Below are 141,083 nucleotides of genomic sequence, written 5' to 3'. Positions count from 1 at the left end.
ACTGCACATACCCAAATATTACAATTATTGTAATATTTAGTTTTCACATTTTTCATAATATATGGATCAGTGTGCTGTAATATTTACCATTTTTAGAAATACATCTGCAAATAAAAATATTACTGGATTATTATTCATTTTAAATCATAGCTCTGAGTGCTTTTGAATTATTTGGTTGTCTTTTTTGAGGCGGTGGGATTGAATAGGGGGATGACCAAGGAGAAGTCAAAGCCTACGATGTTTCTTTTGACTAATCCATGTTGTTCCCTTCCAGAGCCAGCTTTAAAAAAGCAGCTTTTATTCATCCACAAACAGAGCACATCAAGACGTTCATCAAACCCTCAGCTAACCCCAACACACCTGTCCTGGCTTCTATTTTCAGAGTGCTGCAGAACAGCTGGTCTTAAGACACGTTTCCTGAGATCACCAATTTCATTCTCCAAGGTCCTTTGCAAGAGGGGGAAATCGTACATATCTTGATGGTAGCTGGAGATGAGGAAAACCTGTGGAGAAGAAATACCAGCCTGCTCCAAATTACTAAGGCAGTATTTCCTGATGTTTTGAATAATTGCTTCCTCATTGAAATTCTGATGCAGTTTTTCACTGCTAATGCTGACATCCATTTTGGAACGCACGTAGTAGAACCGCTTCTTCATTTTCTGTGCTGCACGGGACAATTGGATTTCATGGTCAGTGAAACGATAACCAGCCACGATGATGAAGAAGTCATACTGGCTGTAGTGTACTTTTTCTAGGTATTCCTCTGGTTTGAAATCAGGGGTCCCAATTCCTGGTAGGTCCCATATTGTAACATCTGGAAACACTGGGTGTGGGTAGCTCGTTGGCTCCATTGTCGTCCTCGTCACACCAGTTTTGGCTGCATCCTCATCAAAATCAGAGAGACCCCGCAAGGCGTTGACAAGGGTTGATTTACCAGCACCGTTCACCCCTGTGATGGCAATGTCAAGTGATGTTTTTTCAGTAACTTTCCGTCCTTGTTGAGTTGAGTTTTTGCCACCCATGGCTCTTTTGGACGATTCAGATCTGAAAAAAAATACACACATAAACTGTGATGGTTAACTCTGGCTGCTACAAAAAAAAATCATGCCATCCTCCTCTGACTATCTAGATTTAGCTGTATGGAAAAAAATCTTCTGGCATCCCACTGTGAGTAGGAAAAAAAATAGACCCTTATCAGATGCATTCGCTTGTTATGATATTCAAAGCCCTATGTTTGGGGCCCAAGATACCTGAAGGACCACCTGTTTCCTTATGACCCTGTCAGAGCACTACGGTCAGCTTCAGAGGCCCCATTTCGGGGGCTCTCTTCTAAGATCAGGCAGGTTGCAACCCGGAAGAGGGTCTTTTCAGTCCTGCATCAGGCAGGTGATTCTGCAGGGTGGGGGGGCCACCACAGAGAAGGCATGAATACAGGCCATTGTTGATCTTGCCTTTCTGCCGGGTGGCTTGTGCTCAGATAAGGAAAGTCCCCACTCAGGTAAGCAAAGTTATTGTGGAACACGGGTCAGGTGATGTTCCTGCAGGTATGAGGGACCAAGGCCTTTAAGGGCTTCTTGTGCAATGGCCAATGCCTTGAATTGAATCCCATAAATAATGGGCAGCCAATGGAGTGACTGCAGAATGGAAGTAATATGCATTCATGTCCTCCAAACTGTAGCTTTTTGCACCAACTAAAGCAGGGGTGGCGAACCTATGGCACAGGTGGCACTCAGAGCCCTCTCTGTGGGCACGCACAAACAGAGTTCATCATGTGTGTGTGTGGGGGGGGGGGAATCCCCCCCCCACATCTAGGCTGGCCTGGGCCATTATTAGCATTAAACCTAAGACCTAGTTTTGGGGAAGCAGAGTCAGTAACCCGGTTAAGTGCTGTTAAACCCCACTGATTTTCATGCAAAGAACTAAAGCGTGATCCTTTACCTGGAAGTTAGCTCGGTTGCTGGCAATGGGACTTGCTTCTGAGTAAACCCTCCTAAGGTCATGATTCACCCATTGGAAGAGTTGCATGGTTGCTTAAAAGCAAAGCCACCAACTACCACCAAGCTTATTCCTGAGTAACACACGCCTCAGAGCTAACCATTTTTTCTAAACTAAAACCTCAGTGTTCAGGTTAAATTGTCGTGTTGGCACTTTGCGATAAATAAGTGGTTTTTGGGCTGCAATTTGGGCACTCGGTCTCAAAAAGGTTCACCATCGCTGAACTAAAGCCTCCAAGTTGATTTTGAGGGAAGATCTAAGTAGAGTGCATTACAGTAGTCAAGACTTGATGTTGCCATGGTGTGGATCCAGGGGGCTGGAACAGCCAAGTCAAAGCAGGGGTCCATCTTCCAGGCTAAACTAATGAGAGGAAAGTGTTTTTGCGATTGCATTAAATTTCTTCTCTAGCAGATGTTGGATCCAGCATAGGCTTTTTGCTGAGTCCACAAGGATTAGTTGAACCCCATGGGAAGAAACAAGCACAATCTCCTTCTAGATCTCCATGATCCCAACCAGCATTGCCTCTGCTTTTTCAGGATTTCGTTTCGGTTCGTTCACTCTTAGCCATCAAACCACAGCAGACAGGCAGTGATTTACAATTAGGATAAGGTTGCCAACTACAGGGATCAATTCCTCTGGAGAAAATGGCTGCTTCGGAAGGTGGACTCTATAGAGGTATACTCCACTGAGGACCCTCCCCTTCTCAAAGTTTGCCTTCCCCAGGCTCCACCCTCAAATCTCCAGGAATTTCCCAATTTGGAACTGATAACTAGGACCTCTCTTTGAATCACGAGGGGATTTGGATAGAGGGATGTAAAAGTAGGTCTCATCACCATATTGATGACAGCCAACCCCACCCAAAAATGATTTTTTCCTAAGGGTTCTATACAGAGAAGAAGAAAAGTTTGAATTTATATCCCCCCCTTTCTCTCCTGTAGGAGACTCAAAGGGGCTTACAATCTCCTTGCCCTTCCCCCCTCACAACAAACACCCTGTGAGGTGGGTGGGGCTGAGAGAGCTCAGAAGAACTGTGACTAGCCCAAGGTCACCCAGCTGATGTGTGTGGGAGTGCACAGGCTAATCTGAATTCCCCAGATAAATCTCCACAGCTCGAGTGGCAGAGCGGGGAATCAAACCCGGTTCCTCCAGATTAGAATGCACCTGCTCTTAATGTGGGGGTAAGGGATTGTGTCCTATGGAACACCACAGGACATTCAAGCTAGCTGAGTGCACTAAACCCTATACATTTAACAAACAAACAAACAAATAAATAAATAAATAAAGGTACACACCACGTTACTTTCAAAAGAGTGCCTACTTGTCCAATATTTTTTTAAAACCTTCATTTTTTTTTACTATTTGGAATACTTCCCCCCCCTTTCAAAAAAAGTCACAAACTTTTAAAAACAACACTCAGCTAATAGTTGATATCATTATAAGTCCAGAGCTGTAGTCATTTTAATCTACTGTAGCCAAACAGCACGGAAGTTCCGTGACACCTCAAAAATCAGCAACACTTATTCCAGGATGGGCTTTCATGAATCAGTGCTTCCTTCAAACTTAGAAAAGCTCATATTGAAATAAACATTTTTTTAAAAAAAAAATCATGAAGGCATTTTCCCCCTTGCTGAGAATCTTCCTGCCCCCCTCTGCAAAGGCAGAACCCAAGGATGGCTAGATTCGTGATTTCAAAGGGATTGTCTTTCTAATCCTTGGTGAGCTCTGCTTTCCTCATGTGTTTAGAGAACAAAAATGAACAATCAGCAGAGGCAGAGTGCTCACGGGGATATGTTGGATCACATGTCTCCATGCCAGCTGGTCATGTGGGGGGGGCAGAAAATCACCACCTGCCCTTGAGCCCTCCTTCCACACCCCATTTACCTTGCCAGCGAGAGCCTGCCACAGGCCAAGGGGCGCCCAGCAGTGGCCTGCAGCAGGCTCCCGCCAGCAAAGTAACTGGGGCAGGGGGTGGGGGGCATGGGGGCAGTGGGGGACGCCCAGAGCAGGTGTTGCCCCGGGCACCATCCCCCCCACGCCTCTGACACTCAGCATTTGAACATCCTGTCAGCGCTGATCGCAACGCAGAAGCTACTGCAAAACAGAGAGGAGGGTGAATAACAATGAGAGGCTGGCTTACGTTTCCTGATCAAAGTTGGCTTGAAAAGTTGAAGAAACTTCAGAACCTATAAACTTACAGGGTGAACAGAAGCTTGTGGAAGAGGGCTCTCCTTCTCTCCTTTGAAAACGTCTCTGGTCTTTGCTGGGTTTTCAGACAAAGAAGAACCAAAGTCTGGCAGGCAGCAAAAACCAGAAGCGAATGTGTTCCTTCAGAGTTTCAGCTCCCCTCCCTTGCATGGCCCTCCCTTTCAGGAAGAAGGCTGAGCGTGAATGCAGTTGCTAGGACTTTTTTTCAAGTCGGTATTTATCTTCTGGGCAACACCAGAATACAGCTCCCAAAATGAAAATGACACATTCGCTCTCCTTTTATTATTTGGTTTACTTAGCAACCATTTCTCTACTCAGAGGGTACTGAAAGCAGTTTACAAAGTTGAACCCTGCCCCCCAAATCTAAAAATCACATCATTCGCTGGGTAGATGGAAATTTGGTTGGGGAGCAAGCTTTCTTTCTCCCCTTTAAAAACTCCTCTGGTCTTTGCTGTGTTTTCTGATAGAGGGGCAAAGCTGTCTGCCAAGTAGCAAAAGTGAAAGTAGATTTGTTTCTTCAAATTTTTGTATGATCCATCCTTCTTCTAGGAAGAAGACAGAGGGGATTTACAGTAACAATCCAGTTGATAGGAGTTGGGGGTTTTTTTGTATTTAACCAGAGGTGGGATCCAGCAGGTTCTCACAGGTTCCCGAGAGTAGGTTACTAATTATTTGTGTGTGCCGAGAGGGGGTTACTAATTGGTGATTTTGCCACGTGATTTTTGCCTTAGTTACGCCCCTCCTCTCAGCAGTAGCGCGCAGAACTTGAAGCAGTCTAGCAGGAGGTGCACCGGCGTGCGTGGCAGCCTGCGCCTGCGTGCATTCGTTTCCCGCCCAAGGACTGGTGCAGCGGCTGCCTCCTTGCCCCAGCCCCGCCCAGGAATGCCCCGCCCCCCGGAATGCCCAGCCACGCCCCCATCGTGCTCCGCCCAGCCCCATTGGTGCTACGCCACAGTTTGAATCCCACCACCATGGGAACCTGTTACTAAAAATTTTGGATCCCACCACTGTATTTAACTAACTGCATATTTAACTGTAAATGAGTATTTGATTAACAGCAACACCTTTTATTGGCATGTAAATAGATTAAGCGTAAAACGACCCACTTAGTCAATGTAGGTAGGGGAAAAAAATATAAAAGCTATTTGTGATTGATTGTCCATATAATGAGTCAGAAGTGACTCTGAGGTTTCAAATCTTCATCGCCCTTCATCTGTGGTTATCAGGAAGTTTTTGTCACGGAGCAAATATTTACTTTTTCCTTTGTCAGAAGTCAGTAGAGCTTCACTCAAATGGGGTTTTATGAACATGTCTCTTAAGGTTGTATAAAAGTTACAGTGTAGGAATACATGTTCAATAGTTTTGAGTTATAGATTATTCCAAAATATTGGGGTAAACTTGAATACCACATCTCATCTTTAATCAAGAGGATAGGGTAAGCCAGGTTACTAATGTTAGACAAATAAAGTCTTGTCCAAACAGACAGTTGGTCTCGTGAAGTAGCTTTTATTGCAGTGAAAAGCAGAGACACTCAAATAAACATTATGTGTCTCGAAAAAGAGATAACAAAGACATTCCTTTATATATTCTTCTCTACCATCTAGAAACCCAAGGCTAACACCGATTGGTTGCTCCATATAAGGTGAAATGGTTTCTAACTATACAATTTATTGGTCTAAAAAGACAAAGAACTCAGACCCTATTCAAAGGTAGAACTTATCTATTCTGGCTTGATGAACACCAGATGTCTGCAGTATATGTTCAGAATGGAATGACCCAGAAAGGGGTGGAGATTGAAAGCAGCAGAAGGCTGCAAAACTCATGAAGTTGGAGGAAGCAAAGGCTACCAGGCTGGGACCTTGATTGATTTTGATAAGCCCCGAACACCTTGTTTAAGGCAACTGCAATGTTGTTGGGAACTAGTGGGAAGGGAGTTGTTTATTTTTGCTATATTGTAAATGTTAGAATTTATTGTTTCAGGGTTTTTGCATATGCAATTGGTGACAGTTCTTTTGGGGACCTTCATTATCTTGAATCCAGTTCACCAAGCCTCTAGAGTCTTCATGAACCAACCACCAGCAGGAAGAAATGGACTTGGCATCATCAGACTGTAATTAGAAGTGACTTGGAATGAAACTTGAACAGGACCTTGGAGTGTTAAGTTAAATGTTAATGTTTGATAAGTGCCATATGTTAAAGAAAGTAAGCCATTTTGTTTAAAATTTTGTTGTTGCAAACTCCTTCCAAGTTCTGCCCCACAGAACCCACAAGCTGAGGTTACACGTATATTTGCAACAGCAGCATTTTTCAGCTGCTAACCCTGGCCTTTGACCGAGGCTTTTCTGCCTTACAAGCTAAAACAGACATTTTTATTTCTTTGTCTAAAACAGGCAGTACACTAATCCCACGCTAATAATAACAGTATTGTATAAAAACTTAGCAGTAGTGACTAACAATAGTTTGTATGTCTATAAACATAGCAACTCATAGCGTAACTATGGCCCCTTCCGCACACGCAAAATAATGCGTTTTCAAACCACTTTCACAACTGTTTGCAAGTGGATTTTGGTATTCTGCACAGCTTCAAAGAGCACTGGAAGCAGTTTGAAAGTGCATTATTTTGCGTTAGCGGAATGAGCCTCAGATACACACTGGGGGGAGAGTCTTGTAGAAGAAGTAGTAGGCGTACGAGTTTGGATTTATACTCATCTTTCTCTCCTGTATGGAAACAGTGTATTCATGGAATTTTTAGGATGGTTTTTATATAATGGTGCAAAAGTGCAAACACAAGCAGAATTGTTTTCATGGGCTCACATCGATTCCTCAACACATACACATGTGAACGCATGCGAATGGAAAAAAGGAAAACAGGTTCATTCATAATGATTGCAATTCATTATAAACACGCTATGCAGAATCCACCCTTGTGAGGTAGGTGGGGATGAGAGAGTTCTGAGAGAACTGGGAGCGGAGCAAAGTCACCCAGCAGGCTTCATGTGGGGGAACAGGGAAACAAATCCAGTTCACCAGATAAGAGTCCTCTGCTCTTCACCCCTACACCATGCTTCCATTTCATGGTTTCATCCTTTGATTGTTTGATTCATTGTTTCATTGTCTGATCGAGCTAGCCTACAGAGTGCCCCGTTGTATTTGCTCTGGTTGTTGTATATTGTATTGTGTACCTTTTTGCATAAGAAGAGCAATGAAGGGATTTCATGAGTTGACTGCTATCACCTTTGGGTGAGAGGACACTGAGTGAAAGGGCACAGGGGGTCAGTGAGGAGGAAAAGAGACTTTTAGGCGAGGGAGAGCTTAAAGTCCAAGCATGCAGAGACTGAGAATTTGGCTCTGAGCAGCAGAGATTTTTTTTCCTTTAGGTTGCTTGGTTCCTGGCTGCAGTGCATTCCTGCACCCCCCTAATCTTCAAGATATCTCAGGAGCCAAGATTGTCTGTAGGGCTCCGCTCCACTGAGGAGGACCTACTCTGGTGGGATCCCCTGGCTCCAGGGAAATGACTTCAGGCTGGAGCTCGACCATTTTAGGGCAGGGCTCTTTCAGCTCCTGGAGTTCTCTACCTTGGGTGGGAACAGGCTCCCTAGGGAGATTCTCCTAGGAATCCTGTGGGACTTAGAGAGCTTCCTTAGGGCCTGCAAGACGGACCTGTTCCGCTTGGCGTTTGGCAAGCCTACCAGCCTGGTTAAACATACATCTACTATGTCATCTGGCCTCCCGTGGGCACAAGGGGGGGAGGGGGGTAGCCAGACGCCATCCACATTTTTAAATGGGTTCTGTTTTTTATGTAATTAATATTTAAATTATGTTTTACTGTATGTTTTAATCTTGTTGTAAACCGCCCTGAGCCCTCAGGGGGAGGGCGGTATATAAAACTAATAATAAATCAAATAAAAATAAATAAAAATTTAAAAGTAGGCAAGCTTGTTGTTTAAAATCAGTGGGCATTAGAAGGATCAGCCCTAGTTTGTATTTGGACGGGAGACTCTGCTGCATGCTAGAGTCAAAGGAAACCAGAGGCAGGTAGCCAGCAAAACCCTCTGAACTCCCTCTCTCTTGCTAAGAAAACTCCTACTAGGTTGTACTCTAAGTCAGTTGTGGGTTCCTTGGCTGTGCAAGAGCAAAACGTGATGCTGATTTGGCCCTGGAACAGAAACAAAGAGGGGGCAGGAAGAGCTTGAGTGGGATGCTTACTGATGCTGCTAATGGAGGGGGAAGCACCTTCGAAGCAAGAAAGCAACTGGAGGCAGCCCAGATAATCTGTTACAGGCTGTTTGCTCTTGATCTCCCTCCAGGAATGCTGCTCTGTTTACCCTCCTCCCTGTTCTGGCTGCTCAAACAGCTGATTTACAGGAAAGAGGAACTGAAGCCCAGCACTGTAGCTTTCGTTTTTGGTCGCTGGGCTGTCTTGATAACCAGATGCTGTAAAAGGGATGTGTGTGTATTGTGTGTGTGTATTGTGTGTGCAATTGTGTCTATTGTGTGTACAAACACCTTGAATCCTGTCCCCAAACACAGGGCCACAATCCCAAATTTCTCACCCACTTACTACCACCATTCTCCAACAACTGGAAGCCTTCAATAGTTGTCCCATTAACTCTTCTGGGGCCCTTTCCGCACAGGCAGAATAATGCACATTCAATCTGCTTTCATAATGGTTTGAAACTGGATTTTGCTATTCCACACAGTAAAATCCAGCTTCAAAGTGCATTGAAAATGGATTGAAAGTGCATTATTCTGCATGTGTGGAAGGGGCCTGGGTTCTGCCAGTCCTAATGTATGGAACACTCTCCCATCAGAGGTCCAACAGGTGTTGACATTATGTACCTTTTGGCACCTGCTTAAGAGAGTCATTATTACCTGGGCATTTGACTGATTGATGCCATCTACCTTCCGACCATTGGCTTGCTTGTAATTTGCCCTACACCTACACCGGGGGGGGGGGTCAGGGAGGGGGTGAGTTTGGGGGTACTGGGTAATATTTTTGTATTTTGTTTTGTATGGGATGTTTGCATTGTAATACTGAATGTATTTTAGACAGTGTAACCTGGCCCGGGAAGGGCAGAATAGAAATTCACTAAATAAATAAATCCCCCTTTAGTACAGTTTGGGGCCTGTCTAACTAATACACCGCCTTGCTAGTGTACACCTTTCTACATACCATCCCCCCAATGTCTTTTTTACATACTTCCCCCCCACCCTCCCCACCCCCATGTCTGGCTCAAAGGTTTGCTTTGGCACTCCCAGTAGAGGGGATGCATAATCTGGGGCAGGCAGATTCTGTACATTCAGTACATTCTGGGGTGCAGAAGTGGGCAAACTTCATAAGAACATAAGAAAGAGCCTGCTGGATCAGACCAGAATCCATTTAGTTCAGCACTCTGCTACTCGCAGTGGCCCACCAGATGCCTTTGGGAGCTCACATGCAGGAGGTGAAAGTAATGGACTTCTGCTGCTGCTGTTGCTGCTGCTGCTGCTGCTTCCGAGCACCTGGTCTGCTAAGGCATTTGCAATCTCAGATCAAAGAGGATCCAGATTGTAGCCATAGATCGACTTCTCCTCCACAAATCTGTCCAAGCCCTTTTTTAAAGCTATCCTAGGTTAGTGGCCATCACCACCTCCTGTGGCAGCGTATTCCAAACACCAATCACACTTTTCGTGAAGAAGTGTTTCCTTTTCCTTTTATTAGTCCTAATTCCCCACCACCATCACCACCACATTTTTCAGCTCCACATTTGGGCAATCCACACAGCCTTTGTGAACACATGTTGCATCCTTCCCCTGAATCAGGACCATCAGTCCATCAAAGTCTGTACTGTCTGCTCAGATTAGGGTTGCCAGCCTCCAGGAAGGGCCTGGAGGTGCCCTGTCAATATACTTGACGTCCAGGCGACAGAACTCAACCCCCCTGGAGAAAGCTACTGCTTCGGAGGGCAAATGCTATGGTGTCCCTCCCAATCCGGGCTATACCCCAAATCTTCAACCATCTCCCGAGTTTGAGTTGGCAACCCCAACTCAAGCTGGCAGAGCTCTTTCACACTACCTCCGACAGGATCCTTTTCAGTGGAGCTGCCGGGGCTTTCCCTCTGCCGGGCAAATGCTCTCCCGCTGAGACGTCCCCTCCCCCCTTGGAACAGGTGGAGGAAGCCGACACCTGCCCGATCGAGCGGCCTCTTGCGCCCCCTGGTGGCGAGTGGGCTCCCTGCAGCGGCTAGACGAAGCCGCTTCCACTTTCGCTTTCGGCCGTCGCGAGTTTTCCCGGTCGAGACGGATAAGAGCGCGCTGGGGCCGAAGGTCGGAGGAAAGAGGCAGGAGCTGGGGAGCGGGGAAGCCGCCGCCGAGGATCCGGGAGAAAGGCAGACCTTGGGAGCAGAGAGGCCAGGGACAGCCGTGCTGCGAACCGCAGGAGCAGGTAAGGCGACCCCGCACTCGCTTGGGGCGGCGCCTTCCCCCAGCTTGGTCGGCTTTATGCGTTAGGAAGCGGCGCCTTCCCCCAGCTTGGCGTTAGGAAGCGGCTGCAGCGGAGCTTCTCCAACCCTGAAGGGCGCCAGACGCCCCGGGAAGGCACAGCGAATGAATGGAGGCGTTTTATTTGATTTAAACGCTTCCAAAGCCCCCTTTCCGCCCAAATGGGGTCCCCGGGGTGGGAGGGGTGCTGGGCTCGGCGATCAGAGGGGGCCGCCGGTGGCTTTCTTTGCAGAGTGGCTTCCCCGCCGCCGCCACTCTACTGAACCCCTCTGGTACTGCTGCAATGTGGCTGGGAGTGGAGGAGGGAGAACTAGGTGGGTGGTAACCCCCCAGGAACCTTGGAAAGCACCGCTCATGTCTCAGCCGCAGCATCTCTGGGGCAAATGGTTTGGACTCGACCCCAAGTCTCCAGGAGTTGTCCAACCTGGAGCTGACACTGAGTATCCTACCCTCTTCTCCCCGCCGGAGGGGGATCTGGCAACCCTTGGAGATCCTGGGGGGCTTCAATGCATTGGGGGGCCTTCCTGTCACTCTTTAGGTCTTTTGCGTGCAATGAGAGCCCCCCCCCCCCCCCCCGTCAAAAGTAGGGTTTGTTTCTACGGAACCATCAGTGCGGAAAAGATGCAGGATTCCAGCGTGAAATTTGCTGGAAGTCAGGCGAGGGAGATTTGGGACCGGGGGAACCAAGCAAGGGTAGATCTGAAGCATTTTTGGGATATGTTTGGCTGCATTTTAGGTATGTTTTGGCTGCATTTTAGAAGGGAACTCAGAGGGGGATCGGAAGGTTGCGGTTGCTAACAGATCAGGAGAAAAATGCCCTACCCCGGAGTAAAGGTTTGCTGTGTTAAAATAGTCAATTTGCATACGGAGTTAAATGCGACAATTTATTTAAAATATTTTGATGCTCCCTTTCCTGTCGATCAGGGTCCCATAAAAACGTGGCCTCGCTTGATGAATGAGCTGCCGTTCAGTCTGTATTAAAAGGACTGGCATTTTTATTTCTCTCCAGACCAGTTGGCAACCCCAGTGTCCATACACAGGTTTTCTGGGATGCAAGTTTCAGGCATAAGAGCCAGCAAAGAGGGCATTTAGGCAAACATTGCACAACAAGCACCTCTTCATTTCTAGCCAACTGAATCCCCAAGGATCTAACCAGACTTGACATGACGTGGGGAAGGATGGGGGGGTCAGAACTCAACATTTCTTAAAATCAAATAGCTGACAAATGAAGCTTAAAGGGGCATACACCTAAAATGTTGAGCTGTGGGACTCGAATCTAACTCTTTTACTGCAGACCAATACTGCCACCACCCGAAACTAAAAGCATATAGCAGCTGGCTATTGAGACGGCCATGTGGGGATAGAAGGGACTTAATCGTTCTACCCGTTCATTGGTCTCCCGGTCCCCCATTTAAGCAAGGCTCTGGCCACCACCACCCCTACACATTCTCTCACACACAAACTGTCTTTGCCCATTCTGCCAGGCTACAGCTGTGGTTGGCCTTGAAACCCACCGGGAAGATCAAGGCGCACAAACCCCACTCGCCTGTAAAAACAGGTACAACCTGTATGGAGCCCTGTTTGTAAGAAAGGGCCAAAGCACCGTCTCTTGACAAATGAAACCCAGGCTCAATAATACGCTCAGCTCCTACGCACCATTAACATAAAATGAGAATTCCTTGCTGTGTGTGCAAAGAGCAATCAAGTGTGCACTTCCCACAGACTGTATGAGCATTCAGTGTAACTTGAAAACAGGGCTACAGATGGTTGTGGTGGGTTTTCCGGGCTGTGTGGTCGTGGTCTGGTGGATCTTGTTCCTAACGTTTCGCCTGCATCTGTGGCTGGCATCTTCAGAGGTGTATCACAGAGAGATGTCTGTTACACACTGTGTCCAGTGAGAAGGGAATGTTTACTGATTGGTTCCCCACCCTGGGACATGGACAGTATATATACTTTCATTACTCTACCAACATTCCTCTCCTCATGGGACACAGTGCAATAGGACTCTGGGTTACATCATCTGAAGAGGCTGTGCCACACATCCAGGGCTGCAAACCGCTAGGGAACAAGATCTACTCCTTCAGACTATCGGCTACACAGCCCTGAACCTACCACAGCCCAAGGTTGAATCCGGAAAGCCTCGGCTAAATATAGGGCTGCAGTTCTTTCCAGGGATACTTGGGTTGTTGTGGAACCAAAAAAAGTTTGGGTCCAGTGGTACCTTAAAGACAAAAATTCCTTATCTGGTAGGAGCTTTGTGCGTAACGTAAATTACACTGGCCACATACACTAAAATAGGATGACTTGGAAGAGACTATGTCACTTTCATCCGTTTCTTTTGTACCCAACCTAGTTGTATCATTGTGCCATTGGCCTAAGTAGTAATTGTGTTTCCTTTCATTGTTTTAATTTCTTTGCATGGTCTGGATTTTTAAAAAAAAATGTTTTAATGGATTTGTCAACTGGATTTCCTATTGGGGTGATCTACTCTCAGCCCTATTGGAGGCTGGATATAAATTCCAGCCACTAATTAATTGGATTGATTGATCATTGATTAAAACAGAAGTCAACTGACCAGGGTGGGTTTCTTGTTGTGGTTGAGTTCAGGATCTTGTTCCTAGAAAGAGCCTGCATCTGTGGCTGGTGCATCTCTAGAGATGTATCACAGAGACACTTAAGTACACCTCTGTGATACACCTCTGAAGACCTAAGTTTCTGCTGTGATGCAGGCTTAAAACTTTTAGGAATGGGTGATCTTACTTGTGACTACTGCCACACAGCCCAGAAAGCCCACCACAGCCAGTTGAGTTCAGCCAAGGAATGCCTCAAGAAGCCAATCTCAATCTGTGAAATATAGTGCCCTCCCACCTTCCCATCTATAATGTGAGAAGCCAGGTGACTCTGGAAACTGTGCTTGGTCAAGGTGCGAAACTTTTCCCAAGCACTTCAGACTAACACGGTTGACTTCTTTAGAGACCACAAATAAGAGCTCTGGGTATGGAATTCTTCTAAAGAGTCAAAGTTCCCTCTACTGTGAAGTTTGACTTTCGAAAGTTTATGCTCCAAAACTCTTTTGGATCTCTATAAGAAAATAACTGCATATTCCTTGCCAGTATAGCCAGTGCTCATGTTGGGAGGGACTAGTGGGAATTGTAGTTCATGAACATCTGGAGGGCCGCCAGCTTGACACCCCTGCTCTAAAGTGTCCTTCACTCAAATCTGGCAGTACTACTACAGACCAGCATGGCTGTCCTCTGAAACGGGATTATTTTTTTAATATCATAATTTTTATTATTTCCACATTTATAACATAACCAAAAAATGAGCAATTAAAAAAAACCTATACAAAATAACAAAAGAAAAAACCCTAATAGAAAGGGATCTTCACTGTTCCAAAAGAACTTATAGTATAAGAAAGCCTTACAAACAATTGTTCATTTGTAATAATATAGTTCAGTTCAGTAACCTTTATTAGGCATTTTCAAGAAGAAAAGCATGCAAGCACAAACGTAATACAAGGCTAAGGTTTAGCAAAACCTTGAGGTGCATTTCTAACCCACAAAACTTTCAAAAGAATTTAGCTTTACAACTTCAGATAGCTCTCTAAAATTGTTAAAAGCAAATTAATCAAGCTCTAACGCTTTTGTCTGATAAATGATATTTAAAATTTGATCTTGTACAAAGCAATGATAAACCAATATGGTTCTAGTGTAATTGGTATAATATATATAGATATGTACTTTTAAAATACAGTTAAAAAAGTACAGTAAATAAATTTCAGAATTTTAAAATGGTTTGACAGGTATAGAGAGCTACCATACGTATTGTATGAGTACTGTAATTCCAAGAAGAAAACATATGGCAACAGTAGGGTTAGAAATCCTCACTTCTACTCACAAAGGCGGATTAGTCCGAGACGCACTGCATTTCCCATTTGGCAACCTAGGAGGCATGGGTGGGTGAGAGCTCACCGGAGCCACAACCCATAGCAAGTTCTTGCTTGCCTTTGGAATCTGCGGGATACCCCTTCCTATTGGTAGAGGCCAAGGAAAACTCGTTGAATCTGGCTAACATAAAATGCCCGGGACGGGTGGGCAACCCAAAAGTAGCTGCTAGGTAATCATTGCAAGGGATCTCTCACCGTTCCAAAAAAGAACTTTAGCAGGTGAGCTACAAACAATTGTTCATTTGTAATAATATAGAATAATCTTCCCATCAACCTTATATTTTAGCAGTAAACCTGTCACAATTTATCCTTCTGTTTTTATGACAACCCATTTATTCAAAGTTTATGTAATTTAATATACATTTACCATTATCTATTAAGTACTATTTTCTGCCTTTTTCAATTACTCAGCTACATTTTTAGTTTACCTGATTACTTTTATCTGATTAGACTGCACAGTGTAAAATAAAGTTTTCATAAGAAAAAGACATCATGTAGACAATTCAACAGTACAAAAAGAATCATTCCCACTTTTCATTAAACTCCTCCGATCTCTGGCGTGTACATTTGGAACTGGATTATTGTTGCATTTCACGAGCTTGTGGAAAAGAATCTGTATTCTTTCTTTTGGGTGGGTGGGGCCTAAGTACTAAAACAGCTAACTGGCCCCAGGAATTCAGTCTCTTTATAAATAGAAGAAACTTCGTTGGTCCTACTCTATTGCATTCTATTACTCGCTTAGGGGATTCTCCCACTGAAGGCCAGAATGCTTGGCACCATATTATGAGGTCCCAGCAATGGCGTGAGGCTGCCAGGGATACGCGAGGGAATGGGGGGTGTCTTTGGTTCTTGTGGCGCTACTTGTGGGTGGTGTGGCAGGGGAGGTAGGCTAGGCAATGGGTATACAGAACCCAATACACACCTCTATACAGTTCCTCTGCCGCTCTGTCCCTGGGCACCAGTCCTTGCTAACCCAGTGCGTGCTTGTGGAGTTTTGTGAATAGGTATTGGGTAATATAATAAAATGTGTTTATTTGATTAAAGGAGCTTTGACTCTTGAAAAGCGCTGGAAATCTTGGAAATCTTTGTTGTTTGTCTTTTAAAAGATGTTACTAAACCAGAGGTCAGTAGCCTCGTGCATCTCCGAGATGTTCATGGAATACAATTCCTACCATCGGCCCCGGGGCTGATGGCAATCTTCTTTCGTAGTCCATGGAACATCTGGAAAGCTGCAGATTACGCGGTGACTCCTCTGTAATTTGTAAACACAAATCTTACTCTTTGTTTCATTAGTGATTTGTACTTTTCTTTTCTTTCCAGTCAGAACCCAACGTGACTTCCATTACTCTCACCTTCTCTATTTGATTCTCTCAACAACAACCCTGCAAGGTAAGTTAGGCTAAGAGATTGTGACTGGCCCAAGGTTACCCATTGAGCTTCCATGGCAGAACATGGACATGGCTGGAGAGGCATGACCCATTGTGGCTTTTGAGCCAGAACGGAGGGGGGGAATCTTAGTCCCATGGCTGTACAATGCTAACACAGTTATGTACAAAACTATTCTCACAAAAAAAAAAAAGTTACTTGGAGGACCGTTAAGGAAAGTCCTAAAGCAGTTTATTTTTTAACAACGCGTAGAGTAACAAAAGAAAGCTGAATCTAAGCTCTCCAGCTTAGATCCAGAGATTACATCCTTCACCCACCACCCCATTTGTCCCACACCAAATGTGCCTTACAAATTCTACAACATTTGCACTACAGAGCTTCAAAGAACCTGGGAACCGTTCACACCTTCTTGCAGGACAGCTGGTGCCAGGGAGTTGCCAGGAAGGGAAGAGGGAAACAGAAAAGCAGTTACAGGAAAACATTTGCAATTCTTACACAGCAAGACATCTGGGCACTGGCAGGCCTGGGCCTGACATTGTGTTCTGGACTACTGTGTATAACTTGCTGTAAGTAGGATCCTACTGTGTAATTTTGCATCGTTTAACGTGTCATGTTAATACTTCTGCTTTGCTTCCATCCTGTTTTTGGATTTCTGGTTGGTTCTACAACCCAAATGTTATTGCCCTGTTTATTGGATGACTCATTCAATGCAATCCACCTTGAGTCCTACTGAGAAAGGTGAACTATAAGTCACACAAGTTACAAATAAAAATGAATCTCAGGCAACTTCCTTGCTTTCAAAATGGTGTCAGGAACTGGTAAAGCTAAAATCTCCTTCCTTTTCACTATAGAACACCCGGATCTATGGCTATGGAAGAATTTCAGTTCGCTATTCATCAGGGAAACCTCTGTGAAGATGCTTCGGCTCACCGGGTGGTGCAGAAGCGAAGGCAGCTGGCTGCAAGTACTTTTAGCCGACTACTGTCACCTCAAGATTGCTGTGGTGGGTGAGCCAGGCTCGGGAAAGTCCTCCTTTGTCAACAGCATGATAGGCAAACGTGCAGGTGAGCCAGGTGCTGCTGAGACCGGCATCCAAACCACAACGGTGAAGGCCAAGGATTACCATCATCCAACCAGCCTGCACAGGTCATCCCTCTGGGACCTCCTCTGGGAGGAGGGAAGACTCAGCTTTCACTCTCCCCGCATTGAGCAGGTGGATCCTGAAACGCGGCTTTTGACTCTTCTTCAATCATTGTTGGGCTGCACCAGCGGCTTTTCCGGACCGGGTCCACTCCGACCTGGCCCACGAGATCCAAGCGACATAAGGGTGAGGACTTCCTATTTTAGTGCGGACCAAAATAGACAGTCTCACTCCTGGAAGATCGCCCCCCAGAGACGGCTTAGCCGGCTCATTAAAGGCTTCTGCGATGAGAAGAAGGTCCTCCAACGCATCAAAGATGACTGTGTGACGAGCTTGCTGAATGAAAATGTGAGAGACCCCCAAGTCTTCCTGGTGTCCAACTGGGACCCCCAGAGCTATGATTTCCCCCTCCTGTGGGAAAAGCTGCAGAGCGACCTCTTGTGGCTGAAGAGGGAGGCTTTCATTTTCAGCCTACCTTCCCTGGCCGCACCTGTCCTAGGAAGGAAGATGGAATCTGTGAAGAAGAAGATATCACTCATTGTCCTCTACTCGTCACTTTTGGCTTTGCTCCCTGTGCCAGGGTTCTCGTTTGTGGCCGCCATGTTCTTTTTTGTGAGGTTCCGCTCTCTATGCTACCGAGAGTTTGGCCTGGATGACCCGTCACTCAAAGCTTTGGCGGGGAATATTGGGAAGCCGGTAGCATCCCTTCATGCTGTGATGAAGTCTAGATCTCTAATGCCGTTGATTCTCTGGAGGGTTCCTGACCTTGTGGGAGCTGTTCTAATGCTGGTCGAATATTGTAGGTGGGATCGTTATCCCTATGCTGGTTCTTTGGTGTCAGGAGGCGTTTCGGTTTTTACCAGCTACTACATGCTGCAGAGATGCATAGTTGCTGTTGCTAAAGATGCCCAAAACGTCCTCTCCAAAGTTCTGGAGAAAACATCAGTCTAGAAGACATGGGTCTAGCAGCAGACGCAATCATGGCATAGTCTGTGATACTGCAGTTAGTTCCAGGAAGCAGAAGTCTGAGTTAGCAAAAACTTAGATTTCTAAACTACATGACAGACAACAGTCAGGGTTGTAGGCCTTAAAAATTACTTAGTACCCAGGCGATCTAAAATAGGTTCCCAGAAAAAAGTGATTTCTGTGACTCGTACAAATTATGGAAGCAGAGTACACTTGTACAGTTTCTCTTATTTTGTATAAATGTGTTGAGAGTTTGCACACCATGATGCAAGTCAGTGAAACCCCACCTGTGCTTTCACAGAGACCCTTGTGCCTTCCGGCCATCAGCCGACTCTCTAATGTTGCCTTTGATTCCTGTTTAATGAGTGCCTCTTTTAAAAAGTCTGGTAAGGATCTAGAATTTGAGATGGTATTTTCATAGTGGGGCGAGCAGTATCAAACAGCTCTCCTTCGCTGACAGCTACCGCAAGTATGGGCAAATAATGGCATCCTCTATGTCCCCATTTGCCCCTCCCAAAGCTTCTATGCCTCCCGGTGTGTGAATAGCCCCCCCACCACCATGTATAAAAAATGACTGATTTGAAAGAAAAAAGCAACAGGCATTGTTGATAAAACATCCCTACTGCATTTTTAGTAACGTGAGAAAATATACGTTAAAAATCACCAATGTATTTTCATTCCATAATGTTACTTACCATATATTGCAGCATATTGTTCTCTTTTTTCAGATTGTAATATTTCTCATTGTTTTTTTAGGAGCTGATGCAAATAAAATACTTCTCAAAATAAAATTTGGATCACCATGTCAACAATTGCGTCTTTTGTGATGGAGGAAGGTCATTCATTTTTTTCTCTTCGGATTTATATTGTCCTTTTCAACCGAAGTCACAGCCACTGAATCAGTATAACCTCAAACAAGTTAAAGCCAAGACTAACACAAACACAGGAAAAACATTTAGGGAAGCATTTGTCTGACTCAAAGAACAGCGTTAAAACTGTACCTTTAATAGAAATAATTTAAAATTCTATATCAAAAACCAAAATACCAACAATAAACAAAAATACAGAAAGTGGGGAACACGTTACAAACAGAAAGGGGATCCCCAAAATATACACTTAGAACTCAAAGTCTTTGTATAAATGATATAAATGATATCCCTTCAGTGAAAATCCAAAAAAAAGTAACATAATTTGGAAGGATTCCAATTGCCAGATGTTCAGCTGGATTTCACTTCAGGAGATAGGCCACATACAAACATCAGTTAGTAGAAACATCAGTTAGTGGTTGTAATGTTGACCCAGATGAGTTCAACACTTTTAACCTTGGTCTTCTTCAGCCACAACAAATATATACAGAAAGTGATAAGGCATCTAGCCCCAAAAGTATGACTTCAATAGAGTAACAGGCCACTCAGGGGTGGGATCCAGCAGGTTCTCACAGGTTCCCGAGAGTAGGTTACTAATTATTTGTGTGTGCCGAGAGGGGGTTACTAATTGGTGATTTTGCCACGTGATTTTTGCCTTAGTTACGCCCCTCCTCTCAGCAGTAGCGCGCAGAACTTGGAGCAGTCTAGCAGGAGGTGCATCAGCGTATGTGGCAGCCTGCGCCTGCGTGCATTCGTTTCCCACCCAAGGACCGGCGCAGCGGCTGCGTCCTTGCCACAGCCCCGCCCAGGAATGCCCTGCCCCCGGAATGCCCGGCCACGCCCCTGTTGTGCCCCGCCCAGCCCCATTGGCGCTACGCCGCAGTTTGAATCCCACCACCGTGGGAACCCGTTACTAAAAATTTTTGATCCCACCACTGGGCCTCATGCATCTAAGCATAGCGGATGAAGCATTGCCAATACCTATGCTGTTGCTGCGTCAGCTCGTATACTGAATCATTTGTCTGACCTCTGACATCTGTTTGTCAGATTTTTGTACTTTTTGTCCAGTTTTACACACCACAGCAATCTCTGCTAGATCTTGATATCGGCTGGTGGGCCCAAGTGCAAAATGTCTGCCAAGAGAGGCAGAGCCAACCACAATTTAGTTAGCCTCCTTTCCTTCTGTGAGCTGCCACTCAAGAGGAAACGAACCCAACCTCCCTCCAAGGTGTGAAGACGGAGATAATGACCAGGGCAATGTTCATTCCTCAGAGAAAATCCTTGGGCTTTGGCTTCCACAACTGTTTTTGAAACTATTGTTTTCCCACAAAATCAGAATTAGCCCCCTCCCCCGGACCCACCCACTTCTTGGCAAGTGCTAGAGGAACCCACAGACTACGTGATGGGAACCCCTGCCCTACATAGACCTAGTGAATGGTTCAAATGACATCACACATCCTTTCTTGCAGGACCTTTTCTGTGTGCAACCTGCCGGGGAAGCACAGAATGCTGGGACATGTTCATGGAGTTCCAGAAAGCAAGCCAGAGAGAGAGGAAAAAACCTATTTAGAAGCAAACGGAGATACTATTACGGTGATCATGTTGTCAATGTCCATTTAGTGTAAAGTTGTCCCTACCTTGTTTAATCCTCACCAGAGTAGCACTGTTCTAAATCTGTTGAAGTCAAAGCACTTGGAAAGGTGTAACTTATGAGTGTCAACCTCCAGGTGGGGGCGGGAGATCTCCTGGGACTGCAATTGATCTCCAGACTACGTGCTTGCTTCCCTGGCAGAAATGGCAACTTCAGAGAGTGGACTCTATGGTATCATTATAGCTTCTGAGATTCTTGCTTACCCTAGACACCCACCTTCCCCAGGCACCCCCCTCCCAAGCTTTTAGAAATTTCCCACAGTGAAGTTGGCAACCCTAGACTATAATTCTGCTTAGACCTGCACTGTTGAACTGGCTGTCCTTTCTCACCAAGGTGTATTTCGGTGCAGTGGACAAAGAATCTCTATACTCTATCCTACTGAAAGATTTCGGGAGGTCTGTGAACTGATCTGCCATTTCCTGGACCATCTATGTTTGAGAGTGCTTGAGTCCTAGTGCCTAGTGCTGTCCCCAAAGCACTAGGACTCAAGCAGAGCATTCTAGAAGAGTGGTTCTCAACCTGGGGGTCGAACGACCCTTTCACAGGGGTTGCCTAAGACTCTCTGCATCAGTGTTCTCCATCTGTAAAACGGATAAATGTTAGGGGGGTGGGGGTCGGGTCACCACAACATGAGGAACTGTATTAAAGGGTCGCAGCATTAGGAAGGTTGAGAACCACTGTTCTAGAACAAAGATGGTCCAGGAAATGGCAGATGAATTCACAAATCTCCTCAATCTTTTAGTGGGACAAAGTATAGCTGAATCCACAGCACGGCCCCTGCCAACAAACTGCAATTCCCAGAATTATTGGGGAATCAGTAGCAATTATACAGGTGGCCCTTTCCACGCAACCAAAATAAAACATTTTGAGGCTGGAGTTGAAACTTTCCTCTGGGGAGTTCCACATGGTTTTTCCCCAAAAAATGTTTTATATGCATCCTCTTCATAAGCAGTTCTTTTGTGGAAATGTTGTTACAATTTTAACTTGCTGTTCATATTTCTGTAAGATAGTTCCCATGCCTCTCTGCATTCCTCAGACTTCCTCCTCAGCACCATCTTCCCAGCTTGCTGTCTCACTTTGCTTTTCCTGCGAAGGGAGAGGAAAAGTCACACTTTTCGTGTGCGCTCACCATGAAGGAGGCCACGTGTGCATAAACGATCCTTTTCTCATCCTTTGCAGGGAAAGTGAAGGAGATCCCAATGTGTAAGGTTCTCTCACTCCTCCCTGACTTCCCCCACCCGCACCACAGCAGTTTCTCTCACTCTTCAGGGCAACACTCTGAAGGGATTTCTTTTGTCTTTGTTTTAATGCTGAAGAGAAATTGACATGGTAGCAAAGTAACAAGTGGTCAAGATGCTGGATTGGCTCAAGTAGGAGCACTTTGCAGGAAGAGAACCCCTGTGCAAACAAAAAAACCATGGGAAAACCCCACTGAGAAGCAAACAGTCATTAGGTAAGTAAAGCATATGTAAATAGCCAAAGTTTTCTTTCCACTTTCTATGGGTTTTCCAAACTCTTCCACCCCATCATCAGGACATAACTAGAAAGGAACTTTAAACACTCACACACAAACCCCAATAAACCAGAATCCATCTCTGCTTCCTTCATACCTTACTTTGCTTCCCATTTTGAGTCACTTTCTCTGTCACCCAGACCTACCCACCGTTGGTTCTGACTCTTCCAGGGTTGCCAATTCTGGGTTGGGAATTTCCTGGAGATTGAGGGGACAGAGGCTCAGGAGAGTGGAGTTTGGGCCAGGGGGAGAACTCAGCAGGGGTGTGATGCCCTAGAATCCACTATCAAGAGCCGCCATTTTCTCCAGGGAATTATAGAGAGCTGAGTACTTCTGTTAGATTTTCAGGCCTCGCTGGAAGGCTGGCAACCCTACCACAGATTTCTTTCCACACAGTTCTGCTTTCACCATATCCTGGTCCCACACTGATGTTGACCTAGTTTAAACCAAGTCTCTGAAATGTAGGCAGCACTGTTGAGTCATTTATACCCCACCTTTCTTCCCAGTGGGGAATCCAAGCAGCTTACATCCTTCATTTTATTGTCACAATAACCCAGTAAGGCAGATTAGGCTGATCCAGAATAAACAAGACTCACTGCAAGGTCAAGCGAGGATTTAAAGTTTGCCAAGATGTTTGTCTGATACCATAACCACTTTTAGCTTTTCATAGACCAAAAGTCTGACTCAGTATAAGGAGACTTCAGTGTTTTCATGTGTCTGCACAAGAATTTAACACAGTGTTTCCCCAGCAACACTCAGCAAACTTTTGAGAACTAACAGTTTCATTTTTCACCTCGCCTTTGTCAAGTTAATCTGCTAACAAGTTCACAGCCAAGATGGAAACTTTGTGTGCAAACAATTAGGGGGCGGCGGGGGGGTGGGGGAGAATCTGTCCCATAAGGAGGAGTGCATCTTGGAGGATAATATGACAGTGCCCTTTGTTTTGTGAATACCTCACCCACCAGGAAACGCTAACTAATTCCTCCTCCAATGATATATAAGAACACCTCATGAAATTTGCTCGCTTATCGCCTCAAGAGACCATAGCAGCTTTTCCTATTGCCAAATGAAATCTGAGTTATAGAGAAAGCTGAGGGGGGGACATCTGAAAACCCCACTCCATGTGTTTCACCTGAGAACTGGAACATCCTTGACATCCTGAGGAACACCTACCTGGTAAACTGGGTTTTGGGTTTTGTTTTTTGGGGGGATGTATCTTGTTACAAGCGAAGGCTGAGTCAAATTAGCCTAGCTTGCTGCCTCCGGCAGACATAAGAAAGAGCCTGCTGGGTCAGACCAGAGTCCATCTAGTCCAGCACTCTGCTACTCGCAGTGGCCCACCAGGTGCCTTTGGGAGCTCACATACAGGAGGTGAAAGCAATGGCCTTCTGCGGCTGCTGTTCCCGAGCACCTGGTCTGCTAAGGCATTTGCAATCTCAGATCAAAGAGAATCAAGATTGGTAGCCATAAATCGACTTCTCCTCCATAAATCTGTCCAAGCCCTTTTTAAAGGTATCCAGGTTAGTGGCCATCACCACCTCCTGTGGCAGCATATTCCAAACACCGATCACGCGTTGTGTGAAGAAATGTTTCCTTTTATTAGTCTAATTCTTCCCCCCAGCATTTTCAATATATACCCCCTGGTTCTAGTATTATGAGAAAGAGAGGGGGGGGGGGGATGGGTTGGTAATTTTGCCTACATTTGAAATTAGGCGGATATTTGAAATTCAGATTTGAGTTTGTTTTGAAATTTTGAAGGGACAACTATGAATAGATTGCTCTTAAGACGAGTCTTAATGTTTGCAGTGTTAAGTATCAACTTGCCAGATTCCATCTTGTGACATAGTATTTTTTTTACATCAGACCTTACCTTTATACATTGTCAGAAATGTTGTTTAAAATATAAAGAATTAAAGCAAATTCAGGAGGTAATCTTGCTGCAGACCTCTGCCCCCATCCAGGTTCTAAAACATGAAGGTTCCTTCAATACACAGAAGCCAAAGGAATGCACTCTTATGTATTTTCAGTCTTTCTAAATCTCCTTTGAATTTTACCCAACACCATGTATTATGATAAAGAAGCTGAAACCATCACTACCAATGATACAAGGAAGTTAATTCTACAACGGTGATTGCTAGTGAGACGTGACAAATACCAGGAAAGATTTAATCAGCAAACAATGTAAATGTTAGAATAGTGAAAAATGGAGGCGGGGTGGGATGGAGGAACAGCAACTGTTACATTTCTAAAAGCAACTGGCAGGGGAAATTTTGTCCATTCAGACACACAGATCTATACTGGGGTCCCCTACCCTTCCGGGCTCGCCGGCACCTTTTGAATTCACAGTGTAGGGCATAGTTCTCAGTGTATGGGTCTTTTGTGGGCACAGCCACAAAATTGGCTGATGCCGCTTTAAGAACATAAAAACAGAAGAAAGAGCCTGCTGGATCAGACCGGAGTCCATCTAGTCTAGCACTCTGCTACTCGCAGTGGCCCACCAGATGCCTTTGGGAGCTCACATGCAGGATGTGAAAGCAATGGCCTTCTGCTGCTGCTGCTGCTGCTGCTGATCCCGAGCACCTGGTCTGCTCCCGAGCACCTTTATCTCAGTCACACACCTAAGATTATTTTGCTGTGATGAGAGATGCTGCTAAAACTATATTTTTCAAAAAAGATTATCTGCACAGCCAATCAAACCTCTAATGGCCAATCGGAAGCCATACTGGGCAAAAGTCCCCCTGGCCCATCTCACTTTCTAAAAACACTTGGTGAGCATGATAGAAGTTGTCATGGGCACCACATTGGGGATCCTTGATCTACACTCTATTGGGAAAAGCCCACATGGGTGGAGGAGCTGAGGAGAAATATGGGCCCTAAGCCAAAAGTTGAACATTTCTTCCCTTTCCAAATTCCGCTGCTCAAAATCCCAGCCTCCGGGGGGGGGGGGGGGCTTTGTTATATGCATTTGCACATAGTTTGATGCTTACACAACGAAAACTGAAGGGCCTTTTCTGAAGGTCCTAATTACCAGGATGGAACTTACAATAGCTACATGAAAGGCTCCAGTGAATCAGTCTTTCTAGAAGATTCTCTAAAGACTTCATGTTTTTGCAGTCCAGTAGCAGCAGATTTATGGTGACCCCACAGGATTTTCCTGGCAAGAGATATTTAGGGGCTGTTTGCCATTGCTGTCCTCTAGTATTCCTATTACAACTAATTATTCCAATGTGTCTTTGTGTGGCTCTCTATTTATCCTCAGGTCATTCTCTCCCTCCAATTGACTGGAGCACCAAATTTTGACTGGGGTGTTAGGTGAAAAAATGTACATTGACATGCTATTCCCGTTGACCCTGTGCGTTCTCTGGGGTCTTCTGGGTGTGGTTGGTGCTCAGAATGAAAGCGGTAAGTCTTTGCTATTCCAAAAGATCCTTGTAGATGTACTCTCCCCAACACACACACACACACACACACACAGATTTGTGACCAATGCTTGATCTGAGAGCCAGCATGTTGTAGTGATTAAGAGCAGGTAGATTCTTATCTGGGGAACGGAGTTTGATTACCCATTCCTCAACCTGAGTGGTGGAGGCTTATCTGGTGAACCAGATGTGTTTCCACACTCCTACATTCCTGCGGGGTGACCTTGGGCTAGTCACAGTTCTTCGGAACTCTCTCAACCCCACCTACCTCACAAGGTGTCTGTTGTGGGGACAGGAAGGGAAAGGTGCTCAGAATGAAAGTGGTAAGTCTTTCAATCCAAAATGTTCTTCTTCAAATAAAGCCCACACAAAGAAAAAGTCACCATGGTGTATCGCTCAGGTTCAGGGAGCCAGAAGGATCTTCCTGTTTGACACCCATCACTGTAGAGGACAATTGTGTTATGGTGCTTATTATTTTCAGATTCAGCTCATGGTGAGCAGGTTGCTCCAGATTTATTCCTAGGGCTCTGCTGTCTCTGTTATGAGAATTTCCTAATAAGTAATCCCCATCCCAAACCCACACGCATGGCCTCTCAGAAGTTGAAGAAGGTGCAGACTGTTTCTGTTTCTGGAGGCTCCCAATATTCCAGAAAATGAAGAAAGGCCAAAACAGGATTCCAAATATTGCAAAACATCCACATTTGAGGCCCTCCATCAATGTTAGATTCGGGCCAAATGGTCCTTCTGGACCACCCTAATGATGCTACTCCCCCAATTTTGTGTACATCCTACAACACTCAGCTGCCGAGATTCCTTGTTCTACATCATGACTTCCTCCTTATCTCCAAAAATGTTCATTATCTACTCTTGAAAATCCATCTGTAAAACCCATTTTTGTTCCACGGAGCTCTTAAATGCATCCTCCAATTCAAGTGGAAGTTAATCTACCATCATAGAATTTACTATTGGATACAGACAACTTTTTCACTTAATCTCAACTAATTCTCGTTACTATATAGCGCCTCCCCCTTCCCAGCCAACATGGTTTTTGAACATGCTGGACCTATGTTCTCTTTTCTAGTTGTCAGAGAGGCTTCCTTTCTCACCATAATAAAAGAAGCCCATAAGCTGTTTGTAGGGCTCCAAATTGGCTTCATCCAGACCTTGACTTGCTTAGCATCCCCAACGTTGCAGGATCACATGCTCTCTAACACTGCTGTGAGAGCTATTCAATGACTATGAAAAATTCACCATTTTGGTTGGGGTAAGGGATGGGATTCTGCAGTAATAATTGCCAGGACAGAAATATTTGGTGTACCAAGACGTCATTTTTGAAACCAGATATTCATTCTTCTTTCAGCTACGTTCTCTTTGAAAGGGCGCCCAACAGTGGAGCTGCAATTTAGGGGAAGTAGATGTTACTACTTCTGTGGAGCAACCAAGCACCTGGAGAATCCTGTGGAGAATGTACCATCCAGAACCACGCGTGAGAATGCAAACGTTGCCACATCTCACAGCAGAAGTAGTGCTATGCCATCCGTTGTAACCAGGCCTGCAATGAGTAGTCTGGCTCGAACTGTTCAGAAAACAAATGGGACCTCTTTTCCTGAAGCCAGATTGGAAGTCTTTGGAACCCTGGTGCCCTGCGGTTTAAGAAACACTGTGCAGGAAACAGTGAGGATGAGCCAAAGAAAAGTGGATAGGCAGGAAATTGGGTCAGCACAGTTGCAGAACCAAGCTCAGCCTCGTCGAGTCCCCTCCCGTCCTGTCTACAGACCCAAACCTCCTTCAGGGTCTAAACCTCTGAAACCTAAGCCCAAACCTAAACCTAAGCCAAATGATGGATCAAGTGGATCTGATTTTGGGGGTAGCAACAATTTTGGGGGTAGCGACAACAATAACAATGATAACAATGAGACAAGCAATAGTAGTAATGGTGGGGACTCAACACACTGGACCAACTTCCCAATCCTCGTTCTTGGCCTTGCCGGACTACTGGTGGTTCTCCAGGTCTCCTAAATCTTCAGTTTCTCCTCTCTTGTTTCAACACTCACATGTCCCTTGTTTGCTGTATTTGGGGTTCTTTATTAAGATACTAGCTTGGGAATTATCCATCCTGGGTTGGATTAGGTGCCATGTTTTAAACTATACTTCTATTGATTGAATGTTATAAATTTATTTTTATATTGGTAAACCAATATAAAACCACTGAGCTTGCTACAGCAGAAAAAGCAGGGTAAAAATAAACAAACAAATAAATAAATGATGATGATGATGATGGGTTCCATGCTTTGTTTTCTTATAAATAACTTTTCACAATGGAATTGGGATCCAATCCATGATGGTCAGATACAGTCTATATGGCAGACAACTCAAAAATGAATAATTTCTTCAGGGTCCTCAAAACTGAAAAAAAGTTGAAGGGGGTGGGGGGAAGCAGAGGATTAAACATATTTTTACTCAGTTGGAAGGCACCCTAGGATCAACCTTATGGCTCTGAACACAACAGAATGCATCTAGAACAGGGGTAGGGAACCTGCGGCTCTCCAGATGTTCAGGAACTACAATTCCCATCAGCCCCTACCAGCATGGCCAATTGGCCATGCTGACAGAGGCTGATGGGAATTGTAGTTCCTGAACATCTGGAGAGCCGCAGGTTCCCTACCCCTGATCTAGAACTATGTGAGACAACATATTTGAGTGTGAACAAGAGTCACATCCCTTCAGTTGCAGACACAGCAGTAACGGTACACTCATCATTTAAGCATAGAAGGCCTCTTCAGAGGGTGACAAGCCAACCTGTTCTTATCAAACCCAGAACTTCCCCATGCTGGAGTGAAATAAACCCACAGGCCACCCTAAGAACATAATAACATAAGAAAAAGCCTGCTGGATCAGACCAGAGTCCATCTAGTCCAGGGGTCTGCAAACTGTGGCTCTCCAGATGTGCACACCCCTGAGCTTATAAAAGCAAAGACCCCAGCACGGAGCCTTCCAGTTGCTTCTGTCCTCTCCAGAGGACTGCCGGGGTTGGGGGGAAGCCGGCAGCTGGGGAGGGGGTGAGACTGGGGGGGGGTGTCCTCTGGCTTCCTTGGTCCTGCCCATGTCAATGACGACATGCGTGGGGCCGAGAGTGCCAGTTAGGATCTACAAGGCAGCAGGAATTCCTACTGCCTTGCCGGGCCTTCCCTGATCTCATTGTGGGGGCGGGGGCTGATTTGGCACCCAGGGACAGAGGGTACCCCTGTCCCAAGGCAAATACACCACTGCTGAGGAACTTCATTAAAATATTCCTAAATTTGGCCTCTTTTATGGCCTGCTGCCACTATCGATTTTCTCCTCCAGGGAGAGAATAATACAATTAACCTCAAGCTATACACACAAAGATCCTAAGTCTTGTGGAATATTCTGCTAAAAAGTTTCACTTTCATTTTTACTGTCTGTCCCACCCTCCTCCCACTTAGACATTTACGCAGACCTATTCCATGCTAAACAATCTTCTATTCACTGCACTTTGTGAAACTTAGCACTTAAGGGGAAAGGGGTTGATTCTGTGTACATAGATTTTCAAAGGAACAATGGGATTAAGACAATAGTGGGATTAAAATAATTTAACAACCGGTTCCGATGGCGGGATTCAGTTAATTTAACAACTGGTTGTTTACAAGCACCATTTTAACAACCGGTTCTGCCAAAGTGGTGCGAACCAGCTGAATCCCACCACTGGATTAAGGTCTTTCTCGCAACTCTGTATGCTTATTTTATAACATTTTTTCCTGTGAAGAGGCACATTATCTCTGCAGACACAAATTCACAGTTTTGAGAACTACAAAACCCAGCATGTGTGATAATATCTCCCAGATGGAAAAACTGCTCAAAATAATCTTATAGAAATCTATGGAAGAGCATGACAATGTGAATGGATTAATGGAATTCATTCACCAAAAAATTTAAACATAGCATGAATATACAGTTACATGCTACATAATCCAACATTAATCTTTATTTCATGGTGAATAACCTTTGGACTATGATGTACATTTGTGAAAAAAGGTTACCCTAAGCTGGGTGACTTTCCAGTAATGTACCAAAACCAGGGTTCTTTATCCAAATACTCTCAAACAGCTGAGTTTTAAAAATTTTATTAAAAAAGGAAAGGAAAAAAGGAAAAAAATCAGCCTCTTCTCGTAGCCCCACAGTCTAAGTAAAAAAGCAATACAATACAAAGCTATTCAGCCTTTATCGGGAGAATCCTCATGAATGAATCTCTGTAGAATGAATGAATGTCTTTAGAATATTTTAGGCAGTTGGCCGGAGCTTCTGAGTTGTATGCGTTCAGCTTAGTATTCTTTTCTCCTGAGGCTGCTGACCAGACTGGCATCTTCAGAGGATCCTCTGAAGATGCTAAAATACAGATGCAGGCTTAAACGTCAGGCCAGAGAATGTTGCTAGGTAACACCTAGCCATACAGCCCGGAAACCACACAGCACCCAAGTGATTCCGGCCGTGAAAGCCTTCGACAATACGTCTTTAGAATAGTTTCAGGGGTCTTATAGAATTGGCTCATGTAGATCATTTGATCAATAATCAACCAATTAGGTCTCGAATAGAAATGAGGGAGATGACTCCCACCTGTGCATTCATGGCAATTAAGACCTATCTGTCTGGTTTAGAATCTGGCCTTGTAAAAGCCAATTCTGTTAATTAAAGAATAACACTACTGAAACTAAACACAAACACGGTTTACAATTTTAATGAGGGCCAGCGCTGTAAACAACCTAGCAAGACCAAATGGTTGCCTCATAAAAGACCCAATATACATGATAAATGATCTCTAAGGTAAGGATTCTTAAAGGGAATATATACACTTTCTCGGCCAACATCTTCCCTGGACATTAAATAGAAAATTACTTAATCTAGATTTTTTTTCTCAAAAGGCCTTGTATTTTTTTAATCCAATTTAAATTTTAAACATCTGATTTAATTTTGTAAAAAAATCTGATTTAAAAAAAACATTTATTTTCATCTGCCCTGTAATAAACCACTTAAGTTAAGCCATAGCAAGGTGCCACCTGAATAAATTTCCCAAGGATGCTTTTACCATCTGTTCAATCATGCAAAAACAGGTTCAGTCCTTTCTGGGTTATCCGCTTCAAACGACAGGTGGGCGATGATAAGTTTAATGCCCCATTTAAACAAACAAACCAATCTCAAAATGCCTCCTTTCCTATGGAAAGCTAGGCAAAATGTTTTGTTAAATGTTTTTATTCAGTGTTATTAGTTAAAAGTCTAGTCTTTGCTTTGACGTACTATTTTTTCCACAAGCAAGAAGATTTGACTTTTTCCCCCAAATGGAAAAGCATTCAAAAATAACACTGATAGCCGCATGCAGTCTGAGGGGAATTTTCCCACGAACAAGAAGATTTAGGACTTTTTTAAAATGGAAGATTCAACTGTGACATCACCCTCCCCATGTGGCATCAGCCGGGAAGAACAGTAGAAGAAGAAGAAGAGTTTGGATTTATATCCCCCCTTTCTCTCCTGCAGGAGACTCAAAGGGGCTTACAATCTCCTTGCCCTTCCCCCCTCACAACAAACACCCTGTGAAGTAGGTGGGACTGAGAGAGCTCTGGAGAAGCTGTGACTCAGCCCAAGGTCACCCAGTTGGCATGTGTGGTGGAGTGCACAGGCTAATCTGAATTCCCCAGATAAGTTTTTCCTTCATTAACCCTTCAGGGCGGCAAGAGCTGGGAATCAAACCCGGTTCCTCCAGATTAGATACACGAGCTCTTAACCTCCTACGCCACTGCTGCTCCACTGCTACCATATATCCATGTTTCAAGTGACACAAGAGTGAACAGTTAATTCACTCTAACTGCAACAACTTTTTCCCCCGTGTGTGGTCTGGGCTCCCCCTGAAGAACCCCACAATACTGGCCCAGAAACCAGAGAGCCTGATGTGGTAATGAATGGTGCCATCTCGCACGTCATAGATATTGATGTGATTGTTCTGACGCCCGGAAGCGAATTTCAGCACTTGGCCGTCACAGTCTATAGCCATGTCCGCGTTGTTTTGGACACACAAAGGCTCCTCGGCATATTTCTGCACGGCAAACTCCAGGCAGCTCCGCAGCCCTTCCGAAAGCACACCCCAGGACTGTAAGTTGCTCTTCACCCGCAGGAGATCACGAATGCTCAACGGCTCCTGGCGAATAGACAGCCTAGCAAGGTACATTTCAGCCGTCCGTTCCTGGACGTCGAATTGGATGGCGTTGTGCAAGATGTACACCGAAATCTTCGCGAGTCGCCGTTGCCGGAGAAGAACTGTACGGTTTGTCCGTCGCAGTGGATGACCATTCTGGAATTCTCTTGCACTGAGAAAGGCTCCCGGCAAAAGCCATCAATGGCTTCGTTGAAACAAGCCTGGAGCAGATAGTTCACCCCGCTCAGGCGGTCGCGGTGCCTCAAGAGGTTCCCAAGGGTCAGGGGTTCATAGGAAGACAACAGGACAGCAACATAGTGCAGCAAGTCCCTTAGGATTTTGACGACACTGTGTGGGGTCCACTTATGCTTGTTGGTCACAGCGACCTCACGCTCAGTGCTTGACAGAGAATAATCCACCTTTTGGACAGCAAGCCAAGTAGAAGACAAGAGAACAGCACCCACAATCACCACAGTTGAAAATATCAGGACTCTCTTGACCTGGGCTATAAAGGATCGCAGGAATGTACCAAGGGCCCACTGAAGGCCATTTCTGAAGATGTCAGCCATATTCCTAAAGAGGGAGGGAGAGAGGGAAGAAAGGAAGGAAATTTGACAACATCAGTTTTGGCAGCCAATAGGGCTTTTTCTGTGGTGGTACTCGCTGGTACTGAGTTCCAGCCCCATTGCGGGGGCTCTCCCAAGTGCTGAGAGGGAACTGATAGAGACAGGTGGAACCATAAAACGTACTGGTAGCCAATAGTCCAAAGACAATATTCCATACTTTGTTTTGTTTTTAAGTTACAGTCTGCTTCCACTTCTTATATTTTCAAAGTGACAATAACCATACACTCTTGTACTAGGGAACGTTCAAAGTTAATAATCTTCTATTTCCTTTTCTCTAGCTTGCAACTGTAAATGGTTCAACCGTAGGAACTAAATGATTGGAGAATAAGGCCCTTTCTTTCTTGCCTGTTGTTTGCCAAATCATGTCACACACCCAACACACCACCATAAAGATGGAGGGGGATGGGGATGGAAAGCTATTTGCAGCTCTGCTGGTTGTTCTCTGCTGGAAGCCGAAAAAGTTTGACTCAATTATTCTGGCCCAGCATACTGTTCAGCCAAAATCTATGGTTAAACAGAGAATACAAGATATTGAGCATCAACAACATCTGACAACATTTCCTGGCTTATTGCTCCCTCTCTCAAGAACGGACCATTGGTACTTACCCTGAAGGGGCCTTCTCCTGGGGGGCGATGAGGGCATCTTGGATGGGTGATTTCCAACCTATACTCAGGGAGGCAGGACTAAACGATGTCACTTCCTGTGGAATGGTTGGACTCCATCTTAGATCCCCAGTATTGTTCCTGCCTATCAGGGAGTGCAGTGCTTGTACCGGGCTCCAAGCATTTTATCTGTTTTTCAGGCTGTATTGGTTTATTTTTCTTGTTTTTACCTTCCTGTTTCAATCTGCTGTGCCTCTCTATCTCCTGTCAAGAAAAATAAACCAATGTTTTAGACAGTTTTTGTACCATGTGTTATATATTTGATGTTTTCAAATCTTGTTTTGGATCTATTATTTGATGGAATTATTAGCTGAACTTTGTATATAGCTATCGGTCGATGACCGTAAAATAAATAAGTGACTCAATGATAAAGCACCTGTTTTGCAAGCTGGAAGATCCCAGATTCAATCCTCGCTAGGTGTGCGCGCAATTTTTTCAGGTATGGCTTTAAAAGACCCAGCACTTTCTGAAAAGGCCAAAACCAAAGCAAAAACAAAGCTGAATCCCCATGTTGATTTTTTTTGGATTTTTTCAAAAAAATTCAGGTTGTTAAAATCAACCTGAAAAATTTTCTTCTGGGAGAGCTCTTTTCAGGGATTTGGTCACTGGCTCTGACTTCAAAGATAAAGGGGGAAGGGGATGGAGAGCTATTTGCAGCTCTGTTGGCTGTTCTGCTGCTGGAAGCCGAAACAGTATTTGGCATTTTTCGGCTTGGGCTATGCGGCTTTTTCTGAATAGCCTGATGAGGTTGTTGTTTCTTCAGATGAGCTGAAACAAACGTAGAAAAACCGGAATGGTATTTTTCATGGCTTTTTCCCATTTGGCTTCACTCAAATGCCCAGCCCTAATCCCCACTATGTCCAGATAAAAGGGTCAGATGAGCCCTTTGGGGAGGTGAGAGGTAGAATGAATGAATGAATGAATGAATGAATGAATGAATGAATGAATGAATGAATGAATGAATGAATGATGGGGATGCAAAATACCTTTATCTGAGGCCCCAGATAGCCGCTGTCAGTCAGAGTGGACAAAACTGACCTTGATGGATTAATGGTGTGGTTCAGTATAAATCAGCCTCAAGTGTTCAAGGCTTCATGGAGCTGCTCTCTTAGTTTTGCCTTGTTACCTAACCTGCAGCTATCCCAGCATTACCTTCCCAGACTGTGTTCAGAAACTGTTTCTATCCCCTTCCGCTTGGACTAGCAGGCCTCAGAAAATCCCTTTCTCTTCTGGTACCCTGGAAAGCGTTTGCCAGAAAGAGGAGAAAACCCTGTGCTAAATGGATGGATTCTGTATACTGCACCTGTTCACAGACACCACCCACCTACTAGGACAGCAGAAAGGATCACAGATCATTCCAGATGCAGATATGGTTGCAAGCTCCATCTTAGAAAATACCTGGAAATTTGGGGGTGGAGCCTGAGGAGGGAGGGGTTTGGAGAGGGGAGGGACTTAAACGGGATAAAATGCTAGAGTCCACTTTTCAAAGTGGCCCGCTTCTCCAAGAGAGATCAGCTAGCTAGCCCCAGGGTTTCTATGTGCAGTGAAATAAACTTTTCAAAAATTAAATACGAATGACATATTCATTCAAGGGAAATCAGCCCAATTCACTGAAAAGCTGCCGGAAGCACTGCATGGACATGCCCAATTTGAATGAACCGGGCAGAATTTCTGCACCTGTCCTGAGCGATCCTGCGCTGGGAAGAAGGATGCGCTTGTAACCCCCATGCCCAGAATGGGTTGAACCAGTAAGGGGGTGGAGACTCAGAGCAGCAGAAAGGCTGCAGAGCTCTTTGGAGAAGACAAGGCTACCAGACTCGGACCTTGATTTCTATAAGCCCTTAACACCTTGTTAAGGTAAACTGCAATATTATTGGGAACTACTGGGAAGGTAGTTGTTTGTTTTTGCTATGTTGAAAATGTTGGAGTTTATTGTTTCAGGGTTTCTTTTTGTGGTTGTAATGGGTGAGAGTTCTCCTGGAAACCTTCATCATGTTGCATCCTGTTCATCAAGCCCTTGGAGTCTTCAGGAGCCAACCCACTTGCAAAGAAGAATTGGACTTGGCAGTATCAGTAGACTGTAACTAGAAGGACTTGAAATGCAACCTGAACAGGACCTTGAATTGTAAATGTTAAATGTTGATGTTTAATGTTATTTGTAAAGAGAAGTAAACTGTTTTGTTTAAATTTGGTTCTTTGCAACTCCTTCCAAGTACTGCCCCACAGAACCCACAAGCTGAGGTTACACGCTCTCCAGATTCCCAGCGCAAGGTCCCCTTTCCAAGTGACAACAGCTGTTAGGGCAGGTATAACCTTTCCCCGGATGCTGCAAACAGCTTTGGGGGCCGCGATGGGTCAGGCGGCGGAAGGCTGATAATTCCCATCATGATAGCATGTTTAAAATCCCACGTGAAAAATCCCAAACCCAAATATTTCTCCCTATCGCGTTTGGTACTCACAGAATCGGTGCCGCTCTTTCGGCCATCTCCTCTCATTGCACGGGAAATCACACGCACAAAAATTCACTTTCACTTTCTGACAAGTTGCAAACCACGTGACTTAGTGTACGCCCGCAGCAGAGCTTTTATTTACTTTTTTCTGCAGTGGACTTCCCGGGACTTTCCAATTGCTTTGAACGTCCTTGCTCCCGCGCCCATTTCCAGTGCAATCTCCCGCCTGACAAAAAATGAATGAAACGGGTTTTTCCCACACGGCATGGGTCCATCTGGCTTTGCACGCGTGCCTTCCAGCAGGGGGCAGCGTGGAGCCGCCAACGCGTGCCCGCCCATACACACGCGCCACCCCGGGCAGAAAGAGTGTGGTTTCCGCGGCGGCAGGAAGCGGACTTTTTTTGCACCGGCTGCGCTTCCTCCGTAGCAACTTCAAACACCCTCGAGAAACTCCGGCAAAGCCTCGCCGGTCCTTCGCTGGAGTCGCTTCTGGTGGGTCAAGTGCTCGGCTTGCAATGTGTGTGTGGTTTGCAAACAGTTTGCAAGAAATCAGGGGCTTTGGAACACCGGGCGGCATTGCAAAAAAAATAAAGCCGCCGGGCCGAAGAAAAAAATCCCCCAAATTGCGCTTTGGGGAGCAGAGGTTCCCCGGAGTGGCGGTGGGTCGTCCGAGGGGGTCTGCTCGGGACTGTCGTGGGCTACCGGTTGGAAGACACGTTTAGCAGGACGTAGCGGGGGGCGTGTGTGTGTGTGTGTGTTTGTCGGCTTGGTGGCTCTTGAACCTCCGCTGAGATCCGTGGAGTTTCGTTTTCACCTCCTGCTGGATGTTATTGCTTTACAGTTTGTGTGACTCGCCCTAAGTTTCGTGGCTATGGCTGGTGCATCTGTTTTTGAGGGCGGGAGGAATGGAGAATTGCTACTGTGGGTGCTGGAAGTCCTGCTGTAACCCCTGGGATGGATCCCACTTGCAATGGGCATGAATGAAGATCCCCACACCCCACCCCACCCCGTGATTTTGCAGCGACCACATGCAAAGCCTGGCCCTTTCAGACTTCTGTCCCAAGGAGAATCCCAGCCAAATGCAGCTTCTCACCTCCTCAATTAGAGCACTGCACCCTTCCCTCCCTCCCCTTTTTACGAAAAAGTTTATTCCTTCCCCTTTGAACCAGTGAATCAGCCAATGAAGCAATTTAAATCAGGGTGCTGGTTACCAAAATCTCAGGCTGATTCCGCATGGGCCAGCAGTGTGAAAACGGTGTGAAAATGGCGCAAAAGGGTTTAAAATGGTGTAAAAGGGTTTATACTGTTTTCACACCGCTGTTTTTGGCCCATACAGAATCAGCCATAATGACTTTTTTGGAACGTTAAAGGAAGAGAGGACATAAGAGAGGACACCGCCCAGAGCCCCTAGAGGATGGGGCGGTATAAAAGTTTAATAAATAAATAAATAAATAATTTGCAGTGTTATAAAAATGGCCGCACACAGACACCCCCTTGTCGGACAGTTTAGCAATATTTCCTTTTATTTCCGGTTGCACTAGGTCAGAATTGGAACCGATTTTAAAAGGGGGGGGGTCTGACTTACTTCCTATTGCGATAGGTCAGAATTGGAACGGATTAAAAAAAAAGAGAGAGAGATTGTGCTCTGAATTTCCAGCCCTTGGCCACTTTAAAGGTTATGGCCCTGCTACAGGCACTGCAGGTGGGGTGGGTGGGTAGTATAAAGGATAAGGCAGTAGGACGCAAGATGAGCCAGTAAATAGCACAAAGGGATGAAATATGGAAGAGAGTGCAGTTGAAATGGGTCATGTGTTGGGAGAGGAAGGGGGCAAGAAAAGGCCCAGAGGGGATGCCGTAATGGGAGGCTTGGTTGTGTGAACTGCTGTGGGTGTTTGGGGTGTGGGTCCGCAGGAGACAAATGGGATTGTGTCCTTGGGATATATGTATATAAGAAGAAAAGAAACAGGAGTTTTTTTTTCTTCGAGTTGTAGAGGCTGTTGCTGCAATGGTTACAACGGCAATAGAGCAGTGTAGGGTGCATTCCTATATGTCCCTGGGGGAATTATGAATTTTCACCTATTCACCATCCTTAACCAAGGTTCATTGTTCGGATGATAACTTCTTTTCTTTGCTTCCCCCTGGGCGGTTGAACACCCCAGACAAATGACAGGGGTTGTTGGTTGTTAACACGCTGCACCCCCTTGAATGTACAGACAAATGTGGGGTCTGTGCTCCTTGGGGATGGTATTTAAGAAAATAGAATGACGTGGTTGAATAACACCCCATTCTTTTTGGGAGTCCGTAGTTGCTTAATTCAGATTAGTTTTCCCCGTAACTAGGGTGGCTGAAGGATGGGCTTTCATTCAGCATGGCCTAGAGCAGGGGTGGCCAACCTATGGTGATCCAGATGTTCATGGACTACAGTTACCATCAGCCCCTGCCGGCCATGCTGACGGGGCTGATGGGAATTGTAGTTCATGAACATCTGGATCACCATAGGTTGGCCACTTCTAGCCTAGGGGTTTAAAATGAGGATTTGGATCCTCCAACCAATAACAATGTGAGCCAGTGTGGAGTAGAAGCAAGAGTGTTGGATAAACTTGGGTTCAAATTCTTGCTCGGCAAGACGTGGGATCAGTCATATGTTTTCAGACCTAAATCTACTTCGCGGGATTGTTGTAAGGATTAATTAAGGGGGACCAAGTGCATCCCCTTGAGCTCTTTGAATGAAGGAGGGGATAAATAAATAATCACCTAAAGCTGACAGGATTGTATGTATCTGCGTTGGTTTCATCTCCCAAACAGCTCTTATACCTTTCCAAAGTTCCCAAGCCCTCTGGAAACGATACCCCACTCTTTTCCATGGCTTCCTTGCCAGGTTGTATCTGACCCATTCATCCTTGGTATGTGGTTCTAGCAGAGACCTTGTTTGAGGAAACATGGTTTTATACCCAACACAGAATTTATTTAGGACATTTTTTTATCATGTTCTTTCTTCAGGCCTCTCAAGGCAGTGTTCGTCGTTCTCCCATCTTCTATTTTACCCTCACAACAACTCTGTGAGGTACATTATGCTCAGAGAGAGTGGCTGGCACAAGATTGGCCTGTACATTTAATGGCGAGTGGGGATGTAAACTTGGGCCTTCCAGAATTTCGTCTGACAACCACTCCAACCACACTGGCTCAAATGAAAAAGATTCCTTGTCGTTTTGTGCACCCTGTTCCTGTCCTCCATACAGCCTCAACCCAGGGACGTAAAACACAATAGTCTGTAATCTACTGCTCTTCTCAGCAAGGTTTGAAATCCTCCAATTTAAGTGATTCTTTCTTTGGCTTAAGGCCATGGTGGCGAACCTTTGGCACTCCAGATGTTATGGACTACAATTCCCATCAGCCCCTGCCAGCATGGCCAATTGGCCATGCTTGAAGGGGCTGATGGGAATTGTAGTCCATAACATCTGGAGTGCCAAAGGTTCACCACCACGGGCTTAAGGCCTCCTTAGAGGTATTTTACAGAAAGGGAAACTGATAGAGGTGAACAATTGCCAGCAATCCAGTTATGAGTCGTGCTTACCTTTATGCCACTGCACTAAGCCAATTGCACAGAGTTACTGCTCTCAATATTTTTACTTCTTGTGAGACCTCTGTATATTTATTTCTTATTGTGAGATCTCAAACTTCATGTGTTCCTAATAAAGGAATCGTACGTAACCAGCATTTAAGCTGCGGAAACTATATGGATCCACGTATCAACTATGAGTAACACTAGGTGATATTTACAGTTTCATATACTGATGTTTTGTTTATTTGAATGTTGATATAGTTCATCTCTAGAATTATAAAAGGTTGCTTATTCCTGCAGAAGAAGACGGTTTCTTAGACCCGAGGAAAGCTTCAGACTTTGCGGAGTATAGTGGTAAGAAACAGGCAAGGGTTCCCAAATTGGGGAAAGAAGGTTGGTTTCTTTAAAATGTTTAATGGTATGGGTTGTGTTCTCTCTCCCTTTTCCTCTCAAGCCTCGACTTGATTTTATGGTGGACCAGCCCCCAATGGCTTCGCCCAACGAGGCTCAATTCCTAGATGAATATGACATCATTACTGAAGAAGACATTGAACAGATTAAAGATGCTCTCGAAGAAGGAAGAATGGCGGACGCTGCGTCCAAGATTATGGAAAACTTACAGACCTTGGAGAACGCTCACCTGAATATCGCAGTAACAGGAGAGTCTGGCTCCGGCAAGTCCTCTTTTGTCAACGCTATCCGGGGCCTAGGGGACGAAGATCATGGAGCTGCCCCCACTGGAGTGGTGGAGACAACATTAAAGCCCACGCCGTATCCACACCCCAAGCACCCCAACGTGATGGTTTGGGACCTGCCGGGAATCGGTACGCCCAACTTTCAGTCCGACAAGTACCTGAAACAGGTGGACTTCTCCTGCTACGACTTCTTTATCCTTCTCGCCTCAGAGCGCTTCAGATCCAACCATGCTCGCTTGGCCCAAGAGATCCAGAAGCAGGGCAAACGTTTCTATTTTGTACGTTCCAAAGTAGACTTGGACTTGGAGGCCGCCAGAAAGCGTCGACCGCACACCTATGATGAGGGGAGCATCCTTCAGCTAATCCGCCAGAATTGCCAAGAGTGCTTAGAGGCTGAAAATGTGGTCTCTCCCCGCATCTTTCTCCTTTCCAGCTGGGAGTTGAGCAAGTATGACTTTATGCTGCTGGAGGAGACTTTAGAGCGAGAGCTTCCAGGCCACAAGAGACACGCCTTCCTCCTAGCCCTGCCCAACATCTCCCTAGAAATCTTGCGCAAAAAGAAACAGGCCTTGCAGAAACAGATCTGGAAGCTGGCCACTGTCTCATGCGGTGTGGCGGCCGTGCCCATCCCCGGTCTCTCCGTAGCCTGCGATGTGACCATCCTAGTCAAGTCCCTCTCAGAGTACCGCAGGAACTTTGGCCTGGACGATGAGTCCTTGGACAAGTTACGAGAAGGTAAGTAAACTCTGTGGAAGAGATCTGCGGTTATCGAAAGTCCCTCAAGTACAAAGAGATCTCCAAGGATGTAGTGGTGAAGATGCTTACCAAGGCTGGTGGTGGAGCGTTGATGGTGGTAGAGTATTTTGCCAGCACAGTGCCCATATTTGGTTCCCTGGCTGCTGGGGGGATCTCCTTTGGCACTACCTACTACATGCTGTGGAGTTCCCTCAACGAAGTAGCTGAAGACGCTCAGCGTGTTCTCATCAAAGCCTTAGAGTCTGAGGTTTGATATGATTCTTGGTATGTTGTGTAGCACAGTCTCAATGCAGCTCAAGTGAAATAGAGCTTTTTTCTATTTTTCCTAGCCCAGAACCCTGCTCATCATCTAATGAAAGCAGGAAGGGATATGAGATTGTGAACACCGGTTGATGACCAAACTGGGGTTTGCTGTTCTGTATTTCTGTTGCCTAGTTCGTGTGGATTCCACTTTAGGAGTCCTGAGAAAAAGAAGTGGTGTAAGTTGTTAATGAAACTAGAAGTTCTCACCAGTATTTTTGTGAATTTACCATTTCCAAGGCTCTATGGGCATTAAATTGAATACTTTTAAGTTTGCTCTGTAAAGGTACCCAAAACTTGGTGCTTCCTGGATTTAGCACACCGAACTATTGGGTATTTGCCAGAAGCCTGCTTGCAAAAGCCTGGTCTGTTCATTAACTAGACAAAAGATCAGTTTTCAGTATGATCTCCCTAGTAGTTTTTAATTAAAATAGTATTTATTAGATAATATAGTTCATGGTGCTATACTTCTACAGAAGATACAGCTGATTTGATTTCGTGGGAGCAGTATGTGATGTTACTATATTAGGGAACATACTTTATGGACACTTGGGCTAAAAGCCTTTGCCGCCCTGAATTTTTGTATGTTTTCAATTCACCACTTTGCGTAACTTGAACCTCTTTCCCCATTTCTTTCTGTGAAGGTCATCTAATTGCATTGTGCAAACAGGTTCATTGACCTGGCAGACTGACCCCAACCTAAATCCTCTGGCTTTTATGAAGGAAAAAGTTAGTGTCAAAACCTGCTTCCATCCTATCTTCTTTCTAATTCTTGGGAAGAGGGTGTTTTTTTAAAAAAAAAACTTTTTTAAATGAGAAAAATTAAAAGACTGTAGAAATTTTTTTCAATGGAAAAGATTCTTTTTTCAATGGAACAGATCCTATTTTCACAAGCTGTTTTGCTCTGTTGTAAGTAGGTCTTGGGAAGTCCACGAATGAAGGTGTCCTTGATAGGCAGTTATAAGATGAAGTGTGACGATTAGCCACCCATTGAGAAATTCAAACCAGTTAGTTGGACGAGTTCCGATCTATGGCTTTTGCCCTTGACCAGCAATATTCTCAGAGGACCACGTGATCTGCATTATTGAGATCCTGAATTTTGTTTGTGTTTTGACTACAAAAATTGCAAGCTTTCAGCTTTTAAAAAAAACTGAATTCACATTAAAAAAAATTCTTTACTACTGGGTTCAGTCTCAGCATTTCTTATATGTTTATAAACTGTGTTGTAAACAAGTGGTAAGTTCTGTTAAGAAAGGGAAAAGTTCAACGGAAACACAGCCGTGGCGAAATTCCCGGGTATCAGATCCTGGCTGCTGGGAACTGGCATAGCTAGCTTTGTAGGGAGAGGCTGTTTCAGGCTTGAATTGGCAGAACCACAACACAATCGTGAGGGGCACTACATTGCATCAGCCACATTTTTAAATGTGCCCTGAAAAACCAATTTTTAAAAACCTATATATTAAGGCTGTGGTTTAGTCCACTTCCTGATGAATTGGTTTGTAGAGTTATTTTTTTAACAAAAGGGTATATGGGAAATTATGCCTTCCTCCCCCTCCCCCCGTGCTCCAGAATGGTATAGTCTGTTCTTTTACCATTTTTGCCTCGTTCGAGAAGCAGACCCCAATCACATCACTGGGTGCCATCCTCAGGTGTCTCCAAGTTCAATTGGGTCCAGCTCAGAGTCCAAAGTCTCTCAGAGGCTGGGTTTATGGGGCTCTCTGTACACGGGAGGGGCTGTGGTTCAGTGGAAGCACCTCTGTTTGGCATGCAGAACGTTCCAGCTTCAATGCCTGTCATTTCCAATTAAAGAATCTGGCAGGAAATGATGCAAAAGGCCTCTGCCTCAGGCCCTGAAGACCTACTGCCAGCGTAAGTAGACAACTGACTGGGATTCAGTATAATGCAGCTTAGTGTGTTCCTGAGCATGTGTACTTTAATTCCTGACAATGTGCAAGAAAAAAGCCAGTGCCAGAAGTGTGATTAGTGCACGAATTGCAAATGAAGGGACAAGAGCGGGAATGAACTCGACAACCTTCCTTGCATTTGAACTGGCATTTTTGAGTGTATTATTTCTAGTTAAATTTGAACTGCTGCATCACCCTAACCAGTAGATTATGGTTAGGCTTGGTCAATACCCTAGAAATTCGGACTTATTCGGACATAAATTATCTGTATGCCCGAATAAGAAATAACATATTCGGATACACTTGAATATTCGGGTATACCCAAAAAATTCAGGTCCATCTGATTCTTTTTGGGTTTTTTGTGTTTGTGCCTGCAGGGGCGCATTTTTAAATCTAGCGGCACCAGAATTTCAGGGTATCGTTCAGAGACTCTCCTGATGATGTCACCCGAGTTTGGTGAAGTTTGTTTCCAATGGGAGCTAACAGGAGATGGGGCTACCCTTTTGAGGGTCCATAACTTGGGGTCCTGCGTGTTCAGGGATTCCCCATCAAGTTTCTACCAGCATGGCCAATTGGCCATGCTGACAGAGGCTGATGGGAATTGTAGTTCCTGAACATCTGGAGAGCCGCAGGTTCCCTACCCCTGCTTTAGACCCTCTGAACCAAACTCAGGTGGTATCAGGACGATCTCCAGATGAGACCCTGAAATTTTGGTACTGCTAGCTTTAAAAATGTGCCCCCTGCAGGCCAAAACATGAAAAAACACCAAAAAAGCCCACATGCTTTGCAGTCGGATTTGTTCCTATTTGGGCAGATGTTCGGACCGATTTTTGCCTGAATGCGCAGATTCAGGCCATATCTGGGATTCGATACACCCCATTCTCCAAGCCTAATTATAGTGTGCCTATTTAGCCTTTCTCCTCCATCTGTTTGAAAGTTAAAATACAATAAACCATAAATGCTCTTGTATCAAAGTATCATGTTCAAGAATGTGTGAAATAATGTTTTTGACAAAGACATTGTGTAAAAATGAATAATTCTCATTCATCCGGGACTATATTCTGATGAGCATACAGTTTTCTCAACCCCTTCCCCTTAACTCACCTTACTAACATCTTCACCTGAGACAGTACAGGCTCTAACATCTTCAGATTGCTTACTCATGTTGACTGGGAAAAAAGAGCTACTGCATTCTCGAGGGCATATTTTGGTTTAAAGGCACCATCAGATAGTTTTCAGGGATAAATTGGAACATAAAGGAAAGGACTCCTTTGGGCAAAACCGACAGATTCTGGTGTATCTGGAAACCTAATCTCTAAGACGCATCCAGAGGCAAGGACCCAGTTTCGATCTAAGATGCTATTTCTATAGCAATGGACCAAAACAGCTGTTCTTTGGAAAGGGGTGCCACTAAGGCAGGACGTCAGACCAATTTAAGGGGAAAGAATCAAGGCTTTCTTTACATGCACTGTCATTCTGGAACAGACGGGACAAGGAAGGAACTTGATGATGTCTTCTGTTTCATTTCATGATGTTTTGGCTCCTTTTGGGTGGGGCTGGTAAGATGCTCTGTATTGCCCTGTCTTGAAATTGCCTGTTAGAAATTCCAGTACGTGAAGCAGAAGCGAAAATGCCACGTACAACTTTTTCTTCCCACAACTTGGAAGCCCTGCTTTTTTCGCCGTTGGCAGGGATGTACAATAAAATCTCCTGTCTTCTCTAATTTAGAGGATGCTTTCTTGGAAGACAAGACGTGGCCTGAAAAATTCCAGGTTTGCACACGAGGACCTAGGACAGGGACTGCTCAACAGAGGAACAGCTAAATAGGAGTTCCAGAAGCGCCTTAAAAGTCAGCAAGATTTTGGGAGTATAAATAGACAGTCAACACTCCCATCAGCAGGTATTCTTCCTGAAGAAAGCTTTGGCTGTCAAAAGCTGACTTCCCTCCCAAAATCTTGTTAAGGTTCTACTGGATTCCAATGTAGCTATTTTATTGCAGACCACCACGGCTAATCTCTAAAACTGCAAACAGAGGGTTAGAGACAGTCCAGTACTGTGGCAGGCATTTAAAAAGAAACGCCAAGCAACGCCAAATGCTTTATTAAACAACAGAACATTTACACAAGAGGGAGTGATTGATTCACTCTGCAGCAGAAGAATGAGGAATTCTGGGATAGCTGGGGGTGGGTGGGGCTAAGTACTCTTCCCTGAAGATGGAAAGAGGCAAGAAAAGTACAGACAGACAGGAATGGGTTTAGGGGAAGAAGAATCTGAGAACAGCATCCTCAAAGCCACAGAGTTAACTGCCGGCTGACCTTGACCCTCACTAATGCAGAAGAACCTCTCTGGTCGTGCAAGGGGGGGTGGGGGGCAGCTGGTCTGGGACTTCTCCGCTTCTGGAAGAACGAGCAGCCCAAGAGAAAAGCTCTTCCTCCTAAGTGTGCAGATGGAAATCAGAGCCCCAAAATGGGTTACTGGAGACAAGATCCATGCTGGGTGTTAGGCAGATCACTGCTCAGTAGGCAAACGACACCCGTCCTTCTACCGCTGATGGCTGTCTGCTCCTTGATCTTGTGTGGCACCATAGTAGACACAATGCCCCCGCCTCTCCAGCTCCCTGCTGGGATCCACACACCGCTCTGTGCCCTTGGACAGTGGGCACAGGGACTCTGGCTTCCTCCCCTTGAGATGGGAGGAGTCTGGCCACCCCTCGGCTTCAACATTCAGGCCAGCAGGCGGCTGTACTCTGCAAGGGCAGAGGACTTCTTCACACCATCCCAGATGCGTGCCGCATAGTGGAACCTGCCCAATAGAGAGAGAGAGAGAGAGAAGTTGCAATGAGATCCAGTGTGTTCTGCAGTATTGGTGGGTCAGGGCTACACAGCTCCAAAGAAAAGATGTGCAGGACAAATGTTAAATTTAATAGTTTGTATTTCCGCATCTAATGCCCAGGGGTCAAAACTCTTTTAAAAACACATGGAAGAAAAACCAAAGGCCTCAAGAGTAGAATGCTGGAGATGGTATCGGAACGTACATCATCCTATTCATTTCCTCCATTTATACCCCACCTTTCAACCCAACTGGAATCTAAAGCGGCTTACAACATTCTCCTCATAACAACCCTGTGAGATAGGTTACCAGTGGTTCTCAACCTGGGGGTTGGGACCCCTTTGGGGGTCAAACGACCCTTTCACAAGGGTCACTTAAGACTCTGCATCAGTGTTCTCCATCTGTAAAATGGATAAATGTTAGGGTTGGGGGTCACCACAACATGAGGAACTGTATTAAAGGTTCGCGGCATTAGGAAGGTAGAGAACCACTGGGTTAGGCCAAGAGTGTGTGACTGGCCCAAAGTTATGCAGCGAGTTTCCATGGCAGAGGGGAGATTCGAGCCTGGTCTCCCAGATCCTAGTCTGTCACACTAAGAAGAAGAAGAAGAGTTTGGATTTATATCCCCCCTTTCTCTCCTGCAGGAGACTCAAAGGGGCTTACAATCTCCTTGCCCTTCCCCCCTCACAACAAACACCCTGTGAGGTGGGTGGGGCTGAGAGAGCTCAGAAGAGCCCAAGGTCACCCAGCTGGCATGTGTGGGAGTATACAGGCTAATCTGAATTCCCCAGATAAGCCTCCACAGCTCAGGTGGCAGAGCTGGGAATCAAACCCGGTTCCTCCAGATTACACGAGCTCTTAACCTCCTACGCCACTGCTGCTAACTGTTACACCAAACTGTCTCTTTGGGTGGGTGTGTGGGTGGATGGTATATGGGAAATTAATGCAGCAACCTGTGACACCGGAAAAGCATAATTTGCTGCCTCTTCAGATGCAGGAAATAGGAACATACCCAAGACCTTACAGCAGGGGTGTCTAACTCTGGTACCCCAGATGTTCATGAACTACAATTCCCATCAGCCCCTGCCAGCATGGCCAATTGGGAATCATAGTCCATGAACATCTGGGGCACCGGAGTTGGACACCCCTGCCTTGCAGTAACCCAGGGAAGTGGTTTTCCGTTCAGCATGAAAATGCACCAGTATTCCTTGTGGTCCAAGACACCTTCGGTCGTCCTCCCCTTAACTATTTGCTCACCAGTTCTTTTCCGTCAGGATGGTGTGGGAGAGCTGCGGCCGGGACATGGACATGATCTGGCTGCGGAGCTTGGCAATCAGAGACGGGAAGCTGGGGTGCCCTTTGTAGCCGGGCAAGAGAGAGAAGAGTGGGCCGCTTCCAGGGGCTGCAAAGGGGAATGGGAGAGTAAGAGAACACACTGCAGCTTTGTAAGAATACGTGCAATTGACCAATTACACAACAAATACACAGAACCTAACCCTAAAAAAAACAGGAGGGGGGAAGCAAAATGCAAAACTATTTTAAAAATTAATGAAATAAGTGTTTTACCATTATTGTTAGTCACCTGGAGTGTTTTTGTTTGTTTTTTAATAGATTGCAGGTCCTACTTTCCCCAGGAGGACTGCGAGGATTCTAGAGGGGAAAAGAAGCAACTGCAAAGAGAGAATGTTTGGTGGGGAGGAGTCCTGTGTGGGTGTAGGTTTAGAGGGGTGCTTTCCAATTCAGGGATTTTATTTATTTAATTCATTTTTTTTTTAAAAAAAATTATTAATTTACATTTATTCCCTACCCTTTACCATGATCTCGGGGCGAATTATAGTAAAAACTATACAAAAATCTCACAATAAAACCCTATCTTAAAAACCCTAAAACAATCTAAAATCTGAAGCACCCACCCACAAAAAAGGGAGGACAACTCGGGGGTCCCTTCCCAGTAGAAAGTCAGCCAAATGCTCAGTTAAAGAGGTTGGTCTTTGCCAGGCACCAAAATTCCAAGACAGCCCAGGTGTCTGGTGAACCTCTGCATGGAGGGCATTCCACAGTATATGGACTATTCTAAAGAAGGCTGTCTGGGCCACCTTGCCCATCTCCATAGGGGGCAGGGTAGCAAGGAGTGCTTCCCCCTTCCAATCTCAGCCCTTGGGCAGGAATACATGGGCAGGTGTACTCTCTCAGGCCTCCAGGACCACATTATATATATTACACCGAATTACATGTATTATACACCAACTTTCTTCACAGTGGAGACCCAAAAGCAGCTTAGATCATTCTTCTCCATTTCATCTTCACAACAATCCTGTGAGGTAGATTGGGCTGAGAGCATGAGACCAACCCAAGGTCACCCAGTGAGCTTCCGTAGCCCAAATGGAAATTCGAACCTGGATCTTCTAGATCCTAGTCTGATCATTTTAACCACCACACCACATGGGATTTTGCTGCGCGCTTTACGGTGTTTTTTTTTAACCCATCATGTTCGTTTATTAAAACATTTCCATTCCACCTTGAGTGGCTTACTACAACAGTTATAAGACAATTAAAACAAGAATAAAACAACAGGCACCAAAGGTCCCTTTCCCCCTCCGTCTTCAAAGATGCCTGCCATTCACACCTTTTTGAAAGTTCCATCAAATGAACCAGCTTTGTTGCCACTCCAAGGAGGCGGAAGAGCCCTCACCTCTTCAGACAGCCCATTAGACAGAGCCATAGCTGCAACGGAAAAGACTTGAGACCTTGTTGATGCCGGATGACCACCCTAAGTGGTGGGACAGCCAACAGATGTCTACCTGAAGACCATAGCTGGTGCACAGTCAGGAAGTCTTCCGAGTTCCGTACGACTGCCTAGTGACGCTTCCATTGCGGCTTGACTCACTGGAATGGTCCGGCACTCTCCGCTCTGCTAGCTTTGCAGCATAGTTTCTCGCCATGCGCTGCAGCTTGGATTGCGCAGGCTAATGTGATGGGAGCTGATAAGGGAGTCCAGCCCAGAGGCAGGAGGAAAAGTGGCTCAGGTGTTAAATTAATTCATAGGATCAGAAAGGGGAAGGAAGGAATAGGGGTTCCTCACCTGCTCTGGGCAAAGCATCGTCTGCATCTGTGTCCATGAAAGGCAGCAAGAACAGGTTGACCTCTGTGTCCAGATAACTCGGGGGCAGGCCAGGAAATATGTTGCAGTCCAGCATAGAGAGGGTGCCTGTTGGGAGGGAGATTCAGCTTAGCCAGACTCAGCCTTCCATCCTCCAAGGTAAAATGAGTACCCAACTTGCTGGAAGTATAGTGGAGATGACTGGGGAAGGAAGTGGCAAACCAAAAGCCTGCAGGTAATTTACCCATCATGATCCAGTGCTTGCCCAGGGGACCACTTTTACCATTTGGTAATATTATATGTATAATGTTCTTACCCTTTTTGGGCCATTTATACACTTATGGCTCCCTGTGAGTTTTGCGTTCAGTTGATCCGATGCTTTTCCCACAAGGCAACTGGATTCATTTTACACTTCCCTTTCTCCTGTCTGTTCCCCCCAAATCTGTTGTAGGGCATTAATTTCTTTCTGCAGAGGATTTGGCTTTGGATGCCCTAGGTTTCTGCCTTCCCCCATGATTACAGGACTTTTTAAAAAATTGCATGTAGTTGACTTTTTAAAAAATTGCATGTAGTTGAACCAACATATCTGCATGGTATTCATGCATTGGTTGGAGTTGCAGGTGCTTGCAGAGGGCTGAGTAGCACCCATGCTATTTTGCTACTGCTGGGTAAGAGGATCTTCCACTGGATCCTGGGCCATTTACAATTCCCCTCTCACTAGCGTCCCGAGTCCTCCTTCTGTGCCATCTGTTTCTTTGGAAAAGGATATTTTGGTATCAAATCTACTAGGTTCTACTGTGCTGCATGTTTTCTGTGGGATACGCAGTCTATCTGGAAATATCAGCCAACAGGCACGCCCCCTGCTGGTTCCCCCCCCCCCACCCTTTGCAAAGCCAGGATCTAGCTTTGCAAACGGAGGAGGGGGTTGCCTATGATTATGGGAGAGAACTCTCCCAATCATCACAGGCACCATGCTGACTCCCCCCACCCTTTGCAAAGCAGGGATCCATCTTTCCAAAGAGGGGAAGTATGATGGAAAGATGCTATCGCTGAAGCAAAGGAACTCACACATAACTGTAAAAAGGATCTTTGATCTCCTACAAGGAGAACAGGAAGCCTGATACAAAGGTGCCAGAATGCACTTCAAAGGCCTAAGTTACCTCGTGGCCGGAACACAGTTTTCCTGTGAAGGTGGAAACAAATGATTTTAGATTCCACCTGGGGACTTGGCCGGAGAAGCATCTCTGGACCATGGGTTTCCAGAATGGGGACAAAGGAATCCAAAAAGGAATGTGCCTAGCTGAGAAATCTCTGTAAGCAAAGTTTGTTTCATTTCTTTGTTTTGAATTTTTTCAATAAAAATATTTGAGAACTCAGCTGGAGTGGAGTTTTGGAGCAAAGAACCCAGATCTTACGGAAGCAAGCTTCTCTCTCTCCCCCCCCCCCCCCCCCCCATGCAGGCTTGGCATCACAAGCAGCAGCAGAAACTAAATGGGGAATGCTGGGGGAGAAACAAGGGAGCTGGCAGCTGAATGGGGGGGAGAGTGAGCAAAGAAAGGGGGGAACATACCAGTCGGTGGGAGGGGAAAAGGTGGGAAGGAGGGGAAAAAAACCTGAGGCGAGCACGGCACACTTGTTCAGGTACAGATTTAGTGGCAATTTAGAGGAAAAGGTTGGAGTTTGCCCGTGATGGGAAAATCCATCCTCCCATTCATCAGAAACGCAGCAGTGTTGGGACAGTTGTGGAAATGAAAATCAAACTTGGATAATGTCACAAATCTGTCGTGTAACTGAAAATCTTCCCTGAATGTAAAGTGGGCTTGCCCGAGGAGAAGCCCTGCGCACAAATGGCCTTAGTCTTTAGAACTAATTATTTGATTCTGTTCTCTTTTTCTGCTATGTTATTTTTTTATCTATTAAAATTAATTTTAAAAAGTTACAATTCTGTACCAGAATTCAAATCCACATGGAGCAATTTTTTAGACCTCAGTAGACTTGAGGGTTTCACCAAGAATCACAGAGCTCTGCTTACAAGCCTCTTCTCCATCTCTGCTTTCAGAAAAGCCAAACTCTGCTTCCGAAGGCCAACCACCAGCACTGATACTGATATGAACCCAATCTCCCTTTCTTCTCCATGCCGCTCACACCACAGAGGGCTCACGACGCTGCTTTCACTCCACAATCCGTTACGGTTTTTAACTTGGCCTTCTGGCCTTTGGACAGACTCAGAAAGATGCGTTACCCTTGTATTTCAGATGGGAGTGCATCATGATCTTATCGACCACAAGGTGCATCTGCTTCAGGTTCCGGGGACAGAAGTTCTCCCTCTTGGCTTTGTTCTGGAGAAAGACTGGAGACAGGGAGAAAACAGGAGTTTCACAACCATCACAAACAAAACATATTCTGTCTTTGCTGCTCAGGGCAACTGACCAAAATGTGGCATTAACAGGAAGGGGAAATGAAGAAGAAGAGTTTGGTTTTATACCCAACCATCCCCTATGTCTCCTGTAAGGAGACACAAAGGAACTTACAAACTCCTTTTCCCTTCCTCTCCCTACAACAGATATCTTGGGAGATAGGTGGGGCTAAGAGAGTTCTGAAGAACTGTGACTAGCCCAAGGTCACCCAGCAATGTAATTCACCAGATAAAGAGTCCATTAGAACATACGAACATAAGAAAGAGCCTGATGGATCAGACCAGAGTCCATCTAGTCCAGGACTCTGCTACTCGCAGTGGCCCACCAGATGCCTTTGGGAGCTCACGTGCAGGATGTGAGAGCAATGGCCTTCTGTGGCTGTTGCTCCTGAGCACCTGGTCTGTTAAGGCATTTGCAATCTCAGATCAAAGAGGATCAAGATTGGTAGCCATAGATCGACTTCTCCTCCATAAATCTGTCCAAGCCCCTTTTAAAGCTATCCAGGTTAGTGGCCATCACCACCTCCTGTGGCAGCATATTCCAAACACCAATCACACGTTGCATGAAGAATCGTTTCCTTTGATTTGTCCTAATTCTTCCCCCCAGCATTTTCAATGTATGCCCCCTGGTTCTAGTATGGGGAGAAAGAGAGAAAAAAGAGAGAGAGGAATCAAACCTGGCTCTCTACATTAGAGTCCGCCTGCTCTTAACCACTATACCATGCTTCCTGTCTGTGCCTCCAGTCTCCTGAGTGAACAACAGTCATGGCTGTTTATAGGCACAAGTATGGACTTTTGTCTCCAGTAAAAAAAACTCTACACCCTGACCTGGATGGTGCAGGCTAGCTCAATCTCCTCAGATCCTGGAAGCTAAGCATGGTGGGCTCCGGTGAGCACTTAGATGGGAGACTACCAAGGAATTTCAGGGTCGATGGGCAGAGGCAGGCAATGGCTAAACATCTCTTGCCTTGAAAGCCCTACGGGACCTCCGTAAATCAACTTTAAGACTTGATGGCACTTTCCACCACCACAAAATTACACACCCTGAAAATCATGGCTTTCACCAATGAATAAAAACCCCAGCGAGAGGACAGAACACTGCAGGAAGTCCTCTGGCCTCTTTCACCTTGGTCCCACCCTTTGTCAGTTCTGTGCTCCCCCCCCCTTCCCCCCCGTCTCGACCTTGACTACCCACCATTCCCTGGTTTCCGGCCCACTGCCTACTCCGGAAACAACTACCCTTAGAGACTGGGAAAGACCGGCTGTTGATCCTGCCTTACCAAACCATGCCTCTGTTCCTCCATACCAGTGGTTCTCAACCTTCCTAATGCCGCGACCCTTTAATGCAGTCCCTCGTGTTGTGGTGACCCCCAACCCTAGCATTGATCCATTTGACAGATGGAGGACACTGATGCAGAGAGTCTTGGGCGGCCCCTGGGAAAGGGTCGTTCGACCCCCAAAGGGGTCCCGACCCCCAGATTGAGAACCAGTGCTCCATACCAATGTGTGGGTAGTACTCTGTGCCCTCGTCTGTGCCGGAGGAGTTGCTGGATTCATGGCTGGGGGACGGAGTGGAAGGTTTCACCATCTCAGCCGTCTGCAAGAACCTGCCGGGGACAGTGAAAAGAACTTGAGCAATTGGGGAATAAAAAAGATTTGTTAGAAAATAAATTCGCCTCCTTGCAACTGGAACAGAAGGGATGTGAGTTTTGTGCTCTCCACTTTATTTTCTGATTTTTACTGTGGCAAGGAAATCAAGCAATGCCTCAGTAAAACAGACCCCCGAACTAAGAGTGGAATGGAGGGATGGACAGCAGACTCAAGGTGGCTTAAAAACTTATTTCCCCTCCTCTCCCCAAAGCAGACACCTGGAGAGGTAGGTGGGGCCGAGAGAGTTACAAAGAATGGTGACTACCGTGAGTAGAAGGAAATAAATCCAGCTCACCAGATAAGAGTCTGCCATTCATGTGGAGGAGTGGGGAATCAAACTCAGTTCTCTGGATGAGTCTACTGCTCTTAACCACTACCAGGTATGTTTTCTCCAGATAAACAGGGTCCATACCTCCTATCAAGTTTCACCAGCATGGCCAATTGGCCATGCTGACAGAGGCTGATGGGAATTGTAGTTCCTGAACATCTGGAGAGCCGCAGGTTCCCTACCCCTGCACTACACCATGCTGGCTCTTGAGTAAGCTCCACTGACTAAAACGGATCTCTGAGTAAATCTGCTCAAGATTGTCCCTGCTGATTTAATTCGGTGTTACAGCTTCTTTTTCAAACTAGTGCTGGCCCCTTCATCTGAACCGCACCCACAGGCTTTTCTCACCTGTACAGGCTCAGATCCGTGAACCAGTCCTGCACTACGATGACCACGTGGCAGACGGTGAACAGGAAAGCGGCGATCTGGAGGGACTGGGAGGAAAGCAGCTATTAGCAGGAATCATATGACATTGCCAAGGAGATCCTTGGAAGCTTCCATTTAAATCAGAGGGGTCCAACTCTGGTGCTTCAGATGTTAATGGAGTACAATTCCCATCAGCCCCTTCTGGCATGGCCAATTGGCCTTGATTTAAACCACTGAAAACACCTCTAGGACTACACTCCGAAGAAGAAAGGGCCAAGAGCATCCTTGTCCCTACACCAAGTTTCAACGTGAGCTCTCCTTGGAATGTGAGACAGTTTGGAATTCACTAGCAATGGAAGTAGATGGGAGGGAAGAAGGGAGCCAAGCACAGCTTGTACAAGTGTTAAGGGGAAACAGGACTAAAGAGTGGGTTTTACTAGAAGGAGCCTGACCTTATATATTGCTATTATTTTTTAAAAATGTATATATCCTGCATTTTATTCCCGAAGGCTTTCATGACCGGAATCAACTGGGTGTTGTGCGCTTTCCGGGCCGTGTGTGGCCGTGGTCTTGGTAGTTTTCGTTCCAAACATTTTACACGCGTCTACGGCTGGCATCGTCAGAGGAATGTCACAGTGAGCTGTCTTTTTCTCTGTACATAGCTTATTGTGACATGCCTCTGAAGATGCCAGCCACAGATGCGGACAAAACATCAGGAGCAAAAGCTACCAGACCATGGCCGCTCAGCCTGGAAAACCCACAACAGCCAATGCATACCCTGCTTTTCCTCTTGGTTCAAAGTGGCTTACGGTAATAGTTAAAACATCCCCAGCAAAAACCAAAGATAAAATAGCAAGTCCTAAATCCCCTCTTCAAAGATGCCTGCCATTTAAACCCTGTCAAAAGCCATGGCAAACAGGTAGAGCTTCCTAAAGATCTCCAAGGAGGGGCCCCCCCTTTGAGTCTCCTGCAGGAGAGAAAGGGGGGATATAAATCCAAACTCTTCTTCTCTTCTTTATGGTGCCCATTCCACAGCACCGGAGCCACAAAGGACAAGGCCCAGGTTTTGGCTGAAGCCAGACGAGTCACCCTAACTGGTAGAACAGCCAACGAACAACTGCCAGATGACTGCAGTTAGTTCACAGGGACACATGGAAAGAGAGAATCTTTGCCTGCCATAGACAGAGTATGTCACAGGCAAGGCCCCACCCATTCAAACTGTATCCTTTCTCTTATGATTTGGATAGGGAGATCCGCCCCACTCCTCCTGCCAGAGGCAAAGAGTTCTGTAGGATCTATTTTGCTTTATTTTGTACTCTGCCTTCCTCGCTGAGACTGAAGGCAGATTACAAAATATAGAACCCAGTAAAATGTGACAGGCTTTAGGACCACGGTACCAGAAACAGCAGCAACAAACAGATAGAAGAGAGTTGTCCACACACTACAAGGTAGAAAGACATTAATGTATCCTGCATTGGCCTCGCATCCTCCAAAGGGCCAACTCGCACAGAACAGGAATGATCCCTACCTGCATCTCAACATAGGTGTGCGGTAGGTTATACTCAGGAGGCAGCTTGCGATCGTTGTTAATGAGGTGGTCCAGGATGGAGGGGCTGAGGATTGGCTGCAAAGAGATTCAACATTTTGGTGGAAATTGCCATATATACTCGTGTATAAGTCGACCTGAATATAAGTCAAGGCACCTAATTATACCACAAAAAACTGGGAAAACGTATTGACCCCGAAAAAAAGTATAAGTGTAAGGTGGGAAATGCAGCAGCTACTGGTAAATTATAGATATGGTCAGGTACTATTTGGGGGTCTCTGCCACTGACCCCCCATCTCACCAATCCCAAGATCTCTGCCACCGACCTCTCCATCCCACAGCTTGTCCAGCTCACCCAGGTCGACTGGCTGTCAACCGCCAAGACCCAGGGGCCAGCCGCCACCAAGAAGAAGGCAGAGGCAGAGAAAGCGGCTGAAAGGAGTCAGAAGGAGAAGAAGGCAGAGGAGAGTGAAGCAGAGAAGGAGGCTGAGAAAGCGGCTGAAAGGGGGGAGGCAGAGAAGAAGGCAGAGGAGAACGAAGCAGAGGCAGAGAAAGCGGCTGAAAGGGTGGAGGCAGAGAAGAAGGCAGGAGAGAGCGAAGACGGGAGAGGGGGAACGCCACACAAGAATTAGGTAAGACCCTCACTTGCGTATAAGTTGAGGGGAGCTTTTTTCAGCACAAAAAATGTGCTGAAAAAGTAGACTTATACGCGAGTATATAAGGTAGTTAACTTTATGAAGCTACACTGGTATGACTTTCCCCTTCCCCCCAGCTCTTGGACACATCACCGCTCCAACATCTTGCAAAAGCAAGAGAGCAGCCTCTGCAGTCTATGTATCTACACCTGGAATCTTCCTTGTTCTTGACCTTTTTTGCTCCCTGTTTTAGTCCTTCCAACAAATTCATCTCTGAAATGCATGCTTCACAAGGGATTGTGCCCTGTGGCAAAGAGGCGTGGCTACCTGCTACCAGGGCCTGACCAGTTACCCTAATTAAATAGCTTCAGTTTCAAAACAAGATACATCTTTATCCACAGGAGATGAAGGAAGCATCTGTGGAGTAGATTGAATTGTCCCAAATTACTATGGTAGTTTCCATGCACGAGCTTCTGTAGAGGACATCTGGAAGGAACTGTTGACAGAAGTCCATTTTACACACCTGAGTGTCCAAGAAGATGATTCGCTCCTGAGTGATGAAGAAGTCAATGCCGCTAGTCTGGTTGCCCCCACGCTCCTTGATCTCTTGGCTCTGAGTGCGGAACACGTAGGTTCTGAAAAAGAGGAGATGGGACCAGGAGCTAAGAAGCACAGAAGGTTGGACGATTTGAATTGTGTGACACTCATGGCGGCGAAGCTTCTGTCTCTGATTGGCGGAACTGTTGCGAGGGCATGGAATATTCATAAACGTCTCAAGTGCTCAGGTACCAAAACTAAAAGAACTTCTGCAGTCCAATATCTGAGGGAAGGGGTAATTATTAGGGATTAAATCTTCTTCTAGGCTTTAATAGGCAAAGAAGAAGTGGACTTTTAACTAATGTGATCCAGGAAAAGAGAGGAAAGTTGGGGCTGAATTTCACATGTCAATTTCAACCAACAAACCAATTCTTTGATTGCAGGCTTTCAGTCCTCCTGTACCACACCGACTTTTTAACCCCCAACTCACTGCTCCAACTACAACAGCTCCAAACCCAGTACAAAGCATTTCCCTTGACTGCTACTTTCAATCTTTTATTACCTAGTGCCAGTCCTGCCGCAACCTGGCTTAAATATCCAGAGCCAGACCTACCCCTCTCTATCCAAGCTTAAACACCTTATGCAACACTTTCAGAAACTCCAGATACATCCCTCCTTCAATTTATTCTCCCAGCCTCTTTCTTTTAACACCCAATGACCAGCCATTTCCAACTAGCTCCTTCACTTCCCCATCTCCCGAGTACCTCTGGTCCTCTTCAGGTTGATTGGCTGACAAAAGTGACATCACCATGGACTTGCCAGTACCCTGCAATCCCAGCACTCCAACTACCAGTACATCAGTTTGGTCCAGGAGGAACTAATGAGAAATAACAAGACAGAAAATACCAGTAACTACTCTAGCTAGAACTGAAATCTCGATGATTGTATGCTCTGTAACCTAGGGCGTGGAAGGAGATTAGTCTACAGGACACCCGCTTTCCAAAGAAGCTGTCACAGTAGCGGTGTATTGGAAAGGGAAACTCATAACTTTTTCCCACGTAGTATGGTGCCACCCGAATCCCATATGGAAAGAATTTTTGTCCAACATGTCTTGGGAAGACCACAGGCAACAGAAGGAACATTCAGATAAACAATGATAGTAGGGACTCTCTGGATGCTGCACAGTCCTTATCGAACGGCCTTCTTGCGGAGTTCAGGAAGACTCCCAGTCTCCTGGCTATCTACAAATTATGCAAAATTGAGTTATTAAAGAGGGCTTTTCTATGCAGGCAACAGAGTAGCACTGACCAGAATAATTCACAAAGTTCTTTGGATAAATTATTAGGGACCGTGGTCAATAGTACTGTGTATAGATTGATGTGAGAAGCTTCGCGCTGCTTAAAATATTGTCAATATGTTTTGTTCAGTTCTGGTTTTTTTTAAAGATTTCTGGTTTGTCCTATTGTATTGTTCACCACTATATTATTTATTTGTTTATTTATGAGTTTTTTATACCGCCCTACCCCCGAAGGGCTCTGGGCGGTGAACAACGTAATTAAGCAACATATAATTAAAACCCATTTAAAATAAACACAGCGGTCTGCAAATAAAAACAGCGTCAGCAACAAAATCCTTATTAAAAGACCTTCCCAAAGGGGGGGAGAGGGGTCCCATAGGTGGTAAAGGGACCCCAACACAGGAAACTAGAGTAGAGGCGGGGAGGGGGCACATCAGTGGCCAGACACTCCAAAAGCCCGGTGGAACAGGCCCTGCGGAACTCACCAAGCCCGGTGGAACAGGCCCTGCGGAACTCACCAAGATCCTGCAGGGCCCGGACAGCTGGAGGAAGGGTGTTCCACCAGGCAGGGGCCAGGGCCGTAAAAGCCCTGGCCCGAGTGGAGACCAGCCGCATCATGGAGGGGCCGGAAACCAGCAGCAAATTGGCCTCTGCTGAACGCAGAGGCCTAGAAGGGACATATGGGGTAATGCGGTCTGCAAGGCACCATTCAATTGTGTATTGAATGACCCATCCTGTACATTGTATCAACTCACTTAAGAGTCCCAAAGGAGGGCCACAAATAGCATAACTACATAAAATGAATACATACGTCAATGGCACTGTCGCACCAGTTCATTTGGTCATCCACGAGCTTGATGCTATGTTTCATCCTCTCTGGGGCTAGCAGCTTGGCCTGACCGACCACAGCTGGAAAGACGAAAAGGGTTGGGAGTCAGAAGGAGCTAGTGGACAACCCTACAGGCAGATCCCCAGGATCCCACCTCACATAATAATCCAACTCTCGCTTTGCACATCTCTTTCTTCATGGAAGAAGAAGAGTTGGATTTATATCCCCCCTTTCTCTTCTGCAAGGAGACTCAAAGGGGCTAACAAACTCCTTTCCCTTCACCCCCCCACAACAAACACCCTGTGAGGTGAGTGAGGTTGAGAGCATGCCGAAGAACTGTGACTAGCCCAAGGTCACCCAGCTGGCATGTGCTGGAGTGCACAGGCTAATCTGAATTCCCCAGATAAGCCTCCACAGCTCAAGCGGCAGAGTGGGGAATCAAACCCGGTTTCTCCAGATTAGAGTACACCTGCTCTTAACCACTACGCCACTGCTGCTCCTCAAAGCTCTCAAAACCAACATCCCCAGGAGCGTCATTCTGGCAGCCCCATCGTGGTGGAATGTTTTGTCAGAGGACACACGTGCCTGGCAGGACTTGTTACCTTCCACAGGGCTTGCAAGACAAGAACTTTCAGTCAGTCACTGTGTATGTCTTGCAGTTCTTGCATTGCTTCCACCAGATCATTTTACTGATTGGCTGTTGGATGCGGCTATGTTTCCATAGGAGTTTTTTTTTAATAGTGTTATATATTTTAATACATTTATTTATCATTATTAGTGCCTTTTCAGAGTGTCTCACGAATTGCATTGTACTTTCTTGTAAGCCACTCCGAGCCTGGCTTGTCAAAGGAACGGTGGGGAATAAATTTCATAAACAAAATAATTAAAACCTTGGATTTAATCTCACAAACCTTGGTTGCACTGTTAACTATTAGATATGTTTAACTGGCAACCCTTGTTGCCCCCTTTCCTGTGTAACTGTAGTCCTGCTTTATACTTACGGTCCATGACGCCGCTGGATGCGGTTGAGCCCATCCCCCTGTTCTGGATCTGATAGACCGGCTGCGTGGGGCGCTGGCCCTCTTTCTCCACCTTGGCAACAGCTGCAGGGGGCTGGGTGGATGTCTCTATTGCCCCCACGGGACCTTTGCCTTCTTCCCGGGACTTCATCAGCACAATGGGCTTCTCGATAGGTGGGGCAGCAGCAGGTGCTGGAGCGGGAGCTGCGGGCGGGGCTCCCTTGGACTGCAAGGACACAAAGACCAACACCCAAATCTTCTCAAGGCCACAAACAGATATGCAGCTGCGTTTGCTCAAATTGACAGATCCCACTGACTAGGGTGGGGGGTGGGAGTGCTTCTTCCATTCCCCTCCATGCCACCTAAAACATTATGGATCCTTGCACAGGTACCAGCCGGACTCAGAGTTCTCTACCCTCCTCCATCCATTTTCCAAACATCCCATTCAGATATACTCTGCCTCAGAAAAAGATGTTGGGAAAGTCAGTGGTGGGGGAGCGATCGAGAAAACTGTATGCTTCCACATTAGAATATAGTCCCAAACGAATGTGAGAAACATAATTCATTTTTGTGCACTCCCCTTTGTCAAAACCATTATTTTGTGCATTATTGAACATGGCACTTTGATACAAGAGCAATTACGGTTCATTCAATCTTTCAAACAGATGGGGGAGCAGGGCTAGGTAGGCACTACTAGGACCAAGGTGGACCTAGGACAACAAAGAAGGTTCAGCACGTTGAGTCTGTGGCAAAGGAATATACAACCCAACTAACATCTTTTTCTGAGACAAACTAAAGCAATGAAAAGAAAGGGAAAGCAAAGGGAGTGTGTGAGAAAAAGAGGGGATCTCCCATCTCTTTTACCCTGCTGGCTGAGACATCTCTGTACTTTACTGTTTTAGGAAATGCAAAGAGAATAATAAGAATAAGAAACTACAACTTAGTTGTGGGGGGAGTCTGTATGTTATCCCCTAAGGGAAACAGACAGAATGGGGCTACCAAGTGTTGATTCCTGGACTATGGATTAGATTTAAACAGTCCACAAATGAAGGTTTTGTTAGTTCAACTAGGTTCTAAACAGTAAGCTTTTTCCGCATTACCATCCAGACAAGCTGCGGAAGTGAATCAGCTACTAGGACCCCATCAGGTTACAGACTGTGCTTCCCCACCCTACCCTTTCTGCAGGTGGCTTGGCCAGGATGATCGGGGTCTTCTGCATCATGGATCCCACTGGCTCGTCCATGGGGTCCTAAAAAAAACAGAAGGGGTTAGGCTGAGCCCTCAAAGTTGGTCCTTCCTTCCCAACCCAGTCCCCAGACTTAAGATCTTACCCGCCGATCTCGATCACGGTCCCAGGGGACATAGTCGCGGTCCCGGCCTGGCCCAGACAGGCTCTGGTGACCCAATTCCTTATCACGGTTCCAGCGGCGGCGACGCTCATACAGCCCGGGTTGGCTGTGCCCCGACTCTGACATTGAGAAGCAGGATCTAAGAGAAGGGTAAGAGGACATCCGTGAGCGGCAAAAGAAAAACATGGCAGAAGAATACTAAAGAGACTTCAGATGAGGAGGATACCAGCACTAGATGGCTGAAATAGTTATGTTGCAGGAAGTGTAAGAGACACACATCTATGCCCAGATTGAGACTCCAAGACGGATGTTTGTAAACACAGATCTATTTATTACAGTATCACAAAAACATTGCTGTCAGTTTGCACCAACAAACTGTTTAGGTCACTGACTGCAAGTCCTTGAGATCAAGGTCTATGCTAGGGCCCTAAAGAAACTTTCTGGAGGGTTGCTGCAATCCCTAGGCCACTGGTCACCCAGCTGCAGTTGATAACTTAGTCTAATTTTTTACTGTTTTACCATCTGTGAACCATAAACCTCTTCAGTCACATGTGAGGGGAAAGGAGTGGTGTGTAGTGGTCAGTGTTAGACCACAGCCTGAGAGATCTGGGCTCAGATCCCCACACTGCCATGAAACTTTGATGGGTCAGTCATACTTTCTCAGCCTCACATGGTTGTTAGAATAAAATGGAGAAGAGAACTGTAAGCTGGTTTCCAGGGGTATGAGTCACATAAAAATACAAATTGTCAAAGGCTTTCAAGGCCAGAATCAGCTGGCTGGTGTGGGTTTTCCGGGCTGTGTGGCCATGGTCTGGAAGTTTTAGCTCCTGACATTTCACCTACATCTGTGGCTAGCATTTTCAGAGCAATGTTCTGATAAGATACGTTTGAATATGTCTTGACATCCCTCTCACTCCTAACACAACCAGCATTCCCACATATCTAGAATGAAAAGGTGATCTTCCATGTCAAAGAACAGTTTCCTGGGAGTGGGCATACACACACACAAATAGTCTTTGTAGTTGGAATTTTTGCCTCTTGCATCTTCTCCACACAGGTTTTTATATTATAAATATACATACTGGAATGTATAACTAAACAGATTTGCATTAGACAATACTAATTTGATTGCTCGTATGGGGCATTTTTCTATGCCACCTTCCCACTCATCTTGGCACACAAATTATGCTGTACGAAACTTACAACACATAACTTCAGCCCATTGTGAAAAGGAGTGAAACTATTGTAAAGGGTGTGGAATTAATCGTAATAATGGCGATGATGATGATGATGATGATGATGATGATGATGATGATGATGATGATGATGATGATGATGATGATGATAGGGGATTATAGCAATATGCGGACAGATACTGGCGCACCAAATGCGGTACCACCACACAACATCTGCCCTGCGGAGGAATATAAGTGGGAAACAGATGAAGGCCGGAACTACATCTTTGGCGGATGAATACAGCGAAACAACTACTAACTGTCCCTTTAACGCTTCGCGGAAGGATACCGGCGTAAACACCGAAATATCTACCATCGGAGAGAAACCTGAGCGGCGGTTAGGTAAAAGGCTGATAACCCGGTTTATGGCGGAAAGGTCCATTGAGCTAAAAGGTAGCGTTACGCGTCCAGAGCTGCTCACTTACCCACGGGCTTGACTCTCCGTTTGTGAATCAACACATCTAGATGGTAGGACGGGAGGAGCCTCGCCGGCCACCGTCGCTGTACCCAGAGCGCACGCGCAAAACGGAGGCTTTTGACACTACTAGGCTGCAAGCCGTTAGCTTGGAAATGCCGCATGCGCAGTCTGCGGGCATTCATTTGCGGCTAGGGCGGTTCGCTGTCGTAGGGTGGGTTACTTCTCGTTCGTATGCGCATGCGCGAGAAGGCGACAAAGCCTACCTAGGTCTCTCTGAGGGGGTGTGGACGTGTAAGCAGAAGGAACAGATGGGGGAGGAGTCTACCTACGATCCTGGCAGTGATGCATAATGGATGGAATAAGAGGGATAAGGCGAGGAATGGGAACTGTGAACGAAAATCAGAAGTGGCCCTCTTTGTCCCCGCGTTCCTTTATTATTAGATATTATTTTGCACAAAAAATTATTTTAATTTCATTGCATTAGTCTCTTGCACAAAGAATACTTTATTTTCAATTTATTATCAAATATCCTTTTGCACAAAGTCACTTTTGACCCCGAAGGTGTTGCAAAGAAGCCCATCGCCCAAACATTATGAAATGCAACCCCCGGCCTCTGCTTCGTCACCAGTCAATCCTATGGGGGAATTCCCAGTGCCACCATGTTGCAACCACAGAAAGAACTTGCCAAATCCCGAAAGGGACAAGTGATTTGTACAGCCTCACAGTGCTTGTGATCAAGCGGATTTCCCTTCGGGGCGTGCAAAAAACCCAACAAACCGAAGCAACCTCAAGGGGTAAATTCCAGAGGGACCCCAGGGTTAATAATGTTGCAGTAATTTTTAAAGAAACGTCTTGTGACTCCTTTAAAAAATATGAATGGGTTTGGTGTGCGATTCAAATCGGTGAAAGGCGACGAAGAGGTCTTGCGTGAGCTCTTCACCCCACATTTCCCCTTTCCAATAAACTCCCTCCTTTCAACCTCCCCCGGTCTTCAAGAGCAGCTGGAGACAGCGGCGGAACTACAACTCCCAGCAGCCCTCGCGGTCGTCCGGGACCCGCCGCGCTCTGCCCCCTCCCTTCGCAAAGGGGGCGTGGCCGCGGCTGCCCGGTCGCGTGGTGGGCGCAGGGGCCGAGCGCTTCCGGCCGCCTGCCTGCGAGCATCATGCGGGAAGGCTTGCTGGGCTGGCCCGGAGCTGCTGCTAGGCCCGGCGGCCCGGCCTTGGTAGGTCGCAGCGGGAGCGGAAGGGAGGCCTGGAGGGGAAGGCTGGCGCGGGAAGCGAAGGCTGGGCTGGGCTGCAGGGTGGCTTCGGGTCTTTTCTTGCATGCATGCGCTTCCCGGGCATTGCAGATTTTGTGCATTCTCAGGATCTCCCAAGGAAGGGGCCCAGGTGGTCGCCTGGCATGCAGGAGGTGCCAGGTTCGATCCCCGGCCGCCCAGAAGACCGCACAGGAGGGGCTGGGGAAGACCTCTCCGCTTGCGACCCGCTGCCCACTAGAGCAGACATTCTCTGTGGTGTGGGAATAGTGGTTAAGAGCAGGTGGACTCTAATCTGGAGAACCAGTTTGACCCCCCAGTCCTGGAAGGTGCTGGAACTAAAGACAGCGATTGTCAATAGACGTTACATGATTGCCCATAAGAAATTCAAGATTGGCCATAGGGAATAATGGAAGGCACGCTTGGGTGCCTTTCATTATTTCCTACAGGCAAGAGTGCTTTACACTATTCCTTAAGGGTAGTCATGCATTCTCTAGGGGCAAGTTTTAGTACTTTCCCCTCACCCCTGCACATGAAGCCTGCTGGGTGACTTTGGGCCAGTCACAGCCCTCTCAGAACTCTCTGCAGCCCACCAACTTCACAAGGGGCTTGTTGCAGGGAGAGGAAGGGGAAAGAGTTTCTAAGATGCTTTGAGACTCCTTAAAGGTACAGAGAAGCGGGGTATAGAAACCTACTCTTTGGGCACTTTCACACATGCAGAATAATGCACTTTCACAATTGTTTGCAAGTGGATTTTGCTATTCCGCACAGTAAAATCCAGCTGCAAAGTGCATTGAAAGTGGATGGAAAGTGCATTATTCTGCATGTGCGAAAGTGCCACTTGTCAACCTTGCTTGACTAGCGGTCTGACTCTAGAGAAGGCAGCATCCTGTATCAAAAGCCCTCCTTCTTCTCAAAGCCAAGAACAAGGTGTTTCTTTAGAGAAAGATATAGCATGAGGGGGGCAAAATCATTGTCCTATAATTGGATCGAGCAAATGCTGTTACATCTCTGGCCTCATAGTAGGGCATCTGCTTCGCCTTGGGTGAAGGAGTTGACACAGTGAAAGCTCTGAGTTCGATCCCGAGGGAAGTCGGTTTCAGGTAGCTGGCTCAAGGTTAACTCAGCCGTCCATTATTCGGAGGCTGGTAAAATGAATACCCGGCTTCCAGGGTGTAAAGTGTAGCTGGATTGAGTCTTTGGAGATATGGGGGGATATAAATGTAATAAATAAATAGATAAAGATGACTGGGAAAGGCAATGGCAAACTACCTCATTTTCTCAGAGAGGAGGCTAAGAATTGAATAAGTGCAAACTGTGAGTCCTGGGTGTGCGTGTGTTGTGCTGGTGGCCTGAATTCCTGTGTGCCACCTTTGGCATAGTCAGCGAGAAGCTGGGAGAGCCAGATCTCTGGTTTGGGATTTTGAATCTAGAAATGGAGGATTGATAGTGAAGGCCTAGACCCGTGGTGGCGAACCTATGGCACTCCAGATGTTCATGGACCACAATTCTCATCAGTCCCTGCCAGCATGGCCAATTAGAGTGCCATAGGTTCGCCACCACTGACCTAGACCAATTGCCTTTGGCTGTAAAAGCCAGTCTAAAATACTCATTTTTCACGCTGCAGGAGTTTGTGTATTCTTAAAGACTATTTGAATCATGCTAGGCTCTACAGTTTCGCTTCTGCATGCTGTGGTCATCTGGAACCTGGGATTTGTCAAGCAATATCAGAGGTAAAGGAAGGCCCCAGTGCACCTTATTAATATGCAGGTGTGACATTTGTGTTGTGTGTTCTCAGGTGAGTCAGCCCAGCAACTAAAGTTGTATAGCAATTAAAATTGGCAGTAACACGGAAGTCAGTTAAAAAAGAAAAAAAAGATTACACATGTTGAGGCTAAACGTTTAGGAGTAATATGGAAATAAGCAGTGCCTTTGTCTTGCTACAGTTACATGCTGTGTGAAATGTGTGGGTCTATATACCGTTCCTACTCATAAATACAGTGGAACCTCGGTTTTCGTTGGTAATCCGTCCGAAAAGAATTGATGAAAACCGAGGGAAACTTTTCCATAGGAATCAATGTAAATCCAATTAATCTGTTCTAGGCACTCCAAAAAACATCCTAAAAACACATTTTTGGTGAATAAACATAGTGTTTAAGGCTGAAAACAGTAACAAACAATAACACTACGACCAGCTTCAGAGCCAGTGGGCCAGTGTCACACCAGAAAGCTGTCCAAAGAGTATCTGTTTCTGACCCCTGTTTAAGATTTGTCTGAAACGGGGCAAGACATTGTCATTAAACAAGTGGCAGACACGGCCTGCAACAGCTTTGTCCGGGTGATTTTTCTCCACAAACCCCTGCACCTTCCTGCAAATCGATGAAAACCGAGGCAAATCGATGAAAACCGAGACCAATTTTTCACTGGAAAAAAATGATGAAAACCGAAGGCAATGAAAACCGAGGTTCCACTGTAACTGTTTTTTTTTACATCCAGTAATAAATCACAAGTATAACTTGTAGTGGTTTACATAATGTGCCAGTAACCAAAAACAATAATATGAAGATTAAAGGCCCACAAGTAACAAAAAACTCAGTATTTGCTAGCTTTGATGTAGCTTTCCTCTATACTAGAGTACCATCAGAGGAGGCCGGACACATGATCCAGATTATACTTGGCTCTAGGGAGAATCTGACACCACCCACCCACTTTATGATGCAATTAATGGATATAATTTTTGAATATGGTGATTTGAAAGTGATTAGTACTGTGAAGAAAACGGTAAAGTAGAACTAAGTCTGTGAATTAACAAGAAGTAGAGGTTGGATTTCTATCCCCCCCCCCCTTTCTCTCCTGTAAGGAGGCTCAAAGGGGCTTATAATCTCCTTTCCCTTCCCCCCCTCACAACAAACACCCTGTGAGGTAGGTGAGGCTGAGAGAACGCCGAAGAACTGTGACTAGCCCAAGGTCACCCAGCTGGCATATGTAGGAGTGCATAAGCTAATCTGGTTATCCAGATAAGCCTCCACAGCTCAAGTTGCAGAGCAGGGAATCAAAACTGGTTCTCCAGATTAGAGCACACCTGCTCTTAACCACCACACCACGCAAGACAAAGGCACTGCTTATTTTCATATTACTCCAAAACGTTTAGCCTCAATATGTGTTATCCTTTTTGCAGAAACTAAAGCTGGGCATGTAATGGACTTTTGGCAGCCATAGTCAGTCAGCCTTGTGAAGTGACAAGATCTGGTCCCCACTTTCCAGAACTCCTGGACCCTACATCCATTGAGCCCAATGGGCATGCAGTGGTTCGTCCACCACCTCTTTTCCTGGTTCCCAGTTTGACAAATTGTGCTGTTACATATTCTGGAGTTGGAGTTCTAGGCAGTTGGCTCCTGTTGGTTGAAGTTTCCTCAAGAAAGGATTACTTAACAGTGTCTATTTCTTTTTTCCCCCTGCTTGTTTTAGAGTACCATGGATTTGGTGACCGGGATGGAAGTTGGAGCGGAAATCGAAGTGGCTGAAGACGGGACCTTGGAGGAATTGCCTCTGCACTTGGTATGTGGTGTATGTGCATGTTGTTGCTCCCCCGTGGGTCCCCGCACCATGCCCTCCCCACGCTAAACAGAACCACAGAAGGAGGGGCTTTCCCCCCGCCCCAGCAGCTGCCCACCCAGCTCCCCAAACCCTGTCTCGGAGTGGGAAGTGGCGCAGCCACGGCCGCTCTGCTTCCTCCTCCCATGCTCAGTGGCGTAATCACACGGTGGGGCCATTTTGCACCCCTCCACGTGACTAATTGGCGTGCGCCCGGGGCACATGTCCCCACATGTCCATGTGGCAGCTACGTCACTGCCCTAGTTAGTACTTGGATGGGAGGCTTCTAAGGAAATCCAGGATCGCTTGACAGTGGCAGGCAATGGCAAACTACCTCTGTTCATCCCTTGCCTTGTAAACGCTGCAGGGTCACCACAAGTCAGCTGCAAACTTGACAGCACTTCCCTTCACCACAGGGGTCTGCAACCTGCGGCTCTCCAGATGTCCATGGACTACGATTCCCATCAGCCCCTGCCACCATGGCCAATTAGCAGTGGCTGATGGAATTTGTAGTCCATGAACATCTGGAGAGCCGCAGGTTGCAGACCCCTGCTCCACCACTACTTTGACATGTTTTCTTTTTCGGCAGTGTTTCTCTCCCCTTTTTCTGTTGGTCATAACAAGGTGCAGGCTGCGCAAGCCACTAGCAAACTGCTTGTACGTAACATGCATAGTGTGCTCGCCCCAGGCTATTAGGAAACCTATCCACTCTGGCATTATGGAGAGCAATTGCATCCTGCTGTTCTGTTTTAAAACCCACTGAGGTGAGGCCAGGCATTTCCCAGACCTTTTATGAGTATTCATTTACTACGGGAAGGGCTAGAAAACTGGCGAAACAAGTTTGTGGGGAGCTCAGGTGCTCCTGGATACCATATTTATCTGTGCTCGGATGGGCTCGGAGCAGTTGCCGTTTGCCCTACCGGGACATGATAGCTGTGTTTAAATATTTGAAGGGATGGGATGTCGTAGGGGGAGCAGGCTTGTTTTATGCTGCCTCAGATACTAACTAGGACACGGAGTCATGGCTTCAAGGTGCAGGAAAAGAGATTCCACCTACACCAGTGGTTCTCAACCTTCCTAAGCAGTGAGTGGGGAGCAGCAGCGGCGTAGGAGATTAAGAGCTCGTGTATCTAATCTGGAGGAACTGGGTTTGATTCCCAGCTCTGCCGCCTGAGCTGTGGAGGCTTATCTGGGGAATTCAGATTAGCCTGTACACTCCCACACACACCAGCTGGGTGACCTTGGGCTAGTCACAGCTTCTCGGAGCTCTCTCAGCCCCACCTACCTCACAGGGTGTTTGTTGTGAGGGGGGAAGGGCAAGGAGATTGTAAACCCCTTTGAGTCTCCTGCAGGAGAGAAAAGGGGGGATATAAATCCAAACTCTTCTTCAAACTCTTCTAATGCCGTGACCCTTTAATACAGTTCCGCATGTTGTGGTGACCTCCCAACCCTAACATTTATCCATTTTACGGATGGAGAACACTGATGCAGAGAGTCTTAGGTTAATTCTCTGTGAAAGGGTCGTCAATCTCCAGGTTGGAGTAGAACCGTAGACCTAAACATTAGGGAAGAACTTTCGATCAGTTTGTTAGATACCATTAGGAATCCATAATTCTATCAGTTTCTGCATGGCCAATTGGCCATGCTGGTAGGGGCTGATGGGAATTGTAGTTCCTGAACATCTGGAGAGCCGCAGGTTCCCTACCCCTGGTCAGGGCTGTGCAACAGTGGAGTTCACTGCCTCAGAGAGTGGTGGAGTCTCCTCCTTTGGAGGTTTTTAAGCAGAGGCTGGAGGAACATATGTTGGGAGTGCTTTGATTGTGGTTTCCTGCATGGCAGTGGGTTGGACATGATGGCCCTTGTGGTCTCTTCCAACTCTTAAGATTCTATGATTCTAATGGCTGACTTTTTCCTTCACCGCCAGGAAAACGCCAAGAACTGCCTCTCCTGGGAAACCTTGGACTTTTCGAGCAGCGACGATGACGGAGAGGCGTACATGACCTTCTTTCTACTCAGGAGGTTTCCCGGCCTGCACCACGCCTCGCTCAGCCAGCTTCATCTGTACCTCCAGCATTAAATCGCTGGCTTGTGAGAAACGGGTCCCTCCCTTGCACCCCTGCCCCATTCGCACAATCGCCCCTCCTTCCCTCGTGTCGTATCGCTCGAGCCTACCAGTGCCCTGCGCCTTCCAGGTGTTGGCGAAGAGCGGCACTACGCCCAGCACTGCAAGACCACGCTCAAGAGGAGGTCAGCCAGCGCTGGGTTGCCGTGCCCGGGCCGCCCTCTCCCCGCAGGCTGCGCCAGCCTCGAGGCGGCAACGGCTCCTTGGCGGCCGCAGCATTTTGCTGGCACATCAAGTGGCACCTGTGCTTGCGCAGGCATCCGGTCTGCCGCAAGAAGGGCTGCAGGCGCCCTCTCAGGTGTGTCCTATGTTTACAAGCCTCGCCAGCTGGCAACCAGCTGGGGCAAGGACAGCTCAGCCCTTCCGCCACCCAGGAGAACGCTGAAAGCTAAGAGCATCCAGGTGCCTGTACAGAGTAAGCGGAAGGGGGCCCCGCAGCCGGTGTTGCGTCTCGCCGAGGCCTTCGGGTAAGGAGGAGCTGCTGATTCCCGCCTATCCGGAAAATTCCATGACCATCTTGGACAGCGAGGTTGGGGTCAGCATTCTGCATCCGTGGCAGAAGAAGCAGGAGGCCATCTTGGAAGGACAGGTCGCCGAAGGGCTCTTCCAGCCCGCCATAATCAACGCCGAAAACCAGATCATCATCTTGGGCAACGAGGAGGCTGAGGTCAGGCCTGTTGGGCAGGAACACCACTACGCGGAGTTACAGACCGCCCTGTTCGAAAACCAGACGAACGTCCCGAGGCCCGTGTTTTTCAGAGCCGAGGAGCAAGCTGCTATACTGGACACTCAGGTCAACGTGGGCGCTCTTCAGTTGGGAGGGGGCAAGGAGCAGGCGGCCCTCACGTCAGGGTGGGTGGGCACGAACCCTTGCACCCTTTACAGGACTGTGCTCCTGCAGGCGGACGAGCAGGCCGCCATCTTGGACGGCCAAGTGGAGGCCAACCCGCTCCAGCAGGTGATCATTAAGACGTCGGAGGTCTCGCCCACTTTGTTTGTGGACGCGGAACCACACTTCTCCTCTCTGGACTCGGCGACCCTCCAGTTCGTCCCCGTGCATTCCGAGCCCCAGTTTGTCACCATCCCCTACGGGAACTCCCTGCCTACGGACCACACCTAGATTCGATACAGCATGCACCGGGAATCTCCAGCCACGCACTTTCCAGTTCCTGCGCTACTGCCGAAAGGCACCAGCAAAATAAGCAGTTGTCCCCTACCGACACCTCCTGCCCTTCGCCCAAAGGTTCCTTTGCAGGGTTCGCTTTGTCCCCAGCCTCGGTTATCCGAGGTCTTGGACCTGGAGCACGACACTGAGGGGTATTCCGGTAGCCTCCGAGCCGTGGGAAGCCAGTGTCGGGACCGGACAGGAGGCCTACACTACCGAGGAGGCCGGCGAGGATAACTTCATCATCATGGAGGTAGAGGCAGAGTCTTGCAACCAATCCCTTGCTGTGGTTCCTACCAGGATAACCTCCTCGCCCGGCCGACCCCATCGCCCGGGGCTCTCAGCCAGAACCACATCCGCGCCTAAGTGCCTGACTGCGGCGCACTACAGCCGACTGTCGTGAAGCTCCGCTTCCCCACCAGAAGGGGCCAAGCGCCCAGCGAGCCTGTGCGACGCGCTCTTCCTTCCGGGCTCAAGCCATCTCCTGCGCACCAGCTGCTGCACCTGAGGGAAGCTCAGTCTGGCGCCCACTCATGGAAATCCCTCAGCGACACCAAGGCCTGGCCAGGCACTGCACCTGCAACTCCTCGCCCGTCCGCTTCGCTGCCACTGCGGCATCACTTCCAGCTGCCTGTCCCACCTCTGGCACCAGGTGAAGAGTTTGCATGCCCAGCCTGCGAAGTTTTCTACACCCTGTCGGGCCTCTCCTCAGGCTGGATGTAAGGGACTCCTCAGACGGAAGAGGGAGGCGTGGCGCTTCACTGAAGGAACAATGTGGAGCTTCACTGGAAGTTTGAAGGAGAGCTGTGGTTTCTCCGCCAGGTCTGGTTCGGAGGAGGAGAGACCTCGAGGGCGTTTGTTTTTTTTCCTTTGAAGGAACGTTCGGCAAAAATCCTTTGCTCGTTTTGGATGCTAAATCGGTTTCTCTTGGGATATATGTCTTCAGTTTTTGTTATTTTGGCAGTGTAATTATGTTGGATGGTAATTAAACGACACGGACCCAGATTTCCTCGCTCCTTGCTTGCCTCGGGCAGGTTTTTTGGGTGTTTCCTCAGCAGAGATCTAGAGGAGTCGACAAAAAGCCCTGAACCCTACAAAGCATCTCAGTACGAATTATTGAGGAAGGGGAAAGTTGCTTTTCTGCTGTTCTGGCATATTTGCAGTGTTGGTATAGAAAAGGTGGCCAATTCTCTTTCTAGCAGGCTCCTGTGCTTTTAAAAGCTGCATAATATGGCCAGTATCAGCAGGGGAAGCTTTTCCTGCTATCATTTCTCTATGCTAGGAAATGCCTCACTTGTTGGTTTTATTTTTCCTGGGTGCACCTTCTACAAATACAGGACTGGCTCCTTGGGGAAGGGGGTGAATGTGGTAATACTAGGGCTACATCACCTGTCCATCCCAAAAGGTAATTGTGGGGAGAGAGTGGAAGAGGGATGGAGAATACCTTGGCCTCAAATGGTGGGGGGATGGGACACAGCGACATGGTGTAAATAAAACAGTGAGTTGAGGGCATCCCAGGGACACTGCAGCTAATTTCATCGACAAGACAAAGAAGGATTTAGCCGGTAAATTAACTCTGGCTCGATAGGACGGCATTCCATCATTCCCCAGCAGGCTACGATGGGAATCGAACTATGAAACATCTGGGGCACCAGAGTTGGACACCCCTGAGCTAGATTTGGGTATGAATGAGTGGTTTAATACGGCCAAGCGCCAGTAAAAGTTTGGGTATGAATTCTGCAGCTCCGTATGCCTGTTTCCTCAAATAACATAGCCATCGCTTTGATCAGAGGGGAAAATGCCTTTCTCTTTTGTCCATCTCCACGTATGTGGTATTCAGCGGTACTGTGCCTCTATACACATGGGTTCTATTTGGTTATTATGGGTAAATAATTCTCCCCTCGGTGTTCTTAGAAAATAGACTGTGAGGCAGCTGAGGGAGATCTTTTCCATTCATCTCTACTGCTCCAAAGTACCCCTTTTATGGGACATTTTAGATGGTTCATTGCGTGTTCTGTTTTCAAGCGAGCAAGCACGGCAGACATTTGTTTCAGATCCTGCACTTTTAATTCCTCACTGACTCGTAATAACATTACCCCAAAAATGCATTTATTGAGCTGGGTGTCATTTCCCCTCTGAGAGGGCCACGGTTCCAAGAATGTTCTTTGGGCCTCACAACAACCCTGTGAGGTAGGCTGGGAGCACTGCAACTTGAGTGACAATAAGCATTTCTGGGGAACAGAATCGGCTTTCTTTGCAGCAGGTCAAGAGGCGATTCCCACTGCCGTCCCCCTCCCCTTACCACCATGGCTTCTTGTTATGTATCAAGACAGCTCCCGCCCAGGTGACCCAGACATGCTTTCCTTGGTGTGGCGGCCAGCTGCTGTGTACGATTAGGATTACTGTCGTGCAGCAGTAGCCAGAGGGTGCCAAAAACTCCATCCCCTCATCTACTGCAGACTAACTCTTGCCTGGCGTAAGAGTCTGTCTACCAGTTGCCGCCATAGGAAGCTTCCGGCTGTTGACAACGGAATGTCTTTGGGGAAGTGGAGGAACTTTTGCTGGCGTTTACTTGTGTGATCATTTCCTAGAATTCTGTGATTCTCTGTCCATAAAATTCTGTTCATAGCAGTGGATGCATGGAACCTTAGACCATGCCTAAATTGCAACCCAAAACCCACTGATTCATCGCAAAGTGCCAACCCGGCAATTTAATCTGAATGCTGAGGTTTTAGTTTAGAAAAACTGGCTCCCTCTTCCTCACGCCTCTGACCCGCTTTGAGCAGGGCCAGCCTGCTCTAGTCTCTAGCAAGTCCTGCGCCAAGACTGTTTGTGTGTACTTAGCATCTCTGCCTCTCTATACCGGGCAGCAGTCACCCAGAGAACAGGCATCAGACCCACCAGCCAAGTCCTCACTGCGGTGTGCGCACATCGTGCTCAGAGGCCCAGGCCAGCCTAGATGTGTGTGTGGGGGGGAAAGTGATTTTTCGCCCCCACATGATGAACTCTGTGTGTAAAGCACCGAGGGCTCGAAATAAATTCTGCACCCGTGCCATAGGTCTTCTATCAATGGCTTGGCAGTGTGGAGAACTTCATGCTTCTGGTCTCAGATGCCCTGTAATCACTATCTAATTGCTTTGCACTTGGTATGGTTTAAGGCACTCTGTCCCACCCCATGCAGCATTCACTTAAGAGCACGCTTGCATGATGATGGTGTTATCCATTCAGTCGTTCTCGACCCTTGGCGACCTAAACTTGCATAGACTTTACTAATTCCAGAGTTATACCCCATGGATCTTCATCTTCCTACCCTTGTGTAACTACATTATTAATTAGTGCCTAAATTATTTTTAAAAACGCTTGTCAGTCGGTACAAACAACATTCCCTGCTTGGTCGCCTAGAGGCAACTGTTACATGCCATAGGTGACTAGACAAATGGTTGTTCAGAAGCCTGTATTTAGGCCTCTTGCTCCCACCCATATCATACAGACGGTGTGTGACAATCCACCGGTTGCTTCCTGCGGTTTCCGATCCCATCTTGAATGCCACCGCAGGGTTCCTTTCGCTCAAGCGCATTATTTCATGCCTCTCCCATAATTTAAAACTGAAACCCTCCCAAAGTGTGGGGCAAAGTGAACGTTCCATCTTCTGGTCTGCATCCAGAATGCTTCTTGCAAGATGCCGTCGATCTCTGGACGTGCATTCTGAAGCTTTCAACACAGAGTCAAAAGTCCCAAGCGCTGCTTTTGCCGTCCTTTTCAATCTATTTGCAGTATGTTAAAGAAGCTTGTTTTTTTAAAAAAAATTTTTGGAAAAACCTGTAGTGATTCACCTCTGCCACAAGGTGGGAGTAGAGTCCATTCATTTTCCTACCCTCCACTCTACCACAAAGTCCATCATAAAAAGTCTTTTGGCCTGAAGCTTCCTTGCTGGGCGGATGGTCCAAACTCCTGAGATCAAAAATTATCTCGGTTGATAGCTGGAAAGGAGAAGAAGGCAGAAGTCACACTCGTGCTAAAAATAGCTGCTCTTCACCTAAGGGGCAGCTTTCTTGGCTATTCTCTGCCCCCCCCTCCAAAAAACCCCATTTATTTTCCCTGCTGGTTTGAGCAACTTTCAATCAAGGTGATGAGGAACTCAATGAAGACTTTCACGGCCAGACACTAGTGTTAGGTCGGTTGTATATGGGCGCAGGTTCTAGTAGCATTTTCTGACATTTCGCCTTCATCTGTGTGGCTTCCGAGGATCCTCTGAAGATGCCAGCCACAGATGCAGGCGAAACGTCGGGGAAAAAATGCTACTACAACAGAGCCATACAGCCCGGAAGCCACACAACACCCCAAGGTGATGAACTATTTTAAAAAAATTCATAGGAAATGAAAACTCCTGCTCACACTTTACTGCATCTACTCAGGGTTTGGAGCATTTCAGATGGTGTTACTTTTGGTCTGCAGTAGAAGATTTGGGCAGCGGTAGATGATTCGAGAGCAGTAGCACCTTAGAGTCTGACAGGGTTTTTAGAGTATAGACCTTTAAGAGTCAAAGCTCCTTGTGTCAGATACAAGTGGGAATGAATAACCCTGACCCTTACATCCTAGCCAGGCAGTAAAGAAGGAACCCAAGACACAAAAGTGCAATGCAAACCATAGTTGAAGAAGAAGAGTTTGGATTTATATCCCCCCTTTCTCTCCTATAGGAGACTCAAAGGGGCTTACAATCTCCTTACCCTTCCCCCCTCACAACAAACACCCTGTGAGCTGGGTGGGGCTGAGAGAGCTCCAAGAAGCTGTGACTAGCCCAAGGTCACCCATCTGGCGTGTGTGGGAGTGCATAGGCTAATCTGAATTCTTCACAACTCAAGCAGCAGAGCTGGGAATCAAACCCGGTTCCTCCAGAGATCAGGAGTGCACTTGTTTCCAGCCGCTACTAATTGCTGTTCTAGTAGTCGCTGCTCTTAGCAGTAGCAGTTTGTACTGGCGCAATCTGGCTAGATTTGAGAATCTGTGCCCTACTGCAAGAAAAGCTGGCACCAGTGAGAATGTTGTGAGAGGCTAGGGGTCTGCAGGGGCTGATGGGCATTATAGTCCATGAACATCTGGAGAGCCACAGGTTGCCGACCCATGGACTAGCATGAGCAGGCAGGGTGGGTGTCAAAAGTATACTTCTGGCCTCCGTGCAGAAGACTGAGAGGCACCTGGGAATAAAGGAACAGGCCATGTCAGCTAAGCCAAACTTATTGGTTCCCTTCCAGGCCATGGCACACAATACAGTAGAGGTCACATGGGAAGCTGAGTCAGACCTTTGGTCCATCGTGGTCAATACTCAGACTGGCAGCTACTTGATCCCTTTAAGTGGAGATGCCAGGGTTCGAACTTGAGACCTTCGGTATGTCAAGCAGGCGCTGTGCAACTGAGTCATGACCCCTCTCGGGCCGGGGGGGGAACACACAAGAAGAGTAGCTTTCACAAAAGAGGAGAAGGCTTGCAATCCGGAGAAGTCACAACATCTGACATTTCTCTTGGGACTCTGAAACGAACCCAGCAGAATGTAACACATATCCCACAACTCAATCCAACAAACACAAAGATGATTCCAGAACCAGCAACCAAGGGGGTCGCTTAGACAATCTGCAACCTGCTTTTCGCTCCCATACTCTCCAAACCGGGAAGCGCCGTTGGAACAAATTGCCATTGTAAAATCGACAGGAGAAATCATTACGCTTGGGCCCCAAACAACCTCTGTTTTGGCCTTGCCTTTGTTATTGAAATGTGTTGCTTATAAGTTTGTTGTTTGCTGCTAAGTGCCATAAACGATTAGTCGGCGAAACCGCAATTGGCCACAAAAATCCTGGCTCCCCTCAGTACAAAATAATGTTTTCTTAGCTGTTAGCAAGACTGTCCTGGCCACAGCAAGGAATCATTTTGGGCGGAGTGTGGTCTGATGGAATGGGACAATGCGGAGATCTTAAAACACTGGATACCATGACATTTATCTTTGAGAAGTGGGCGTACCCTTTCTACTTTCCACTGGGTTCTTCGCCTTTTCACTTAGTGCAGCCAGTGGGGCAGAGTGGGTAAAATGTCACACTGGGATCCTGGGAGATGGGTTCAAGTTCTCATTTTGCCAAAAACCTTGCTGGGGAATTTGCTGAGTCCTCTCAGCTTAACAGTGGCGGAACAGCAGTGGCATGGGAGGTTAAGAGCTCGTGTATCTAATCTGGAGGAACCGGGTTTGATTCCCAGCTCTGCCGCCTGAGCTGTGGAGGCTTGGGGATTCAGGATTAGCCTGTGCACTCCCACACACGCCCAGCTGGGTGACCTTTTGGGCCAGTCACAGCTTCTCGCCTCTCAGGTCTCCACCCACCTCATGGTGTTTGTTGTGAGGGGAAGGCAAGAGATTGTAAGCCCCTTTGAGCTTCGCAGGAGAGAAAGGGGATATAAATCCAAACTCTTCTTCTTAACCCGGCCAAGAGAACAGAAGGGGGGGTTGTGGTGTGTTGCTTTGGGGCTTCCATAGGGGAGAAAAGTGAATACAGCGAACCCTCGGCTTCAGCTGGTAATCCATCCTAAAAAGAATCGAGTGAAAACCAAACCGATGAAAACCGAGGCAAACTTTTCCATAGGAATCAATGTAAATCCAATTCATCCGTTCTAGGCACTTCAAAAAACATCGGCTGGCTGGTGGTGATAATGTCAACAATTATAGTCAAATAAATAATCTATAGTCTCACAACTCAGATGTATCTTATTGACATAGGTTCTTAAACTGTTAGTACAATTTTACATAGCAAACGGTTTGCTTTCTGCTGGTTTAGCTATATAGCACTGAATAAGGAATTTAGCTTCTTATGAACCATTACCTCTTTATGTTTAGGATTTGTGATGCATTTCAGCACATTGCTATGTAAAATTGTACTAACAGTTTAAGAACCTATGTCAATAAGATACATCTGAGTTTTGAGACTATAGTAGATTATTTATTTGACTATAATTGTTGACGTTTTCACTACCAACCAGCCGGTGTGCTGCGCTATTTCCTGGGTTAATTAGTTTGACGCCGCACACCTGTTTGTGTTTATTTTGTGACTCCAAAAAACATGCCAAAAACACATTTTTGGTTGAATAAACATAGCGTTTAATGCTGAAAACAGTAACAGACAATAACTCTAGGACCAGCTTCAGAGCCAGTGGGCCAATGTCGCACCAGTAAGCTGTCCAAAGAGGTCTGTTTCTGACGCCTCTTTAAGATTTGTCTGAAATGGGGCAAGAAATTGTCATTAAACAAGTGGCAGAAATGGCCTGCAACAGCTTTGTCCGGGCGATTTTTCTCCACAAACCCCTGCACCTTACTGTAAATCGATGAAAACCGAGGCAAATCGATGAAAACTGAGGCAAATTTTTCACTGAAAAAATCGATGAAAACCGAAGGCAATGAAAACCGAGGTTCCACTGTATAAAACAATGCGTTGTGCATCTTGAACTCCAGTCTCTCCTAACTCTTCACCTTCACACACACACAAACATACACACACACCATTTGAGGTTTAGAAGAAGAGGAGCTTGGATTTATACCCCACTTTTCTCAGCTGTAAGAAGACTCAAGACGTCTTAAGAACTCCTTTCCCTTCCTCTCCCCACAATAGGCACCTTCTGAGGTAGGTGGAGCTGAGACAGTTCCAAAGAACTGTGACTAGCCCAAGATTGCCCAGCAGGCTTCATGTGTAGGAGTGGGGAAACAAATCCAGCTCACCAGATTACAGTCCACCGCTCATGTGGAGGAGTGGGGAACAAAACCCGGTTCTCCAGATTAGCGTCTGCCACTCCAAACCGCTATACTACGTTGGCTCTCAGTTTACCCAATATGGCAGAGTTAGTTGGTTTGGGCTATTTACTGAAATGTTCATTCCAATTGTGGGATTTGGCCGTTCCTGGTTGCAGAATCTGAACCAATCAGAGGAATTACCACAAAGCTCTTGGAGTTGCCCGTACCTTGTTGGCCTTGCTGTTGTGGGGGGTCACGGGGCCTCCTGCTGCTGCTGCTGCTGCTGCTTGGACTCCACAAGGGCTGAGAGCAGCTTCATGGTCTCATCCAGTTTGCTGTCCAAGGCCTCGATCCGCTTCTCCAGCTCCCGGTGAGAGTTGCTAAGGCTGGAGCTGAGGTCATACATGATCATTTGCATCTGTCAGGGAAGGTGACAATTGGCCAATTAACACCAGGTCTGGTCTCTCTGTTGCCCCAAAGATGAGAAAGGGCTGGAGGGAGCCCATAGTGTAGCCAAAGCTGGCCACTAGCTCTCGAAGAAGAAGAGTTGGATTTATATCCCTCCTTTCTCTCCTGTAGGACTCAAAGGGGCTTCCAAATTCCTTGCCCTTCCCCCCCTCACAACAAACACCCTGTGAGGTAGGTGGGGCTGAGAGAGCTCAGAAGAACTGTGACTAGCCCAAGGTGTGTAGGAGTGCACAGGCTAATCTGAATTCCCCAGATAAGCCTCCACAGCTCAAGCGGAAGAGCGGGGAATCGAACCGGATTCCTCCAGATTAGAGTACACCTGCCCTTAATCACTACACCACTGCTGCTCCTGCTCGAGAGAGGTGTGAGGAAGTACTTGGGGCTTAGCCACGTTTCCAATATGTGCTGCCTGGATACTTAAAAGGAGAACGCTCAGCCCTTTCAGCTAACTATAATTTCCCAACTCCTTGAGCATACGTATCTCCGATCCTGCCCAAGCAGTTGGGGAACTATAGTTTGGTGGAAGGTCCGAGCATTCCGCATTTGAACTTCCACACCACACAGCCATCCACTGTTGGCTCCTTGCGGAATGGAAAAATGGAAGTTTGGGAGCAGTAGGATAAAAAAGGGAGATACGGAATTTAGCTCTGCTGCTTCTTCCGCAAAACTTAGCTCCACCCCCCCAAGGTGGACACAGGTGAAGCAACCAAAGGGACAGACAGACTGCAGCCACTTCAGAGCTTTGCCCTTGAAAAATGAGCTGCGTATGGAGTGAAAGGGGACAAAACAGGAGGCAGGTAACTTGCACGCAGGTTGGGCATAACATTGTTAGGGTGTTTCCCTTTTACTTGCAGGGGACTGGTGTCCAAATTGGGGGGATAGATCCCTGCATAGAAGGTGCCCAACTTGAGGGATGAGAGAACGGTGGAGCAGAGGGGATTCTTGTGGGTCCAAAGAGTGAAGTGGAATGACACATTCTACAGAAGGGTCTCCCAAAGGGGAAATACCCCAGATTTAGTTTCTGGTGAGGCAGCCATGGGAGTCTCTTGCAACTCATATGACCAAAAGTCTCGTTGTGATTCCAGAAGTTCTTCGTGCCCCACCAAGAGACCGGCAAACCTAGAGAGCCCTTATATTATCTGCCGGCATGAAATAATACAATCCATAATCCAGAACAAGAAGAGGTGGCTTCTATTCTTCACTTCTCTCTACCTTTAAATAGTCTCAAAGTGGTTTGCAGACTCCTTCCCTTCCCCACCATTCCCAACAAGTACCTTGTGAAATAGGTGGGGCTGAGAGCTCAGAAGAACTGTGACTAGCCCAAGGTCACCCAGCTGGTGTGTGTTGGAGTGCAGAGGATAATCTGAATTCCCCAGATAAGCCTCCACAGCTCAGGCAGCAGAGCAGGGAATCGAACCGGATTCCTCCAGATTAGAGTACACCTGCTCTTCACCACTATGCCACTGCTGACATCCCCCCTCCCGGATTCTTTGTGAACCCTCCACCTGCTAGGCACAGTAGACTGACTCACCTTCGAAACATCCACCATTGCATTCACTTGATCACGAATCCCCCGGTGTTTCACCCGAACTTGCCGGAACCTGAAAGGAAGGTAAGAGTTAGAACCCCCGACTATCTAGCGCTGCGAGGTGTTTCTTCCCTCCCAAATGCAACAACAGTACAAATTAATAGCTACATTTGGGTGCTGTGTGGTTTCCGGGCTGTATGGCCAAATGACCAAAAGTCTCGTTGTGATTCCAGAAGTTCTTCATGCCCCACCTAGAGACCGGCAAACCTAGAGAGCCCTTATATTATCTGCCGGCATGAAATAATACAATCCATAATCCAGAACAAGAAGAGGTGGATTTTATTCTTCACTTCTCTCTACCTTTAAAGAGTCTCCTCTTCACTTCTCTCTACCTTTAAAGAGGATCCTCTTTACCTTTAAAGAGGATCCTCTACCTTTAAAGAGGATCCTCTGAAGATGCCAGCCACAGATGCAGGCGAAACGTCAGGAGAGAATGCTGCTAGAACACGGCCATACAGCCCGGAAACCACACAGCACCCAAGTGATTCCGGCCGTGAAAGCCTTCGACAATACAATAGTTAAATTGTATACTGCCGTGACCCATGCACCTTTCTCAGGAAACCCTAGGAACTACCAGTATGGGAAGGGCACTCACTATACGTAAACAAAATTCAGCAAACCTTCCTATGTATCAAAACCTTTCCTTGTACCAAGGTCATATATCCAAGGTCATTGCCTGGGTTAATGACTCTCAAATGATTTCCATGTCGTATTGTTTGCTAGCAAAGCACTTGCATGCTTTGAAATTTGCCTTTTGCCAATAAGCATGCTTTGCCAAGAGGGGTGGGGGGTGGGGAGTTGCCCTTTGGCCACCTTTTGGTTGAATCCGCAAAAATCTTGGCATGAATATCCTTCCAGTCGTCTCCTTAGAAAAGGAACCCCCCCACACACACACCAAAAACATTTAATTTGTCTAGTGCGACTACTGGCAAAGGTACTCTAGAACAGGGGTCTGCAACCTGTGGCTCTCCAGATGTTCAAGGACTACAATTCCCATCAGTCCCTGCCAGCTGATGGGAATTGTAGTCCATGAACATATGGAGAGCCACAGGGCAGGAACTGATGGGAATTGTAGTCCATGAACATCTGGAGAGCCACAGGTTGCAGACCCCTGCTCTAGAACCAGGCTTTCCTAGATGTGGTTGTGTCCTTGAAATCAAGATGGAGTGACTCTGGATTGATGACTTGCCTACAGGTACCACACCAACCGCATATGAGATCAGTGAAATCCTAGAGTGCCTGTGATGTCACTTCCAGGTTTTCAGAGGAAGTGGAGTTGACGTATCGATGACATTTTTCTCTCTCCGTATATCCCATCTCTAAAGTCTTTCAGTAGTTCTGGGCCGGGCTATGCTAACTAGCACAGTTGGGCCACAAACGTGCCCCGTGCCAGCTCTCCTATCTACACTGCAGGGGTCCAACAAACCAGTCAGCTAACAAATCGCCCTTCCTTTTTTGCTGTAACCACCGGGCACTCCCAGGAAAAGGAGCTGGACTCTGGAATCCACCCTGTATGCCACAGGGTGCATAGGGCTCACTTACGTGCAGATGGCCGACAGCAGTTTTCGATGGTGTTGGCGCGCTCTTCGCCCATCCTTCCTCTTCGTGTGCTTGTATAGCAACCAAGCCTCCTGCAGCACATTGGCAGCTGAACATTTCATCTGGAAGAGAACACAAGCTGGATCAGATCAGTGGCTCATCTAGTCCAGGGTCCTGTCTCACCCAGTGGCCGACCCATTGTCCTGGAGGGCCAACAAACTGGGCATAAAAATCAAGGCCTTCTCTTGATGTTGCCTCCTAGCACTGGGATTCAGGGGTTAACTGCCCCTGAATGTGGAGGTTCTTTTTTTCATCTCCACAGCTGAGATTTAAGAACATAAAGAAGACCTTTGTTGGAGCAGTCCAGTGGTCCATCTAGTCCAGCATCCTGTCTCACAAAGCGGCCCACCAGTTATTCTGGAGGACCAACAAGCAGCGCATAAGAGGCCAAGGCCTTCCCCTGATGTTGCCTCTTGGCGCTGGGGATTCAGAAGTCTGCTGCCGCTGTATATGGAAGTTCCCTTTAGTCACCAGCGTCAGTAGCCACTGTTGGATCCATTTTCTAGGGTTGCCCAACCTGGCAACCAGTGAGAGACTTAAGAACATAAGAACTAGCCTGCTGGATCAGACCAGAGTCCATCTAGTCCAGCACTCTGCTACTCGCAGTGGCCCACCAGGTGCCTTTGGGAGCTCACGTGCAGGAGGTGAAAGCAATGGCCTTCTGCTGTTGCTGCTGCTCCTGAGCACCTGGTCTGCTAAGGCATTTGCAATCTCAGATCAAGGAGGATCAAGATTGGGAACCATAGATTGACTTCTCCTCCATAAATCTATCCAAGCCCCTTTTAAAGCTATCCAGGTTAGTGGCCATCACCACCTCCTGTGGCAGCATATTCCAAACACCAATCACACGTTGCGTGAAGAAGTGTTTCCTTTTATTAGTCCTAATTCTTCCCCCTAGCATTGTCAATTAATGCCCCCTGGTTCTAGTATTGTGAGAAAGAGAGAAAAATTTCTCTCTGTCAACATTTTCTACCCCATGCCTAATTTTATAGACTTCAATCATATCCCCCCTCAGCCACCTCCTCTCCAAACTAAAGAGTCCCAAACGCTGCAGCCTCTCCTCATAAGGAAGGTGCTCCAGTCCCTCAATCATCCTCGTTGCCCTTCTCTGCACTTTTTCTATCTCTTCGGGGGGCGAGATACCTGAAAGTCAGCATAGCAACCTTATACTGAGTGAGGTCAGAGGCCCATCGAGCTCAGAATAGCCTTTTCTGAATGACAGCAGTGCCCCAGGATCTTGGGCAGACAAAGGGCATTCCCACCTAGCCTCGTGCCTATTGACTACAGGACCAAGACCTAACATCTTGTGGCCTGGAATCCCTTTTACTGGAGATGAAGGAGACTGAAGTTGGGACCTTCAGCATGCAGACCAACCTCCTCCCCGCGACAGTCAAGGCCAACGGTCCGGTTACCTCTTTGCTGCACCGGATGTCCATCATGAAGTTGTGGACGTGCTTCTCGGCCCGGTTGAACTCCAGCTTATCAGCAGCCACGGCCACCAGAAGGGCAGTACAGCCGACCCCCTGTGTGAACCAAGCAGAAGGCAGAGTGAGGAGACAAAAGGGGACGAAGGAGAGAGCTGCTAGGGGGCAATGGCAAGAGTGTTGGATCTGGGAGATGCAGGTTTGAATCCTTGTTTTGCCTTGAAACTCACTGGTGGCCCTTTGGCCTGTTCCACATTCTCACCTATTGTTCAGGGCTGTCGGGGCCAGTACCAGTTTTTAGGAAACTCTGGGCAGAGAATTCTCTACAACAGGGGTCTTCAAACTATGGCCCTCCAGATGTTCATGGACTACAATTCCCATCAGCCCCTGCCAGTATGGCCAAGTGGTAGGGCTCATGGGAATTGTAGTCTATGAACATCTGGAGGGCCATAGTTTGAAGACCCCTGCTCTATGACCTCCGCTTCTACCCATCCCCAAGCCCCCACACCTGCCTTCCTTCCAAATGCCCTCCATCTATGTGTCCTTTCCTTGCCAGTCTGCATTTTCTCCCCCTCCCTATGCCCACCACTGCCTGCAGCTACTTTCCCAGTGGCATAGGCGTAGCTGACAGCACAGAGAAGCACCAGCAAGTGAATTGGGGGGGGGGGGTGACAGCAGTAGGCCCTGCCAGGAGCCCTGGCAGCTGCCCCACCTCAGGGTACACTGATGCCAGTCCCATTGTTGTGAGCAGTAGAGAAAGGAGACCCATATTGTTCCCCAAAGCTCCACAGAGGAAGGGCAAGATAAAACCATAAGATACGCGGAATGCAGTACGCATGCAATGTCTCAAGGTTAAGCTACACCTGATGTATACAGCTGGAGCTCCAGATATTTGTTTAACCTCCAAAAGCAGGTGCCTCGATACAGGGCAGATTTACCCACACACAACCCAGGTTCACTTATAACTTGGGCTCCCGGTAAAGGTCTACTAGCTGGGTTCAAGGACAGACTCTCCATGGACCGCCTTCGAGTTCGCTCTTCGAAGATTTCAGATGTATTTGTTACCTGGCCTGACTCTAATTTACCACGGATTTCTGTATAAGAACATAAAAACTAGCCTGCTGGATCAGACCAGAGTCCATCTAGTCCAACACTCTGCTACTCGCCATGGCCCACCAGTTGCCTTTGGGAGCTCACGTGCAGGATGTGAAAGCAATGGCCTTCTGCGGCTGCTGCTCCTGAGCACCTGGTCTGCTAAGGCATTTGCAATCTCAGATCAAGGAGGATCAAGATTGGTAGCCAGAGATCGACTTCTCCTCCATAAATCTGTCCAAGCCCTTTTTAAAGCTATCCAGGTGAGTGGCCATCACCACCTCCTGTGGCAGCATATTCCAAACACCAACCACATGTTGCGTGAAGAAGTGTTTCCTTTTATTAGTCCTAATTCTTCCCCCCAGCATTTTCAATGAATGATTCATTGTATGGTTTTGTGTGACTCTGAACTACAGTCATGCTTGACAATCCTCCATACAATGTTCTTGCATACTGTAAAACTGTGAAGAGCTCTCATTCTGGGACTGTTCCCTGTTTGATGGTCTGCTTTGGGACTGAGGAACGTTTTCGTAATAGCTGTTCAAACAGCTTCGATAGTTTTCTGCTGCTTTTATGCCCTGGCTTTTATGGATGTGTCGGTATAGTTTTACTATTTTACTTGTATGCTGCTTTGCCCAGATTCTGGAGAGGTGGCTTCCAAATTTTCTAAATAAATACATGTTTCTACATCCAGTATTTAGTCACCAGTGCTATTTCCAACCTTTTCTTGGAGACGAACAGTCTGTGACAAACCTCCAGGCGTTTATTTTATTTTCAAGACATTTTAACCCCGCCCTTCCACTTTTCAAGGCAGTGAACACCAATAAGTTTCTTAAAATATCAATATCCAACAATAAAATGAAATATAACAGCTGCAAGAATAAGGGTAAGAAACGGTTGAGGAAAGAGACTACAGACGCCGACTACAGAGGCTGAGCTGAGGATGCCTCAGAGATGAAATGGATTCATTTCCCAGATGAACACGGATGTTGAATAGCTACAAGATACCTTAAATATACTTTATTTCAGTTTGGGATATTTGCATTCCTGGTTTGACTATAATAGTTGCTGTTTGTCGGCCAGGTGGTTGGCATGGAGCACTGTTGAATAGCTGACAACATTTGAGAATGGCATGCGATCATATTTGGAATTTGACAGCTTCTCACATTTTATATTTCCCCAGCTGGTGTCTCAATGCCTCCACTGTATCGGGGTGGGGCGGGGGGTTGTATGTGTGTACATTTGTTTTTGTACATTTTGCACGGGTTGGGTGGTTGTTATTGTTTTGCAAATTTGTCTTTTATTACATTTTGGCCTAAACACAGCCTTTAAATATTTTTAAAAATGCAACCTTTAAATGTATTATAATATTTACACCGTTTAATATTGTTATTGGATTTTAGTTACTTGCCATAGTTACCATAGTTACTTACCATAACACCAGTAAACAAACACACCATCTTGCCGCACACTGTTACCGGCACCACATCCCCATAGCCAATGGTTAGGAATGTGATGGGAATCAACCAAACTGTTCTGCCCAGGTAGTCTTCATCGTCCATGTGCTGTCTGTCAGGGGCAAATGAGAGAGCCTCATCAGGGTGGGGTCACATCACGAGAGGCAATTCACACCATTCAGAGCATCGTTCTGAAGTGAGCTCGTAGATGGCTTCAGATACCAGCATGACTCGATACTGCCATAGCCCAGAGGTATGGGCTTCTGATTGGCTCTGCCTGTGTTGTTTCCCATCATGCACCAGGACATATACCAGTTCTCCAGCTCTGGGCAGCATTCCAAGGCTTTGAAATGCGATTCAGTGAGTTTGCCCGTTTTTAAAACCAGTGTTGCCTGACCGGCAATAAAATCTTTACTCCTCCCCCTACTCAATAAATAGCCAGTATTTGCCTATCTTGGCTATAATCCTAACATCTGATGATTTAAAGAGGGGGGAAAAAGGGAGGCTAGCATTGAGGGTCATGGTCCAGAAGTTCCCAGTCTCTATGGTAAAAGCCATAGAGACTGTGATGATTCCTAGAACATCACCTGGAAATGACATCTCAACTCCAAAACTCTACCCAGAACTCTACCCAAAACTCTATCACATTCTCCATGTTGCTCTAGAAATTTCCCTAGTCCCTCTGAGCTTTTACCCACAGATATTGAGGACATTCGTCAAGTGTCACAAAGTATGTGGCATTGCATCCCCAAAACACCACCCTATCCTAGAACTGCCCCTCAAATCTCCCAGTATTTGGCAATGCAGGGCTGACAACTTTACACAGATGCCCACCCAATGAGTTTATTTCCCTTTCGGTGGGTGTGAGACAGAAGAGGTGATGAAGAGATGACCATTTAAAAATAAGGGGGGAGAGCTGAAAATGGAACATGTTGTAACATGCACTTTGTGAGCATGTCAGAACAGGTCTATATTGTACTGTGTTGAACAGTCTGTATTGTACTGGTTCAAATTGCCAGAAAAACTGTGGCCATGGGTAAAGGTAGCTGGATGACAGTGCCCATCTATTTGCCAAGTACATTTTTTATTTCACCCTGACAGCACAATAAAACCGAAAGTGGCGTTAAAAATTTCCAGGAACAAAACTGCGTAAGTTGCAGCACATTAAATATCAAGCAAAAATGGCCTGCTGGTTTTCTTAGCCCATGTGGATGAGTAACAGGCTGGCTGCCGTCAGAAGGAGTACAGATTATCTTATCTACGACTGAGCACAAAAGGAGCTGGGATTTTTATTAAAGATTTCTGGGGTGGGAGGAAGGCACCACTGGCATATCGACATCGCTTCTGGAGAGCAGCGAAATCCTAGAGCAGGGGTGTCCAACTCTGGCACCCCAGATGTTCACGGACTACGATTTTCATCAGCCCCTGACAGCTCTGCTCTGCTGGCAGGGACTGATGGGAATCATAGTCCATGAACATCTGGGGCGCCAGAGTTGGACACCCTGTCCTAGAGCATCGATGGCATCCCTTTCTCCCTCCCCCCATCATGTCCACCCCACCACTTGGTCAAGAGGCCAGAGTGGGAAGTGACTCACTATAGTGGGTAAGTTGGCATTCCTGTCACCCAGAGGGGATTCGAACCTGGGTCTCCAGGATCCTAGCCTGATGACCATTACACTACATTGCCACTCTCAGGCTGATACAAAGCTTCTGTGGGCCTGAGCTTGGTTGATAAAAGACCTGCCACAATACTCAGTCATTCCAGAGGAGTCACTATGCCAGTCTGTCGCAGGACAATCAAACAGGAGTCCAGAGGGATCCCTCAAGACTAATAAAGTAGCTTCAAGCACGAGGTTTCATGAGTCAGAGCCTCTCTTCATCCGATGCATCAGGCTCTGACTCACGACAGCTCATCCTAGCAAAAATGTTATTAGTCTTCAAGGTGCCACTGGACTTCTGCTTTATTTTACAACAAATGGGTTCTTCTTTGAGAGGCCCCAGAATTCAGTTGTCCTTGGCCCTTTCCACACAAATCTTTTAAAACGTTGGAGACAGGCAATAAAATGTTTCCTCCGTGGAGTTCCGCATTGTTTTTCACCCCCAAACGTTTTGTGTTTTTTTGCAGCCTCAAAACATTTTAAATGGACATCCTTGTAAAACAATTCTTTGGTTGAAACGTTTTGAAAAGGCCTTCAGTTGCAGAGGCGTACCGCCCATTGGGCAAAGTGGGCAGTTGCCTCAGGCGCAGAAATTTTTAGTCACATGGGGGCGCCTTTCTAAGCCACGTCCACTCTGGACGGTGGCCCACAAGCCACCAGAAGCAGAGCAGGAGGATGGAGGAGCTCCACCTCTGGTGAACTTGGGCTGCTGGGGCTGTTTGGGAAGGGTGAGTGCCGTGGCCGGGCTGCTCTGCCCATGGGGGGGCACCAAACTCAGGTTTTGCCCATGGTTCCAGTTTGCCTAGGTATGCCACTGTTCAGTTTTCCATGCCTTTGTGCCAGCCCTGGACTTCCACCTCGGCACCATTTTTTGAGCTCATTCCATTCCCCTTGCCTTCATTTGCACAATTTCTGTTTGCTTGTTTTTCATGTGGGGCGGGGGGTAATCTTCAATACATTAAGCATAGGAGTTGCAGAGAATTGTGAATCTGTGAATCACTGAAGCAGAGAATTGTGCAGAAAATTGTGAGCTGTGAATCATTGAAGCATCGATTCCACATCTAGCTCAAAAACAAAGGGGAAAAATCAAGAATCGTTTAGAGGGGTGAGTGCAGACAGACATTGTGGTAAAGGAGGCAATTGAAAACATTTTAGAAACGTTTTAGGCGATTTGTGTGGAAAGGGCCATTTTCTGGCTCTGTTTCCCATGATCCCTTTGGGCCTTGTATGACGACCTAACGTCAAAGGAAGATCATGAATGAAGACTGCCAAGCTCCATTCACCCAGAATTACAACTGGTCTCCAGATTACAGAGATCAATTCCCCTAGATAAAATGACCAGTTTGGACGGTGGACTCTATGGGCATTATAACCCTCTGAGGTCCCTCCCCTGGCTCCACCCCCAAACCTCCAGAAGCTTCCCAATCCAGAGTTAGCAACCCTCGCCCCAGGCAGGGACAGATCCTCACCTTTCGCAGACAGACAGCACCCAAAAGGCGATGATCCAGAGGCCCACGGTGAAGATGAGCAGCACCCGTCCCGGCTGGCTGTTCACCATCACCCGCAGCACGAAGGGGTACTGGAAATGGATCTTGTTGAGGGAGCCAATGCTGCGGTAGGAGGCGTCGCCCAGCACGCTGCTCCGCAAGAGGACGGCCCGAGGCACCAGATAGAGCCGGAGGAACATGAGCAGGGACAGGATCATGTCGGTGTCAGAGAGGAAGACAAATGTCCTGATGGGTTTCGGGTCCAGGCAGGGGGAATCTCCCAGGGGGAAGGGATGAAGGGAGCAGGCCAAGAGCTCCACAGCCAGGAAACCCAGCTTGGAGGTGCTGACTGCGATCTGCCAGTCGCCCAGGGAGTTGTCCAGCATGAAAAGCTACAGAAGAGAAGGCAGAGAAAACAGAGTTGCCAACTCCAGCTCTAGAAGCTCGTGGACATTTGGAGATGGAGCTTTAAAAGAGCTCAGAGGCTATGATTTCCATAGAGGTTACCCTCCAAAGCAGTCATTTGATCTAGAGCCGTGGTGGCGAACCTTTGGCACTCCAGATGTTATGGACTACAATTCCCATCAGCCCCTTCTGGGAATTGGCCATGCTGGCAGAGGCTGATGGGAATTGTAGTCCATAACATCTGGAGTGCCAAAGGTTCACCACCACTGATCTAGGGGAACTGATCTCTGATATCTGGAGATCAGTTGTGATTCCAGAAGTTTTTCCCGCCCCACCTAGAGACTGGCAAACCTAGCAAGCCCTTATATTATCTGCCGGCATTGAATAATACAATCCAGAATCCAGATCAAGAAGTGGCGGCTTTTATTTTTTCCCTTCTCTCTACCTTTAAGGAGTCTCAAAGTGGTTTTCAGACTCCTTCCCTTCCCCACCACCCCCGACAAGTACCATCCATCGATCATAAGGTGGCTTCAGTTGCTCTGACTGGGCAAAAGCTCAGGCATAATTATTTAATTTTTTTTTTTCAATCCCACGTTTCTTCTGAGGAGCTCGGGATAGCGTTTTCCCCTTCCTTCATTTAAACCTCAAAACATCAGCCCCATGAGGTAGGCTAGGCCCAAGGTCAATCAGCGAGCTTTATGTCACATTCAAATTTGGGTCTCCCAGGTCGATTCCCCACCCACCATTAGATGTGCGCTCCTCACGGCAAATACCCGGGGTCCTGCAGCACTCCCCACTACACCAGCAGCGACAAAGCAGTCCCCCCGATTCTGCTGCTCCTCCCACCCCTCAGCGCGGGTAATTTCGGATCCTGATTGGAAGTACACCTTTTTGAAACTGCGCGCCAAACACGGAGCAGGGGTCCCCTCTATTTTCACTTTTGAAGTGGGGAATTTACCCCAGATTCGAATCCAACTCTCTAATCCCCACTACCCCACAGTAGCCTTTGCTGACTTTTATTTATTTTAACATTTATATCTCACCTTTCCTCATGGTGCAAAGCGGCTTACAATAATGGTCAAAAACATTTTCTTTACAATGCTTATAAAATTTTCTTTATAATGTTTATAACCATTTATAAAATAGCAAACCCCCAAATCGCCTCCCATGATTTTTCAGTACTTGGCTGACTTTGCAACCTATTATGTGTTTTATATTTGCATTGAAGGGTGTGTGGGTATCTTCTGGACCTTATGTTTAAAAGTTGTGGTGTTGAGTCTATGGACTTGACTGATTTCAAAAGACTCCAGATTAATCTTAAAAGATGATGCCGATTAAATTGGGCAGCAGATTAAAACACACACGCACAAATGTTAATGATTTTGAATGCAAGGGCTTACAAAATCTATGGGATGGCAGCTCCCATCTTATAACACACACACATCCTCTCTCATGAGCACGCGCATACACAAAAAAGAAGGAATGCTTCCTCTAAGAGGTTTCAGAGAATAGCCATGTTGGTTTGCAGCAGAGCAGGTGGATTTGAGTCCAAGGAAACTTAGGGACCAGTAAGACTTCCAGAGTACAAGCTTTTCAGGAGTCAACTTTTCCTTGGTATCTGATGAAGGGAGTTATGACTCTTGAAAACACACTCTCTAAAAAACTTGCCAGCCTCTGCTACTGGATTCGAATCTAGGGCTCATTCCGCACATGCAGAATAGTGCTCTTTGAAGCTGTGTGGAATAGCAAAATCCACTTGCAAACAGTTGTGAAAGTGGTTTGAAAACTCATTATTTTGCGTGTGCGGAAGGGGCCTAGCTCTTTTATGAAAGTATTTACAGCAACATCTATGTACATCATCGAGAAACAAGTACTGTTTCCTCTAACAGTTGCATTCCTGGCTGTTTTGTATGAGTTGTAAAGTTTGTAAGTCAGGATATAAACTCCTCAGCCAACAACATAATTGTTCAGGCAAATTTCTGCAGCTTGAATTAATTAAAGGGTTAATTTAAAAACCGATTCCTACTGAATTAGCTACTTCAAGTAATCAGGGAGTCTAAGATTTATTTATTCCAGAGAGCGTCGGGACGAATGTCGGTTGGCTAATTCTGGCCCCTGATGCATTGTCTTTAAAAATCAGTCCTGGACTAATTTTGCCATGTTGAACTGCACTGAACCTTGAACTGAATCTGAAGTACCACAGAGTGCTTTTGAGGAAACCCCCAGAAAATCTAAGCAGCCCTGAATAATTGACTGAGGAATGAAATCTCAGAGCTGGCCACAATATCCACCCCTCCGGCTGCAGTTTGGCAGTAGCTGGTTGAAAGATATTGTGACTCAGTCAGGAAACGCCTCTTGCTGAAATCAGCCGCTCTGATCAAACGGCCCAGAGGAAAGAAAACCCGCCTGATGTATGTTTTCCATGTGTCACCCACTCCTTCAAAGGGAGGTAGAGCGCGGTTAGCCTATATGGGCGACTTCTGGGCTGCCATCCCAAACCATGAACATACAAGTCCCAACTTCCCGCCTGTTCTTTCCATTCACATCTGCTTCCCTCCAAAACCTAGCAGCAATACATTATTTGGAGTATTTCATTAGGGTAGTGGAAAGCCTTCTGATGTGCCTCAGACCCACTGGAGGGTCGAGGGTGGTCAGCTGCATCTTGGGAAATTCCTGGAGGTTTGAGGTTGGAGCCAGAATACGGTGGGCTTTTGGGAGGGAGGGACCTCAGTGAGGTATAATGTCATAGAATTATCCCTCCAAACCTGCCATTTTGTTCAGGGAAACTAAAAGCCAGCATGGGGTAGTGGTTAAGAAAAGGGGGACTCTAATCTGGAGAACAGGATTTGATTCCCCACTCCTCCACAACAGACTCCACGGGAGCTCCAGCAACTCAAATTCTACACTAAGGGAGGAAATGGTGGTGGAAACAACTGTCACGTTGCAACCAGCTGATGGAAACTTCATGAAAGTTAGCATGGCATAGCAGTCACCTACCTGGATCTCTTTGATGTGAAAGGCCAGGATAAGTATGAGTAGACCAGCTGTGGAGAGGCTGATAAGGCACTTCACCAAGAAAGAATAGGCAAACCACTGCAGGGGAGGAAGACAGGGAAAAGAGATGAGAAAGAAAATAGTCTGCCCATTCTCCCAGACTCTGTTTGGACTGTAGCAGCTCTTGGCCCCAGCAGCACCTGAATATTGTTGGAGAGTGGGCCATTGTGGCACTGTAGAGATCATTTACAACTGGATACTCCTTTGTGGACAGTCCGGTTGCTAATGATCACTATAGTGCAAGAGTGCCAAGCCATTTTGAGCCTGTGGAGCATCTTTGAAACTGACATATGGTAGTGGTAAAACAACAACAAAATGGCTGCCATTGGAAGTGGAGCTGCAGAGAAAGGCCAAGTGCAGGGAAGAAGTGGAATAAATACGCTCAAAGGAGGAGTGAGAGAATAAAAACTACACTTTGACGGCAGCTGCCGTTAAGCCATGTTATTTTACAGCTTTTCCACACAATTAATTTAAAACATTTTGAGGCAAGAAATAAAAAGTTCCTTCCATGGAGTTCTACATAGTTTTTGAAGGTCAACAGGCATATATATATAATATAATATAACAGAATAATGAGCAGAATGTAGCTTGTATGCCACTTTAAATAAAAACAGTTATCTTGGTAAGGACCAGCCCTTTTTTACTTCAAAAATCATAAACTAAAAAACTTTACTTATTCTGAGAGAAAAAAAATAATATATATCAATACATTTACAGTTCATTATTTGGTTACAGTTTGGTTACCAATAACAAGCACAGTTTACAGAATTAAACTTTCAGTCAAAGATTTTTACATAGCTTTAGTTAACAGAACATTGAACAACATCTTTCCTCAGAAGAGTCAGAGAGCTAATGTTTCCAAATGTCACTTTTAGAGTGTTTGCTGAGCTCTCCCAGAACTCCATGCCTGCTGCATGCAAGGCTGACAAATCCAACAGTTTTTATCTCAAAATGTTTTATTTCCAGCCTTAAAACGTTTTAATGAATCCCCTTTAAAATTATTCTCTGGCTGGAACGTTTTGAAAATATCGTCAGTTGTCATGCGATCTGTTGACTACATTTTCCACACTTTTCTGCTTCCCTGAACTTCCTCCTCAGCGCTATTTTCTGAGCTCATTCTGCTCCCCCTTGCCTGTTTACTTGCGGCATTTCTCTGTTTGTTCTTTTAGTGGGGGGGGGCAATCTTTTAAGCATCGAATATACGAGTAGTATAGAATGCAGCACGATCTGTGAAGCATTGAAGCACTGATTCAACACGGAACTAAAAAAAGGTTTTAAAAAAGATAATCACAAAATGGCGGCCAGGAATAGTTTCAAGGTGGTGAGTGTGAACAAAAGGGGAGGGATTGAAAACATTTTGCAAACATTGTACAAATGCTTTAGGCAATTTCCACAGAAAAAAAGTCTTAATCTGCACAGCCAATAAAATCTCTAGCAGCCAATCAGAAACACTGCAGGGCAAGAGCCCCACCTGGCCACACCCACTTCCCAAAATCCTTAGTTGGCTTGAGGAAAGGTTTTTTTTTCTCAATTAGACTGCTTTTATATTTTCAATTCGTCTCTAAGAAGGGAAACAAAATCAACAAAAAGTTTGATAACAGGACTGACAGAATTCAAAAAGATTTATCTGCAAAATGAACATTTAGTAAGACAAATATATATAAACTGTTGTTGCAGCTTGATACAGACATGGAACAAGTGAAAACATATATGGTCACAGGGATGCAAACTTTTGGGGAGGAAATGCCATTTCAACAATGGGAATATTCATGGCCAAAAGGTATAAAATTTACAACCCGCCAGACATTAAGAGAAAACTCATACAAGATGTTTTATCAATGGACAATGAAAAGGACAATGAAAAGAGGAATAAGAATTTCCAAGAAAATGCTGGGAATGTAAAGAAGCAGATAGCTTTTTTTATCATATGTCGTGATCGTGCAGAAAAGTGGGGGGGAAGGAAAACTTTACATGTAGAAATACAAGAGATCTTGAAAGTTAAATTTGTTGTCAAGGCTAACCCAACAGTGTTATTAGGCAGACTACCAAACAGCATGTTGTGACCTTTGGCAGAACTGTTCAGATAACTTGATGACAGCGGCTAGAGTGATTTTTGCAATAAAATGAAAGGCAGAAGAACGTCTTAGCCCTGAGAACAGGGAAAACAAATCAAGGGACTGTGCCACAATGGCTAAGTCAACAAAACTTCTGAAGAGACCGAATCAAGAATTTCAAGAAAATTGTAACATGTACTTTTCATACTACTCACAAAAATAAGATCAACAATGAAGAAAGGCTGAAGAGATATATTTAAACTAAGTAAGTATATATTTTGATTTTAATATACTGGAAGTAATGATGAAAATGGTTTAAAAGGGGGGGACACTGTATGAATAATTCCAATAAGTAAAAAGATAACAATTTGATATTATGATACATATCCCGGAAGAAATACGTTTAGAAACTGATGACCAAAGACGGTACTAAAATGTGTCCCTCGATGTATCAAATCATCTAAATTACATTGATTTAATGTCTGAGGCTCAAGTCATTGTAATAAACATGAGAAGTCGTTCAAATGGGTTTTAATTAACATATGGATATCACAATAGGTCTTCAGAAAGTTTGTGTATAATTTATCCTAATTTAGTGTATTGGATTCCTCGTTGTATTGTTGTTTATGATACGAACATACTGTATGTAGAATTATTTATGCCTAATAAAGGTTTACTGTACTGTACTGTACTGTAAACTGATGACAGTAATTCACACACCAATTTTTTTTTCTTATTAAGGGTCAATTATGCATGGAACTCTAATCTCTTGACCACGGGCATAACTAGGGGGGTAGGGGGTGATTTTACCCAGGTGCCATTCGCCTTGAGTCATGTGGAGGGCGCATTGTAGCCCTGCCCGCTCCTCCGCTCACTGCTCGGGACATACTGGAAGTCATGTAGTGGCCACCCTCGTCTGTCTGTGGAGGTGTGTTCAGCCAGGACTTCCAGCTACTGAACCTGAAGGCAGGCTAAGCTCCTCAGATGCTCTAGAAGCCCTGCAAAAGCAGGAGGTAGAGCGGTTGCCCAGGCCATGTGGCCTATGTCTGGAGGCGGCTCCAGCAGAGCAAGCTTCTGAACGCAAAACCAAGCAAGGTTGCTGACGCTCATTCGCTCTATAGCTCACTTCCTTCCTGCCGCTGCCAACGTTTTGTTTCCCGCGTGCAATCCAAGCGGCTCTGCCTTGCGCCCCACACGGGCAAGCGAAAGCAGGGCCAGGAGAGAGCCAGCTTATGTAACCCCTATGTTCAGAATGGGTTGACCCAGAAAGGGGTGGAGACTCAAAGCAGCAGAAGGCTGCAAAAACTGGTGAAGTTGGAGGAAGCAAGGCTACCAGGCTAGGACCTTGATTTAATTCTTTATAAGCTCTTAACACCTTGTTTAAGGTGACTGCAAAGTTGTTGGGAACTAGTGGGAAGGGAGTTGTTTATTTTTGCTATATTGTAAATGTTAGAATGTATTGTTTCAGGGCTTGCTATGTGTGTAGTTGATGGGAGTTCGTTTGGGGACCTTCATCATCTTGGATCCCATTCACCAAGTCTCTGAAGTCTTCATAAGCCAACCACCAGCAGAAAGAATTGGACTTGGCATTATCAGTAGATTGTAAATATAAGGACTTGAAATGCAACCTAAAAGGACTGTAAATTGTTAATGTTAAATGTAAATGTTAAAAGTGTTATTTGTTAAGGAAGTAAACCATTTTGTTTTAAATTTAGTTCTTTGCAACTCCTTCCAAGTCCTGCCCCACAGAACCCACAGATAGAGGTTACACTTACACTGTCACTTGCTTCCAAGTAAACATGCATGGGGTCAGACCACTATAAAGCCACTTTCCCGTTGTTTTCCCATGATTTCTCACCTGCTGTTTGCCACGTGCCCACTTGCCTGCCGTCTCCCCCTCCCCCATGAGAGCTGCCTGCCTACCCATTGGCCTGCCTCTTTCCCAGATGGCCGCCAGGGGCATGCTCCCTGTGCAGGCCATCTCCCCACCTCCCCCTACAAGTAAGTCACTGGGGAAGAGGCAGGCTGGTGGGTGGGCTCCTCCGGCAAGTTACCACAGAGCAACCAGACACAGGAGACTGTTATGCTGCGCTCTTTTCCGCCAAGGGCTGCCTGCGGACTTGGACAAATGTAGCACCAGAATGATGCCCCTTCACGCCAGACCTCCAAGTCCGCTGGCTCTTTGTTGGCCACTTGGAGGTTGGCAACCTTTATGCAGTGGCGTATCTGCCTAGGGACAAGGGGTACCCCTTGTCCCCGGGCGCCACTCTTCTGGTCATGGGGGGCGCAAAATCGGCCCCCCACGTGACCAGGAAGTCCTGCTGTCTCATTGTTTTCGCGTGCCTCGACCCCATCTGAGGCACGCAAAAAACGACGATGCAGCAGGAAGTCCTCCAAGCGCCCTCAACCCCACCCTGGACTCCCCCCCTCTTCAGAAGAGACTGCTGGCTGCCAGCTGGGAACCCAGCCAGCAGGGGGAGTCTGGGGGGGGAGGTGGGCACCCTAGACCTTGCCCATGTCCATGGTGACATGGGCAGGGTTGAGGGCAGTGGGGGGGAGCCTGGGGGCATCAGGGGCGGAGCTAGGGTGGTGGGGGGCAGAGCCTGGGGGGCGTCCTGGAGACAATTTGTCTCCGGGCGCCATTTGGCCCTGGTACGCTTCTGCCTTCATGTGAGGTTTAAACCTCAGCTTAGGCTATTTTAGGGAACTGTGTGAGCAGAAGGTTTAGAGCACTCGACTGCACAATGCTAAACTGTTGCTAAATACGTTCATTATTCAGAACAAAGAGCGTATTCAGGAGGAAAGCGACACCTGGCATCACTGAAGCCTGAAATAAACAATGTGCCCAGTAAGGTTATGCCCATGCCACGCTGCCAAATAATAATAATAATAAAATAACCCACCTCTGAGCTCCGCCAACCCAAATTCTGCACTACGGGAAAATGGTGGTAGAAAACACTGTCAAGCTGCAGCTGACAGATGGTGACCCCATAAGTGACAAAGCGGTTTAGTGGTTAAGAGCGGAAGACTCTAATCTGGAGAACTAGGTTTGATTCCCCAGGTTTCCACATGAGCGGCCGACTCTTATCTGGTGAACCAAATTTGTTTCCCTGCTCCTACATTCCTTCTGGTTGACCTTGGGCTGGTCACAGTTCTCTCAGAACTCTTTCTGCCCCACCTACCTCTCCAGTTGTCTGTTGTGGGGAGAGGAAGGGAAAGGAGTTTGTAAGCCGCCTTGAGTCTCCTTACAGAAGAGAAGGGGGGGGGGGGAAGGTATAAATCCAAAATCTTCTTTCATAGGATTTTCAAAGAGATGTTCAGAGGTGGTTTGCCATTACTTGCTTCGGAACAGCAGCCCTGGACTTCCTTGCCGATCTCCCATCCAAATGCTAGCCAGGGCCAGCCCTATTTACCAGCTGGAATACGAGCAGATTGCAGGGGTGTACCTACAGGAAATGGCGCCTGGGGACAAATACGGAAACTGTGCCGCCTCCCCAAAATCTGTGCTCTCCCCCAAAAACTGAGGTGGGCCAGTGGGCGCACGAGCAAGTGGGTGAGCGGGACAGGCCGGCGAGCAGCAGGGAAGGTGAGCTGCAGGTGAGCGGCAAGTAGAAGCTAGTGAATGTGGGTGCAGGAGGAGGCGGGGGACAGGAGCGAGCCGGGCTGCGGCAGCATGCCGCAAACTTCAGTAGTGGGGCTGAAGGCACTCCTCTGAGCCCACTCACCTGCTCCCTATTCAGGCTTCTGCAGCCCAATACAGTTGCTTGCTCCTGGAGGGGAGACCAACTGAATGTGCGCGCGCACACGCACACACACACACACACACACACACACACACACACACACACACACACACACACACACACACACACACACACACACATGGCACTCTAAAGTGGCACCTGGGGCATCCACCTCCTCAAGTGTACCATTCAGAGCTTTAGCTATACCCTGTTCAGGATAAAGGTGAGAGCTTGGTGGAAGATCAATTGGCAGCTCCTTCGTGGACCTTCTTGGTAGTTGATTGTTCCACGGGGTCTTAGTGCTGGGGAGCGCTGCTGAGGCTTGGTGTTTGGGAAGGGTTGGAGGGGGTGGCAAAAGCAACGGCACTGGATGAGTGGCAGGGCGGGCCAGGGGTGGCAGAAGTGGGGGCCAGCTGGCATCACTGGGGCTCTGGGTAGTGCAGAGGTTCTTCTGCCACCTTGCAGGTCCCCGTAATGGGCCACTGCAGCCTCAGGTGACCTGGGGTTTTCCCAGCCAGCCTGACAGCCACTGGAGCAGGGCAGTGCAGCCAAGGGTCGTTCAGGGCTCTCTCGGTTGCTCCCTGAGCTACCAGGTCAACACGTTGCGACCTCTGCTGGAGGGAAGATTTAAGAATATGGAACGTTCTAAAAGAGTTTGTTCATGTGATAGGACTACGGTTGAAACACTTGACCATTCTTTGTTTCTATGCCCTAAATACAATAAGATACGCATGAAATACATGAATTCCATTTTCTTGCAATGTTCTCAGCGCCATGAGTGTTATAAGATACCCAATCTCCTGAACAGCTCTGATGTGCTCTTTTGTGAAACTGTTGCAAATTTTATACTGGAAATTAGTAATTTTAACTGTATTTCTTAACCTTGTTTTGTTTTAAAATTTTGTCCTGTTTTATATGCCAATAAAGGCTTGTGTTGTGAACGTTGCGACCTCAGGTGGCTTGGGGCTCTCTTGGCCACTCTGGGGGCTGTCAGGAGGCAGCTGCATGGCCTTCAGGGCCGTGGACCAGCCAGGGTGGCAAAAATGGAAGCTTTGTATTTGGGAAGGGTTGGAGGGGGACTATTTTTCACAAGGCGGAAGCACACTACTTCCTGCTGCACTGCTACAAATGCACTCTCATCTTTAGCCTGAAAAAGGTATAACTTGCCATCCAAGTCAGGGGAAGGGAGAAAATACTAGCTTCCTTTGGGGGAGGGCAGTATAGAAGCTTAATCATCATCATCATCATCATCATCATCATCATCATCATCATCATCATCATCATCATCATCTCTTTCGGTAGGCCAGACATTGTCCTGGCAGTTTTAGGCATATCTTCATACAACATCCATAAGGACTAGAAATTTGAAGGTATTTAAAAATGCAATCCTCACAGAAAGCGCCTTTGGCATCCAATCCCACAATTACCGGTAAGTACATCTTCAAAAACGAAATCACATCACCCCTGCAGCCCTGTCTGGACCAAAATATACGTGAATGGACAACTCTAGAAACAGCATACAAGGAGTCTTGCGGCATTATTACTTCCACTGTGATTTGAAAAGATTCACAGGAGAAAGGGGGAGAGGCCAAAAATGAGATAGAGATGCAATCTAAGCAATTAGCCATCCAAAGATAATGTCACTGGACGTACAAGGATTGTTGCAGCATGTGGGGAAGAAAAACCTTATGACTGTTTCTTTGTCTGAAATGCTGGCAAAGTCGCACCAACAAGCTAATTTCAACTTTTGACACCCTGCCCCCCCCAAAAAAAATTCAGTTTCAACCCCTGGTTTGCAAAGCTCTGAGTATCACTGTTTCCTCGTTAAAGATCCAAAATGACACTGTATTCAGAAGATCCAATTGAATGTCTCAGCTATATTTATATAGTTTGTAATAGCAGGCCTGAATAAGATTAAGGTCAAAATTCCACCAGTATGGAGGAGTTAATAGTGGCCAATTTATATACTGGTGCTCTGCCCCGCACTGAAGGGAGATTATTTTCAGGGCAGAGATTCTGTTACGCATGCCTTTCCCTCCACTTCACACTCACTGTGCAACAGGTACCATAATTGCCGCTGTTTGTGAGAGAAGGAAAAATAGTGACCTTTTCGGCTGCTTTGCAGGGAAGACAAAAGAAATGGGCTTTTTGGCCTCCCCCACCTCCCCTACTCTAATTCCGCCCTCCCTGATGATCCGGAGGGCTTTTAAAAACTTTATTTCAGCTTCAAGGATTTGTACCATATTAGGTCTATCAAAATAATGATAGATCTAATATGGGGATATTGAAATATCAAGGAATGTTGAAATAACAAGCCTCTCTGTCCTCCTGCGGCAGCAACAGCAGGAGGAAGTATGTGTATGTGTGTGTGTGTTTTTGGGGTGGGGGGGTGGGGGAGAATACCAGTCTAGGACATGTCCTCTTCTTCACCAGAGTATGATTCAGGGAATTACTTTGCCTCTTTCATTTGGGGGGGGGATTATTATTGGAGAGGGACCACAATATAGATATAACTGCAATAACAGGAACACTGACACAACAGCAGTTAGAAGTGATTTTTAAAAGCCAGCAATCTTGTGACTGTGTGCCTTTAATAGTGAAATGAGAGGCAGCATTTAGAGAACCAGGAAAAGCAGAGACCCAGGAGAGTTCAGCAGGCCAGCCATGCAGCAAACAGAGGGGTGCCTGCGAATGTGTAAATGGGAAATGCTAGGAGACCCCCACTGCACTGCACACTACACCCCCACTGCACAGCGAAGAGACCTAGTCTCTGTAGTCTGGAGATGAGCTGTAATTATGGGAGAGCGCAAGGCTTCACCTGAAGGTAGGCAACCTAAGTTTGGCTTACTAACAAGCATCTCTAGGCTCTGGGTTAATTGATCAACAGTAGCCAGTGTCCCTGTGTGTGTGTGTGTGTACGTACACACACACACACACACACACAAAGGGAGGGAGGGAGGGAGGGAGGTAGAGCCAGTGTGATATGGTGTAGTTAGTATCATAATGATTGCGGAGCCAGAAGCAAATTTGTCCCGCTTCTGGATTTCATTGTAAGCAGAAAGTGCATTATGTTATACCTCTGTGTTCGTTAGGTAGAAACCAACTGTATTAGATAGGAAATAGGTTTTGTAAGTTTCTCTGTATTTGTGACTGCATGGAACCTCCTTGGCCCAAGGCAGGAATCCATCTTGGCCTCACCTGAGCCCACCCCTTTCACGTGCAAAAGGTCCTCGATGGACGCGAACAAAGGGAGATCTCGGAGGAAGCGCCTCGCCCTGCCTAATCCCTTCAGCAGGCAGATACGGGGGCTATCGTCATCAAGCTCTGCTTCCTGACCCCGGACACCTGGGGAAACCTTTGTGTTTTCCCGCGAGTGGACACGTCATCGCCTCGCCCTACTCTGGCGCGAAATCCAAGAAGGGGATGCCTATCGAACTCTGATTGGTTCCTGTATGTTGCAAATGAATGATTGGTTACTTTGAATTTTGTTAATGAATGGTGGTGGGCTGTCTTGTATTTTCTCCCGGGCTCCCGACGGGAGAGAGTGTATTTAAGATGTTGTAAGGCTGCTAGGCAGCAGAGTCCTTGTGGAACGGAGGTGCTGACACTTAGGTCAGCATCTCAATAAAACCCTTCTTTATTTACACTTGTCGTGTCGGGTCCTGTTTGGGTTCCGGGGTGCTGCCGAGAGCTGGGTACCTTGGAGCCTGTAGAAAGTTACCTGAGCAGCGCGGTAACAATAAGAGGTCCTGAGGGATCCAGGTTCGAATCTTCCCTCTATCATAGATGCTTGCTGGGTGGCCAGAATGACTCTTTTTTTCAGCCTACCACAAGTGCACATAAGTAAATTCACTTCCAAAAGAGGCCAGCGTTGCATGCTGATTAGAATGTCAGGCTAGGTTCTGGGAGACCTGGGTTCAAGTCCCTGCTCTGCCAAGGAAGCTAAGTGGGTGAGTTTAGGCCAGTCATACTCTCTCAGCCCAGCCTATCTCACAGGGTTGTTGTAAAGATAAAGCAGAGGTGTCAAGAACAACATCAGCCGCTTGGGATTTCCACTGGAGAGAAAGGTGGCGTATAAATGAAGTAGAGAAATAAATAATTTTCTCATGCAAACCCATACTGCAAATGTAGGATTGAGTTCAACAGAGAATAGCAGTCCCAAGACCCAGGGCTGGAGCGAGGGGGAACTGCGCCCAGTGCGCGCTCCCACCTGCCCCGCCACATCCCAGAACGCCCCCGCCATGCCCCCGCACTGGCACGCCCCCAGTGCATCACGTACCACCCTGCACCCTTGGCACTACACCACTGCTAAGGCCATCTCTAAAGTATGTGACAAACGTCTAATTTGAACTACCTATTAATATCTCCTGAAAACCCTTCAGGGGCTCCATAAATTGACTGTGACTTGGCAGCAATACAGCTGACACATTCATCGACAATTTTTTCGATGCATGTGAGCCATGGAAGTTCCAAGACTAGAAGCAGTATAACTGAGTACCGGATCTCAGACATAAACCATAGGAGAAAGACTATTACACTTAGCTTTCTAGCTCCCTGAGACTGCTGGAAACCAAACGCTTCATTCAGTTTATTATTATTATTTAGGGTTTAGGCCAGTGAGATTTCTTCTGTGTGAAGTAAATCTGCATATGCTGCCTCATTCATTCATTCATTCATTCATTCATTCATTCATTCATTCATTCATTCATTCATTCATTCATTCATTCATTCATTCATTCATTCATTCATTCATACAGTTCCCCCTGAATTCTTTGGCTGCATCTCAGAAATGTGCACAAAGTTATCTTCCACTGAGTCAGACCGCTGATCTATCACAGTCAGTATTGTCTGCTCTGATTGGCAGCTGCTCTCCAGACTGACGTTGTTCACATCACTGCCTCCTATCTGACCTTTTGAGATGGGGGAGATTTGAGCCCAGTATCTTTTGCATGCAAAACAAAGGCTCTGCCACTGAGCCACAGCCCCTTCCTAACAAAAGAACATACAAAGCTTCCGTAAACAGAACCCAGATCACTAATCTATCATATTGTTCGCTCTGGCTGGCAGCAGCTTTCCAGGGTCTCAGTTGGAGGCCTCCTACCTGATGTTTTGAAGCAGGGGTCTGAACCTGGGACCAAAGTATCCAGCTTTGGGTTGAGAAATACTTGGAGGGCTGAGCCTGAGTAGGGGAAAGTTTGTGGAGGGAAGGGAGCTCAGCAGCTGTGGCGTAGCTGCCACGGGGACACCTGGGAACAAACACCCTGGGCGCCCCCTTGGTAGTTACATGGGGGGCGGAAAAATTCCCCCCCACACACACACACACTTCCGGGAAGGAGAAGGGGCATGGCTGGGCCTCGACGCGATGGGCTGACACCGCCCAGGCCAAGGCCTGCTCAGGTGGCGTGTGCACATCACGCGAAGGCCCAGCCACGCCCCTCCTCCTTCCCAGAAGTGGCTGGGCCTCGCCTCCCCCCCCCCCCCGCGGTGCTCGCAAGGTCTCCTGGGATGTGTAGTTCCCACCAGGCTACTTTTGCAGCCAGCTGCTTTTTGCAGCTGGCTAAACTCAGGTAAGTGAGGGGGCGTGGGGGTGCCATGGGGTGGGGGGGCACCATTTTGCCCAGGTGGCTTTTTTCCCCCTATGCCACTGTTCAGCATGGTATAATGCTACAGAGTCCACCCTCCAAAACAGCCATTTCCAGGTCTCAGTGACCTGGAGATCAAATGTAACTTAGGGAAATCTCCAGGTGGCACTTGGAGGCTGGCAAACCTAGATCTTCTGCGTGCAAAACAGAGTCTCTGCCACCTTTAGGGATCCGTCAACCCCTGCAATAACCAGTCTCCAGAATTCAGAAAATCGGTTTATTGACAGGACACCACGAACAGCATACAAGCAAGCTTTGCTGGAACTGAGATCCACGATGGCATCCCTTGGTCAATATCTCTTTTCTAAACCTCCCTCTGATCCCCACACTCAGGATCGCAGGGGATGAAATCACTAAAAGCGTTCTACAGCAGCACAAAATCTCCAAGGACAAACCAAAGATAAGGCGGTGTGCCGGCAGGCTCAACGGATGAGAAAATTACTGTGTGCCCAAAAGCAAAACCCAGCAGAAAACGAAACAGCAAACCAAATCAGGGGGTCCCGTGTTGCCACCTACTCCCAGCCCACCCTACAGTCTCATGGCAAGAGCCAGGAAAGAGCTATAATCTTAGCGGGTCTTGACAGTGGCTTGACACCGCCGAGCCACGGCCTGAACTAATTCCTGGTCATTCATCATCCTGGACAGACAAGAACACCTGTTTGTAGTGGGTGGCAGCAATTGATTTTGCTGCAAGTTGAGCAGGAGTTAAACTCAGGTGTGCAGGAGGGCAGGTGAGCTGTGTGACCAAAACCCCACTACAACAATAGTATCAGTGCGGTTTTGTTTCGGGCAACAGCGTTCACCCAGGTAACTGGGTATCACCTGAAACAGGTGGTGCCTAAAGAGAGCAAAGCCGCTCCAGGTGGGGCTGTCCCGAAGACACGAAGCAATCAGGAACGGCAGCCACGGTCTTTGCACACTTTAATTTATTTCATTGTGTATTTTTAATCTCCCTCTTCCTTCAAGGACCTCAGGCTGGCGCACTCGGCCTTCCGTTCTTTACCCCACACGACAGCCCCGCAAAGTTGGATAGGTGGGGAGAGAAAATTATTGTCCTACATTTGCCCCGTCCCGGAAGGAACTTGGCTTTCCAGCAAAGAGGTGACGTTTCTGGATCTTGGCTTTTGACAGGCAGCCAAAGAGGCCAGGAGACTCCTTGGGCAAATATTTTCACAATGGGGAAGGTGCTCAAGATGGGACCGCACTGGAGAGATTTCTGCGGAAGGCAGGAAGCAGAGAACATCCAAGAGCTGCCTTCCAAGAGGACTCTCAAACTCTGCATTGCTCCTTTTTAAACGTCAAATAATTCTTTTTTCCCCATTTTGCCCCCCCCCCTTTATTGCAAAGTCACTTTTCCTGGATAGCCAATTGTGATGATAGCATCCATCAAAGAGCCAAAAGAGGAGAAAGAAACTTAACCCTAAACCTACAGAATTAAGTACCCAAAATGTCAATAATAAATTCACTATAATAGAACTACCACTACTGTTGCACTCTGGCTATAACTAATATTTCAAATACGTATATCTATATACATGAGTTTATATCATTGTTCATATTTTTAATATATATTTCATTGGTTGTAAATACAATCATTTCTTATAGACTACATCCAACCGGTAAGTTCAACTTATTTTTAACAATTATAACAAATAAATTCAGGGTCATCCGTATTAATTCAGGTAAGTATTTAGTTCATACTCTCCCATCAATTCAGCATCCTTACGGTAAGTCTGTATGTATTCAATGGTAAGTCCAAAATTGTGCACAGACAGAAGTCCAAATTCTTTTAAACACTTTTAAACACAAGGAGGAAAACGCATTGTGCCTAATCCGCGTTTTTCTATGGCTTCATCAGCCTCACAGGTTGTAGATATAATTATATTGGCTTCATATGGGTACTCTGTAAAGTACTGTTTTACTCTGTAAAGGACTGTTGCACCCCCTTTTCTTATGTGAATAATAAATTCACAACAATTATAAAAATTATATAAATAAAAATCAGAGATAGATAGATGATAGATACACACACACACACGCGCGCGAACAGAGCAAGAGACTATAGAATATATATATTGCCAACTAAAAACAATAATACAACGTAGCTGTGAATTTATTCTTGACCTTTGGGTATTTAATTCAAATCCCCACTTTGCCATGGAAGCTTGCCAGCCAGTTGTGTGCTATGGGCCTAGCCTACCTAACAGGGTTGTTGAGAAGGTAAAATAGAGAAGGGGAGAGCACGGTAAGCCACTGTGGGTCCTCCCTTTGGAAAGAAAAGCAGGGTACAAGTGACGTAAAATCAATAAAAATGAAAATGAAATCTTTCTTGAGATCTGAATCTTGAGGCAAAATGTCTAGCGTGCCAAGGAACTGAGAAGACAACTCAGCAGAAAGAAAGAAAGTGGTCCACTAGAGAGAGCTGAAAGGATAGAGACCCTTCTCTTAACAAATCTTTCACTACTTAGCTCAGGTGCCCTAAACTGTTACATTTTGGGCATTTCAACATTTGGGGAATGGGATTTGCAGAGAAAGGTATACATATTGGCAAAATGTGTTGATAATGGTTGTTTTAGTCCAGTGATGGCGAACCTTTTAGAGACCAAGTGCCAGGGGTGGAGCAAGGGGAAACTGTGTCTGCGGCATGTGTGCGCCCTGTGCCCCTGCCACGCCCCTGTCCTGCTATGGAATGCCCCCAGAACGCCCTGAAACACCCCGGCCATGCCCCCGGAATGCCCTCTCCACGCCCCCGCAGGGGCGCAAACCCAGTGGGTTGCACACCCTTCGCCCCCTTGGCGCTATGCCACTGTCTAGTGCCCAAACTGGGATGACAGCGCATGTGCCCACATAGAGGGCTCTGAGTGCCACCTCTGGCACGCGTACCATAGCTTCGCCACCACTGTTTTAGTCTATGGTTCATTTGTATGTTGTTGTAAGCACCCTGAGCCCAATGACTGGGAACAGCAGCTAATCGAACAAACAAACAAACAAACAAATGTGGTGCCATTCTGTGTGAAAAGGGGGGTTCCGGTTTGTAGAAAGTAAGTCAAGAGAAGCTGTTGTGGTGGTATCTTAGCCCCTCAAGTGACAGAAAAGCAAACAATCAACCCTGAAGGGAGGGGCTGGGGGGACACTTATAAACTCTCAAGCAGGAAGCAGAGGGAAGCAGGCCTAGAGAGTCTGAGCACTGTGACTTTACCAGTGGTGAAACAGGCAGGTATACAACAGGTACAGCCTTCCCCCAACATTTAGACACAGATACAAGTACTGATTTCTCCGTCAGGACAGTAACTTGAATTCTTCCTCCTCCCCAGCCGCTGAAGACAGAGCATAATGCAACCGAAATGCCAGCACTTGACGGAAGCTGCCCTTTACTGAGTCAGACTGGCCAGCATTGGTTCTTTCTGCACAAATCTCCTAAAACGTTTGTAAAATGTTTTCAATACACCCCCTTTTGTTCGAACTCACCCCCTTGAAACAATTCTGGGCCACTATTTTCTGTTTTACCCGGGGGGGGGGGGTGTTCCCTCAGTGTGTGGACAAATTGGTGCTTCTAAGCTTCACAGTCACGCTGCGGTTCCGAATCTTCTGTAGTCGATGCTGTGAAGATTAAGACCCCCCCCCCCAAATCTCTAAAATGCTTCAAAAACAGGGCAAAGGGCTTCTGAGGGCAAGGAGTGAAATCACAAAATGGCACCTGAAAGGGTCAGCACACAAATGAAGCCTTTAAAAAAAAACATTTCAGGAAAAAGAACCGCTAGAAAAGAGGATGCAGTTTTGAGGCTGGAAATAAAACGTTTGGGGGCAAACGATGCAGAACTCCTTGGAGGAAACGTTTTATTTCCTGCCCCAAAGCATTTTAAAATGTCCGTGTGGAAAGGGTCTGTCGACTCTGAACGGCAGCATCTCTCAGGCATTTCACACAAGCCACTTCCTGATTCTTTTAACAGGAGATGCCGAGGACCGAGGATGAACGTGAAACCTGTTGCATGCAGAGATGATATTCCGCCACTGGGCTTCGGTGCCTCCCCTTAACAAATGTAGGCCAGGGTGCAGCAGTGGTATAGTGGCTAAGAGCAGGTGCACTCTAATCTAGAGAACTGGGTTTGATTCCCCGCTCTGCCACTTGAGCTGTGGAGGCTTACCTGGGGAACTAGATTAGCTTGTGCACTCCAACGCATGCCAGCTGGGTGACCTTGGGTTAGTCACAGTTCTTCGGAGCTCTCTCAGCTCCACCCACCTCACAGGGTGTTTGTTGTGAGGGGGGGGAAGGGAAAGGAGAGTGTAAGCCCCTTTGAGTCTCCTTACGGGAGAGAAAGGGGGATATAAATCCAAACTCTTCTTCCTCTCCTGATCTTCCAAGGTCAGCATTGCCTACTCTGACTTACAGCAGCTCTCCAAAGACTGAGGTGTTTCACATCTCCTACCATCTGGTCCTTTTTAAGTGGTGATGTTCGGGATTGAACCTGGGACCATCTGTATGGCAAGCACTCGCTGAACCACTGAGCCACGCTCCCTCAGATCTACCCATAAATCCTCAAATCCTTTCTAAGCTTCGGAATCAAAAGGTTCAGATTTACCTCCTGGCTCCCTTCCCTCCTCCCACCACATTCTAACTATCACACTCAGGAGTTGACCGGACTGTCTTGGCAACTTCTTTACCATCACCCTTTCCCTAACCACTAGTCCCTGCTCCCCTCCCCGTGCTCAGAACAAACCCCATTCATGCCTTTTGGCACCCCATCTGTGCCCCTCAGCCATTCCCACGGCCAAGGCTTGCGGCTCTGCCAGAAAGGCGTGACACCTGGCTCATCCGGATTAATATTTATCCTGTCACCCGTCCCGGGATTGCTTCCCGCCCCCCACTGTATCGGCCGCAGCCATGAAGGGAGCGATTGTGTCCAGAAGAATCGCACAAGGATCTTTGGCTCTGGCTTTAGCCCTGGAGAAGGATGGATGGGCATTTTGTGCCAGAAACTGTCGGATAAGGAAGCAGCAGGGGGAAGAGAAAACACAGAGCAGGGAAAGATGCCAAGAGTCAGTGCCTCGGTTTCCCTTCAGTGCTTTCTGCTGGAGGAAGAGTTGCCACCCTACATGTAGGATCAGGAAATCTCCCAGATTTCCAGCTGATTTCCAGAGGTCAGAGGTCAGTTCCCCTGAAGGAAACGGCTGCTTCGGAAGGTGGACTCTGTGGTATTACACCCCATCTGAGATCACTAGCCTTTTTCAAACCCCGCCCGCTCCACATTCTACCCCCAAACCTCTAAGAATTTCCCAAACTGAAGTTGGCAACCCTCAATAGAAGAAAAAGAAGAAAAGTTTGGATTTATACACTGTCTTTCTCTCTTGTAAAAAGACTCAAAGGGCTTGCAGACTCCTTTATCTTCCTCTCCCCACAACAGAAACTGAGTGCCAAAGAACTGTGACTAGCCCAAGGTCACCCAGCAGGCTTTGTATGTAGGAGTGGGGAAACAAATCCAGTTCACCAAATAAGAATCCGCTGCTCATGTGGAGGAGTGGGGAATCAAACCCGTTTTTTCAGGTTAGAGTCCACCTGCTCTTAACTACACCCTGCTGATGGAAACCTTGCAAAAAGACCTTATTTTTGGGTACCCAATCCTAGCAAAACTCTGTTTCCTCCTATTTTGCCTTTTGGGGTCAGCGTAGTGTAGTGGCAGACTCTCATCAGGAGAAGCAGACTCTCATCAGGAGAAGCAAGTTCAATTCCCCACTTCCACATGAAGCCTGCTGGCTGACCCTGAGCCGGTCACAGTTCTCTCAGAACTCTCTCCGTCCACGTGGAGGCAGGCAATGGCAAACCATTCCTGAATGTCTCTTGCCTTGAAAACACTCTGGGGTGGCCGTAAGTCAGCTGAGACTTGATGGCAAAATCACACACACACACATACACACAAATACACACACACTGACAAAATACATACACACGGAATTGTTCAGCTTAGGTTAACGCAGGGGGGCGGAGTTGCACATTTCCTAAACTGCACATCTGTGTAAACATGTACAGCTGGAAGCGAGCGCATAAGGACAACTGGGCTGGATCGTCAAAGGGCTATATAGCCCAGCAATGTATTTTTCCATAAAGGCCATTCAGATGCATTCAGCTAGCCCACACACAAGACATAAATACAGAGGCGTAGCTCCAAGGGGACAGTGGGGTGCATGACGCACCGGGCACGCGCCCCTGTGGGGGTGTGGTGAGGGCCTTCCGGGAGGGCAAGAGCGGAGGACACACCTGTGCACTGGGCGTTTTTCCCCCTTGCTACACCTCTGCATTAATACAACAGCCCTTCTCTGCCACTTGCTCCCCTTGGGCCAAGTATTGAACACATGAACTTGTGAAGCTACCTCATACTGATTGAAACACTTAGTTCATCAAGGTCAATGCTATCTACTCAACAGGCAGCAGCTCTCTAGGGTCCCAGGCAGAGGTTTTTCATATTACTGACTACCAGAGTCTTTAACTGGGGCTGCCAAGGATCGAACCAGGAACCTTCTGCATGCCAAGCAGTTGCTCTACCACTGAGCCATGGTCCCTCCCACACTTCAGGTTGCACGGCGAGACTTTCTCTGAACACGGGAGATCCATTTAGTCATCCAGGCAAATAGCTGATGACAGACCTCTCTCCTTGATGAATAGTCTCAAAGCTACCTAAGCCAGTGTCTTAGACAAAGGTGCAGTGAGTGCCATGCTTCGATTCAGTGCAGGTGAGCACTAGTCCAGAAAGCAAAGGGTTTCATGTTTGAGTGGCAGCTCTGTCAGTCCGTACAAATAGCCCCAGTGTACTCGTTCACTTTCTCTTTAGCCTTCTTAGAAAACCACCACATCCGGTTCTTTGAACATACCCTGCCCCAGAAGGCTGCAGCCAAGCAAAATTGCCCTGGTAGGCCACTCCGCTCCTCAGAGAAGGACCTACTCGTGATCCCTGGCCCAAAAATGATCAGGCTGGCCTCGACGAGGGGCAGGGCCTTTTCAGCCCTGGCCCCTACCTGGTGGAACAGGCTCCCTAGGGAGACTTACAGGGTTTCCGCAGGGCCTGCAAGACGGACCTGTTCCGCCAGGCGTTTGGCCAGCCTGGTTAAAAATACATCTACCGTGTCATCTGGCCTCCCATGGGCACAAGGGGGGGGGGTAGCTAGACGCCGTCCACATTTTTAATGGGTTCTGTTTTTATGTAATTGGTGTTTAAATTATGTTTTAATGTATGTTTTAACTTGTTGTGAACTGCCCTGAGCCCTCAGGGGGAGGGCGGCATATTAAATAAATAAATAAATAAATAAATAAATAAATAAATAAATAAATAAATAAATAAATAAATAAATAAATAAATAAATAAATAAATAAATAAAAGGATAGAGGTGAAGATGAGCCATTCTCTGCCAATGGCTGGGTTTAATGCTCACAGGGGCCCGAATTTAGATGGCCCAGGTTAGCTCGACCTCGTGAGATCGCAGAAGCTAAGCAGGGTTGACTCTGCTTCTGAGATGGTACTTGGATGGGAGACCACCAAAGAAGTCCAGAGTTGCAGAGAGCCAGCATGATGCAGTGGTTAAGAGCAGTGGACTCTGGAGAACTGGGTTTGATTCCCCGCTCTTTCACATGAGCGCCAGACCCTAATCTGGTGAACCGGATTTGTTTCTCCACTCCTTCACGTGAAGCCTGCGGGGTGACCTTGAGCCAATCACAATTCTCCAAGAACCCTCAGAAGGTCTCTGTTATGAGGAGAGGAAAAGAAGGAGTTTGTAAGTTGTTTCGAGACTCCTTGTGGTTGAGAAAAGTAAGGTAAAAATCCAAAGAGCAACAACAATGCTGCTGCTGCTGCTGCTGCTGCTGCTGCTGCTGCTGCTGCTGCTGCTGCTGCTGCTGCTGCTGCTGCTGCTTCTTCTTCTTCTTCTTCTTCTTCTTCTTCTTCTTCTTCTTCTTCTTCATCATCATCATCAAGCCCTCTCTTGCTTTGAAGACCTACTAAGTTCCCCAAAGTTTGCTGGAACTGGATGACACTGTTCATTACTATTACAGCCACAGGGGTTGCACAAGTATTCCAGTTTTCATCGAACCGATGTTGGAGGCCATGCAACAACCGGAAATAAACTTTAGGGTGGCTGCCATTTTTGATGGCTCCCACTCTTCTGCCTTTTGAACCATCTGGCACACGCACATTTAAAGAGAATGTTTCTCCCCACCACAGAGTCTCCATGTTAGGAACAGATGCACCAGCGGCATGCCTTTACTTACAGCATCGATGTGCCACCTTCTTCCACAGAGGACTCAGTAAATGTGGGGTTAAAGGCACAGGAGTAGGACTATCACAGATTTAACTGGCCATCAGCCGCATTATGGAAAGATTGGGTTAGCTTTGAAGCCTGAGCAGGTTTGCCTGGAGTGGAGGATATGTTTAAAATAACAGCTCAGAGAGACTGGTCGGGCTAGAAAGTGCCGTCAAACCACAGCTGACTTAATAGGGACCCTGCAGGGTTTTCACGGCGAGAGACTTCAGCAGTCGTTTGCCCTTGGCTGTCTCTGCGTCCCAACCCGAGATTTCCTTGGTGGGCTTCCATCCAAATGCTAACAAGGGCCAACCCTGTTTACCTTCTGAGATATGATGAGACTGGGCTAGCCTGGCCATCCAGGTCAGGGCAGAGACAAACAGAGGTGGTTTGCCATTGGCTGCCTCTGTATAACAACCCTGGACTTCCTTGGAAGTCTCCCATCCATAATGACCAGGACCAACGTTGCTTACCCTCCGAGATCTGAGATTGCCCTAACACCTGATCCATGCAAGCAAGAGCTTCATCTCCTTTCTCTCCCCCTCATATATATTTTTTCTAGTGTCACCACTGGTTGTTGGGGGGAGGGGTGGAATTCTCTGCCAGCCACACAGCTTTGAGTGGAAGATCCTCAGAGATAACATTTACTTTGCACGCCTCTTCTGATTGTATCTGTCGCTTCCTGCCTTGCTTCTGTTCTACTCCATTTCCACCAGAACGTTCTCAAAGGACTCGCTGTCGGGTTGAAGCCTCTCAAGCCAACAGGGCTGGCCAGCGAGAGTTCAACTCGGCAAAGGCGGGCGGCGTTGCCAACCTAAACCTCACTGGAACCGCTGGAAGGTCACCCAGACCTCAGGCTGATTTGGGTGTGGAGTTTGGGCAGCGGACCCAGCAGGAATGTGAGGCCATAAAGTCCACCCTCCATTTCCTCCCAGGGAATTGATTTCTGCAGTCTGGAGGTCAGTTGTAATTCCAGGAGACCTCTACGCCTCATCTGAAGGTTGGAAGGGGCATATCGCCCTAGGGACATGGGGAAACCCCATGTCCCCATACGCATGTCTTTCCATCACGTGGGGGGGCACCAGATGCCCCCCCCACGTGACTAAGCGGCATGCGCCCCAGCCACATGCCACAAAGCCCTGCCCCCCAGGAGCCAGCCTGCAGGCCGGCTTTCAAAAGCCAGCTTTCAAAGCCAGCTTTCAAAAACCGGCTGAGGGGTGAGGCTCGGGGGAGTGCCCCCCCCCAAGCCACCGTGCAGGCTGGCTTTTGAAAGCTGGCCTGCACGGAGGCAGTGGGAGGGTGGCACAGGGTCACGTGGGGCGCCCGGAGAAGGAGTTGTCGCCGGGCGCCATTTTCCCCTTGATACGCCTCTGGAGGTTGGCAACCTTACTGTTTGCAAAGCCAAATATTATCTGTATTCTGTGACTTCACACTCACTTTATCACCGTAAGGAGCGGAGGAATGCCTGCTACGCGTTACGCAAACTGGGGGAATGGCCAGGATTCTTCAAGATTACAAGAGTGGGTTGACAGCTCTCAGGTGATGTCTTCAGGTAATCCTGGAATTACAAGCGATCTCCAGGCAAAAGAGATCTATTCGGTGGGAGAAAATGGCCACTCGGGGAGGTGGACTCTGTGGCATCATATTCCACGAAGGGTTCTCCCTTTCCCAAATCTCGCCCTCTCCAGACACCCGCTGCTCCCAAATATCCAGGAATTTCTCAGTCCAGACTTGGCAACCTTAAAACTGCCTGACCTACTTGCAACAGGATTTAATTCTCCCTGAACCTAAAATGGAGGCTGCTTCAACTAAAGGTAAACAGCAAACAGATCTACTGCCGTTGACTTTTGGAACCTGAAAAATTAAACATCTGGTCTTCTAGGAGCAGCAGTGGCATAGTGGTCAAGAGCAGGTGCACGCTAATCTGGAGAACCGGGTTCAATTCCCCGCTCTGCCACTTGAACTGTGGAGGCTTATCTGGGGAACTAGATTGGCCTGTGCACTCCAACACACGCCAGCTGGGTGACCTTGGGTGAGTCACAGTTCTTTGGAGCTTTCTCAGCCCCACCCATCTCACAGGGTGTTTGTTGTGGGGCAGGGGGGGGGGTAGGGAAAGGAGATCGTAAGCCCCCTTGAGTCTCCCTACAGGACAGAAAGGGGGGATATAAATTCAAACTATTACTACTACTAATCCTTCTTCTTCTTACTGTTACTTACTGTTATTACTGTAATACTGTTTTACTGTTACTGTAATTACTGTTACTGTTCTTCCTACTCTTTGGCCAACATGTCTTCCCTCCTCCTCTCCCCTGGTTGTGTCCTCCGACAGGCTCCTGCCGCGGCCCGAACGCAAAAGGAGACCCAGAACGGATCTGAGGTCTGTTTGCAGACGGAGGAGCAGGAAAGATTCCTCATCAACCAGAGGAAGTCTGTGGCGGAGCTCCGTGCCCTTTGGAGACGGGCCCCGTGTCCACAAGGAAGGCAAGTGCAAGACTGCAATCAGGAACGGGAGGGTGGGGGAGCAATAAGAAAGCCATGCCTTGCTGAGAGCAACGGTGGGGAGGCCGCGCGCCAGGACTCCTGGGTTCCCTGCCGAGCGCCGTGAGCTTGAGCAATCCCTGAGCTTCGAAACAAAACGTGGCTTTCTCTCCCTCACCGCCCCAGCCTCGCAAGGAAGTGCAGGCAAGATGCTTCCTCAAAACGCTCGAGGCCTGGACATGATTTGGCATCAAAAGCAGAAACAGGTTCCTGCAAGGTTGACCCTCAAAGCGGAGAGGAATAGTAGCCCTCACGCACCTTCTGCCTCGCTAACACGCGTCGTGCCAGGGTCGCCAATCTCCAGACTCAGCCTGGAGAACTCCTGGAATTACAAATGAATTCTAGGCTGCATAGCTCATCTCCCCTGGAGAAAATGGCTACTTTGGAAGGTGGGCTTCATGGCCTTAAGAAGAAGAAGAAGAAGAAGAAGAAGAAGAAGAAGAAGAAGAAGAAGAAGAAGAAGAAGAAGAAGAAGAAGAAGAAGAAGAAGAAGAAGAAGAAGAAGAAGAAGAAGAAGAAGAAGAAGAAGAGGAAGAAGAGGAAGAAGAGGAAGAAGAAGAGGAGGAGGAAGAGGAGGAGGAGGAGGAGGAGGAGGAGGAGGAGGAAGAAGAAGAAGAAGAAGAAGAAGAAGAAGAAGAAGAAGAAGAAGAAGAAGAAGAAGAAGAAGAAGAAGAAGAAGAAGAAGAAGAAAGAGGAGGAGGAGGAGGAGGAGGAGTTTGGATTTATATCCCCCCTTTCTCTCCTGCAGGAGACTCAAAGGGGCTTACAATCTCCTTGCCCTTCCTCCCTCACAACAAACACCCTGTGAGGTAGGTGGGGCTGAGAGAGCTCCGAGAAGCTGTGACTAGCCCAAGGTCACCCAGCTGGCGTGTGTGGGAGTGCACAGGCTAATCTGAATTCCCCAGATAAGCCTCCACAGCTGAGGCAGCAGAGCTGGGAATCAAACCCGGTTCCTCCAGATTAGATACATGAGCTCTTAACCTCCTACCCCACTGAAGTCCCTCCCATCCCCCAAACCCGCCCTGAAACCTCCAGGAATTTCCCAACCCAGAGTTGGCAACTTTATGGATTTTCTGGGGCAAGGATGGGGTCCCTTGGATGCCAAACCTGGCCAATGGATCTGGGGACCCTTGGCGAATGATGGCGTTGGTGCTCCTCCCATTCAAACATAACGGACTGTCAATCATCTCATTCCAAGGGTTGCAATTTTATTTATGCCCACTTAGGAACACAGTGGGTTTTACATTTGAGTAGGCATGGTAGACATACACAGGAGAAATGCTGCTTTGGCTCCCTTTTTGCCCTGCCCTCTGGATTTACGAGGCTGCCTTGGGCCCTCTAACTATTTTGGTACCCTTCCCAGCTCTGGTGCCCGGAACAATTGCCTTTATTTGCCTGTTGTATGCACCAGTCCGTTTGTACATTCTGTTAAGTACAGCTCCTGGCACATCAGTGGGGCTAAAGAAATATAGGTGGATTGGACTGGTAATTTACGGTTCATTTACTGCCAAAACGCTGCAAAGATTCCAACTTTGCAAAAGAGCATTTCAGACATTATCAGCAAATGTTTGTAGGACCTACCAACTGCACATAACAGAAGTCCGAGCCACCCCTGATCTTCTTGAGATGCCCACCCACCAATCTGTGTGAACAAGGCATGGCATACACATTTACCATGAACATGTAGCTTCCACATGTGCAAATTGGCCACTGGTTTTCTCAGAGGTCATGTTCACACGTGTTAAATTACACTGGGTGGACTGTAAGCTAAATCTGAGCAGTCGGTGTGATGCAGCAGCAAAAAAGGCTAACGTGATACTAGGGTGTATTAACAGAGGCATAATATTCACATTTCAAGATGCCCTAGTCTCAGCGTACACCGCATTGGTCAGGCCGCACCTGGAGTACTGTGTGCAGTTCTGGAAGCCTCATTTCAAAAAAGATGTGAACAGACCAGAGCAGATGCATACGAGAGTGACGAGGATGATCAGGGGCCTGGAGGCCAAGTCCTAGGAGGAGAGGCTGAGGGACTTGGGAATGTTTAGTCTGCAGAAGAGGAGGTTGAGGGCAGATATGTTTGTTCTCATTAGGTATCTGAAAGGCTGTCATTTAGAGGTGGGCAGGGAGCTGTTCCTGTTGGCAGCAGAGGATTACAATAATGGGTTTAAGTTATGGGTGGAATGGAAAGGCATATTAGTGGGGGGGGTGTGTGGAAATTACAGTAACAGAAGTTCAGCAGTGGAACCAGCTGCCTGGGGAGGCAGTGAACTTCTCCTCACCAGCAATCTTCAGGCAGCAGCTGGACTAATACTTCGACTGAACCTGTGTTAAGCAGGGGATTGGACTAATTTGCCATGCTGGCAGGGGCTGATGGGAATTGTAGTCCATGAACATCTGGAGAGCCGCAGGTTGCAGACCCCTGGACTAAATGGTCTATATGGTCCCATCCAACCCTTTGATCTTATGGTTCTACACATCCATGGTAAACGCACGCGCATGATGACCATGCATACCTGGAAGGCTGCAGGTGGTAAAGGCTCCTGTTAGGCTTAACTTTAATGTCTGAAAAGCCTTTGGTAAAGGGCATTACAAGGGTATTCTCTCAGTAATTCTTACAACAGTCCTGTAAGGTAGGTTAGGAGTTGCAAACCCACCTAAGGGGGGGTGGGGAAACAGGTCAGCTTTCTTTCCACACTTTCTTGGCCAGTCACCAAATATTTTGATGCAAAAGCTAGAGGCTGGGGCTCTTTTTGTAAAAAAGAAAGAAGCAGATCTAGAATTTTCAGACAGTCCGCCACCTTGACTTAGTGCACATGTTTGGACTGTGCCTCTCACTGATGCACGCGAAGAAAGCTGTGTGTGCGTGCGTGTGTGAGTGTGTGTGCCAAACTCATATCCCACAGCTACTTGGGGGGGGGGGGGAGGTTTACCTATATTATGCAATATATCCATTCTGCATCAATAATGCTCTCCGTACTAACGTACCATAAATATTTTTAAAGTTTTGTTTAGCAATAAACATTTAAACATCAACCAAAACATCTTCTCCCAATCTCTTCATAATTCAGCTCTTCAACTCTTTTACATGTAGCAAGACATCGATACTGTTATCAGCAAATTCTGCTGCACAATTTATACCAAAAAGAAAAAGTTTGGCTTCGCTGCCCGTGCGCAGCAACATGCTATTCAAACAAAATGTTTAGCACACTTCAAAAGAAACTGACTTGACTTCATGGCAATGAAGCCAGGAACATCACAATTAAAGATACAAATTCAAAGAAGTTATTTGTGGGCAAATCAACCTCAGGTTTGGTTGCATTTTTGAAAACTTCCACTTGGCCCAAATATTTGCTCTCTTAACAAGCTGAACATGCTTCAAATCAACATCTGGAAAATACAGCCAAACCGGAGGAAGATTTGAAGCAGTATTCAGCACATTAAGAGAGTTCCTTCCAGTGGTGGGATCCAAAAATTTTAGTAACAGGTTTCCATGGTGGTGGGATTCAAACAGTGGCGTAGCGCCAATGGGGCTGGATGGGGCACGACGTGGGCGGGGCATTAATAATTTCTCTGTTACTGTAAAAAACTCTTACTGTAAAAAAAAAGTGATATGTGATATGATTTTTAAAAAGGTAAAGTTTCCCCTTCAGTCGTGTCCGACCCTGGGGTACCACTGCAAGTAATGATTTCATAGGCAAGCCGTTTTTGTGGGGTAGTTTGCCATTGCTTTCCCTGGCTATTTTTTCCCCCCTAGCTATGTGCTAGGTACTCATTTACCAACCAAGGAATGGATGCATGGCTGAGTTGACCATGAGCCAGCTGCCAGGATATCTGAACCACAGGGGGCTCAAACTCCTGACCGTGTGAGTGCCAGGGCAAGCACTTAACCACTACGCCACGCGGCTCCTGTGATATGATAGCCATGTTTAAATGTTTGCAGGGATGTCATGTTGAAGATGGAACAAGCTTGTTTTCTGATGCTCCAGAGGACAAATTAGGACAAGGACTAATGGATTCAAACTGCAGGAAAAGAGATTCCACCTAAACATTAGGAAGAACTTCCCGACTGTAAGGGCTGTTCGACAGTGAAATATGCTGTCTCGGAGTGTGGTGGAGTCTCCTTCTTTGGAGGTTTTTGAACAGAGCTGAATGGCCATCTGTCAAGGGTGCTTTGATTGTGTGTTCCTGAATGGCAGGGGGTTAGAATTGATGGCCCTTGTGGTCTCTTCCAACTCTATGATTCTCTCTCTAAGGCTCAGACAGACTTCCAAATGTGGCTCCAGAGCTGCATTGAGGCTCCAAAAGTCCCAGATTTTGCAGAACTTGGGTATTTAAATGCAAATTGAGATATTCTGGACAATCCAGAAGTAGAACTTACTCAAAACCCCAGCAGCTGGAGTCAGGCTTTCCTGTACGTCATGCCCCACCACGACAGACATCTAAACAGGTCACTGTCAGAACTATGGATTGTGGGTACTCACCTCAGTTCCTGCCCTTTAATCCACAAATCGATGTTTGCAAAAGAAGTGATTTTTATTTCATTTAGTTTATTGATACCCCACTCTTCTCCCTCATTGGGACCCAAAAGTGGCGAAATATCACTTTACACACTGATAAATGCACTTTTAATTCAATTTAACAAGCATTTGCAAGTCGGTGTTGTCATTTAACACAGCAAAATCCTGTCGTAACATGAATTGAACGTGGATTGGAAGGGCATTTATTCAGCATGTTTTAAAGTAGCAACAGTTAAGTGCATTGAAAGTAGATAGAAAGCGCATTATTCAGCATGTTCAAAAGTGCCTACAGTTGTAAACTGCTTTAAAAGTAGATAGAAAGCGCATTATTCAGCATGTTGAAAAGTGCCTATACTTGCAAAGTGCATTAAAAGTAGATCGAAAGTGCATTATTCAGCATGTTTAAAAGTGCCTATACTTGCAAAGTGCATTAAAAGTGCCTATACTTGCAAAGTGCATTAAAAGTAGATAGAAAGCGCATTATTCAGCATGTTTAAAAGTGCCTATACTTGCAAAGTGCATTAAAAGTAGATAGAAAGCGCATTATTCAGCATGTTTAAAAGTGCCTTACGCATGCAAAGTGCATTAAAGTAGATAGAAAGCGATTATTCAGCATGTTTAAAAGTGCCCTATACTTGCAAAGTGCATTAAAAAATTATGCATTAAAAGTAGATCGAAAGTGCATTATTCAGCATGTTTAAAAGTGCCTATACTTGCAAAGTGCATTAAAAGTAGATAGAAAGCGCATTATTCAGCATGTTTAAAAGTGCCTATACTTGCAAAGTGCATTAAAAGTAGATCGAAAGTGCATTATTCAGCATGTTTAAAAGTGCCTATACTTGCAAAGTGCATTAAAAGTAGATAGAAAGCGCATTATTCAGCATGTTTAAAAGTGCCTATACTTGCAAAGTGCATTAAAAGTAGATAGAAAGCGCATTATTCAGCATGTTGAAAAGTGCCTATACTTGCAAAGTGCATTAAAAGTAGATCGAAAGTGAATTATTCAGCATGTTTAAAAGTGCCTATACTTGCAAAGTGCATTAAAAGTAGATCAAAAGTGCATTATTCAGCATGTTTAAAAGTGCCTACAGTTGTAAACTGCATTAAAAGTGAATTGAAAGTGAATTATTCGGCATGTTTAAAAGTGCCTATACTTGCAAAGTGCATTAAAAGTAGATCAAAAGTGCATTATTCAGCATGCTTAAAAGTGCCTATACTTGTAAACTGCATTAAAAGTAGATCGAAAGTGTGTGCAAAAATCTCCTGAGTTCCATCTCCACTTTTCCCTCACAACAACCCTGCAAGGTAGAGCAGGCTGACAGAAAGCGACTAGCCCAAGGTCCCCCAGAGAGCTTCCATGGCAGAGCAGATATTTGAGCCTGAGTCTTCCACATCCTAGACTAGTGATGGCGAACCTTTTTGAGACCGAGTGCCCAAACGTAATCCAAAACCCACTTATTTATTGCAAAGTGCCAACACGGCAATTTAACCTGAATACTGAGGTTTTAGTTTAGAAAAAATGGTTGGCTCAGAGACATGCGTTACTCAGGAGTAAGCTTGGTGGTAGTCGGTGGCTTTGCTTTGAAGCAACTGTGCATCTCTAGGGTGAATCATGACCCTAGGAGGGTTTACTCAGAAGCAGGCCCCATTGCTAGCAACCGAGCTTACTCCCAGGTAAAGGATTGCGCTGTTTTTTCTTTGCATGAAAATCAGTGGGGTTTAACAGCGCTTAACAGGGTTACCTACACTGCCTCCCCAAAACTAGGTCTTAGGTTTAATGCTAATAATCGATCCCAGCGGCCCAGGCCACCCTAGATGTGTGTGTGGGGGGGGGGCTCTGTTTGCGCGTGCCCACAGAGAGGGCTCTGAGTGCCACCTCTGGCACCCGTGCCATAGGTTCGCCACCACTGTCCTAGACTGACACTTTAATCACCAAAGAGCAAAAAGCTCTAATGCAGAACAATGTACTTGCTTTCCATGCTCTGAAAAGAATTATTTGGCGCCCACCTCCTGCATCGCAAGCTGCCGCTAAAGAAAAAAAAGAATACCCCCAGAGATTTTCTTCACTGACCGCTTAGCATTCCTGGTCAGTATTCTTGCTGGCAGGGTGGTTTGGAGAATGGGAAGAGCATACTCAAATGACTTATTATCTTGTCTAGGCTGCCTCATGAGATGGAACTAATTAGCAACCAGGAAGTCTCAAGCCATTAGAGAAAAGAACCAGAAACTTTTGAAAAACTGCACAGTCTGAATGGTGAACAGTGTTTGGTAAGGAAACGGAGAAACCGGGGTTCATGCCCCCACTTTGAACCAATCACGCTCTCTCTCAGCCTAACCACCCCCTCCCCAGTGCCCTTCTACAATTATAGATAAATGGAATGACACAACTTGGTTACGGGTAACACACACACACCCTCCACACAAAAAGTAAAAGCTGGGAGGAGAAATGAATTCTGGAAGGAGAAGTGATTGAAGAATTAATCTCGAAACTGGACCCAGTGTGTAACAGACTTCCCTCTGTGATACGCCTCTGAAGATGCCAGCCACAGATGCAGGCGAAAGGTTAGGAACAAGATCTACCAGACCAAGGCGACACAGCCCGGAAAACCCACAACAACCAATCTCGAAACTGTTGCCAGTTTTTCCCCGTTAGACCTGCAGGGTTTCCCCCAGCTCTGCATCTCTGGAAAAGGCAGCACCTGTTGAACTTCAGCTTGCCATGAACAGCTCTAGGTTGGGAAATATCTGGAAATGTGGAGGATGGAGACTAAAAAGGGTGGAGTTTGTGGAGGGATGGGACTTTAGCATGCTACAATGCCATAGAATCCATCGTACAAGCCAGCCATTTCTTTCCAGGATAACTGATCCCTGTAGTCAGGAGATCACCTGTTAAAGTGGAAGATCTCCAAGCCTCACCTAGAAGTTCAACCATAATGAAAGTGCTCAAAGGTTGCTCAAAGGTTAGCAATCGAAGCAAGCACCTGTATGGCTAATGGTACTGTCGTACCAGTATCTCTAATATTCAATGCAGCAGTGGCGTAGGAGGTTAAGAGCTTGTGTATCTAATCTGGAGGAACCAGGTTTGATTCCCAGCTCTGCCGCCTGAGCTGTGGAGGCTTATCTGGGGAATTCAGATTAGCCTGTGCACTCCCACACATGCCAGCTGGGTGACCTTGGGCTAGTCACAGCTTCTTGGAGCTCTCTCAGCCCCACCACCTCACAGGGTGTTTGTTGTGAGGGGGGAAGGGCAAGGAGATTGTAAGCCCCTTTGAGTCTCCTGCAGGAGAGAAAGGAGGGATATAAATCCAAACTCCTCCTCCTCCTCCTCCTCCTCCTCCTCCTCCTCCTCCCCTTCTTCTTCTTCTTCTTCTTCTTCTTCAATAAACACTTAAACCATTAGAAATAAGTATTGCCGAGGGCTTTCATGGCCAGAATCACTGGGGTGTTGTGTGGTTTCCAGGCTGTATGGCTGTGTTCTAGCAGCATTCGCTCCTGATGTTTCGCCTGCATCTGTGGCTGGCATCTTCAGAGATGCAGGCGAAACATCAGGAGAGAATGCTGCTAGAACACGGCCATACAGCCCAGAAACCACCCAGCACCCCATTAGAAATAAGCTTTTATACTGTGTTAAGCTGAACAACATGAACAACATCAACGCAGGGTTATTATTGTGTGATAATTCCTAAACTAAACAGTCCCTCTACAAAGGGCTCACAGCAACAAATTAACACGAACAGTATGCACAATATGGACCGTCATTCCCCAGTTGTTGAATGACTTTGTGAAACCTTCACGGACTCAGTTCTTACACAGCAGTGTATAAAAGAACCTTAAGGATTTTTACAGCCTTTCTGGAAAAGGATTTTTGGGAAGATTACAAGATAAACAGGCCACTGTGAAAGTTTCACAAAGTCATTCAACAACCGGGGAATGACAGCACGTGTGCATATTGTTAATTTGATGCTATGAGCCCTTTGTAAAGGGACTGTTTGGTTTAGGAATCTTTGTGTAAATTAACACACAATAATAACCCTGTGTACACATTGTTTACGATGTTAAGTTTAACACGGTATAAAAGCTTATTTCTGATTGTTTAAGTGTTTACTGAATATTGGAATGCTTGGTTTGCTGATCTGGAGGTTAGCAACCTTACTGTAAAGTTTTTATGCAACCCTACTCCCATGTACGCGCCCTTCCGCACATATACAGAATAATGCACTTTCGATCCACTTCAATGCACTTTGCAGCTGTATGGAATAGCAAAATCCACTTGCAAACAATTGTGAAAGTGGATTGAAAGTGCATTATTCTGCATGTGCGGAAGGGGCCAAAAGTGGCAACTTTTCTTGATATTGATTACTAACACAAACAGAGGGCTGGTGTAGGTTTTCCACCCGTTCTGGGAGGGGGACAGAGAGGAACTTGGCAAACACCTATGCCTCTGAGAAAGACCACATTCACCCTGAAGACTGCTGTTCTCCAGGATGTCTCCTGCAACTGCCCACCTGTCGTCTGCAGGGCCCTGCCATTCACTTCAGCGACATCACAGAATGTTCACAAACATTCCAACTTCAGAGGAGGAAGAATCAGTTGTGGCATGTTGACAAACAGTGTGCAGGTGAGTTCGCCTTCACCAGCTCACTCAAGAGCCCGCACTTTATGGGGTAGGAAGAACAAGGAACCCTGCAATCTCTAGAGCAGAGGTCTCCAACCTTTTTCAGTCTAAGAACACTTTCAGACTTCTGACCCAGCAAGATGGGAGCAGCCCCAAAATGGTTGCCACTGGAACAAGCCATAAGAAGAGAAGAAGAAGAAGAGTTTGGATTTATATCCCCCCTTTCTCTCCTGCAGGAGACTCAAAGGGGCTGACAATCTCCTTGCCCTTCCCCCCCTCACAACAAACACCCTGTGAGGTAGGTGGGGCTGAGAGAGCTCCGAGAAGCCGTGACTAGCCCAAGGTCACCCAGCTGGCGTGTGTGGGAGTGTACAGGCTAATCTGAATTCCCCAGAGAAGCCTCCACAGCTCAAGCGGCAGAGCTGGGAATCAAACCCGGTTCCTCCAGATTAGATACACGAGCTCTTAACCTCCTACGCCACTGCTGCTCCTAAAATGACTGCCGCGGTTTACCTTCCATCACACAGCGAGGATCCTTATGCAGCTGCTGCCAGAGCAACCTTTTTTTTAAAAAACCCACAAAACCATGCTGGGCAGAAGCCCCAGCCAGCCTTGCCCACTTTCTAAAAACACTTGACAGGCACCAGGAAATATTTTCGCAGGCGCCATGGTGCCCCCGGGCACCGTGCTGGGGACCCTTGTTCTAGAGTCCTGTTAGCTGCCAGAAATGCTGAACATTCAGTCCTGTCCCCCACCCGCAAATAAGCACACTGCGGTCCCGATGTCTTTCAGATGGCAGGTCTCTAGTTCCCAAGAGCAACGAATGATAATAAACGTTAGGGAAAGGACCAGGCAGGCAGGCCCGTGCAGGGACTACCTGTACTGTGCTTCTGTGTGACAATGAAAAATTAGACATTTTGTGAGAAAGGAGATCAACAAAGTTGAATGTGCGGAACACAGTACTGGGGAGAAAGGGGGACAATGGGAGAGATTAGGCTGCACACCAGAGCTGGAAAAGAATGGGGAAGGGGCGAAATGCAAGCAAAGTCTCCTAACTGGAATCAATTCTGCAAGTGTGTACTTTACTGTCTCGATTTGTTTTTCAATGTTCCCTACTAGGAATAGTTTTGTTATCGCTGCAACGCTTGGTAAACCGATGTAGCCCTAAAAAAAGGATGAATGGCATTTTCAAAGTGTCCTTTAAAGGTCCAAATGCCGAAAGTGAAACCTGAGCACGTTCACATGTCAAAAATCTGATCTGCTGAACTGACAAATGCATGTTCCGCTGCAGCTCTTCTTCCGATGCACCCATGCAGAATCGCAGGATTCAAGTAGGGTTGCCAACTCCAGCTTGGGATATACCTGAAGATCTGGGAAGACCCAGGGAGGGAAAGAGTTAGGGGACAGGTGTGGACCCCCACCCCCCCACCCCCGACAGTAAACTTTTTGTCTGGGGAGCTGATCTTTCTCCTCTGGAGATCAGTTGTAATTGTGGGAAATTCCCAGGCCCCAGCTGGAGGTTGGCAACCCTGAAGGAACAGACACAAAATTATATTAATGGAATGTAGCACAGGAAGATATACGAATGTGGTAATAGGTAAATAGAACCTCCATATTTAAAAGCGGTATACCTCCAAACACCCACTGCAAACTGCAAATCATTTTGACATGCAGCTTGCAAGTGGGAAACGCATTGATTACGAGATAGACCTGGGGTCTGCAACCTGCGGCTCTCCAGATGTTCATAAACTACAATTCCCATCAGCTCTGCCAGCATGGCCAATTGGCCATGCTGACAGGGGCTGATGGGAATTGTAGTTTATGAACATCTGGAGAGCCGCAGGTTGCAGACCCCTGAGATAGACTCTGGCAAGCTTCCATGGCTGTGATAGGATTCGAACTTGGATTCCCCAGATCCTATCCTGACACCACACTAGTTTAGATAGTGGCAAAGGGTTATAACCCTCCCCTCGCTCACATTACTTTCCTGTAATCTGTGACTGTTTTAACTTTAACAAAAAGACACATAGGCCCCTTCCGCACACGCAAAATAATGCATTTTCAAACCACTTTCACAACTGTTTGCAAGTAGATTTTGCCATTCCGCACAGCTTCAAAGAGCACTGAAAGCAGTTTGAAAGTGCATTATTCTGCATGTGCGGAATGAGCCATAGGCAATTTGAACCCCAGTTTGGACCAAATAAGAGATGTCAGAGCCATTTAAAGTGCATTGTAGCCCAGCCAACGAAAAAAGCACCAGATATTCAGGCTGACTGGCCCCCTCATCCAGCCCCTGATAGGCTGTCTTTCAGGACTGGTGACTGGGCGGCATTTGGTTGGGAGGACTAAAGTGGCACAGGTCTGGTCTAACCAATGGAGGTTTTTTCCCCCTTCCCCAAGTTTGGGGGAAAGCAGAAACCACCCGAAAGCATCCACTGTGAAAAACTGCTGAGCGCCCTAATTGTTCCCCAGGTATAAGAACGCAGCTTCCAAAATGCCCTCGAGGCAAGGAAGAGTTGGATGAAATCGGATCCAGGGTGACTCAGAGAAGTCTTAGATGGTGCGAGGGGAAAAGTTTGCACAACCCACGCCCCAAATCCATCACCACGGATGACCTGCAGGGAACGTTTCTCCTGGAGAGTTTGTAGTACTACATGTACCACACCTGTCTACCTTTCCAGACACCTGCCCTTAAGTAACAAACAAAAATCCCGGTTTCATCCTGCTTTTCAGCTGGATCTTCTTTTAAAATTTTGATCAGTGTGCTCGTGCAAACGTTAAGCAGTCTCTACGTTTCTGCTTTTCTTTCCCTGCTGAGAGCCAGCGTGATGTAGCTGGTAAAGTGTAGGACTCGGAAACCCAGGTTCGAATCCTGACTCTGCCACACAAGCTCGCTGGGGGGTTTGGGCCCCTCACCCTCTCCACCTAACCTACCCCACAGAGTTAACGTGAGGATAAAATGAAGGAGAGGAGAATTATGTAAATTGCTTTCGGTCCCCGTTGAGGAATAAAGGAAATAAAGGAAATAAATAAATAAAGGAAATTTTAACAAATCTCAGACAGGAGTATCCGCTCCAGTACATACACACAATGTGGCATGTGGAAGATCTGGGATCACAGTCCCTTGTGTTTTTTAAAGGAAAAAACGGTTTGAGGAAGGTAACTCAGATTGGAGTTAAGGAAGGAGCGGTTTTACCTCCAGCGTGGAGTAGTGGGTAAGAGCAGTGGACTTTAACCTGGAGAACTGGGTTTGATTCCCCGCTCCTTCATAGGAGCAGCAGACTCTCATCTGGTGAACTGGATTTGTTTCCCTGCTTCTACACACGATGCCTGCTGGGCAACCTTGGGTTAATCACAGTTCTCTCAGAACTCTCTCAGCCTCACCCACCTACCTCACAAGGTGCCTGTTGTGTAGAGGAAGGGAAAGGAGTTTGTAAGCCACCTTGAGTCTCCTTACAGGAGAGAAAGGTGAGATATTTATATTATATAGGGGAGAAAATATATATATATATATATAGACTGACTGTGATCTCTTATGGAGTTTTCAAGGCAAGAGACTAACAGACGTGGTTTGCCATGCCCTTCCTCTGCACAGCAACCCTGCACGGTGGTCTCCCATCCAAATGCCAACCAGGGCTGACCCTGCTGACGTTACAAGATCCACCGAGAACAGCTAAGCCGTTTGCATGCCAAAGAACCTGTGGGGTGTCGATTTCAATTGGAAAAACGGGAGCGGGGAAGGAAAGGGTTAAGCCTCCTCCCAAGCTCTGCTTCTCCGTCTCTCCACGGTTCTGTTGCTCTAAACAACCACAGAACAGCCGGATCTCTGATATCATCCGCGCCTATTGGCCTGCAGACCCCTTCCATCCTTTCCCCCATCTTAACTGCTTCTCCAGGCGGCCAGTTTTGCTGATTGTAGGAATTAAGGGCCCAGCCCACTGCGAGCTTAATCACTCTATTAAAGGTTACGGTTTTAAATAAGGAAACAGTCCAGGTCAGTTTAGCGACACGCCCTGCTTCTTAAGCCAGTGGGAGGCAGGTTCTGGCAGAGGGAATGCCTACAAGTCCAGCCACTAAAGGGCATCGTGATGCTAGTGGGTACAAGGAAACTTGGGGGGCGGGGGAGCATCCTTGGGGAGAAAGCCCGAGCAACACATGGATACAGGTAGGCCCCCTTTATGGGGTCAGAATACGGTTCAAATCAATTAACGACATTTGCTCGCCTCACTCAGAGTCAAGCCATTTCAGTGCCCGACTCCTGCACTACCACGCACGCACACACCTGTTCTCTGTATGGAGGGAAGTTTCCTGACCAAGGCTCCTTCCGCACATGCAGAATAATGCACTTTCAGTCCACTTTCACAATTGTTTGAACGTGGATTTTGGTATTCCGCACAGTAAAATCCAGCTGCAAAGTGCATTGAAAGTGGACTGAAAGTGCATTATTCTGCATGTGCGGAAGGGGCCCAAGCATGATTAACATGAACAATACTTCTTCATTTCTATGTGTGCAAGGGATAGATGAATGATACTGCTTTGTTACTGATTCGACAATTACTCGAAATCAGTGCTGTCTGCTCACACCCTACGAACATAAGAACAAGCCAGCTGGTTTAGACCAGAGTCCATCCAGTCCAGCACTCTGCTACTCGCAGTGGCCCACCAGGTGCCTTTGGGAGCTCACGTGCAGGAGGTGAAAGCAATGGCCTTCTGCTGCTGTTGCTGCTGCTCATGAGCACCTGGTCTGCTAAGGCATTTGCAATCTCAGATCAAGGAAGATCAAGATTGGTAGCCATAGATCAACTTCCCCTCCATAAATCTGTCCAAGCCCCTTTTAAAGCTATCCAGGTTAGTGGCCATCACCGCCTCCTTCCAAACACCAATCACGCCTTGCGTGATTCCAAACACCAATCATGCCTTGCATGAAGAAATGTTTCCTTTTATTGGTCCTACTGACAGTGGCTTTCCAAAGCATCAAGCAGAGGGCTTTCACATCACTTCCCGCCCTTCCTGACCCCCATCCTTTTAGCAGGAGATGCTAGGGATGGAACCTGGCACCCTCGGCATGCCAAGCAAGTGCTTAGCCACTGAGCCACAACCCCTTCACCTTCTTGGCAACTTATGCCTTGTGGGTCAGTCCCGTCTTTTCTCCTCTCTGCCAGTCTTAGCAAAAAGAAGCAGAGTTGGGTTTTATACCACATTTTCCTCTACCATTAAGGAGTCTCAAAGCAGCTTACAAACTCCTTCCCGTCCTTACCCCACAACAGATACCTTGTGAGGTAGGTGGGGCTGAGAGAATTCCCAAGAACTGTGACAGGCCCAAGATCACCCAGCAGGCTTCATGTGGAGGAGAGGGGAATCAAACCCGGTTCTCCAGATTAGAGCTCACGGCTGTTAACCACTACACCACACTACCACTTGGCCGGGGCTCCTCGGAACAGCTTCCAGAAGTCCAAACAGGCCTCTGAAAGGAAAGAACTTACATGCCAGGCTGATGTTCTTCCTAGCTTTTGAAAAATAATGGCTCACTGCTACACCAGCAAATCCTCTCAATGTCCACCTCACTGGCTTTTGAATGCACCCATGCCCAAGACCTTCACAATATGCAGTGGCAATGAGTCCCACAGGTTAGTTGTCAGGTCTGGTTCGACAGAAATGTCAAAGGCAATCATTGTTCGGTTTCCTTTCATCGGGAGCGTAGTCAGCTAAACTTTTAGCAGCTTGCTTGGTTGGTGGCCAATTTGAATGAATGGGGCTGACATTAAAAAGCATGCTCGCTTATTTATTTATTTTCTCCCCAAAGGCTATTGTTCTGTTTTAGCAAAGTCACTTCTCCGGGGAGTGAAAAAGAAAACAAAAGTTGACAGAGTGCCGGGTGGCTTTGGCTTGAGAAATTGCAACTTTCTCACATTTCCTTCAATATCTCCTCCAAAACATCTATTTTGAGGGTTCGGGTGACGCATATGTTTAAAGGACGGATGTGAAACGTCCGACGCTGCCGCGATCAAATGATAAAAGATTCGTTTGCTGTTTATATACGGCTGTAAAGGTGGAGACGCTTCGCAAAGCTTGGAAAGGAATACCCGCACATGCAAAAATTGTCGGTGCCGAAGGGATGCGGGTTTTCGTTAAGCCTTGCTCTTAGCAATCTGTGCACTCACCTGACCCCAGACTATAGTAACCGATTCATTTTTCTTAACAAAAATCAGTCGCAGAGCAGATAATACGTAAGAATGTGCAGGCAGGCCAGATAGACTGGGAGCCTGTTAATGTTTAAACGATCAATGTTTTGATCGCTTAAACCGCTGCTTGATTCAATGAACTTTACATCCCTCATTTAAAGAAGTTCACATAGCAGAACCTCTTGGTAGATTATTCCCAGAATGGGTTATTAATTGGATGGGGTGTGTGATCCTTCCGACTCGGGCGGAACTCTTTCATCGCACAGAGAGGCGGCCGTTATCTGGAACACTGTTTTGGAGGAACACAACCTGCTCGACCACCGAGACACCTTGGCTGGGTAGCCGGTTCTCAGGGAAGTTTCCGTCTGACCCTAAATCTGCTGCCACAGAAACCCAACTAGAAGCTAAACATTCCCCAATGAAGAAATGCATCAGGGTTAGACATGCCTTCATGCAGGGTGCATTTGACAACCCTCGACATTCAGGCAGAATCCAGGAGACGGGGCGGAAATACAGAAAGGGACTCACCTGGCAGTGTCCGAACCAGGCCAGCTCAGTGTGCAAAACCATCAGCAGGATGCCCAAGAGGGCAGTGCCCAGCGCCCACCCGGCCAGCTTCCGCTCTTCCCCCAGCAAGACTTTCCGCAGCCGCAGCCGACGCAGGTTCTCGCCCGGCTCCCCGGGGACGGGCAACACCATGGTCTCAACGGGGTCACCTTTGCTCTGCATCTCCTGGGGGGCGGGCGACCGCTTGGCCCCCGGGGTTGGGAGGTAAGGGGGGAAGACCCCCTGGGTGGAGCCCCATCCCTGCCTCTTGAGCAGCCAACAGGCAGCCAGGGCGAGGGGTTGGGCAGGCGGCAGGAGAGGGGTTGGAAGAAAGAAAGAAAGAAAGAAAGAAAGAAAGAAAGAAAGAAAGAAAGAAAGAAAGAAAGAAAAAGAAAGAAAGAAAGAAAGAAAGAAAGAAAGAAAGAAAGAAAGAAAGAAAGAAAGAAAGAAAGAAAGAAAGAAAGAAAGAAAGAAAGAAAGAAAGAAAGAAAGAAAGAAAGAAAGAAAGAAAGAAAGAAAGAAAGAAAGAAAGAAAGAAAGTGAAGTGAAGATAAAAAAGTTATTTCAGACCAGAGGAGAATGAAAGAGGATAGGTTATATCTTACCAGCTTTCTCGCTGGTGGAAGAGGAAGGAAAGGGGTGCTTTTGATCGGAAGGGATCGTGGCCCCCCGGGAGGGTGGCTGGAAGGAGAAAGGCGGCCTGGGGCACCGCAGAGAAGCAGACTGCCGGCCAAGAAGCAAACAGAAAGGCGCGCAAAGCTCTCCCTGGCCGTCGAGGCCGGTGCGCCCAGGGCGCAGCCGAGCGAGCAGCAGACAGCCGGCCCAGGCGGGAAGCGGGTCCCGGGGGAGTGTCGCGCAGCCGGCCAGCCCAGGCGGGAAGCGCTGCCTGGAGGGAGCTTCGGTGCCGCCGGCGGGCCGGTCCTTGAGCGGCGTCACGGGGCAGGGCAGGGCAGGGCGGCCCTGGGGAGAGAGGGAGGGAGAGAGGCCGGACGAGAGACTGAGCCGGGCCGGGTGGGGCGGAGCACGCAGGGGGGCATCGGGGAGACTCACCGGAGGAAGGGCGGAGCTTGGTTCGGACCCCTCCCCCCAACAACAGGTGGCGGGTCTCTAAGCTGTCTGGGAAGAATGTCCTCTCCGCTGCATGTGTGGAGGGTACTGGGATGACACTTTGCTTATGCTCAGAGGCACGCTCTTCACGGGGCTTGATTCGCAGGCGCTCTGCCAGACTCTTTCCTAAGAACTTCCTCCCCAGGAGGTGACCAGGTCAATAGGGCCTTCGCTGCTAGGAAGTGCCAAGGAACAAGTGCTCCTGAGCATTCACAAAGTTCCTTTTCACCGCTTAGTCGCAGCCTGGGTTTGCTCCAGCCACCCCACCAATGTAGAATACAGACCTCGGATCCGCAAATTTCTGATGGCCCAAACATATTTTTTTTAAAAAAAAAAAAACTTCCTCTGACATTTGCAAGATTTTATTTTTATTTCCCTTCCTGGGAGATCTCGCCTTCTTTTGGTAGGTTGCCCCCCTTTCTTGTACGGGACCCCTTGAAAGGTAGGGAGACACCATGTGGAATGGTTGTTACAGACCTAGAGAAATGATGCTCGGACCCTGCTAGAGGAATGCTGGGTTTACATGGGGACGAATGAAGCAATGTGAAACTAATCCAGTACAGCCAGGTGTTTTATTTATTTATTTTTATTTACCGTACATTTATTTCCCTCCCATCACCAAAGTGCCTGGATGGGCTACACTCCTAAAACACCATAAAAATACGATTCGAAAACCACCTAAAAACTCCTTTAAAAACCATCCTCATCCTCCACCCTCCTTAGAATACATAGAGAGGAGGCACTGCTCAGAATGGATCACCTGTATGCCTGGGTACAGAGGATGGTCTTGGCCAGGTGCCTAAACCTGTGCAGATTCGGCGCCTGGTGGACCTCCAGAGGAAGAATCTTCCGGAGCACCGGGGCCACCACAAAGAAGGCACTTCAGGTGTTCCCACCCAGTCCCCACCCCATGAATCTTAGAAGTGAATGAAGCTCCATATGGGAGGAGGCGTTCCTTCAGATATATCAGGCAGTGGTGAAGCGACAAGGGGACAGGGGGTGCTTTGTGCACCGGGTGCACACCTGGGGAGCCAGAAAGTCGCCCCCCGGGGCCCTCCCCTTTTCCCTGCACTCCTCCCCACACAGCCTCCCTGTGGTGCCCCCCCTGCCCCCTTCCCACACTTACCTTAGTTCCTTTCTTTTTCTAGTACTTTTTCAGGCTGAAAAAAGCGGCCTCTTCACAGTTCAGGCTAAAAACTGTCTGAGGAACTACAGTTCCCAGGAGACCTTGGGGCTCACGAGGGGGTGTGTGTGGAAAAAACACACTGCACACCGGGCGCAGTTTGGCCCAGCTCTGCCTCTGATATAGGGTCTAAGCCAGGGGTAGGGAACCTTTAACACTCAAAGAGCCATTTGGACTCGATTTCCACGGGAAAAGAAAACACTTGGAGCCGCAAATAATTTTTGACATTTAAAATAAAGATAACACTATATATATATATATATATATAGGGGTTTTTTAACCTTTTTTAACCTTTTACTCCGCTCATTCTGAGAAGCGCATGGATGTGCCCGCCCTGCTGCCTGCAGGGTGGGCAAGGATGAAGCCAGCGGCTCGGCCTCGCCGGTCGCTGGGAAAGCACCCGCCCTGCTCCAACGGGGTGGGCGAGAGGGGAAGCCCGTGGCGCGGCCCAGCCGATCGTGGGCAGTTGGTGCGCCCACCCTGCTGCCTGCCGGGCGGGCGGGCAAGGATGGGGCCGGAGGCTCGGCTCATGGAGCCACAGTGCAAGGGCAGAAGAGCCGCATGCGGCTCTCGAGCCGCAGGTTCCCTACCCCTGGTCTAAGCCATGTAGGGCTTTGTATGTCAGTATCAACACCTTGAATTGATCTGGTAGCGAATAGAAAGGCAGTGCAATTCCCTCCAGGGAAAAGTAGAAAACTTTTGTACTGAAACAGCATTCTTGAAAAAGGAGAAACAGAGGAAGCCCCATTTACTGGAAATCAGAGAGTGTATTGAACTTTCTAACAAGTGTTCCTGCTTTCTTACTTTTGTTTTCTGTTCCCTGCAAGGTGCCACAAGAGAAAACAGCCCACCTTTGTGCTGACTGTTAGAGATGTTTACACTGAAGCAGCATTTTCAAAAGGGAAAAAGAATCTGCAGCAACAAGAAAACAGAGTTTATTGAACTTTCTGGTTATTCCTTCCACCGATTCTTCCCTTTTTAATATGAGGTGGCAATCTTCTATGAAGACCACATTGGCCAGTCAAGCCCAGCCTAGTCTACTGCAGGTGCCCCCAATTTTTTTTTGAGCCCACTAGCACAAGGCAGTGGGCGCAACCACAAATTAGCTGCCAGATGGGTGGAGCAGACCACAAAATGGGTACTGCAAGACGTGGAGCCACACACCAAGGAAGCCCAAATGCAGGGGGAGAGGGAGCAATGTTTAAAAATGTGCTGGAAAAGAAGAGTAACAGAATAAAACCAACATGGAGGGGTCATCTACCACAGAAGAAGAAGAAGAAGAAGAAGAAGAAGAAGAAGAAGAAGAAGAAGAAGAAGAAGAAGAGAAGAAGAAGAAGAAGAAGAAGAAGAAGAAGAAGAAGAAGAAGAAGAAGAAGAAGAAGAAGAAGAAGAAGAAGAGAGGGAATTAAATTCTTACCCTTCTTTTCTCTCCCATTAAGGTGTCTCAAAGTGGCTTACAAATGCCTTCGCTTCCCCTCCCCACAACAACCACCTTGTGAAGTAGGTGAGGCTGAGAAAGAACTGTGACTAGCCCAAGATCATCCAACAGGCTTCATGGGGAGGAGCAGGGAAACAAACCCAGTTCTCCACATTAGAGTCTGCCAGTTGTGTGGAGGAGTGGGGAATCGAACCCGGTTCTCCAGATTACAGCCTACCACTCTTAGCCACTACACTACAGCTTGTTGCCTGTATTCATGTGAAACCTCAAAATTATGGAACAAGGCCTCCAGAGCTAAAACGGTGACTTCCAAGGGATCTGGCTCGCCTCTGGCTTTAGAAGTTCCCCTCTGCGACAGACACACAAAAACACACCCTTTTCTAACCATCCCCAAACATCTGCTGGGAGCTGGAGGAATGGAGAGTAGGTGGGGCACTATCAGAAACCCGTGGAGAAGGCGAGGGCATTACCACAATGGCTGCCTGGCAGGAGATGAGTCAGAGCCAGCTTCTTTAAGCATAGCCTTGAGTTGTGTTGTAAAAGGGTTATTAATACACAACACTTGGGAAATGCAAAGGGCCTTACCAGAGCCCTTATTCATACTCATGATGACACTTGCAGAGAGTGAGTCATTCTGTTTTCTTTTCAACAGACAGGGAACTGAGGCCCCGAGGGAAGAGAAAGTGTGAACGAAGGAGACTGCCTTAAGTGGTTATGAGCAGGTGGACTCTAATTCTGGAGAACCGGGTTTGATTTCCCACTCCTCCACATGAGCAGCCCACTCTTATCTGGTGAACCTGATTTGTTTCCCCACTCCTACATTCCTGCTGGGTGGCCTTGAGCCAGTCACAGTTCTCTCAGAACTCTCTGAGCCCAACCTACCTCACAAGGTTGTGCGAAAGGAAGGGAAGGAGTTTGTAAGTCACTTTGAAACTACTTACGGTTGAGAAAAGCCGGGTACAAATCCAAACTCTTGGTTTGTTTATTAGACTTTATACTGCCCCCTCTTGACCCGGAGTTGGCTCAGCTCACACTCAAGTTTATTAAAGCACTCAAGAATTCATATACTCTAAAATCCCAATAAAACACTATCCCCTGACCTTTTAATCCTTTTATTCACCACCTGGTGGTTAACCAAGGAAGATAGGTCCTAATAAAATATCAATCCAAATCTGATCGATATCTAATCAATATCAATAGAATGGAATAGAAATAAGGACAGGCTTGTCTACATGGGTGCAGAAGGATCTTTCCCCAGCATTTGTCTCCCAAGATCCTTTTAGCCAGAGATGTCAGGACTCGAACCTGGGACTTTCTATATTATGTATGTGGGGCATTTTTATCTTGCCCCTCTTCCAGATCAAGGCAGCATTTCTGGTTATTTCATTCTCTTCATGACAGCCCTGTGAGGTAGTTTAGGCTGAGAGAGAGAGAATGGTCAAAGATCACCATGTACGTTTCAGGGCAAGCAGAGATTTGACCCCAGCTCTCACTGGTCCAAGTCTGACAATCTTATTGCTACTTGTATCTGATGAAGGGACCGTTGATTCTTGAATACTGACAGTTCTGGAAATCTTGGCTGAATCCCCACCGTCAATGAAACACACGGTAATCACAGCAAAAAATTCAGTTTGAGCAAGGACTCCTCACTGCTTAGATGCCGAACACGTCTTCATTGTGGTTCTCTCACTCGTTCCACCTCTCATCACGGGTTTTTCCAGAACCTGCATTCACGGCCCTTTCCCCACTTTAATGCATTTGGCCTCGGCGTCCGACCACTCCTGTAGCTACGCTGAGAATGCTTATTTCGCTCGGGCTGGGTCGCACGCCCTTTCCCCCACTATTTCGATTTCCTCGCCACTACTCCCAGCTGAGCGCATGATCTCGCGCTGGTCATTCCCCTACTGCCCCTCGGGCCAGATCAGAGTCTGCCATTTCTTCCAGTATCAGAAATGACGCTGGGATCGTGTGATGCTGAGTCGGGCGATCAGAAGTGTTATTCAGCATCGGAGAAAGTGACAGCTGAAGGGATCGCGAGCGTTAGAGTCGGCCGCGCTAACCGCCTGACTGGCCTGGGAGCACTGCTGGACCACGCGCTAGTTTGGGGCAGTAGCTGCAAGCAAACGTAAGTGGGGGGGAAAGGGCTACAGTGGCTTGTTCTTCCCTGACTCAGGAGCACCGCTGACCATCGCTTATTTGAGGGGCAGTAGCGCGCAGCAAACGGTAAGTGGGGAAAGGGCCCATGTGAACCTTTTGAAAAAACACAACTGAAGCCAAGGAGAGAAACAGGAGTCGAATGTGTTTGTTTTCGCACTGTTGGGAGTGACGTGACGTATTTCCAGCCAATCAGAGCGCAGTGGGTTGGAAAGGCGTCACGTCACTCCCTTTTTTTTGCCGTGTGGTGGGCGTGGCAACGTTGCCACAATGCCACATTACTATGGGACAACACTTATTAAATATTGTTCACATGTGGCAACGTTGGGACGTTAAAGTGAAAAAAAATATGAATTTTCCATCGGGGCGGAGTAATGTTTCCGCTCTGACCCGATAGTCAATCAAATCGGCTGCCGCCACATCGTGACATAGTAACCTCCTTACATTTCTGCTTGCGAAAAAAAGTTTAAAAGGTCCTGCCTCAACACAACACGGCAGCCAATCAGGACGAGGAAAAACACGCCCGCCGAGCAGATCGTGCGTTCAAGGGGAGTGTCACACTGCTTGAATCTCAGATAGACATCTGAGGTCTTCAGTGGAGTGGGGAGGGAGAAACCGCGATGAAAAGGTACTGTTTCTTCTGAAACCAGGATGTATCCATATTTAATTTCTCGGTGGGGATTCGGCCCTTGTGGATCTTTAAGGTACTAATCTTTTCCCTGCATTATAGATCTTTCTTTCAAAGCAGGTCCTTGGGCACGGTTCCATCAAAGGACCTGTCCCAAGGAGTTTACAGTCTGAAATGTGATCCAAGGGAGTCATCAACCACTGTTGCAGGAGAAGGACACACAAAGATCCTTCCTGCACTATTCATTTAACATGTTTTGAGGCAGGAAATAAAACATTTCCTTCAAGGAGTTCTGCATTGTTTTAGCCTTAAATGTTTTTTTCCCCCAGCCTCAAATAATTTCAAATGAATCCCCTTTGAAGGTGATTCTCTGGCTGAAACATTTTGAAAACGTCTTCAGTTGCTGTGCGATTTATTGACGATGTTCCCCACGTTTCTCTGCTTCCCTGAATTTCCTCCTGGGCGCCATTTTCTGAGCTCACTCCATTCCCCATCGCCTGTTTATTTGCAGCATTTAGCTAACTGTTCTTTTATTTCAGGGGGGTGATCTTCAAAGCATCAAGTATACGAGGAGTAGCAAACATAGCATGAGTCTGTGAAGCATTGAAGCATCAATTACACCCCAAACTTAAAAAGGGGGGGGGGTGACAAAACAGCCAGGAAGGGGGGGTGAGTGTGAACAAAAGGGGCGATTGAAAACATTTTACAAACGTTTTCAGAAATTTGTGAGGAAGAATACATATTAATTTCAGTTTGAGGCTTGTTTTGGTAAGGGACAGGGTGACCATTAAAAGAGTTCAAGGAAAGCTGGGTTTGGGAGAATAATTCTAACCAAGAAGAGCATCATGGTAAAAGGTGATGTCTCGTTTCTCCCTTTCAGAGACTGCTAAGCTTGAATCCAGATCAACAAGATTTTGAGTATAATCTTTCAAGAAATAAAGTTCGCTTCGTCAGAACTTTGATTGTCAAAATCTTATCCCCTCAAAAATGCTGGTCTTTAACGTGCTATTAGACTCAAATCTAGCTGTTCTACTCTAGACCAACACAGCTGTCCCCTGAAACTATCTTTTAGAGACAGCGTTCATAATGGTTAGCTGGAGTAGGATTCAGGAGAGCCGGGTTCAAATCCACACTTGTTCTGAAACTCACTGGGTGTTGGGAGTCGTTCCCAGCCTCTCCTACCTCACAGGATAGTTGTGAGGAGGACAAGCTGGGGGAAGGGGAGAACCACATATAACTTCTCTGGGTTTCCTGGAGGAAGAAGAAGAAGAGTTTGGGTGTATACCTCACCATTCTCTCCAGTAAGGAGACTCAAGGTGGCTTACAAGCTCCTTTCCCTTCCTTTCCCCACAACAGACGCGTTGTGAGTAAGGTAGGGCTGAGAGAGTTCACCAGATAAGCCTCCGCCACTCAGGTGGAGGAGTGAGAAATCAACCCGGTTCTCCAGATTAGAACCCACCTGCTCTTAACCAGTACACCACGCTGGAGGAGGCAGAATAAAAAATGTACAAAATAAACTGCAAAGGGATTGCGAGGAAGGGTTCAGATGGAAGTAGTTACTTGGGGTTAAATAATCCAGGGTGTTAGAGCACAGTCTTGGGTATGTCACAGCTGCTTCTAGTTGGTGCTGATGGCTGCTACGTTGCGGTCCAAATTTGCAAGCCCTCTCTTGATCTAGGCCAGTGATGGTGAACCTTTTTGAGACCGCGTGCCCAAATTGCAACCCCAAACCCACGTATTTATTGCAAAGTGCCAACATGGCAATTTAACCTGAATACTGAGGTTTTAGTTTAGAAAAAACAGTTGGCTCCGAGGCGTGCCTTACTCAAAAGTAAGCTTGGTGGTAGTCAGTGGCTTTGCTTTCAAGCAACTGTGCAACTCTTCCAATGGGTGAATCCTCATGACCCAGGAGGGTTTACTCAGAAGCAAGCCCCATTGCCAGCAACTGAGCTTACTCCCAGGTAAAGGATCGTGCTTTAGTTCTTTGCATGAAAATCAGTGGGCGTTAACAGCGCTTTACAGGGTTACCTACACTTCTTCCCCAAAACAAGGTCTTAGGTTTAATGCTAATAATTGAGCCCAGCAGCCCAGGCCAGCTTAGATGGATGTCTGTGTGTGGGGGGGTGTGACTCTGTTTGCGTGTGCCGACAGAGAGGGCTCTGAGTGCCACCTCTGGCACCCGTGCCATAGGTTCGCCACCACTGTTCTAGTTGGTGCTGATGGCTGCTACGTCCCGGTCCAAATTTGCAAGCCCTCTCTTGATCTAGGCTACAGAGCCCTACCACTTGACTTCCATTCAGGGCCAATTCAGTAACTGGCAAGTATTTCCTTGGATGGTGAAGGAGCACAGACAGACAAATGGTAAGTTATTTGTTATTACAGGTTTCAGAGAGGGATGGGCACCACTTGGATTTTCCAAACCAGATGCCAAAATCTTGGGCAAGCCCCATCTTCGTACCCACACACCCCGCTGATTCAAGTTTGCAATGCCCTCCTCTCCTTTGTGCAGGGTGATTACGCATCAAGTTGCTTTCTACTGAGTCAGGCGCTTGGTCTGTTAAGGTCAGTATTGACTGCTCCGACTGGCAGCGACTCTCCGGGGCTCAAGCCCATCACCAAATGCCTGGTCCTTTTTAACTGGGGATGGCAGGGTTTGAACCTGGGACCTTCTGCGTGCCAAGCAGCCATTCTACCGCTGAGCCACAGCCCCGCACTATTTGTGACCTTGCGAGTGTTCCTCCAGACTTTAACCCATTGTGCGTGCCTTCATTCACTCTGAACCATTTCGCTTGGCACGCCAGTTTGGTTTTGGAGGCTTCCAGGAACGTGGAAACTGAACGCAGCAGGTGCTGCTGGGCACAAAAATACATCTAACAAGGACAGTGGACAGTGGCTACTCCTCCTTGTTCTCCTTTTCTCAAAACACGAGAACTCGGGGCCCCTCGTGAAGCTGAGGAGCAACAGATTCAGGAGGGACAAAAGGAAATAGTTCTTTATCCAGTGCAGGATTAAAATGTGGAATTCACTACCAGAGGAGGTAGCAGTGGCCACAAGCATTAAGGGGATTAGCAGATTTATGGTCAATTAGTGCCTGTTGGCCATGGTGACTAAAGGGAACCTCCAGGTCCAAAGGCAGTCAATCGTTGAGTACCAATGCCAAGAGGCAACCTCAGTCTAAGCCTGTGATGGCAAACCTTTTAGAGACCGAGTGCCCAAATTGCAACCCAAAACCCACTTATTTATTGCAAAGTGCCAACACGGCAATTTAACTTGAATACTGAGGTTGTGGTTTAGAAAAAACAGTTGGCTCCGAGGCGTGCGTAATGCAGGAGTAAGTTTGGTGGTAGTCGGTGGCTTTGCTTTGAAGCAACCGTGCAACTCTTCCAACGGGTGAATCACGACCCTAGGAGGGTTTACTCAGAAGCAAGCCCCATTGCCAGCAACTGAGCTTACTCCCAGGTAAAGGATCACGCTTTAGTTCTTCGCCTGAAAACCAGTGGGATTTAACAGCATTTAACAGGGTTACACTGTGTCCCCAAAACTTGGTCTTAGGTTTAATAATCGAGCCCAGCGGTTCCAGGCCAGGCTAGATGTGTGGGGGGGGGGGGGGGCACTCTGTTTGCGTGTGCCCACAAAGAGGGCTCTGAGTGCCACCTCTGGCACCTGTGCCATAGGTTCACCACCACTGGTCTAAGCCATGTTGTTGGCCCTCCAGGATAACCCCCCACACACACACACACACGAACTCCCCTGAACATAAAATATTTCCACATCAGAGATTTGACACATTGAATATCCTGGAAGCGATATATGTATTTGACATCCTGCAATGTGATTTAGATTTATGACTGCATTTGATGTATAATGCCCAAGGGTATTTGCTATTTGACAGTACAGGAAAACGGAGAAACAATGGGCTCTACTATCTGATAGCGGGCAGAGTTGTCAGTTTGTGACAGTTCATCTGTTGTGCCTGCCAGACTAGCAAGAGCTGTTAACCATTTTGAACTTTTAAAAACCCAGAAACATAAACTATGCAA

At 47.0% G+C, this 141,083-nt stretch overlaps 8 protein-coding genes across 11 annotated transcripts in view; 4 read left to right on the top strand and 4 right to left on the bottom strand.

Moving 5' to 3' along the window:
* LOC125434527 overlaps positions 1-4,297 on the bottom strand; it is a 9,940-nt gene extending 5,643 nt beyond the window's left edge. The window contains exons 1-2 of the mRNA XM_048500009.1: positions 4,191-4,297; positions 361-1,044 (exon numbers count right to left, since the gene is read on the bottom strand). Of these exons, the coding sequence (XP_048355966.1) occupies positions 361-1,022 (662 nt within the window). The 5' untranslated portion in view covers positions 1,023-1,044; positions 4,191-4,297. The remainder of the gene's footprint in view (positions 1-360; positions 1,045-4,190) is intronic.
* A 5,170-nt stretch (positions 4,298-9,467) lies between these two features.
* Positions 9,468-18,920, top strand: LOC125435481 (interferon-inducible GTPase 5-like). The gene is made up of 4 exons (XM_048501681.1): positions 9,468-9,523; positions 10,350-10,624; positions 15,947-16,015; positions 16,864-18,920. Exons 1-4 carry the CDS (start codon positions 9,468-9,470, stop codon positions 18,102-18,104), a joined length of 1,641 nt encoding a protein of 546 aa, XP_048357638.1. The 3' UTR covers positions 18,105-18,920.
* Positions 18,921-23,189: 4,269 nt separating this feature from the next.
* Positions 23,190-27,846, top strand: LOC125435265 (probable serine/threonine-protein kinase samkC). The gene is made up of 3 exons (XM_048501452.1): positions 23,190-23,325; positions 25,409-25,551; positions 26,929-27,846. The coding sequence occupies exons 2-3, from the start codon at positions 25,470-25,472 to the stop codon at positions 27,585-27,587; spliced, it is 741 nt and encodes a 246-aa protein (XP_048357409.1). The 5' UTR covers positions 23,190-23,325; positions 25,409-25,469; the 3' UTR covers positions 27,588-27,846.
* A 3,522-nt stretch (positions 27,847-31,368) lies between these two features.
* Positions 31,369-35,716, bottom strand: LOC125435266. Of its 2 annotated transcripts, XM_048501455.1 has the most exons (3): positions 35,519-35,716; positions 33,436-33,525; positions 31,369-32,343 (listed from the first exon to the last, which is right to left on the bottom strand). In XM_048501455.1, exon 3 carries the CDS (start codon positions 32,337-32,339, stop codon positions 31,764-31,766), a length of 576 nt encoding a protein of 191 aa, XP_048357412.1. In that variant the 5' UTR covers positions 32,340-32,343; positions 33,436-33,525; positions 35,519-35,716; the 3' UTR covers positions 31,369-31,763. The 2 variants fall into 2 exon arrangements, with proteins under 2 accessions (XP_048357412.1, XP_048357411.1); XM_048501454.1 differs by lacking the exon at positions 33,436-33,525.
* Positions 35,717-35,870: 154 nt separating this feature from the next.
* Positions 35,871-41,999, top strand: IRGC (immunity related GTPase cinema). Its single transcript, XM_048501451.1, is given in 3 exon segments — positions 35,871-36,001; positions 39,526-40,551; positions 40,554-41,999. Coding segments are annotated over 2 exon segments (1,233 nt in total). The 5' UTR covers positions 35,871-36,001; positions 39,526-39,540; the 3' UTR covers positions 40,776-41,999.
* A 2,811-nt stretch (positions 42,000-44,810) lies between these two features.
* Positions 44,811-62,442, bottom strand: SMG9 (SMG9 nonsense mediated mRNA decay factor). 2 transcript variants are annotated; one of them, XM_048501950.1, is made up of 14 exons: positions 62,288-62,442; positions 60,610-60,766; positions 60,453-60,527; positions 59,261-59,504; positions 58,242-58,339; positions 56,898-57,010; positions 56,120-56,231; positions 54,944-55,039; positions 53,398-53,483; positions 52,572-52,678; positions 50,898-51,005; positions 48,638-48,763; positions 46,813-46,957; positions 44,811-45,528 (listed from the first exon to the last, which is right to left on the bottom strand). In XM_048501950.1, the coding sequence occupies exons 2-14, from the start codon at positions 60,751-60,753 to the stop codon at positions 45,450-45,452; spliced, it is 1,533 nt and encodes a 510-aa protein (XP_048357907.1). In that variant the 5' UTR covers positions 60,754-60,766; positions 62,288-62,442; the 3' UTR covers positions 44,811-45,449. The 2 variants fall into 2 exon arrangements, with proteins under 2 accessions (XP_048357907.1, XP_048357908.1); XM_048501951.1 differs by lacking the exon at positions 62,288-62,442 and adding an exon at positions 61,831-62,053.
* A 929-nt stretch (positions 62,443-63,371) lies between these two features.
* On the top strand, positions 63,372-71,421 carry LOC125434195. 2 transcript variants are annotated; one of them, XM_048499223.1, is made up of 4 exons: positions 63,444-63,502; positions 65,202-65,268; positions 67,004-67,093; positions 69,054-71,421. In XM_048499223.1, exon 4 carries the CDS (start codon positions 69,760-69,762, stop codon positions 70,369-70,371), a length of 612 nt encoding a protein of 203 aa, XP_048355180.1. In that variant the 5' UTR covers positions 63,444-63,502; positions 65,202-65,268; positions 67,004-67,093; positions 69,054-69,759; the 3' UTR covers positions 70,372-71,421. The 2 variants fall into 2 exon arrangements, with proteins under 2 accessions (XP_048355179.1, XP_048355180.1); XM_048499222.1 differs by lacking the exon at positions 65,202-65,268 and having other exon boundaries at positions 63,372-63,502.
* A 1,997-nt stretch (positions 71,422-73,418) lies between these two features.
* On the bottom strand, positions 73,419-130,941 carry KCNN4 (potassium calcium-activated channel subfamily N member 4). Its single transcript, XM_048499170.1, has 9 exons — positions 130,516-130,941; positions 92,354-92,449; positions 88,934-89,343; positions 85,783-85,918; positions 83,246-83,356; positions 81,777-81,895; positions 80,178-80,247; positions 78,406-78,596; positions 73,419-74,396 (listed from the first exon to the last, which is right to left on the bottom strand). Exons 1-8 carry the CDS (start codon positions 130,714-130,716, stop codon positions 78,432-78,434), a joined length of 1,308 nt encoding a protein of 435 aa, XP_048355127.1. The 5' UTR covers positions 130,717-130,941; the 3' UTR covers positions 73,419-74,396; positions 78,406-78,431.
* Between the last annotated feature and the right edge of the window lie 10,142 nt (positions 130,942-141,083).

Source organism: Sphaerodactylus townsendi, linkage group LG06, assembly GCF_021028975.2.
Source record: "Sphaerodactylus townsendi isolate TG3544 linkage group LG06, MPM_Stown_v2.3, whole genome shotgun sequence".
Taxonomy (NCBI): domain Eukaryota; kingdom Metazoa; phylum Chordata; class Lepidosauria; order Squamata; family Sphaerodactylidae; genus Sphaerodactylus; species Sphaerodactylus townsendi.
The sequence above is the reverse complement of the archived record's forward strand: the minus strand, read 5'-3'. Positions and strand labels throughout refer to the sequence as shown.

Excerpts from the sequence above, each read along its gene's own strand:
- LOC125435481 (XM_048501681.1), top strand. The coding sequence starts at position 9,468 with ATGCATAATCTGGGGCAGGCAGATTCTGTACATTCAGTACATTCTGGG. Across the intron at positions 9,524-10,349 it reads GTACATTCTGGGGTGCAGAA|GTGGAGGAAGCCGACACCTG; the intron begins GTGGGCAAACTT and ends CCCTTGGAACAG. Across the intron at positions 16,016-16,863 it reads CTCAACAACAACCCTGCAAG|AACACCCGGATCTATGGCTA; the intron begins GTAAGTTAGGCT and ends TTTTCACTATAG.
- LOC125435265 (XM_048501452.1), top strand. The coding sequence starts at position 25,470 with ATGTACATTGACATGCTATTCCCGTTGACCCTGTGCGTTCTCTGGGGT. Across the intron at positions 25,552-26,928 it reads TGGTGCTCAGAATGAAAGCG|CTACGTTCTCTTTGAAAGGG; the intron begins GTAAGTCTTTGC and ends TTCTTCTTTCAG.
- LOC125435266 (XM_048501454.1), bottom strand. The coding sequence starts at position 35,544 with ATGGCCGAAAGAGCGGCACCGATTCT. Across the intron at positions 32,344-35,518 it reads GAAAGAGCGGCACCGATTCT|GAATATGGCTGACATCTTCA; the intron begins GTGAGTACCAAA and ends CTCCCTCTTTAG.
- SMG9 (XM_048501950.1), bottom strand. The coding sequence starts at position 60,753 with ATGTCAGAGTCGGGGCACAGCCAACCCGGGCTGTATGAGCGTCGCCGC. Across the intron at positions 53,484-54,943 it reads ACACCTATGTTGAGATGCAG|TCCCTCCAGATCGCCGCTTT; the intron begins GTAGGGATCATT and ends CTTTCCTCCCAG. Across the intron at positions 52,679-53,397 it reads ACGGATCTGAGCCTGTACAG|GTTCTTGCAGACGGCTGAGA; the intron begins GTGAGAAAAGCC and ends TGTCCCCGGCAG.
- LOC125434195 (XM_048499222.1), top strand. The coding sequence starts at position 69,760 with ATGACCATCTTGGACAGCGAGGTTGGGGTCAGCATTCTGCATCCGTGG.
- KCNN4 (XM_048499170.1), bottom strand. The coding sequence starts at position 130,716 with ATGCAGAGCAAAGGTGACCCCGTTGAGACCATGGTGTTGCCCGTCCCC. Across the intron at positions 92,450-130,515 it reads CCTGGTTCGGACACTGCCAG|TGGTTTGCCTATTCTTTCTT; the intron begins GTGAGTCCCTTT and ends CCTCCCCTGCAG. Across the intron at positions 81,896-83,245 it reads ACATCCGGTGCAGCAAAGAG|ATGAAATGTTCAGCTGCCAA; the intron begins GTAACCGGACCG and ends GTTCTCTTCCAG.